Source organism: Pseudonaja textilis, chromosome 9, assembly GCF_049901715.1.
Source record: "Pseudonaja textilis isolate UNSWEBS1 chromosome 9, rPseTex1.2, whole genome shotgun sequence".
Classification (NCBI taxonomy): Eukaryota; Metazoa; Chordata; class Lepidosauria; order Squamata; family Elapidae; genus Pseudonaja; species Pseudonaja textilis.
In genome coordinates this window covers 23,043,776-23,184,861 of record NC_141998.1, presented here as the reverse complement: position 1 = coordinate 23,184,861, position 141,086 = coordinate 23,043,776, and the positions used below count along the sequence as shown (strand labels likewise).

Below are 141,086 nucleotides of genomic sequence, written 5' to 3'. Positions count from 1 at the left end.
CTTTTGGTGCGGCTATTGATAAAAATAGGATTGTCGACATGATTGCCAGTGTCTGATGACAGATAGGGTACAAGAAGAAGAATACCTAAGGGGTTGCCCCAAAGAAAACAGGGTCAAGCTATTCTCCAAAGCACCCGCAGGCAGGACAAGAGGCAACGGATGGAAGCTAATCAAAGAGAGAAGCAACTTAGAATTAAGGAGAAATTTCTTGACAGTTTGAACAATTAATCAATGGAACCATTTGCCTCCAGGAGTCATAAATGCTCCAACACTGGAAGGTTTTTTAAGAAGACATTAGATAACCATTTGTCTGAAATGGTAGAAGGGGGTTGGACTAGATGACTTCCCAGGTCCCTTCCAACTCTGTCACTCTGTTATTCTGGAAGGCATCCTGTGGGCAACTTTGCTTTCCTTTGTTAGGTGCAGCCGAAAGGTCAGATCGTTTTTGTGCCGAGCGTAGATGGGTTGGCTCAAGCTCTCGGGCTTTTTCTCGGCCTTTCACATCTCCACCCAGCCTAATCTTCCAGACAGGGCTTCCCTGAGCCAATCAGCTCCCAGCAGACACGGTCAGCTGTTCCCCACCCCCCACAACGGGAAGAACCTGGGAAAGGGTGGCAGCCAGAATAATGAACAAACCGCTCAGCTCTTCAAGAAAAATGCTGATGGGGCAAAAAACAACAACAAAAAAAACGGCAGCAGCATTACTTGGTTGAGCGTAAGAGAGAACAAGGGAGGTGTTTAGGAATACTAAAATCACAAGAACGCACAATGGACAAAGTGCGGATGCACACGGCATTGCTGATTGGGGTAAGAGTGCGAACCGATGATTCACGTATGCAGAGCGACTGATTCACGATGCTTCGTTGGATACACTTAGATCAACGTCTCTCAATGGAGATCCAGTGGAGCAAGTGGCCGGTTTTAAGTTTCTGGGTGTTGCCATCAAAGAGGACCTGACCTGGGGGGCTCACATTGCAGCCCTGGTCAAAAGGGCCCAGCAGAGATTATACTACCTGAGGCTTCTCAGAAAACAACAACTGAACGGAAAACTGCTGGTGAGCTTCTACCGCTGCACCATAGAGAGAGTATCTTAACTTACTGCACCTCTGTATGGTTTGCCAATTGCACAGGGGCAGATAGGAAAGCACTCCAGAGGGTTAAGGTCATTGCCCAGAGGATCATGGGTTGCCCTCTCCCCTCTTTGGAAGAGCTTTATAGTTCCCACTGCCTTAAGAAAGTTCAAAACATTCTCAAAGATCCATGTCATCCTGGGCACCCTTTTTTTTTTTAACTATTATCATCTGGCAGAAGGTACAGGATAATAAAAACAAGAACAAACAGGCTGAAAAACAGCTTCTATCCCAGGGCAGGAACTCTATTGAATTCTGCTGTATAGTGCAGTGTTGGTGTGGTGTCGGGGGGTTTCAATTCAATGTGTGAAGGGTGAAGGATGTGTGTTTGTGTTTATTTTCATGGTCACGGTCATGATGTGCACTGAAGATGGTGTTTGATTTCATTGTAGGAGGTGCAATGACAATAAAGTAAACTAAACTCAACCTTGGCCACTTTAAGGCAAGTGGATTTCAAGTCCAAGAATTTCCCAGCCAACTATTCTGCCTTGGAAATTCTGGGACTTGAAATCCACTTGCCTTAAAGAAGCCAAGGTTGAGAAATGCTGGTTTAGATTAACCAAATCCAGCAGCAAAAATTCAGAATAGAATAACAGAGTTGGAAGGAGTAGAATAGAGAAATAGAATAACAGAGTTGGAAGGGACCTTGGAGGTCATCTAGTCCAACCCCCGTTTAGGCAGGAAATCTTACACCACTTGGGACTTTGGAGGTCTTCAAATCCAAACCCTGCTCAAGCTGGAGACCATATACTATTTCAGACAGGTGGCTGACTAATCCTGATCTGTTCAGGAAAGAAAAGAAGCACAAAAGCTTTTTGTATCGGTTGGGGGAAAATGTCAAGGGGCAGGGTTAAATCCTGCTCTCTGAATGAAGTGGCCTTTGTTTTCACATCAGCCCTATAAGGTAGGTTAAGCTATGAGTTATATTAAGCATGAAAACCAAGGATAACCTTTCTCTGTTTAGAGATGAATTATTTCAGGAGTCCTACATAGGAAGTGAATACTTAGGGGTGAGCTGAAGCAGGAATGGAATGGAATGGGGAAAGGAAGGAAGAATGAAGGGAAGGGAAGGAAGAGAATAATGAAGGGAAGAGAAGGGAAGAGAAGAATGAAGGGAAGGAAAGGGAAGGGAAGGGAAGGGAAGGAAGGAAGGAAGGAAGAATGAAGGGAAGGAAGGGAAGAATGAAGGGAAGGGAAGAAGAGAAGAATGAAGGGAAGGAATAGAAGAATGAAGAAGAAGGGAAGAAGAAGAAAGAATGGGAAGGGAAGAAGAAGAATGAAGGGAAGAAGGAAGGAAGGGAAGAGAAGAATGAAGGGAAGGAAGAGAATAATGAAGGGAAGCGAAGGGAAGAGAAGAATGAAGGGAAGGGAAGAGAAGAATGGAGGGAAGGAAGAGAAGAATGAAGGGAAGGGAAGGGAAGAGAAGAATGAAGGGAAGGGAGAAGAGAAGAGAAGAGAAGAGAGAATGAATCTGACAGAATGGAAAAGAATCACAGAATATTCTTTATTGGCCAAGTGTGATTGGACAAACAAGGAATTTGTCTCCGGTGCATAAGCTCTCAGTGTACATACAAACAACGAAGTATCAATAAATCATAAAGATACCATCATAAAATACAAACAACAAAGTGATAAATGGTAAGATACCAACTAGGAGAAGGTAGTAGGAAAGATGAGGAGGACAATAGCAATACAGCCCTACTACATGGGTAAATATCTTTGGGCATAAGACACTGCTGTGAAAATTAGATGTTTAACAGAGTGATGGCATGGGAGGGGGAAATGGATGGAAATGTGTATTTTCTTTTCCTCAGTTTTTTGAAAAAATCTCTTTCTCCTTTCTAACTAAGGTCTTCTAAGCTGTCTGAATGTATCTATCTTGCTTCAATTAATCTGAAGAAACTGAGGTGAAGGCTTGGACCTCAAATTAAAAAAATAATAATTCATATAAAAATGCATAGGACTATATTTCCTAACCTTTTTTTTTTTTCCCCAGGAGGCGAGACAAAATTCAAATCCAACCTTTTCACCCACTCTTCTAAAAGAAAGCAACCTTAGATATCCTCCTGCTGGATCTAGGACAAAATAACATCGTAATTTATTTATTTATTTATTTATTCTAATGGTTAGCATTTCCTGCCCCCCACTGGTTCATATTCAGAATTTTATTGGGTCCAGTTCTCTCTCTCTCTCTCTCTCCCACTCCCTCCCTCCCTTCATCTCTTTCTCTCTCTCTCTCTTTCTGGAATGCTGCAAACAGAGCACCGAAATGATTTGGGGATAATGCATTCAAGCATCTCTATCAGAAATGTTTCTAAAATTTGCCAGGATTCGTAAAATTTAGACACAACGATGTGTTGCCACCAACATGCTAAGGGGGAAAAGGCCTTTCGTTTACAAATGACACTGTGCAAAGTGAGGAAAATAAAATTTGGAAGAAAAATGCTATAATTGCCAGGGGAAAGGCAAGTCCTAAGGTTAAATAGGACAGGGCTACCAAACCTTGGAAGATAGATATATAGGTAGGTAGATAGGTAGGTAGGCAGGCAGGCAGGAAAGGGGGGAGAGAGAGAGAGAGAGAGAGAGAGAGAGAGAGAGAGAGAGAGAGAGAGAGAGAGAGAGAGAGAGAGAGAGAGAGAGAGAGAGAGAGAGAGAGAGAATGTTTCCAATTTCAGTTCTTTAATATGCTATTTTACAATTTTTCCCTTCTTTTATACCAACTGAACTCCACCCCACCAAGCCACCTTAACCCGAGAAAGTTGGTATAGATGATGAAAGAAACAACTCTCACACACACAAAATATCCAGTCTATTCAAGCTGCCAAAATAGCCCCTTTCCCTTGCTCTTTTTGGAAATAAACCCCCAATCTGAGCAACGCTCTAATCTGAAATGTGCTATTTGGAAGTTCTCTCGTTTTCAAAGCTTTCCCCCCGTCTCCCAACCTGTGCTTGTCAAGGTCCCCCCTACCTACAGTTTAATCTGTCAAAACACAATCCAGGGAACTTCCTGCAATATGAATATACACAAAACTGATTAGCACCTTTGATCTGGGCCTGTGCCACACACTTCCTACTGCAAAATCCCTCCCTATCGCAGGAAATCGCTTTTTTCCCCCACTCCACAATGCGACAGGATGCTCTCGCTAAAGTTCTTAACAGAATTGTAAGTGTGTGTAGACACGCAAACACACACACAGGCACACACCCTTGGGAAAAGGCGAGTCTGAAGGACCTGTGGAAAAATGGGTGAATGTTATTTATGTACAAGTGAATAGAATAGAATAACAGAGTTTGAAGGGACCTTGGAGGTCTTCTAGTCCGACCCCCTGCTTAGGCAGGAAACCCTACTCCACTTCAGACAAATGGTTATCCAACCTCTTTTTTAAAACTTCCAGTGTTGGAGCATTCACAGCTTCTGGAGGCAAGTTTAATTGTTCTCATTTTCAGGAAATTCCTCCTTAGTTCTAAGTTGCTTCTCTCCTTGATTAGTTTCCATCCATTGCTTCTTTTTCCTGCCTTCAGGTGCTTTGGAGAATAGCTTGACTCCCTCTTCTTTGGGGCAGCCCCTGAGATATTGGAAGACTGCTATCCTGTCTCCCCTAGCCCTTCTTTTCATCAAACCAGACATACCCAGTTCCTGCAACCCGTTCTTCATACGTTTCCATCCAAACTTGTTGCAAATGTTCTCCTAGCAATTAACGTGCGGAAACATAGATAGTCACACATGGAGAGAGCTATAACACAACAAAAGTTCAGGGTACCAGAGATGACACAACTGTCTCTCTCTAATGGCAGCCAACCTCATCTGCCAGGGAGTGCCAAGAAAGATAACAGAAGTGTTAAGGCCTCTTAAAAGAAAAAAAAAACATAGTTTTTCAAAAACGTAGGTTCATAAGTGGAACAGTATGCTTCATCTCATAATTGGGTAGACCAAGTTGCCATGATAGACTGGTCCCACCGGGAAAAAAACAACAACACTTAATCTCTCCCCTGGTCAGAGGTGTGCTGCTGGGCCCCAGCCACCCTGCCCTTCCCAGGAGGGGAGTTTTGGATACAGGTAAGTGCAGGATGCAAGTGGAGGCTCGTGGAGGGCGAAAAACGGGCCTCCTGAAAGTTTAGGAAGGCCAGAAATGGGCCCATTTCCAGCTTCCAGAGAGCCTCTGGAGCCCGGGGAGGCTGGTTGAAAGCCTCCAGGACCTGGGGAGGGCAAACACCCCTCCCCCCATGTAGTGCAGGAGGCCGACTAGGCTACGCCCACTATGGTCACGCCCACCCAGCAACTGGGACAAAGGAAGGAAAGGATGGATGGGTGGGTGGATGGATGGATGGGAAGGAGGGAGGGAGGAAAGTCCATCCAACTTAAAGTCCCAAAGGTGCATTTTCAAGAGGCACCTGGACTCTCAAGAGCTGAAGGAGCTTCTTGGATGAGAAGCGAAACGTCTTCAAAGAAAAACCAAGAAAGTCCAGTTGCCTCTTGAAAAAGCCACTTTGGAACAATCTGGACCTGGTTGACTGAGAACCTCCATAGACCTTCTCATTTGGGTTCCTTCAGGTGACAGGAAGCTCTCTGTTGCTACCCGAGTGGTGAGAAGACATCCAACCACCTCCAAAACAAAGCCTGAAGAGGTAGGCCCACCTCACCTCTGCAGAAGGCAGAACATTGAACCATCCCAGCATACCAAAACTGAAGACCATCATCGACTCGTGTTGAGTCCATGAATAAAAGTTCCTCAACTTCACTGGTCCTTAGGTGGGACTCTTCCACCTCTTCCCACCTCTTTCAAGGACACTCCTTTGAAATGGTCCTGGGGGGCAGGGGCAGCTGGGATGATTTCCCATGCATCATTTTTGACATCCTATGGCTTCTGCTGAAAACTCACGCACGCACTCCTGTCTTCTCCTTGAATCCATCCACCCAACTTTTCTAACCACTTCTTCTAGATCAGAGGTCTCCAGGCTTGGCAAGATTAAGACTTGTGAACTTCAACTCCCAGAATTCCTCAGCGTGGCTGAGGAATTCTGGGAGTTGAAGTCCACAAGTCTTAAACTTGCCGAATTTGGAGAGCCCTGTTCTAGTTCATCAGGCACGTTCATCATATCCCCGACAAGAGACTCAGCCCAAAAGAATTAGAAACTTTCGCATCTTTCTTTGCCATCCCGCACCATTTATCTTTTTTTGAGTCCTGAGCTTGCAGGCTTTGTTCTTCTCTATCTCCCTGGTGGCTAGAGCGGTTTCTTCTCTTGCTCCTCCCATAAACAATGGTGGGATTCAAAAAAAACAAATTACTACTGGTTTGGTGGGTGTGGCTTGGTGGGCGTGGCATGATTTGGTGGGTGTGGCAAGGGAAGAATATACTGCAAAATCCCCATTCCCTCCCCAGCTCCCTTCTCCTGCTTTCCAGCTCTGTTCTCCTGTGCAGGGCAACCAAAGAAGACCCAGCTGACCAGCTGGGACTTGGGAGGCAGAGAAGAGATGGGGCGGGGCCAGTCAAAGGTGGTATTTGCTGGTTCTCTGGACTACTCAAAATTTCCACTACTGGTTCTCCAGAACCGGTCAGAACCGGCTGAATACCACCTCTGCCCATAAATGCAGGTAGTCCTTGACTTACAACAGTTCCTTTAATGACCATTTGGAGTTACTACAGGACTGGAAAAAAGTGACTTACAACCATTTTTCACACTTAAAGCCATTGTAGCATCCCTATGGTCATGTGATTTATATTCAGATGCTTAACAACTGACTCCTATTTATGACTGTTGCCAGTCCCGGAGTCACACAAAGATCTCCTTTTGCGACAAGCAAAGTGGCCAGGTTCACTTAAGGACCCTTTTCCTAACTTAAACCATTGCGGTGATTCAACTTAGCCAATGTGACAAGAAAAGTCACAAAGCAGGGCAAAACACATTTCTCACTTAGCGATGACGTACATTTCAGGCTCAATTGCAGTCAGTAAGTGGAGGCCCAAGGTTAAAACTCAACTGAAAAGGGGGTCGTAATAAAATGAAATAAAAAAAAGTTGAATTTCCTGCTGCGTCTGTTCCTTCCTTTTCATTTCTTGGTGCCCGTCTCTTTCCTTTCCATCTCCAAGCACCAAAACACATCGGCCACATTTAGGGTTCAAGGTTCGTTTGGGCTGTGCGAGCCAGGCCGTGTGTAGAAAAACACAACGGCAACCTGCCAACACAACGACAGGGGTTGCCTTTCTCTTTCTTTTGTCCCGGGTGCTTCCGAAGGGGCCAAATTCTTTCCAACCCAAGCAGAAAACTTTATCTATCCGCACTAGCTAATCAAACGTCTCCTGCGGTCTTGTGCCCATTTCCAACCTTTTCTTCTCCGCCTTCTTCAGATCAAAGTTGTTTTTTGTTTAAATCCTAGACTTGTTCTTCCCCCAAGGAGGGCCCCTTAATGAGCTCCAACCGAGGGGCACAAAAACGACAACCCCCCACCTCCCTCCAAAAACCCCCAGCCGCAATGTAATCCAGGGAGTTTGATCAATGAGACAAAAGGGAAAAAGGGACAATCGGTCCCAAGTGCGCTTTTACGCACTGGACTGATCTGCCTTTTCATCCAATTATGAGTTTTCCTCCGGGTCGACGCACGTGGGAAAAGGCTCCCCTCCCCCCAACACCGCTAGGGGGTTGGCTTCCCATTTCATCTGCCCCGGTTTGAAATGTTTGGTTGGGGGAGAGGAAAGGGGATGACCTCATCGCCCCCTCCCCTTCTCTGAAAAGGTTGCGGAGAAGGTTACTTTTACGCACGGCGAGCTTCCTTGAAGCGTTTGGGGAAATGCAGAAGTCAGACTCTCGTATCCCCTCCCTCCTTCCCTCCCTCCCCACTCTAGGAGCCCACCCACCCCTCCAACGTCTGAAAGCCCCCCCCCCCCCCCCCGCCTTTTAAGACGAAGCTGGAGGTGAGCGTTTGAATACAGATGATTTTTTCTCCCCTTTGTTCCGAGCAAACCTGCGCGGCGACTCCTCCTTCTCCCTCCTTTGGAAAGCTGGCCAAGATTTCGGGCGCCTTATATTATATATATATAATAAGGCGGTTGGAAGGATATCGCGGGGTCTAATCACCCTCCGGCCTGACATCTCTCAAAAGAGTCTTCCTCCTCCCTTTTTTTCTCTTTCCTGAGACTCGGAAGAAAGGCAGTTGCTCATTAAAGTGTCTTCTTTGCAGGTTTTTTTTTTTAAAAAAACAACAACATAAAACTTTCAATGCCTGCTCTCTTCCTTGCTCATCCAAACGCACCATCAGAAAAGATTAGCGATCAGGTGGAGGCAGATTAAGGTGGTTAGCTTCGCTCATAAACAAATAAATTAAAATTCGGTTCCTTAGGTTGGTTGAATAGGCCTGTGAGAGATACAGGTAGTCCTGTTTATTAGCAATAGCCCCTAGATTTATATGCTGCTTCATAGTGTTTTCCAGCCCTTTCTAAGCAATTTACAGAGTCAGCCTCTTGCCCCCAACAATCTGGGTCCCCATTTTACCAACCTAGGAACAATGGAAGGCTGAATCAACCTTGAACTGGTCAGGATCGACCTCATGGCTGTGGGCAGAGTTAGCCTGCAATTCTGCATTCTAACCACTGTGTCGTCATGGCCCTTCCTTCCTTCCTTGTCTATCTCCCTTCTTTCTTTCTTTCCTTCTTTCTTTCCTTCTTTCGTTCCTTCCTTCCTTGTCACCCTTCCTTCCTTGTCGATCTCCTTTCTTTCTTTCTTTCTTTCTTTCTTTCTTTCTTTCTTTCTTTCTTTCCTTCCTTCCTTCCTTCCTTCCTTCCTTCCTTCCTTCCTTCCTTCCTTCCTTCCTTCCTTGTCTATCTCCCTTCCTTCCTTGTCTATCTCCCTTCCTTCCTTCTTTGTCTAACTTACTTACTTACTTACCACTAAGCAATAGCACTTAGACTTATATACAGCTTCACAGTGCTTTTCAGCCAGAGGTGCTATTTAGCAGGTTCTGACCAGTTCTGGAGAACCAGTAGCGGAAATTTTGAGTAGTTTGGAGAACTGGCAAATCCCACCTCTGACTGGCCCCGCCAACCCCACCTATTCTCTGCCTCCCATTGAGTCCCAGCTGATCGGCTGGGTCTTTTTCTGTTGCCCTGCACAGGAGAATAGACCTGGAAAGCAGGTTAGTGGGGTGGGGAGGGAATGGAAATTTTACTGCATCCTTCCCCTGCTATGCCCACCAAGCCACATCCACAGAATTGATAGTAAAAAAATTTGAATCCCACCATTGTTTTCAGATCTCTCTAAACATTTTACAGAGTCAGAATAATTGCCCCCAACAACCTGGGTCCTCATTTCATTGACCTTGGAAGGATGGAAGGCTGAGTCATGTGAGACTTGACCTGCCAAACTGCTGGCAGTCGGCAGTCAGCTGGATTAGCTTGCAGTACTGCATTCTAATCACTGCACCACCGTGGCTCTCATAACAAAGTTATAAGAGTGAATTAAGTGAATCTGACTTCCTATTGATTTTATTATCAGGAGCTGTGGTGGCGCAGTGGTTAGAATGCAGTATTGCAAGCTAATTCTGCCATCTGCCATCAGTTCAGCAGTTCGATCCTGACTGATTCAAGGTTGACTCAGCCTTTCATCCTTCTGAGGTCAGTCAAACAAGGACCCAGATTGTTGGGAGCAAGAGGCTGACTCTGTAAATTGCTTAGAGAGGGCTGTAAACACTGTGAAGCAGTATATAAGTCTAAGGGCTATTGCTATATTGCCACCATCCGTTTACTGACCGTTGGAAGCTACAATGGCCCTGAAAAAAGTGACCTATGAACATTTTTCACACTTTAGGACCATTGCAACATCTCCAGGGTCACGTGATTAAAATTTGGCACTTGGTAACTATCGTGTATTTATGACAACTGCAATGTCCTGGGGTCATATACTCACCATTTGTAATCTCAGCTGGCTTCCAACAAGCAAGTCAATGAAGAACACAAAATTTGTTTAGTGACTGCATGATTCATTAATGAATGCAGTAATTCACATAGCAACAGTGGCAAGAAAGGTCATAAAATGAGGTAAAGTCCACTTAACTGCCTTGCAAAGCCTGAATTTGACAACATCTTGTTGGCTCTTAGAGAATTGTCGACAATGGAATATATATAGTACCAGGGACCATTGTAATCTGAGATTTTTCTGGTGTGTTTGGATCTTATAGACAGAAAATTTCCAGAAGATGGAAATAGGCTAATTTTTGTTCTGTTTGACTTCCCTTTAAGAGGGAATCAAGTAAGGGGGATTGCCAGATCCTTTGTGTCCTACACAACTGTTTTTTTTGCTCAAAAAAGTTGTGTATAGGGAAAAAAAAAATCAGTGGACAGAAATGTAATGCAATGGTGCCCCTTAGTGGACAGATGTCTAGGAAAGTAACCCAAAGAATAAAATGGGTTCCTTTGATTCCCCCATGGATAATCAAGAATGGAATAGAATAGAATAGAATAGAATAGAATAGAATAGAATAGAATAGAATAGAATAGATATTGGAATGAAGAATAGAATAGTATAGATTTTGAAATGTAGAATAGAATATAGAATAGAATAGAATAGAATAGAATAGAATAGAATAGAATAGAATAGAATAGAATAGAATAGAATAGATATTGGAATGAAGAATAGAATAGTATAGATTTTGAAATGTAGAATAGAATAGAGAATAGAATATAGAATAGAATAGAATAGATATTGGAATGAAGAATAGAATAGTATAGATTTTGAAATGTAAAATAGAATAGAATAGAATAGAATAGAATTCTTTATTGGCCAACTGTGATTGGACACACAAGGAATTTGTCTTCGGTGCATAAGCTCTCAGTGTCCATAAAAATGAATTCATCAAGAATCATGATACAACACTTAGTGATAGTCATAGGATACTAAGTAAGCAATCAAATCATACTAGGAAACTAAATAATATAAATTTCTGTTTCTGCTTATTTTCTTTTTGATTGGGAAGTTGCTCTGCCCATCCACGACAACCTCCCTCTAAACATTTTGCAAAAGCACCCTGCCATGTCGATATTCCTTTTCATTAAAAAAAGATCCCAGATGAGTTTCTCTTAATAAACCTTCAAAACTAAAGAGAGGTTGAAATGTTTAAAAATATGTCTAGCAAATGTTGGAAATGTAAGCAAAAAACGAGCACATTTTATCATATGTGGTGGACTTGCATCAAACAAACAAAAAAGAATTTGGGCAAAGATACATAGGTGGCTAGAAAAGATGACAGGGAAACATGCAGATTTTTAAACCTGAATTGTTTTTATTCTTATATATGGTTATCCCTAATATTGTTATTAGGGATAATATCAAGAAAAAAAATTGATAAGAAAAGTATGCACTTAATATTACATGTCTTAACAGCAGTGAGGATTGCCTTCACACAATACTGGGAGAAAAAAATGAAGATTTACCATGAGATGAAAAGATAGGAAGATACTAGATTGTGCAGAAATGGGTAGACTGACATTGAAAATTAAACAGAGTGAACATGTAGAATATTATCAAACATAGAATCCATTTTATCAATGGTTGGGGGAAAGGGGTGGAGAGTAAGAATGTAAATTTGTACAATGTTTCCCCCAAAATAAGATCCTGTCTTATATATATATATATATTGACCACCAAAAAAGGCACCAGGTCTTATTTTGGGGGGATGTCATCCACTGACTAACCTCACTTGCGTGCCTCGCCCCCGGCATCCTTTTCGCTGTCAGAGGCCTTCAGGAACTTCTTCTTCTGCAGCTGGCAAGGCTTTCCTGAAAGCCTCTGCAGCTAATAATTGAGCTCTGGATCGATCCAGAGCTTTGTTCTCAGCTCCAGCGGCCTTCCGGAAAGCTTTGCCAGCCTTACCAGCTGCAGAAGAAATAAGCCAGCAAGGCAGGTGTCGGGGTGTGCGAGACCTGGCTACAACTGTCCAAAGGTAAGTAGTAGGGCAGCTCCACCGCCTCATCCCCATCTTAGTTTAATTTTTACTCATCCACTCTGGAGTGGGCGGGATCTTAATTAGGGCTTATTGGAGGGTGGGGGTAGGCCTTATATTGGGCACATTTGTCAAAAATCAAGCTAGGATTTATTTTCAGGGTAGGTCATATTTTCTGGGAAACAGAATATTGATAAGCAAGTTAAATACCCAGCCAACACAATGTCTATTAAGCACTAAGAAATGTCCTTAATAGAATATGAGTTTTAAAAAAAGAAAGAAATAAACTAAAGAGATGCAAAGTGCCCATGTCACCTGCTTGTTCGACGATGCTAACTCTTGCCACCAACGGAGGCAAGAAATGCAGGAATCCTCTGCAGGGAGCTTTTGAAAAGCAAGCCAAGTTCAGAGCCAGCCCGCCAGAATTATGTCATTGTCCAAACACGAGGCCTTTTCATGAACTCCCCTGGGGAAGCCACTGTAAGGCCCGCATTACCTCAGAGGTTGGCTCTCCGGGCGGTGACTGAAACATGGTGTTTCTTTTTCACTGGGGGTACAAGAAGTTGATGCTCACAATAGGTCTTTTATCAGGCTGGCCTTATGTTTTCCATGTTTGACGGTCTGGCAGCCGGGCTCCAAGAATTCTTCCATCACCATGGATACCAGTAATTAATGCAGGCCCGGAAAGCTGGATGCCTTGGTTTTTCTTTTCTTTCTTTCTTTGTCGTTTCTGGCGGTTTCAAATGGAGCTGATTTAGCTCCATGCACATGGGTCAAACCTTCAGATATATCCGAGATGCATAAAAGATGTGTTGCATAATCTGCTTTGGAAGATGGATGAAGATCAGGGGTGGGCTTCAAAAATTTCCACAATGGGTTCTTTGCCCGGTTGCTGGGTGGGCGTGGCCTAATCGGCCTCCTGCACCACAGCGAGAGGGGTCATTTTGCCCTTCCTGGACTCCTGAGGCTTTCCTCCAGCCTCCAGGAGGGTGAAAACGGCCTCCCCGGACTCCAGAGGCTCTCTGGAAGCTGGAAATGAGTCCATTTCCAGCCTTCCCAAACTTCCGGGAGGCCCATTTTTTGCCCTCCATGAGCCTCCGTGCACACCCTGCATTTACCTGCATCCAAAATGGGCCACATGGGGGCTCCTGGGAAGGGCGGGGTGGGGTGGGCGGGGCCAGCCAACGGGTGGGGTTTGGGTGTTCTCCAAACTGCACCGAATCTTAGCTGGGGCTCTCCCCAAACCCCTGAGAACCCCCAGCAGCCCAGCTGAAAATGGAGGTTCTCCAAAGTCCTTCTGTCCCAATCTGTTTCCGAGGTGCAAATCTTGAGTTCCCGTTTGGGTATTTGTGCCAATATGTTTGTGTCAGCTTGTACCCTGGTTCTTTAGCTCTTCCTCACAAAGAGACCCACTTCCGTTTGAACTGTTTCCTCGTTAAATCTGGTTGGTTGGAAGTTTCTGTGTTATTTTCATGAAGGTATATATATTTATATATATACCAGGAGGACCGTGGTAGTTCTGAAGGAGGCAGTGTGAGGAAGACGGACGTGGAGAAGGCTGACTCATAGAGTGGCCCAGGGCCAGGCATGACGGAATGGCGGACGATGATATATTTTGGTCTTGATTTGCATTTCCATATCCTTTAAAAAACAATGACTAGCATTTTAAGTACAAAGCTAACTGGATTATCTTTGGCCAGTCACTTTCTCCAGCCCTAGGAAGAAGGCAGTGACAAGAAAGAAAAACCACTTCTGAAAATCTTGCCCCACAAACTGCAGAGACTAGCCTAGGAAATTGCCAAGAGTCAGGACTGACTCAAAGGTACCTACGGATGTGTACACCCAGATGTGCACATGTAACAGGCACACACACACACACACACACACACACACGGGGGAAGGGAGGGAGAGGGAGAGAGCAATGATAATTCAGTGCATTTTTAATATTAATTACCACATGTTTCAATTGGTGTATTTCTTTAGAAATGCAAAAACAGCCCAGATTAAACTGGCAGTGATTAAAATAAAATAAATAAAATAGTCCCACACCTGCTCACCCATTCTTAGAGCCACTGATCTGGCTAATTCCAACATTACCACATTGCCAAAACACCCGGAGATTGGAGGGTCGGATGGATGGACGGAAGTACAGATGGGTGCTGGAAAACTGCTGTATGACTTTGCACATTGGCGCAACTTTCAGGAAAAGGCCTGGAAAGAGCTTCATCTGACACCAGAGGGAGCTCCAGGACCTCGGGAAAAAAGAGAGATTGAACCTCTATTGTCCCTTCAGCTCAGAAAAATTATCAGCTGAGAAAAAAGAGCTTGATGCTTAGAAGGGTTGTCCAGCCTCCAGTGATGGAACCCTGCAAAGCTACAGAGATGTGGTCGAATGTCTTCAGGATGGATCCATCTTTGCCGCTGACTTGCTTTGACCATTTCTGGTCCTTAGCCAAATGCAGAATAGAATAGCAGCAGAATAGAATAGAATTGATATTGGAATGAAGAATACGGTAGAATAGAATAGAATAGAATAGAATAGAATAGAATAGAATAGAATAGAATAGAATAGAATTCTTTATTGGCCAAGTGTGATTGGACACAGAAGGAATTTGTCTTTGGTGCAAATGCTCTCAGTGTACATAAAAGCTTGTAAGTGGTCAATCATTATCATAGTCATCATAAAAATACATTCGTCATAAATCATAAGATACACCACTTAGTGGTAGTCATAGGATACTAAATAAGCAATCAACACAAATCATACTAGGAAACTAAAACGATATACAGTAAACTGTAAGGATACTGGCGACAAAGTTATAGTCATAAGTAGAAAAGGAAATAGGTAATGGGAAGGATGAGAAGAATAATAGTAACACGGTCTTAGTAGTTTGACAAGTGTTGGGGGAGTTAGTTGTTTAGCAGAGTGATGGCCTTCGGGAAAAATTGCACTTATGTCTAGTTGTTCTGGTGTGCAGCGGCCTATAGCATCGTTTTGAGGATAGAAGTTGAAACAATTTGTGTCCAGGATGTGAAAGGGTCCGTAGGGGTTGGACTAGATGGCCTACAAGGTCCCTTCCAACTCTGTTAATCTGTAAATCTTGCACTTGGCCTCCATGAGAAAAAAGTATCTTTGGCCTGGCTTGACAGGTTGAGTGATCAGAGTTTGCTTAGCTGTGTTTGCAAGGCCCTCTTATGCAGAGTTAACTGGACCATGGTTAGTCCCAAACTCCTGGATTTGAAGGGTGCAGTCAACCCATTGGGCGTTGGATTCAGCTGACATTTGTTAACTTTTTGTTTTTTATAAAAAAAAAATATTTGGGTTTTCACAAAACATAATACAAATAAAATATCTTTTTTTTTTTTGAGAATAGCATGATCCCAGGTTGTCACTTTTCCATACAGACACAAACTCAATTTCATATTCATCTTTGTATTCTATTCCATATCTTATTACTATTTTAGCATTTTCTCAGTGTTTTTTCCCTTCCCTTAGTTTTCTCAACACTTTTTTTAATTATCTCATTCCTTTCTAAGTTCAATTACATCTCTTTTTCTAAGTTTCAATATCTTTCTAATCATTATATTTATACTTTTTTCTGCCCTGTTTCAACAAAATAAAAGAGGAAAACCTTCTACGCACCAATTCCACCCGTGCTTTTTACAATTTTGTAAACAACAAACTAAAAGACTCAAGGTCCATCACACTCCTGATAGGACCTAATGGTAAAGACTGCAATGATGACACCATTAAAGCCAACCTCTTTAACACATTCTTTGGCTCAGTATTTGTAAACAGCAATGGATCATGCCCACTATTTCCTAGTCGAACCACAGACAACTACAATGATCTAATACATATCGATTTTACAGAAGACAATGTTGAAAAAGCACTACACAATCTAAAACCATCTCTATCTATTGGACCGGATGGAATATGTGCCTACTTCTTAAAAAAGCTATCTACTGCCATAGCCAAACCTCTAAGCATAATCTTTGAAAAATCTTTCAGGACCAGCTCCTTGCCTAACCTCTGGTCACAAGCCACAGTCATCCCCATCTTGAGAAAGGGAGACCCCAGCCTAGTTGAAAATTACAAACCAATCTCTTTATGCTGCGTCACCTGTAAAGTCATGGAATCAATTATTAACCAATCCATCATCCTCCACTTAGAGACAAACAACCTACTCTCTAATAAACAATTTGGTTTCAGGAAAAAACTATCCTGTAATCTGCAACTCTTTCACTGCAAAAACATATGGACTACACAATTCATTGAGGGCAAAGCAATAGACACAATCTACATAGACTTCTGTAAAGCCTTTGATTCAATGGTACATGACAAACTACTCCTAAAACTAAAATCTTATGGTATCTCTGGACAACTGCATAACTGGATAGAAGCATTCCTGTCAAACAGACAACAAATGGTCAAAATTGGGAGTGTCCTATCAAATTCTGTACCTGTCAATAGTGGTGTCCCCCAAGGCAGTGTTCTAGGACCAACTCTCTTCATACTCTACATAAATGACCTCTGTGATCACATTAAGAGCAACTGCATTCTCTTCTCAGATGATGTAAAGCTGTTCAATACCACAGACAATACTGCTACCCTTCAAAAAGATCTTGACTATGTATCAGAATGGTCAAACAAATGGCAACTTCAAATCTCAACAAATAAATGCTCTGTCTTACATATTGGCAAAAAAAAAATCAGAAAATAAAATACAAGCTGAATAGTCAAGACCTTGTTGATGATCCAAGCTCTGTAAAGGACCTTGGAATACTCATCTCTACTGATCTAAGTGCTAGAGACCACTGTAACTACATAGCAAAAAGGCATTAAGAGTTGTTAACCTAATCCTATGTAGCTTTTTTCTGGTAATATCACACTTCTAACTAGAGCATACAAAACATTTGCTAGACCAGTACTCGAATACAGCTCATCAGTCTGGAAGCCACATTACGTAACTGATATTAACACAGTTGAGATAGTCCAGAAATATTTCACAAGAAGAGTTCTCCACTCCTCTACTCGTTATAGAATACGTTATGTCACCAGACTTGATATTCTAGACCTAGAAAACCTTGAATTATGCTGTTTTCGGTCTGATCTAAGTATGGTATATAAAATCATACATTGCAATGTCCTACTTGTCAATGAATACTTCAGCTTCAACCATAACAACACAAGAGCACACAATAGATACAAACTCAAGGTTAACCGCACCAAACTTGATTGCAGGAAATACGACTTTAGCAACAGAGTGGTCAATGTCTGGAATACCTGACTCTGTGGTTTCTTCCCCAAACCCCAAAAACTTTCACCTTAGACTGTCTACTATTGACCTCACCCCTTTCCTAAGAGGTCTGTAGGGGGGCGTGCATAAGCGCACCAACGTGCCTACCGTCCCTGTCCTATTATTTCTTTTATTTTTCTTATATGTACCCATTTCATGTATTCATAACTATGTATATACTTATACCTATTATCTTGTAAGTGATTGACAAATCAAATCAAATCAAATCAAAATCAATAAAAAATAAAATAAATTTCATATTTTCTTTTCTCATTAAACAAGTTTTCCCCTGTAGTTACTGATTGGAGTATCACACCTTTATATCTTTTCATTTTTGTCCATTCAGATCTTATTTAAGCTTCAGTTTATGCCTTTACAGTTATAACATGAGATTGGTTAACTTTTGATCACCTCAGTGGAGAGCAAGATTCAAGAGGACACAATTTTAGTGGGTGTTTGGATGGGGAACACCTGAGGATTCTAGCACTATAAACTAAACTGGGTACAGACACAAACCGGGTCGGGGGCAGGGGGAAGGAAAGGCAAGGACAAACCAGCTGTATAGCATAGCAGTGTTAAGAAAAAGGCATAGCTTCAGTCAACACAGATCAAGTTTCATTCCAAGAATGTCTCTCTTAAATTCATGGTTTTTCTGTGTTGTGTGAATAAGGCAACGTCTGATACTTTCCCTCTTGTTTGGTGAGCATGTGGGGCAAAGCAGGATAGGACGGGTGGGTGGGTGCGAGGGGTTGGACTAGATAGAACAGTGGTCACCAGCCAGTGGGCGGGGACCACTGGTGGTCCGGGGACCACTGGTGGTCCGTGAGAAAACTTTGGTGCTCTGCAGAGAAATGTTACCCCCAAAGCAATTAATCCAAGCTGCGTGGGAACACAAGGCTGCACTGCCCACAGGGCCCGTGGGAACACAAGGCTTGCGTCCCTTGCATTGCGAACAACACAAAGTAGTGAGGGGAGGGGGGAAAGGGCAGAGGGGGTGAACTTGCCCCACTCACCCCACACGTGTGGCCTGGCCACCGGTCTGCTTCTTTCCGCTTCTTTCTTCTTCTGCTTTTGGCTGCACACAAGGAAAGCAGCAGAAGCTGCAGAAGTCTTTCTTTCTCTCCCCCAAACTGCCAGAAATGAGACTTTGCCGGCGCATGAGGCCTTGGAGGGTCCCAAAGACTCATTTCTGGCAGAGTTTGGGGGAGAGAAAGAAAGACTTCTGCAGCTTCTGCTGCTTTCCTTGCATGAAGCCCAAAGTCTCTCTCTCTCTCTCTTCCCCTGAGAAAGGAGCTGGACACAGTATCCTGTGTTCCCAAATAAAGAAGTAGGTAGGTAGGTAGGAAAATGGGGTGGAGAATTTTCCTGCAGACTTTTTTGGGGATTTTCCCAGGGTCTCTGGTCCACGGGATTTAAAATTATGAGTTTGGTGGTCCTTGAGGTCCAAAAGGCTGGCAACCCCTGATAGAAGACCCACAAGGTCTCTTCCAACTCTGTTAATCTGTTAATCCAAGGTGCTGGATTATTTTCTCGCAGAGGTTTCAATACCCAACTTGGTAACATCAAGAAACCTCTGCAGGAAAATCACGAAGCTCAGAGAGCCTCCGAAGATCACACAGTTCAAGCATGAGCTATAAATATTCTCTTCTCCTGGCACAAAAATCCTCCCAAAGTTGGCTTTTTAAGTCTCGGGGCATCCAACGCAGGCAGCGGGAATCAAAGGATCCTCCAAGGCGATCCCCAGGTCCTTGCATAACACGCGTCTCTTGAGTTCTGCCTCTTTTGAAATATTGCCGGTGTGTGTGTGTGTGTGAGAAATGCGTGCAGAGGGAAGCCAAAGAAGGGGGAAAAAATCAGGGCGGAAATGGAGTAGCGGAGAGGAGCCCGCTGGCTTCCACACGCTTTGCCTTCGATCCATTCAGAAATTCCCGGTGGCCAAACGGGGAAGGCGGGGAACAAAGGACGAGGGAGCTCCCCCGAGGGTGGTGGTGGGGAGGTGGAGGGCGCGTGTGGATTGGTCGGCTCGGGACCTGAGCATCCGGGCGGGGCGAGGGAAGAGAGGGAGGGGAAGAGGCGAGGGCGCCGGGCGTCAGCAGCTGCCGGCACCACCTTGGCGGAGGCTGAGCCAGGAGGAGGAGGAAGAGGAGGAAGACCGGGGAAGGCAGCTCCCTTCGCCATCTACCCTGGAAGCTTCCGCTGCATCAGTAGCTGCGCAATCCTCTGGCCTGGCTGGGCACGCATCGTCTTCCACCCAACCCACCCGCCCGCGCGGTTTTGCAAGAAAGCCAGCCGGGGCCAACGCCGTCCCTTGCAGCGCGCAAGCCAGGCTGCGAGCGAGCGAGCGGGGGGCCCTTTGCTTTGGCCCGCTGCTTGGGGGGACGGGGCGTGATGGTCCGGTGAGCGCCGGCCGGGCAGCCGTCCCCTGCCACCGCCCCACCGCCCGCTCGCCATGGCTGCCAAGGAGGACTTGTACAGCCAAGTGGCGCCGTGGAGGAGCCGGCAGAGCCGGGCGGGCACCATCAAACGCGGCTGTTCGCTGGAGATCTTGCTCTCCATGGGTTTCCCCAAGGCTCGAGCGTGAGTTAGGCCCGGGAAGGCGGGGGAGGGGCAGGGGGTGAGAAGGGTGGGGGAGGAATGGCATAGGGTTTCCTGCCTAAGCAGAGGGGTTGGACTAGAAGATCTCTAGGGTCCCTTCCAGCTCTATTCTGATTGATATGGAATGATATGGAATCTGCTTTTGGGGGATGGGGGGGGGCTGGAGCGGAGGAGGGCGCAGGGTTGATCCTCCCGGAGCTGGACTGGCGCGCTTCGCCCGCGTGCCCAAAGCAAAGCGCGCATCCCGGCTCTTGCTTCTCTTTCTCCAGCCGGCCGGGCGATGCTTCTCTCCCCCACCGCCTTGTCTGTCGGACAGCGGGGCAGGGGAAGCTGCTCTCCAAAGTGGGGCTCTGGAGCTCTGGAGAAGAGCGGGGGCTGAGCATCCTTTGGGCCAGCCGGGGCGCTTTTCCAGGGGGAGCCGCGCTGGCTGGGCTGAGGCTGGATTTGCGCTCTGTTGCACCGCAGAGCAGAGGCCAAGCGGCGCCTCGCCCAGCGCCGGGCAGCGGCCAAGCCAAGCTGCTTTCCGGGTGGTCGGAGCGAGGCGCAGCGGAGAGCAAGGAGGCGAGAGGAGGGTCGGCGCGCTCTCAGCATCACAGCGCCTCGCCGATTTCTCCACCTGGCTTTTCATTTCGGTTCATTGTCTCCTCCTCCCTCCACCGCTGGCCCGTAATAAGCAGGACCGAGTCCGCAGCTGGAATCGAAGCTGGGTTGCTTCCACCCCCTCTCTCCCTTCCCCCCCCTCCCCCGAGGCTGGGAGTGATGGGGGTTGTGATCCAGGACGTCAGCGCACCCTTGGCTCTTGGACAAGCCAAGCACTTGTCTGGCAGCCTTTGCAAGGATCGATCGCCTCCACTTTTTTGGGGGCGGGGGGGGGATTGGCAGCGCTTCCCCTGCGAGGAGAGGAAGGCCCAAGCGTTTTCTCCGGGGCGGGGAGTCGGTTCCTCGCTTCCCCTTCGCCCGGGCATCGCTTCCTACGCCAGCTTTTCCAGCCGATGCTCTCCAGCTGTGTTGGAACTCGACTTCCCAACCTGCCAAAGCAGCCAGGGTGGTTGGTGAGGCTTGCGGAGGGATGCTGGGAAACGTAGTCCTGGCACATCTGAAGGCCAGCGGAACTGGAAATTGGAAAGGTGGCTTCCAGCATTTCAGGCTTTTGCTGGCCTTGATGGGGATTTTCGCTTGGCAAGCCTGTGTTTTTCCCTGCAGGCCGTTTTTCCCTCTCCTTCTCTCTAGCCGGTAGGTCAGCCCAGGAATGATATTAGCCAGTCAATTGTCAGGGGAAAGTCTGTGGATTGTAAGGGGAAAAACCGGTTATGCCGTTTTAAAATACCTTTCAGAAGAGCTTAAATGTTAACCTTTGGCATCATTAACTTTTTTTATCCAGCAAACACCATCCATTAACCTACCTGGGCCAGGTGCCATTCAAGGCACGGGAGCATACTGTCTTGGTTGACCAATGCAGGGCATAGCACTGAAAAGGCATAGCATCCAAAACAAGGTCATCCCCTTCATTTCAGTTCATGTTGGATGTAGTGACCTAGGAAGAGTTTCCCTTAGGATTTTGTTTAGAACACCTTTCGTGAAGGGTTTGAACAAGGATCTGAAATGGCACAAAACAAGATGAAAAAGAAAGCAGAAAGAAACAAAATCCAAAGCAGAGAAAGAAAGAAAGCAGAGAGAGAAAAGAAATCCAGATTGCAAAAAAAGAGAAAGAAATAGAAAAAGTAAAACTAGAAATAAGGGGGAAAAAATTAAAGAAATGATTCCCAGCCTTTGCAACAAGTTCAAGCAGATTTTATTTATATTTTGTATTTCCTAACCACCTCTCCCCCTCTGAGATTAATATTTCCTCCCCTTGTAAAAATCACGGACATAATCCACTTCTTCCCATGAAGAGATTAATTGAGTTTTGTGTACCTTGTCTGCAAACCTCATTAGTGGTTCTGGGCCCACAGCAAGAGGTTTAAAGATTCCGAGTGTGTTCCTGCAATCAGCAGAGAGTCATCTGCACTGCTTGCCTGTAGCTAGGACTGAATTCACAATGTACTGTTAGAAGGACGGTTATTTTCCAGCTAATTCAGGGGTCAAGGAAGACATTTCTGTTGGCCGCCATGCTAATCTGTGAGGATTGTTGGACAAGGGAAGCGATGGCTAGATCCCACCAACTCAAAAGTCACAAGAAGCAGAATAACAGAATTGAAAGGGACTTTGGAGGTCTTCTAGTCCAACCCCTTGCTCAGGCTGGAGACCCCACCTATACCATTTCAAACAAATGGCTGTCCAATCTTTTCTTTAAAACCTCCATTGTTGGCAAGTTGTTCTACTGGTTGATTGTTCTCAGTGTCAGGAAATCTCTCCTTAGTTCTAAGTTGCTTCTCTCCTTGATGAGTTTCCCTCCGTTGCTTCTTCCCTTCTGGTGCTTTGGAGAATAGCTTGACTTCCTCTTCTTTGGGGCAGCCCCCTAAATATTGGAACATCGCTATCCTATCACTCCTTCTCCTTAACAGAATTGGAAGGGACTTTGGAGGTCTTCTAGTCCAACCCTCCAGTCTAGGCAGGAAACTCTCGTCTGTCATTTCAAGTGGTTGTCCAATCTCTTCTTAAAAGCCTCCACTGTTGGAAAATCCACAACTTCTGGAGGTGAGTCGTTCCACAGATTAATGGAACCGAGCAAGCTTTCAAGGGGCCTAGATTGCTTCTTCGGGCAACGAAGCGAAAAAGGCAGATGGAGTGGCGAAAGAAAAAGGAAGGTGCAGATGTGCGTTGGTCACGAAGTCTGCCGAGTCACCATCTCAAAATCAAGAGCTCCAATGGAATCAGAGAAAGAAAGAAAGAAAGAAAGAAAGAAAGAAAGAAAGAAAGAAAGAAAGAAAGAAAGAAAGAAAGAAAGAAAGAAAGAAAGAAAGAAAGAAAGAAGCAGACAGAAGTAAATGTATGTTGTTTGTTTGTGTGTTTTATCCAGTGCCGGTGATCAGCTCCTTCCATTTACATGCTGTATGATGAATATTTGGAAATTTCAAAATCGTAAAGTCCCCCCCCCCAAATATTTTGGGTTTTTTTGAGTTAATAGATTAACAGAGTTGGAAGGGACCTTGTAGGTGATCTAGTCCAACCCCCTGCCAAAGCAGGAGACCCGACACCATTTCTGACATATGGCAGTCCAGTCTCTTGTAAGCTACCGGTGATGAAGCTCCCACAACTTCTGAAGGCAAATCTGTTCTTTTCGTTGATTGCTCTCCCTCTCAGAAAATTTCTCCTTATTTCCAGGATGAATCTCTCCTTGTTCAGTTTCCATCCATTGTTCCTTGTCTGGCCTTCAGGTGCTTTAGAAAATAGCTTGACCCCTTCCTCCTCTCTGTGGCAGCCCCTCAGATATTGGAAGACTGCTCTCCTGTCTCCCCTGGTCCTTCTCTTCCCTAGACTAGCCAGGCCCAGTTGCTGCAAACGTTCATTGTATATTTTAGCCTCCAGTCTCCTAATCATCCTGGTTGCTCTTCTCTGCACTTTTCTTAGAATCTCAATATCTTTTTTTTTCCAAATGATTTTTATTGTTTTTCCACCAGTACAAATCGGATTTACATTTTCAACAGCATTTTCCATTGACGTACAATATTATCTTATATTTTCTATCATATTCATATACATCACCTATCTATCTTTATCTATTTTACATATCTATGCATCATTCTCTTAAGGATTCTTCTCTGTAATCTTCGCTTCTCATTCCTTATCTTTATTTTATAACCACTCGTACCATCTATGCCAAATTGAGTAATAATCGGATTCTTCTTTTTCCTTCGTTTTTGGTGTAAGCATATCCATTTCTGCGCAGTCTGTTATTTTTTTTGTAAGACTAATTCTTCTGTGGAACATTAGGTCCTCCACATTTGTGCATAAGCTATTCTGGTTGCTGTTAGAATATGTAAGATTGTGTATTTTATCTTTTTCGGGTATTGGTCTTTAATTATTCCCAATAAATAGAGTTCTGGTTTGAGTTCAATTTAATGTCCCTTGATTCCTTGTATCCAATCTTTGATTTTGGTCCAATAGATCCTGGCCTTGGGGCATAGCCACCACATATGTTAAAAGGTGCCGTCAACTTGTTGGCATTTCCAACATTTGGGGCTGGTATTTGGGTATATCTTGCTAATCAACATCTTTTTTTATAGTGTGGTGACCGAAATTAGATGCAGTATTCTAGGTGTGGTCTTACTAAGACTTTATGGAGCAGTATTAGTTCCTCAATAGTATATTAGTACTTACTTGACTGTCCAAGGTAGCCTTCCTACTGTAATACAGATTTTGGATTGGAAATTTGATTTGGGTGCACGGAAGTACTCTTCGCTTTTCAGTTTGCAATGAAATTAAACTGGGAAACAGTTGGGGAAAACATGAATTGTAATTTGCTTTTTTTATCTTCTGTGGCTGGTCTGCCGGGATCTAGTTACAGATAGGCCTCAACTTACAAGAGTTCATTTTGCAACTGTTCAAAGTTACAACAGCACTGAAAAAAGGGACTTAAATGACCCCTTTTCACCCTTACCACCATTGCAGCATCCCTAAAGACACATAGTCAAAATTCAGACGCTTGGCAGTTGACTCATTTTTATGACGGTTGCAGCGTCCCAGAGTCTGACAAGCAAAAGTACATGGGAAAGCTAGATTCACTTAACAAACTCAATGAGAAAGGTCATAAAACAGGGAAAAACTCACTTAACAATGTCTTGCTTAGTGCTGTGGTTCACCGGAAGCAGGTGGGGATAGCAGAGGTCTTGGAGAGTGAGGACTCAGATGAGGGACCTGTGTGTGATGCAGGGATGGGGCCAGGACTATCAGAGAGCTGGGGAGCTGCCTTCGGAGGTCACGGAGTCTGGCATCAGTGACACAGGGGACCCCGGGGAGCCTGTGATCAGTGCGCATGCATGCAAGGCTGCTCGAAGAAAAGAGCAGCTAAAGCAGCATTGGGAGTAAGTCTGGAAAGAGATGGCCTCTCCTATAAGGGATAAAAGCCAACCCTTGGGGATTGTGTTCTTTGCAGGAAGCAAAGAAGTTCTTTAGACTCAGAGTCCTCGTTGAAGCCCTGCTAACTCCGGTTTGTTTCTGAAACTTCTGTCGGTGGATATTTCATCAGTAATTAGTCTTCTGTTGTTGGTAGCCTTTTGCAACCTTGAAAGGGCTTGCTTTTGATATCAGACAATTAGGTTTAAATGTCTTTTTGGCTGGGAATGCCCTGAACTCCCAGTGCCACATTAAAATAGGTTTGCTTTTATACACATTTTGTATTTGTTTGAACAAGGCTTGGGTCAGAACACTTAGCAACGTAAATTTGGGGCTCCATTGTGGTCATAAGTCAAGTGAGTAGACTACCTGTCTTCTCACTAACCTTGGGGATATTACACCCAGAGTCATTTTTAAACCACCGACTCGTTTGTTTGGTTTCATAGTAGAACTTGCATCAATGAATGCTGCACACGCTCCAGATTTTAAGAAGAGGCTAGCCAAGGCCTTGGAAAATATTTCAGATTCTTTGCCATTCTCATCCAATTGTTTAGAAGCCAATCCCATAAAAAAAGCACAATCAAATAGTTGACATGTCTGTGCATTTGTCAGCCATAGCTTGAAACTCACTATATTCTCTCCCTCCACCCACTGGTGTGATATTTTGATGTTCCTTTTTTCCATTGACCTATTTTGATGCCTTATAGATACCAGCAATCAGAAATCATCACGCAGTAAAAATAGTCCTTGAATTACGGCCACAACGTGGGGCTAGAAGTTCCACACTGAGGCACTTCAGTGAGTTGTTGTCATGCCCCTGTTGGAATCTGATTCCGAAGGAGAGGTCGAGCAGCTGACAGAGAATAGGAGTGCGGCTCTGGTGGTTGTGGAAGAAACTGGGGAAGGGCAAAGTCTGGCTGGGCAGAGCAGGGGAGAAGTAGAACAAGGGAGAGGAAGTTCAAAGGAAGACCCAAGCCCAAGCCCTCTTCATCCTAGGGCACGCAGGGAGGAATGGAGGAGGGAGCAACGTGGGTTGCGTGTCTTACGAGGAGGAAAGGGTCCTGATTCCCTTCATTAGCTGCAGCTGGGAAAACAGTGTTTAAAAAGGCAAGCTACACACAGCAAAGTTGCTGGAAGCAAACTGTGAGTTATCTTTGTTTGTTGAGGCTTATCTGGGTTCCTGGCATCTTCCCAACTGTGTGTTTTATTGCCCTTTGAAGTCTGCAATTCCTTATTCTGCCCTGTCCAGTTAATTGCTGCAACGTGGTTTGTGTTGGTTTTTATTTATAATTTATGTGTACTTTGAGTTTGGACTGAATGTCTTCCCTTTAAAAAGTGTTCTTGGGAGAGTTTTTTCTCCAGCCGAAGGTAGCCCGGGCATTGGGGGGCAAAGTTGGAGGTATTAAAGGAACTTTTCTTACTTATGTGACTTTGTTGCCTTTGTGCCACACATACAACTTTCCCAGGGGCTTCTGACAGGGGAAGCTTTGGTTTGCTTCACCATCGCGTGTTTCGCTTAACGAATGCAGCGGTTCACTTAACAACCTTGGCAAAGAGGTTCTGTGAAATTGGGCACAACTGTGATGGCAGCACATTCTTCTTTGTGTGTTGAGTACCGGAGGAAAGGCGAGTGTTTGGGGCAAGATTTCTGCTTCCAAATAGGTCGAATACCGAATTTGATGCGTTTTGAAGCCGTTGAGTGCCAAGGTGTGACTGTATAGTACAGTGATGGCTAACCTTTTCCACGCCACATGCCAAGAGTGCGCAAGCATGTGCTTGCGTGCTTGCACCCATGATGCAATGCACCCATGACCCCTTTCCTCCTGCCATCCGCACAGCACCTCTGAACATGCATGCACACCCCTCCTGTGTGCCCCCCACCCTCTGTGCTTGCGCGCACATCTCCAGAATGCATGTCTCCCCCTGCGCATGCATGACAGATACCTGACAATCAGCTGGCTGGCAGGGTGCACGCATGCATGCGCAGTGAGGCTCTTTCGGGTGACCTCTCTCATGCTGGCAGAAATAGCTCTGTGTGCCACTTCCGGCATGCTTGCCATAGGTTTGCCATTACAAGTATAGTAACTTCAAAAACTTGCTAAGCGAAGGGTTGTTAGTCAAGGACGATTTGTGTTTGCAAATGACTTGGATGGGATTTACCTTCTACAAACTAGATTTACCTTCCACGGCTGTTTTCTTTCAGGTTATTACACTTCGAAGTCTGTCTAGCACAGAGGTCCAACTTATTTGGATCCCTTCCGATGGGAAAAGTTGGATCAGTTTGTTATTGTTCAGGTTGCAATGTCATATTTTAACTACTGCAACAATGGACGTTTTTTTTTTGTTTTGAATACGGACTTCAAACAATATCACAACAATACAGGTGTAATTCTGTTGCAAGAGACAACATTGAAGAGGACAAGGGCCAAGCTATAACACATGAATGTTAAGTTCAGCTTTGGGACTGGTATTACTTCAGTCTGGTTCTACATCCGAAAATATAAAATGCCTTTAAAGTAAGATGAGATAGAATGAGGTTATATTGAGGAATAATTAGTACGCTGAGGATGTTCTGTTAAGCTAATGAGGCAAGACATTTATTAATAGCAACGAACTGGACTGCGTATTGTCCACCTCACTCTCCGAAATGAAATCTAGCAGATTTGCAAAATAGCTTCAGGATGGATTGCTTCCAGTTGGAAGCTGCTCAGATGTTAACTAGATTAAGGCTCTTTTTCCAAAACAGCTACTTGATCCAGAGAATAATTGGGCCTTGTTTATAACCAGCTGTGGTCTAACATGTCATTGTCCTGCCAAAGGTGCTTTTTTCAAGAGGCAACTGGACTTTCTGGTTTTTCTTTGAAGATGTTTCGCTTCTCATCCAAGAAGCTTCTTTAGTTCTGGCTGAATGGAGGGGAATGGATCAGTCAGTCAGAACTTCGGTCAGAGCTGAAGAAGCTTCTTGGATGAGAAGTGAAATATCTTCAAAGAAAAACCAGAAAATCCAGTTGCCTCTTGAAAAAAGCACCTTTGGGACATCCATGACCTGGTTGAGTGAGAATCTCCATAGACTTCAATTTCTTCCTTCTTTCGTCCCCCTCTCCTCCCTCCCTTCCTTCCTTCCTTCTTCTTTCCCTCCTCCTTCCCTCTCTCCTCTTCCTTCCTTCTGCTTTCCTTCCTTCCTTCTCTTTCTCACTTCCTTCGTTCCTTCCCCTCCCTCCAGTCAGAGCTGAAGAACCTTCTTGGATGAGAAATAATCAAACCAAAACCAGAAAATCCAGTTGCCTCTTGAAAAATAACCTTTGGGGAAACCATGACCCAGAGGCCTGAGATAGACATGTCATTATCCTCATACAAAATGAGAGCCTCTAGTTCCATCTAGCAGCCCTGACTTGTAGTTAGTTTAAAACTAGTGATACAGTACAACATCTGCTAATATGCCATCAAGTCAACCACGTAGATGGAAATCTTTAGCATGATTTCAACTAATGCAACCCTTCAGATCTTCCAGTGGTGCCTCATTGCTGTTGCAATGGGTCTTACTCGCTTTATATATCTGAAGGTCAACAGCATGTGTAGGAAATATGAGTCAGGAGGTGTGAGGTGGCCTTTAGAACTGAGGGCCTTAACAACCAGAGGCAGCCATCTCAGCTTGTCTAATGATAGAGCTGGCCCAAACACAAGCCATCCATTTTCTAGATTTCCAACCAGACTATTAATTATACTAAGTGAGAACATGAATGAAAGCGGGTCTCATTAACCCAGATAACACAAAACTAAGATTCCTCCTACAACAGAGGAAATCCAGTGTTCATGCTGGCTTGGGAATTGTGGGAACTGAAGTCCACAGAGTCTGGTTGGACCTTCCTGCCCTTCAGGATGGGGAATACCTCTGGATGCAGCCTACAGATAGTTTGGTTAGACTAGAATGAACTGACTACCAATAGGTGTCTTTGGTCATGATGTCAACTCCTAAAGCGTTCCTGCCTTGCTCTTGAGTTGCCATAAGAAGGAAGTGGGGGCGGGGGAGGAGATCGGATGGTGGAGAAGTTCATTGTTATGACCAGAAGCACATTCCATGCATATCTTTCTCCAGATTGTGTTTCAGGTTACTGAGCTCAGCCGGGAGAGCCCACGAAAGTGCTTCGTTGGAGAATGTGATTTAGGACACATCCTGGGATGAGGGGAACAGGGTCACAGATGGGCAGTAAATTACATAGAGCAGATCCAACTGTACTTGAGAAAAGTGCCATTTCTTTTGAAACTTGGCTCAAGGCTCATGAATTAATAAGAGCATCCTTTGCAACCCTGACACATGATGCATGTCATAGTTCTTCGACAAGCTCATGACAGCAGCTAAAAAGAAGCACAGGATACTGTGAAGGCCAGATAGCTGTGGGTTTCAAAATGGGCTGGTTTCTCCTCTTTAGTCACAAATTCTTCTTGAATTTGTCGAGAGATTTCCTCCTCTTCGTTCTGGTTTTATTTTGTGGGCTTCAAAGGTCTCTATAATTCCTCATCTGCTTTTCGGAGTTGTGCTTAATTTGTAGAGTCTGAATACAGCTACAGATGTTGCTATCTCCTGTTTGGTTGCTTTGTTTACTGTTCTTGGTCTGTATCTGATGACTATTCCAGATGTTGTAAGTTGCAGCTGCAGCAGTCTTAGGCAACCAGGGGTTAGCCGGTCAACACCAATCCCTTTTTCTTGGGATTTTTTTTTTTTTGAGTCAGTGTTGTAGACACATCAAACCGGAGGTTGCATGGTGGAGATTTATCTTTTGGGAAGGGTTGAAGATTCTTGTTTTCTTCCTTTTTTTAAAAAAGGATATGTTAGTGATATTCTGCATGTTCCCTTTGGCTAAAAAAAGAAAAATCAATGTGAATTGCAATGGTTCTTGTGAGTCATGCCTCATTGTCACAGCCAGAGAAAAACTAAGAACTGGTTACTGATTGTGTGCTCGAAGTTGGAGAAACTGAGTGGTTTCAGCCAGTGAATGAATACTCTTGGACTTAGGGGTGCATTAAGATTCTCACGGAGAACTTTAGACCCTGTTGAGTTTTGGAGGATTGATTTTCCTCATTCACATATGGGAGACATACAAAGAGGCATTCTGCAGTGCCAAACATTTTATTGATTGATTGGGGTTTCATCCCACCTTTATGACTTGATAAATAATACAAAGCAGCAAACGTACCTAATGCTCCAACCTCTTCCTGGTTTCCCCACATCAACCCTTTGAGGTGGGCTGTGCTGAAACAGAGTAATTGGCTCAAGGACACCCACTTGTGGGTGGGACTAGAACTCCCAGTCTCCTGGTGTCACCCAGCTGGCTTTCATGCCTAAAGCGGGACTAGGACTCACAGTCTCCTGGTGTTTGACCACAAATCACCCAACTGGTTTTCACCCTTGAAACTAGAACTCACAGCCTCCCAGTTTCTAGGCCAGCACCTTCATTACTATAGCAAACTGGCTCCCTCTTAATTTTTGCAAACATCTGTGAGAATAAAACTGCTGGCACACCAAACATCGAGTTGTTGGAATCACAATTTTCCACGGCTGACAAAACTTCTGCATTGCTGGAAACCTGTTCCCCAGCTGAATGCTATTTCTTTTGCAATTAAAAAAAATAAATAAATGCCGGGAATGTTTGGCACAGAAGGGCCAAACAGGGTGACTAAGGAAAGAGCAAACATAATGTTTATCAGGTATTCTTCTAGGAGACTGGGGTGGTTTTGCAAGGATCAGATCAAAAGACAGAGAACTTTTGTTTAGGAAAAAAAAAAACTTCCCAAGGCTTATGCAAATCGCGGGCGGAATTTGGAATGCCGTGTTTAAAGAAAGAGGGGCCTTGGATTTAGACTACCAGCAGAATGAAAGCTTTTATATTGGCCTTCTGTGTTATGCTATAAGACAACTATAGCTCAAATTCTGGGTCTTCTGAGTAGTTTGTAATAAATATTCAAGGGACAAGTGCTCTCTTTTTCGTTATTTCACAGTAGAGACTTTTTGCTTTTCTATTTCTGTTAGCTTTTTGCAGTGAAGTAGAAATTCTTCCTGGTGTACAGAAGCTACCCTTAAGAAAAGCGTGACTGGACAAGGAACTAGTAAAGGACGTTAGTTGTAGTTAGTTTGTATTGCTCTGAGTTGATTGAGGAGTCGACTTGTTTTTACCTACTAGCTCTTATTGTTCTTTTTCTTGCCTTTAGAAGTTTGTTTTTGTTCTTATACCTTGTCAACAGCCCAGCATCCTTTGATTTAGAGGGGTGGTCATCTAAATTTGCAGAAAAATAATAATAATAATACATGGACTGGGTAGGACTCATTTAGCAGCTTTGGTGACAGTGATGAAAAAGCAATTTTACAACCAGTTCTTGCATTTATCAACTTCAGAGGTCTGCAAAAGCAAGGAAAAATCGAAGTAAGATTATCAGAGTTGTCGTTCCCCTTAGCTACTGTCTTGCTTAATGATAAGGGTTGCAGTTCTGATTGTGATCGCTGAACAGCGGCTTCCTGTAATGCTCTTGCAGAATCTTGTTTATACCTCTTCATCCACACTTCCAAACTATTTCAACATAACCGCTGTGTTTCACTCTTCAAATAACAAGAATATATCATGAGCTTATTCCCAGGTTTGACTTTAAGGTCTGGAGCAAGGAGAGGAAAACGTTGATTTAGGATGATAATTTATCTGGGCCCCAACCTTTAAACTAGGCCGTTTCACCTATAATCTTGAGGAGACTTGGCTTCACCCCTCTTGACTATCAATCTTCTCCACCAGACAGAACAGCTGCACCAGACAGCTGCTCAACCTTAAGTCCCTTGGAGGGGAAAAAAAAATAAGGCCCAGATGTAGCAAGTTAATCTAGTTTGGCCCTTAATCACATCACTTTGTCTACACTTTAATTTTCCCATCTGCAAGCTCGGGGTAGTAATGCTGACCTAGTTTGCAGAGTAAGAGGTAATACGGGTTTTGACCATACTTTAAGCCTTGTGCAAATGTATTTATTTTATTTATTTATTTATCAAGCATGTACAAGATAACAAGTATAGGTATGAACATAAACAAGAAGAAAGGGAGTAAATACAGATAAATGGGAACATTAGGACAGGGATGGTATGGTAGGCACGCTAGTGCACTTACGCACGCCCCCTTTCAGGATCTCTTAGGAATGGGGTGAAGTCCATGGTAGACAGTTTGAGGTTAAGGTTTTGGGGGTTTGAGGCTGAAACAACGGAGTCGGGTAGTGAGTTACAGGCAGTGACCATCCTGTTGCTGAAGTCGTATTTTCTGCAATCAAATTTGGAGCGGTTTACCTTGAGTTTGTATCGGTTGTTTGCCCGTTTATTATTGTGATTGAAGCTGAAGAAGTCACTGAATGCTGATAATTTGTGACCATCACTTCTGCTTGAAAGTATTTTTTTTCCCTTTAGCTAAGTCAGCCTTGGTCTTATGTACATGTTTTACGGGGGGGCGGGGGGGGTGTAGAAGTACAAGGATATCTCAATGCCACCCTGCCCCAAAGAGAAAGCAACTCCTTCCAACTTTGTGTCATTAATTTTTCATTTACCATCTTGACCCGTAGTTGAGCATTTCTTCCTAAAATGAAAGGTAGCCATTTTTTATTTCTCTGTGCATATTTTATTGTCTGCTATTTTATATATTATTTATTGGGTTGTTATTTCATTTGTGTGGGAGAAGAGGAGGCTGAGCTGGGAGGTGGAGTTAAAAGTGCTATCAGTTTGGAGTCCTTGTGTTGCCACAACATGGGGTCTCCAACCTTGTCAACAAAGCTGGCTGGGGAATTCTGGGAGTTGAAGTCCTCCAGGCTTAAAGTTGCCAAGGTTGGAGACCCTTGCCACAAGAGACCTAAGTCCAGCATCCTCTAAATTCATTGAGCCTTATCTAGCGCCAATTAAGCTGTGACCATTAGTTGACTAAATTTGTGTCTATGGAAACAGTAATAAACTCTTCTGTACTTTAAAATCGATCGATGCTGTTGGTTATTTGCACCTGACAATTTGACCTCATTACATTAGAGGAATATGGCAGCGTTGTTCATATTGGGCCTGTTTGATGTTGCCATCTTGAATTCCTCTTTGTTAGTTGCCATTGGGCAACTAATGTTCCTTCTCTTTTCGGTCTTGTTTCTTTTTCCTCTGCTTTCTTTACCTTTCTTTAAACTTTTGATGGGCAAAACTTTGTGAAGTGGTGCTTCCTTCCCCTCGGGCTAAAAGTTTTGGTATGATCCAAAGATCAAACAATCTTTTGACAACAAGCTGGAATGGTTGACACATTCAACTCCTGTGCATGTAGCAGCTAGGCCTTTCCATTATAACTGTACAGTCTGCTCGTCCTGGATTGAATCATCCCTGAAGGGAAGGAGGGGCATTGATGAAGTCAGATAAGGACTTTTCAAGATTGGTGGGGAGGGGGAGAAAGAAGGGGAGATACAATGGGTGGCCGGTTTTAGAGCGTTGCAATCGATCCTGCTTGCCAGGTAGATAATGACACATATTTTACAAGTGCTGTCAGAGTTCCAAGTAACAGACCGACAGCAAACAAAACTCCGAGGCAGGTAGATTCCTCAACGAATAGTTTTATTGGATATGTCATATTGGCACAAGCTGGTGAAAACCGACTCTGAAGGTTCCTGCGGTTTTCACCTAATTAAAAGTAAACGTTTCTGCCTCCACCCCAAACAATCAGTCACACGGTCCAATCAAGGCACTGTCTGGTTGCCTGGTGACATCGCTCCGCCTTCCTCTGTGTTCTGACACAAGCTTCCTAAACCATACTTACTCACACTCTTTATTTTAAAAACAAGACTTGTTTTTATTGCAACTCTGGGAATTGTTTTCATTCCCAGCTGGAATTAATCTCAAACAGTGCCCCGAGATAAGCACCCACCTTTCAATTCTGTGAAGTGCTGCCAAAACCAGAAGTATCAAATGAACTAGAAAAGAAACCAAAGTACAAAAGAGCTTCAAGGATGACTCTAAACCCATCCACCTATTTTGCTTTCTGCAAAGGTTTTGTCATCTTTGTCTGACCTTTATCCCTTATGGGAGGGGCAATCATCTCCCAGACTTACTCCCTAGTTGCCCCTTTTGTTTCAGTTGTTCTCACCTTCCAGCAGCTCTGTGCACACTGGCACTGGGAACAGGCTCCCCTTGTTCCTCTGCCTAACTGCTGCCAGACTCCAAAGGCTCCAGAGGCAGCACTCCACTCCCAGATGGTCCTGGCCCCATCTCTGCATCAGATGCAGGATCCTCATCCGAGTCCTCTCCTGACTCCCTGACTGGTCCCCGTTCTTCCCCACTGTCTGATTCTGCTGCCGGCTGCATTGGCTGCCGGCAAACCACAACACTCCATCCTGGGGTGACAACGTCCTTGGTTCCCAACAGAAAGTATTTTGTTTTGGCTACACAATCCCAGCTATCTCTAATCCCCACTCCCTATCCCTCAGCTCCAGGGTGGCAGCAATGAATCGGCCAAGATGGCTTCAGCCAGGCCAGCTTCAGGGTTGACTTTAAAGGGTAGACACAGAAGCCTCAAGGAAAACCAGCCGGGCTATATCTCTATATCTATCTATCTATCTATCTATCTATCTATCTATCTATCTATCTATCTATCTATCTATCTATCTATCTATCTATCATCTATCTATCTATCTATCTATCTATCTATCTATCTATCTATCTATCTATCTATCTATCTATCGATATACTTTTACAATTTAGCTGTGCTCCTATGGAGGTTTCTAGACTCTGGAGTTACCAGGAAGTGCTCCTCACCTGAAAAGTAGCCCGGCTTGTTTTGCATGTTAGAAGCAAGAAGAGACTTGAACATGTTCCACAAATGACCTTTACAAGAGGATATTGCATAGCCATTGTGGAAAACAGATCTGGGCTGCATTCAGGAGAGGCCCCGGTTTGAGGTAACTGGTAGCTAACCAGTAGCTAATTTTATGGCTGGTTTGGTGAACTGGGAGAGAACCGGGCAGAGAACTGGTTGCTAAAATTTTTGAAGCCCGTCCTTGGCTGCATCAGCTTTTAAGGCAGCTTCGGTGGGGTTCTTCCTATGCTTGCTTTATTTATTTCTTATTTAGACCCAGTCTTGATTCTTTTTATCAATAACTCAGGGTGGCGAATGGAACTGATGTTCCTTCCTCTTCCTATTTTCCCCTGTAATGACAACCTGGTGAGGTGGGTTGGGACGAGACATAGGGACTGACTCAAAGTTACTCAGCTGAATTTCGTGCCTAACTTAGGGGCTAGAACTCACCATCTCCTGAGGATTGGTCCAAAGTCACCCAGCCAACTTTCATGCATAGAGCGGGACTAGAACTCCCCATTTCCTAGTGATTGGTCCAAAGTTCCCCAGCTGGCTTTCATGCCTAAAGAAGGACTAGAACTCACCATCTCCTGGTAATTGGTCCAAAGTCACCCAGACTGCTTTTTTGTAGAAAACAGGACTAGAACTCACCGCCTTCTAGTGATTGGCCCAAAGTTTCCCAGTTGGCTTTCAGGCCGAAGGAGGGACTAGAACTCACTATCTCCTGGTGATTGAACCAAAGTCACCCAGTTGACTTCATACCTAAGGCAAGACTAGAACTCACCATCTCCTGATGGTTGGTCCAAAGTCACACAGCCAGCTTTTTGCATAAAGCGGGACTAGAACTGACTGTCGCCTAGTGATTGACCCAAAGTTCCCCAGCTGGTTTTCATGGCTAAGGCAGGACTAGAACTCACTTATATCCTGGTTCCTAGCCTGGTACCTTAACTGTCTCTCTCTCTCTCTCTCAATACCCTATGAAAAATCCAGGCCTCAGAAATACACAAATGAATGCATGCAGTCTCTGTCTGGCTTGCTGCAAATATCTAGCAAGATAGAGAACCAGGGCAGCCTAATGTTTTTTTTTTAATTCCTCAAGAAGATTTTTATTAGTTTATCAAAGTATAAAAAAGACATGGAAAACTAAGGAAGGTGCAGGGGAAAAAAGAGAAATGGTGTGAGGGGAAAAAAGGAAAGTAAAAGGCACCGACATCCCATTCCCTTTACTACAGTAGAAGACAACAACATTACAACCACAACTTTTGGCTTTTACACAACAGTACGTACAAGCTGCCTAAGCGGGGGGTTGGACTAGAAGACCTCCAAGTTCCCTTCCAACTCTGTTATTCTAAGTTAAGCCATTTCTAGAACAAGAAACCTACCCCAGTTAACAAAAAAACGTTTCATTTATTTATTTTTCATTTGCCAGCACAAAAACCTGGAAGCAATTTCAGAATAGGGGCAAAGTTCAACGGAGTCTCTTCTTTGGGATAAAGGAATCCATTTTGACCCTCTCTGCTTCTATTTGCTGTGGGGAACAGGGCAGCGTCCTGATTAAGTGCTGGACTCTGAATGTGGGTGGGTGGGGGGGTCTGTCCCTTGTCAGCTTCATCCTCAAAAACTCAACAAACCGGGTGATTTTTCTGCCAGGCCAGCTTATCTCACAGGATGTTTGGGGTGGAGGAAGAAAGAAAGAAAGAAAGAAAGAAATGCAGGAGGAAATGCTATCGGGCCTGCCTTAAGCTCCTGAATGAAAGGAGGGACTTCGCTGCAGTAAAAAAAAGTCTAAAAAGAAAATATTGCCCAAGGAGCTTCAACTGAAAAACGTGTACGTGTGTACGTGTGTGTGTGTGTGTGTTTTCTCGGTTGGCAAAGGAGCACACCGTGTTCTGATAAACAGGCAATTTGAATGTTGCACAGTACGCCTTCTTTTTGTGGCTTTCCCAAGTTGCTTTTTCACACAGGGTTTGGTTTGCTGACAGTTGCAGGCTGATTTCCTCTGTGACGGTGGTTAGTGGTTTGCTTTTTATTGACCTTCGCCCAAGTGTGCCATTTAATCTCCGAGAAGCTTGGCTGAATCGTCTCTGGGGTCTATTTTTGAGGGTTTCTCTTCATTCTCTCCAGCAAAGACGTCGCGTGGCAATTCTTTACCTGTGACACAGAGAGTCGGGGGATGGCTGTGCTTGTGGCCACCGCTGGTGCCTAAGCCTGGGGTTCATACAGGGCAGCACATGGGGCTTACCAGTGTCCCTTTCCCAATTCCCACAGCATTTCAGATTAAACCTTAGTAGACACAACTGGGGAATTTTTTGTAGTTAAAAAAAATATTTGGGTTGCAACAATCCAGATGACCAGTAGAAGGAAGCAAGGAGATACTAAATAATTTTATTGAGCAGCCCAGATTTTTTTCAGGGGAATGGAGGAAGGGGAGGGGAGGGGGAGAGAAAAAGAAAAGGAGGAGGAGGAGGAGGGGAGGGAAGAGAGAGAGGAGGAGAAGAGAGGGCAAGAGGAGGGAGGAAGAGAGAAGAAGAGGGAGGAGGAAGGAGAGGAAGAGGAGGGAGGAAGAAAGAAGAAGAGGAGCAGGAGAATGAAGAAGTGGGAAGAAGAGGAGGAGGAGTTGGTGGAGGAGGAGGGAGGAAGAGAGAGAAGAGGAGGAGGAGGAAGAGGAAGAGGTGGGAAGAAGAAGAGGAGGAGGAGGAAGAGAGAAGAAGAGGAGGAGGAAGGGGAGGAAGAGGAGGGAGGAAGAGAGAAGGAGGAAGAGGAGAATGAAGAGGTGGGAAGAAGAAGAAGAAGAGGAGGAGGAGGACGAGGAGGAAGAGAGAGAAGAAGAGGAGGAGGAGGAAGAGGTTCTCTTAACATTTGAATAAAGCCTGACATGACTCTCAGCCTGACGGAACTGGGAAATCCCCAGGCTAAGCTGTGCCTCGTTCTCAGTTTCGTGAATGAACACATGCGGAATATTTATGGCTCCAAAAGAATTCAGTGACTACCTTCTCTCTCCTGCCAGGGCTGCTCAGTTTCGATCGAGTCTTGCTTGAAGAGAAGCACCACATCTAGCATGGCAGCTTTGATTCTTCAACCGTTCACTTTAATTTTTACATTTTGTTTTAGAGAAAAAAAAAAGGACACGTTGGCCGTTTCGGCAAACATTGGCCGAGCAGAATGAGGCTGAGACGCCGTCTGCGCACCAAGACAAAGGAGAGAGCGGTAGTCCAAATCGGTGGTGATTTCTAGCATACGTTGCCATTAGAAAGGGGAAAAAAGGCTGGCGGAGGGTTTTTACAACCCTCAACTGTCTTACAAGTTTGGTCAGCTTGGAGTCATCTGTTCTCCATCTTCCAAACCACAGATGACGGGGGGGAAAGGCGCACACCCAAGAATATCTGGCATATTAGAGGGCATTTCAAACCAGGATGGCAATCAAATGACAGCCTGGAGGGGCCGGGAGCTCCGTTTCTTTCTCATGAAAAGTTCGAGGGCAGAGCCAAGAATAAGAGGAAAGAGCTGGTGCGAGACTCTCTTGCATCTTGGAGGTGTTTGTGGCCGGCGCTTTGTAAGTGAAGTTTAAAAATATCTCTTTTCCATCAAGCTCAATTCCTGTTGACCTCATGGCAATTACAGGCAGTCCCTAGTTTACGAACACGATGGAGACCAACTTTTTGTGGCTAAGCAAGACAGCGGTTTAAGTGAGTTTTTGTTGTGGTTCGCTGGCAGCTGGTGCAGACGGCAGTGGAATTGGACAGTGGGGAAGAACGGAGACCAGTCAGGGAGTCTGGAGAGGACTCAGACAAGGGTCCTGCATCCGATGCAGAGATCTGGGAGTGGGGTGCTGCCTTTGGAGTCTGGCAGCAGCAAGGCAGACGACCCAGGGGAGTCTGTTCCCAGTGCGCGTGTGCACAGAGCTGTTAGAAGGCAAGAGCAGTTGAGACAAAAGGGGTGACTCGAGAGAAAGGCTGGGAGGTGATTGCCCCTCCCATAAGATATAAAGGACAGGCAAAGATGATGAAACCTTTGCAGGAAGCAAAGTCGTTCATTTGGTTCAGAATCTTCTTGAAGCTCTTTGTACTTCGGTTAGTTATTTCCCTAGTTCATTGGACACTTCTGTTATTGGCAGCACTTCATAGGGAAGAAAGGTGGGTGCTTATCTCGAGGGACTGTTAGAGGTTCATTACTGTCTGGGAATGAAAACAATTCACAGCATTGCAATAAAATAAGATTTGTTTTTAAAATAAGCATGTGCGTAGTTATGGTCTCGGAAGCCTTGGTCAGAACAGTGTTGCTCTAACTTTGAATGGTCATTAAATGAAGGATTGCGAGTCAAGGACAACAGTATATGGAGGTAGTTCACCATTTCCTTCCTGAAGACTTTTCATTTTCCTAGCATACTCATAAAAGTCCTGAGATGTCCAGAGATTCCCCCATCCTTAGAGCAATCAAATCTGATTCCATATAGCTTTTGCAGGTCAGCCAAGGTTGGCTAGAAGGTTGGGTGACCTACCTTTGTGGACCAGGCCTTTTGCTATGACCATCGCTCCTTAACATTTATCCTGGAAAACTTCAACTTTAAGACCTGTGGACTTCAACTCAGCCAGCTAAGGAATTCTGGGAGTTGAAGTCCACAAGTCTTAAAGTTGCCAAGATTGGAGACCCCTGATCTAGAAAGCAGAGGTGGTATTCAGCAGGTTCTGACCAGTTCTGGAGAACTGGTAGCGGAAATTTTGAGTAGTTCAGAATACCACCTCTGACTGGCCCCGCCCCCATCTATTCTCTGCCTCCCATTGAGTCCCAGCTGATCGGCTGGGTCTTCTTTGGTTTCCCTGCACAGGAGAACGGAGCTGGAAAGCAGGTTAGTGGGATGGGGAGGGAAGGGGGATTTTGCAGTAATCTTCTCCCAGGGGTGGGAAGGGAATGAGGATTGTGCTGTTCAGACAGTATATAGTTAAGTGGGAATTGGGAGCTGTCCCCTTAAGGGAATGCCTCATGGGAAATGTAGTTAATGCTTATGGGAAATGTAGTCCAGGTCATGTGATCACATCTGTAATCCTGATTGGTCACTGAACTGACTTCTAGTTGGGTTGGGAGAAACCTTTGTTCTTTTCCTTGCCTGGACCCAGCAGCATGCTGGACTCTTTGCTCCTTCGTTATGGGATGAAGATAACTGTATTTTCACACTATGAAGTGCACTATGCAAAGATTTGGACATTAGATGAACCTCATCATAACTGTGAGTTATACCTTGAGGATGCCTAATAAAAAAAACTTTGCATAGAAGCGTTTGTAAAGTTTATCTAACTGTTTTTATATTCAGCCAGCAATTTAAAAACAGAACAGGGATTTTGCACTAGCCTTCCCCTGCCACGCCCACCAAGCCACGCTCACCAAGCCACGTTCACAGAACTGTTAGTAAAAAAAATTTGAATCCCACCACTGCAAGTCGAGAGCCCTTTTTATGATGCAGAGAATGCATTCCAAACTCACCATAATTAAGCATCGTGCACAGTAACTAATTAACTTCTCTCAAGTTGCTGTTTAGCCGTATCTGGTTGCCTCAACCACAATTAGCTACTAACCTCGCACTTCAAGCCGTAAATTATGGTTCACAAACCACGATGGCTGAGGTAAAATAGGAAACAAACCTGATGAAAATATTCCACACTGGGTGTGTACCAAATTACAAGGTTCACGCACCAAGTTTAGGAATTGATGGAATTTCTGGGTATCTCAGCTTGGAGGCTGCCAGACGAGAGAGGACAAATCTCCAATTTAAGTGCAGTGGTGGGGGTTTTTCCCCCCTAAATTCTACTTGCTAATATCTTCCCCAGCCCCACTGGTGTACCCAAGGCTTCTCTGGAAAGATTTGTCCAACTTTTAATCAGTATTTTCCTCTGAGTCACCATTTTGTAAAATACATGATTGGAGATAGCACAGGACTTTGAAATGATTTCTCCAGCAATTAGACTGGTATCTCTTGAAACCCAAAGTTGCTTCCTAGCCGAGCTACAGGTTATCATTTCAAGGTAACCAAAATAATTGAGAAAGGTGAGTTTGCACGTAGGTGCTTTTGGCTCGGCCCCGCATTAGAATTACGGCTTGCGAGAGGGGTGTGCAATATGAAATAAAAATGCCCAGCCCTTTCCATTTAAAGTCTATATGTAGTAAACACGATGGAGGAAAGGAAACAATATGTAGACAAGGGTAATGGGTGCTTTTGGAGCTGATAATAAACGTTAAGTTCTCCCACAGCACTTTATATTTCTAATGCTCTTTGTTGCCTATAAAAGGATTTGAAAGACCTATCTGGTTCTTTTCCTCCTGTAAAATTGGTTGATTAAATTAGTAGCCTCCCATTAGCAGGAGGAGATGCAGAGAACTATTAAAAGGATTGTTGGATGCAAAGGTCTTCTTGCAAATTTTCTAGCAATTTGCAGGCAGAGAAAGAGGAGGGCATTTTCATTAATTTCCACAAAGAACAACGGCCATTTAAGGCAAGGTGCAGCTCATAATTATCACAGATTTTTTCCCCCCTTCTTCTTTTTCTGAGCGTTTTATTTCATTTCCCTCCCTTTGCGAGTGGCATTAACGTCTTAGCAACCTGCTCGCTATTTTTTTTTTCTTTATGGTTCATGGATGCCCGGGGCTTAGCATCATTTCAGAAGTTTGCACATGGAAAGGAGGGTGAGTTGTGAAAAGAAATTGGAGGGCGTCTTCTGAGAAAATGGAGCTGTTAACAGAAAAGAGGGGGGGAAAAAAATCTCAGAAATTGATTCTGCGAGGAAAAAATAGTCTGAGAAGATTTGCCTGAACCCAGATTTAAGCCAGATGATGCTCACAGCACATGAAGTTACTTTAAAAAAAAATAGTTTGATTAAACAGCCACAATTGGAAGCAATTATGCTAAGCCTCAACGGTGTTTGATGAACTAGAGTGGCTGCATTCATGCCGTAGAGGTCATCAAGATGCATTCAGGCTTAGCTTATGGTTTGAACCCAGCCTAAGTATATTTAAAATCGAGTAGACATTCTCAGCTTCTGTTCTTTCTATTGGCCCATTGAGAAATCTGGTGCTTATTATACTGCAGGATTTTGTGAGCCGAACAGCAAACTTTGCAATATCTGGCCATCTGTTTAACATGAATGGGATGGAATAGAGGAATAAAAGAATAGAATAAGAATATAGGGAAGAGAAGGGAGGGGAGGGGGAGAAAAGAGAGAAGAGGAGAGAAGAGAAGAAAAGAGAAGGAGTGAAGTGGAATAGCTTTATTGATTTATTCATTCAACAATATCAAAAATATAAAACTAATACAAATATACAAAGAGACACAAAGAGAACAGCAGGACATGTTTGTAGTAAGTCATTCCCCACTACAGTTAATGTCAGTCTGATCTAAATATTCTATCCCCTTTGAAATTAAGGGTGTGGTTTACTAGTAGTATGCTGGTTTGTTCCCTGCAAAAAGTAAGACGGTTTCTCTGGAATACTGTCCGTAGCTTTTTTAGTCTTTCAATAAGAATCTAAATCAACAGTCCTTCCAGCACAGTGCAGTTTGCAGTCAGAAAGGATATGTCACCAACAGCTGGTGGTCCACAAATGCTTTGATCTTTCTTCAAATAATGTTCCATGCAACCTCCCAAATCTTACCATGGAGTTTAGTTTGATGAGCTCTATATTAACTATGAGATATCCTGATTATCTGCAGACCTCTATTCCTATCTGAAATACCATATTTCCCCCCAAATAAGACCCTGTCTTATATTTTTTTGCCACCAAAAAGGATGGCAGGTCTTATTTTGGGAGGATGTCATTCACTGACTAACCTCACTTGTGCACGTCGCCCCCTGCCTCCTTTTTGCTATCAGAGGCCTCCAGGAACTTCTTCTGTGGCCGGCAAGGCTTTCCTGAAGGCCTCTGCAGCCAGTAACAGAGCTCTGGATCCATCCAGAGCTTTGTTATCAGCTCCAGAGGCCTTTGGGAAAGTCTTGCCAGCTGCAGAGGAAATGGGCCGGCAAGGCAGGTGTCAGGGTGTGCAAGGCCTGGCTACAACTGTCCAAAGGTAAGTTGTAAGGTAGCTCCACCATCCCCACATCCCCACCCTAGCTTAATTTTTACCCATCCATTTTGGAGTGGGCAGGATCTTAATTAGGGCTTATTTGGGGGGTAGGGCTTATATTGGGTGCATTTGTCAAAATCAAGCTAGGACTTATTTTCAGGGTAGGTCATATTGGCTGGGAAACAGAATATTGTTAAGCAAATTAAATACCCAGCCAACGATGTCTGCAATGATTGGGATAGGGCAAAAAGTAAGACGGTTTCTCTTGCATGCTTCCAGTAGCTGTTTTAGTCTTTCAATAACTTATATGTGTGCACGTGTAAAAATCAAGCTAGGACTTACTTTCAGGGTAGGTCATATTTTCGGGAAAATGGTATATTTCCAAACTTGCATCACATTGCAAACCCAGCCATAATTCATATATGCCAACGAGGTAAAACTGTGGCCCTTGAGGGGGGCATTGAGACATTTGTCATGGATTGTCTCCAGATCTTATAGACCTGGTTATTTTGGGGGGGGATAAGAAGAGCTGCAGGCACAATCTGTTCCGTTGCAAACACAAGAGAGGAAAATGAATTAAGGGCTCTTTTATCTCCACAGGTCCAAATTTAGCTTCTTCTTGTACAGTAGATGCTATTTGGCAAGTGGAAACTGTGATAGTAATTCTGCTGTTCTGTCAATAATGAAATAGCAAAAATCCTACAAAGGTCATTTGTGCAAAATGCAGCTTGTTGCTGACTAGTGTGTTTTGTTTTGTTTGTTTTTTAATGTTGATTCAGCATTCATTTCTCCTCCTATAGTTATTACCAACAAATCCTTGTCTTGGATATTTCTATTTTGGAGTATCCTTGGCGAATATATTTTCTAATATAAATCAAACTTCTGGGAATAACCCTTTTTTCACATTTCATTTCAGCTTAAGATCTACCTGGAAGATACAGAAGTCTCCAGGTGCCCTTGTCTGGTGTCCTTTTTCTTTTAATAATATTTTATGGAGAGTTTTAAAAACAAAGTACAAATGAATACAAACTAAACTAGAACTGGAAAAGGAAAAAAATAAAGGAAGAAAGCTAAAGTGACCAGGGAGACTATTTGAAGAAATAACTTTGGAGCAAATACAGGTTCCATTTTGTCCATGAAGAATTCTGATAATTACAGGTAGTTCCCGACTTACCAACATTCAGTTAACAACTATATGAAGTTATGACAGTGGAGAACAGTGTCCTGTCCTTGCACTTAATGACTATCCCTGTAGTCATGCGATCAGAATTTGGGCATTTGATATCCAGCATGTACTTATGACATTTGCAGTGTCCCAGGTCACATGAGCACCATCTGCAGCCTTCTTAGCTGGCTTCCAACAAGCAGAATCAATGGAGACAGCAAAATTCACTTAACAATTGTCTCAAGTGCAGAAGGAAAGAGGAGGAGGAGGGGGGGAGGAAGAAGAAGAAGGAGAAGGAGGAGAAGGAGGAGAAGGAAAGAAAGAAAGATAGAAGACAGATAGAAGAAAAATTGAAAAACTGACTGTCGTAATTCTATGATCAATCAAGCATGGATCATGCCTTGGAGGGAATCATCGAGACTTCCACCCATACCTAAATCCTTGTCTCTGCTTTAACATATTGAGGGCAATAATGAAAAGAATGGACAGGTCCTTCATATTGACTTCATAATTGAGTTCCGTAAAAGTTTTACTCTATAAAACTCCAGGGGTTCTTGATAATATATCAGCACGATTACTTATGGTTCGATTGCGCTCTTGATATATTCAGTTAGGATATTAGTAACTGTCAAGTTGTTCAGTCTGGATGTCTGGGAGGAAGACTAGCTTTGTTTTTAGCCATTTTTGATGGATTGTTGTGAGCCACCCAAAGTCATTGTGTGAGATAGGTAGCCAATATATGTCCAAGTAATACATGATTCACTGAACTGACCATGGGCCCTTTTGCTAATTAATGAATGGGGGAACTGATGGATTTGCATGCAGCCAAACCCCCATTGTAAATATTTGACCTGGAAGGCATTCCCCATATTAAATCAACACTCAAACAACCAAGAGATGGCTTAGTGCACCTTAGGGAAGTAGGTTTGTCCAACCAACCATTCCCTAGTGCAATGTATCAATGGAAAGAAGAATTGTAATGGGCCAACGCCAACTTTGATGCTTAGAAAGGCAATTCCATTTTGTTTTCATTTTTGGGTGCAATTTTGCTTTTCACTGCTGCAGTTCTGCTCATGGTTTCACAGAAGTTCGCTGAGTTCAGCCAGTGCAGTTCAGGAAAATCTGCAGCCAATGCGCTGTTCTTCAAAAATGAGTCTTGAGCTCCTGGTTTGATTTCTCTTACACCAATAAGGAAGGGAAGAGATTGATAAGAATGGAAGGAGAGTGATTTCCAAAAATCACTTTTGGATACTCCATTCTTCGCCTCTCTAGGAACTCTCTGAAGAGCCACTAGCCAAGTGACCAAGGGTGACTCATAAACGAAGAGAAGGACTAGGGGCATTTCCTCCTGGTGGTTTTGAGTAATTGTTAGCAGATGCAATATAAATAGGTAGGTGCTACAGATGAAAGGGTGGCTCAGTGGCTGAGGACGCTGAGCTTGTCGATCAGAAAGGTCGGCAGTTCGGTGGTTCGAATCCCTAGCACCGTGTAATGGAGTGAGCTCCCGTTACTTGTCCCAGCTTCTGCCAACCGAGCAGTTCAAAAGCATGTAAAAAATGCAAATAGAAAAATAGGGACCACTTTGGTGGGAAGGTAACAGCATTCCGTGCGCCTTCAAAGGCATTTAGTCATGCCGGCCACATGACCATGGAGACATCTTCAGACAATGCTGGCTCTTCGGCTTTGTAACAGAGATGAGCACCACCCCCTAGAGCCAGAAACAACTAGCACAGATGTGCCAGGTGAACCTTTACCTTTACCTTTACCTTACGGATGCAAATATATGACAGTGAAGGTTGAGTGAGCTTTAGGCTGTGATCTCTATCTTTGTTAGAGGCTTTCTCAAATCAAGGTTGACTCCAGATAACTTCATTGGAGGATTTTGAATAATCAGAGTCCAAAAGTTAGTTGTTTTTGTCTCAGATGTTTTTTTCAACACTTGACTCTCAAGTTTATAGCCTAGAGGTTTCCCAGTTTAAGTAGAACCCAACTAAGCTTTTGTGAGATTAACCAAGATCTAGTTGAACATCTACATTGTAGTCTCATTTATGATGTTTAATGCTGCAGATAAATCCTTGTAATGTTTCTTGCTATGACAGAGTTGTGTACGGCAAGAAGTAGATTATTCCCCTGAGAGTTTGCCTTAACGCCTTGGGCCATGTTTAGAGTTTGAGATTCGTTTGATTGATGTAATTTTTCGGGACATGCCCAGATTAGTAGCATTTCTGAGGCAGATTATTAAGATTTGGCATTGATATCCGGCTTTGCCTAGCAGTTAATTGACTATGCAGATAAGCCAAGGGCTGTGCGAACAACGTGGGAGGCGAAGAGGAAGAGAAAGAAGGAAAGAAAGAAAATAGACAGATTGCGGGGAAGGCAAGATGGTGAATGGCAATTAAATAACTTCCACTTCGCTTTGGAGTGGGTAGAGAGGGCCAGTTCTGATACCATAAGGAACGGCCTTCGTCAGGAATGTCCAACCTTGGCAACTTTTAAGACTTGTGGACTTCAACTCCCAGAATTCCCCAGCCAGAATGTATCGAGGCAGGTGTGTCCAACCTTGGCAACTTTAAGACTTATGGACTTCAACTCCCAGAATTCCCCAGCCAGAATGTATTGAGGCAGTTGTGTCCAACTTTGGCAACTTTTAAGACTTGTGGACTTCAACTCCCAGAATTCCCCAGTCAAGCGACTACCTCGATTACAGGATATCAGAGAACATGGTCCTTAGGAGAGCTCTGCAGAATATCCACCAAATCCTCAAAATCCATTTTTTAAAACTCTTGTGCTAAAAAATAAATCCCAAGTAACAGATTAACAGAGTTGGAAGGGACCTTGTTCAGTCATCTAGTCTAAACCTAGGCCCCACCCAAGCAGGAGGCCCTACACCATTTCTGACAGATGGCAGTCCAGTCTCTTCTTGAAAGCCTTCAGGGATGAAGCTCCCACAACTTCTGAAGCCAACTTCTGTTCCATCCGGTGGTGGGATTCCAAATTGCATGCTACCACTTCTGCGCACTTCTGCCATGCAGATCAGCTGAGCTAAAAATCAGTGGAATATAGGATGGGAAAGGGCAGAGGTGGGTGGGTGGAGCCAATCAGAGGTGGTATTTGCCAGTTCTCTGAACTGGTCAAATTTTCCGCTAACCAGTACGCCAGAACCGGTTCGAACCGGCTGAATACCACCTCTGGTTCCGTCGGTTGATGGTTCTCACAATCGGAAAATTCCTCCTTATTTCTAGGTTGAATCTCTACTTGATCAGTTTCCATCCCTCCCTTCAGTTATGGAATCTAGCATGGCATGTTGGGAAAGAGCATCATTTCACCCAGACCCTGGCAAATCCACATTTCTTTCATCTTGCAGAAGGGATGACTGGCAATTGTTAAAGGGTCGGCCTCGGTTTGGAGATGGATAGATTAGATATATTTTAATGTATTTTTGGCTGATGCGGTAATGAAAAAAAAAGGAAAAAAAAAAGAAACCACCTCTCTCAGCCTCTTGATAATGAGCTCCAGCAGCCGCTGCTTGTGAGTGGAGGTTATTTTGTGTCATTGGTAATTGCCAGCCTGAAGGAAAAGAGGCTATAATTAGTCCTTCTGTGCTGTTTGTTTATCAGCGAGGGGAAAATGGTCTTTAAAAGATTGGGCTGCCACTGCCTTGGCTGAGAATGCAATTCCTGTTAACAGATGGGGATGACAATTGGCTCAGATGGCTTTGGCCCACTGCAGAAAAGGCCTGCATTTATAATAATGAGGATGATGATAATAATAACAACATCTTCTTAAAAACCTCCTGTGCTGGAGCATTCACAACTTCTGGAAGCAAGTTGTTCCACTGGTTAATTGTTTTCAGTCAGGAAATCTCTCCTTAGTTCTAAGTTGCTTCTTTCCTTGATGAGTTTCCATTCATTGCTTCTTGTCCTGCCTTCAGGTGCTTTGGAGAATATCTTGACTTCCTCTTCTTTGTGGCAGCCCCTGAGATATCGGAACACAGCTATCATGTCACCCTTAGTCCTTCTTTTCATCAAGCTAGACATATCCAATTCCAGCAACCGTTCTTTATATGTTTTAGCCTCCAATCTCCTAATCCTCCTTGTGGCTCTTCTCTGTACTCTTTCTAGAGCAAGGGTCTCCAAACTTGGCAAGTTTAAGACTTGTGGAGTTCAACTCCCAGAATTCCTGAGTTAACATGACTGGAGGAGGAATTCTGGGAGTTGAAGTCCACGTGTCTTAAAGCTATCAAGTTTGAAGACCCGTTCTAGAATCCCAACATCTTTTTGACATCATGGTGACCAAAACTGGATGCAGTATTCCAAGTATGGCCTCACTAAGGCCTTATAAAGTTGTTTTAACACTTCACGTGATCTTGGTGATTTGGTGTGGGGCCGAAGGAAGACCTCAGTGGGCACCATAACAAGAATTGCAAGGTGGTTTTGCACCTTTCAATTCTTGTTACTATACAGACGTGTGCATATGCAGGCAGCCAAGGCTCTCTAATGGCCCACGGGTTGGCTTTGCCCATGGTGCTAAGATGTTGTTAACCATGGCTTGCAATTAGGCATTGTGATAAGCCATAAAACATGGTTTGCAAAGCATAAAGCTATGTTTGTCTTGTGGAACATCCTTCCCTTGAAATCTGGTGGGTGTCCATCCTCTTAGCTTTCTGAAAAGTGGTAAAGAAGTGATGTTTCTCCCAAGAATTGTGCTGAAATAAGATTGAAATCCAGGATTGCATATAAGTGAATGGATGCAGTTGATGGATTAGGAACCTGATCCTTCTAGATTTTTGTTGCAGTGGTGATTTTTGTTCTTATTATTTATGATTTTATTATTGTTGTGAGCCACAAGATGGGCAGCCATTATCAATTTTAAAACACACACACACACTCACACAACACACACACACACACACATAAGCTGCACCAAACTCCCATCACAGAAGGACCACTTGTATAAATCAAATTATATATACTCATTCACAGAAAAGAGATTCACATCTGAGACAGACAATAAGTTGATTTATTAATATGGTTCTGACTTTATTTCCAAGACTGTGGTCAATGCCATTCCAACAATCCAGTTTAAACTGATGAATGAGTCCCAATTTTCCCTACAGCTAATGGCCAAGTAAGAATTCTATCAACAGAAGAGAATATTTGTAGCTCAGAGTGGAAATGAGGAATCTTTTATGCTCTTTGAGCTTGTTTTCGTGCAGACATTTCATTACCAACAAGATACTATCAGTGCATAAATAAGAATTCCATCTTCCCAAACTTTCTGTATTTTATGAAAAAGAGATTCTATTCTATTCTATTCTATTCTATTCTATTCTATTCTATTCTATTCTATTCTATTCTATTCTATTCCATTCCACTCCACTCCACTCCACTCCACTCTACTATTTCATTTCATTTCATTTCATTTCATTCTATTCTATTCTATTCTATTCTATTCTATTCTATTCTATTCTATTCTATTCTATTCCATTCTATTCCATTCCATTCCATTCCATTCCACTCCACTCCACTCCACTCTACTCTACTCTATATTTCTATTCTATTCTATTCTATTCTATTCTATTCTATTCTATTCTATTCTATTCTATTCTATTCTATTCTATTCCACTCCACTCCACTCCACTCCTTTCCTTTCCTTTCCATTCCATTCCATTCCACTCCACTCCACTCTACTCATATTTCTATTCTATTCTATTCTATTCTATTCTATGCCATGCCATGCCATGCCATGCCATGCCATGCCATGCCATTTCTTTCCTTTCCTTTCCTTTCCTTTCCTTTCCTTTCCTTTCCTTTCCTTTCCATTCCACTCCACTCCACTCCACTCTACTCTACTCCTATTTCTATTCTATTCTATTCTATTCCATTCCATTCCATTCCATTCCACTCCACTCCACTCCACTCTGCATTCTATTATGTTCTGCTCTGCCCTGCCCTACCCTACCCTACTCTACCCTACCCTATATACTCTACCCTATATTCCAAGGGTTTTCAAACTTGGCAAGTTTAAGACTTGCAGATTTCAACTCCCAGAATTCCCGAGCTAACACGATTGGAGGAGGAATTCTGGGAGTTGAAGTCCACAAGTCTTAAAGCTGTCGAGTTTGGGAGACCCCTGCCATATTGTATCCTATCCTATTCTACTCTAATCTATATCGTATCCTACCCTATTGTAACAGAGGCTAAATTGTTTAAACTGAGCTATTTCCAGCTGTGAGGGGGAGGTGGACTGCTGCCCGGACTGTTGCTTCAGTGTTTCTCCTTCAAACCTCTGCTGCAAAGGGAGTCTTTACTCCTTGCCTCTTCCATACCCGTCCAGACAGTTTGAAGCTCTCCAGAAGGGGCTTGGGAAGGACGCACAACGACGCACAAATAACTGCATCTGGTGGGAATGGGATTGCGTCTTTTTTGCAGGTTAGAAATGTCTCGAAGAGCCTCTTCACTCCTTGCAGCCCAGGGATCATTTCTCTTCCCTCCTTTCCCCTTCCCGCCCCCCCAAAAAGGGAGGGGGGGAGTTCTGGAAAACATTTGTTTTTCTCTGGAGACTTGGCTCCTAAGCCATTTCCTTCCTGGAGTCTCTCTAATGAGAATGTTATTGCTTTCCCTTGCAGTGGGGTTTTCAAACTTCATCCGCATTTGTGGGGAGCATTTCTTTTCTTTTCTTTTTTTTTTGAAATTGAGTTAATAGCCATGAAATTTCAGAGTCTCTCCTCTGGAATCCTGCTTGCTAGTTATTTGAGGAGGGTAATAGCAATGGAGACGCAATTAGTTCCTTCATATTCCACTTTCTTTTAATGATGGCACTTAAAATGATTTCGAAGAAGAGCAGGCATATGGTTGTTTCGGGTATTGGATTGTTGATGTTTAGAATAGAATAGAATAGAATAGAATAGAATAGAATAGAATAGAATAGAATAGAATAGAATGAGATTAGGAAAGAATGGAATGGAATGGAATAGAATGAGATTAGGAAAGAATGGAAGCTTCTGCCAACCTAGCAGTTTGAAAGCATATAAAAAATGCAAGTAGAAAAATAGGGACCCCTTTGGTGGGAAGGGAAAAACTTTCCATGCCCCTTCGAAGGCATTTAGTCATGCCAGCCACATGACCACGGAGATGTCTTCGGACAGCGCTGGCTCTTCTTTGGCTTTGCAACGGAGATGAAATGTCAGTCTGTGCTCCATTCAAAATCCAAGAAAGAAATACTTAGACTCCGTAGATTAGAGAAAAGAATTCTTTTACTGAAAAATGAACTGGTAGCATCAAGTAGGATTCTGAATCTGAGAATTTAGGCGCGCAGATCACATATACAAAGGGATGAAGTTGTTCCCACACCCCCCCATAGTTCAAAAGATTCTTCCAATTAAAAGTTGTGAATATGATCATGTGGACATCTTCAGGTGGTGATGAGGCCTCTGTCCGTTGACCTTGGCATATTTTGATAAAGGTTTGCAGCTGCGCAGAGAAAAGAAAACTAAGTGAGAAATAGAAACCTAAAAGCAGGAATTTATACTCTTCCCCCAACTCCTCCTTTACACAACACAAGAATGTAACACCTCCAGCTCTCTTCCCAGACCATATCCCTCCTCCCCCCGTTACTTATGGCAGCCAAAATCTGCAAGGCAGTAGAAAAATGCAAAGCAGTAGATCTTGAAGGCTGACATGAACACCGCCCCCTAGAGCTGGAAACGACTAGCATGTACGTGTGAGGGGAACCTTTACTTTTACCTTACTGGAAGATAGAATTCTTATTGATGCACTGAAGATGTTACCTATTTGGGTAATGAGACATCTGCAAGAAAACCACAAAACTCACAGTTCACTAAGGGCACAGCAGTTCGATCCTGAACTACAAATAGTCTATTGATAGTAGTCTTACTTGGCCTGTAAATATCAGGAAAAGCTGGACTCATTCATCACTTTAAGCTAAGGAAATTCACAAATAGTGGGTAAGACAGCATCTATCGAGCCCCAAGATGAAGTCATCCTCAGCTATGGAATCCCATTAGATGGGAACTTAAGACTAATGGCTTTTTCTCAACCCAACCTACCTCACGTTGCGTGCTGTTTACGGTTCTGTATCGAAGGAAAAGTGTTCCACGGCCCAAATTTTGTATCCACCGCATTTGGTGGCAGCCAATTTTGAGTTAAGTGGACCCTTGACTGGATCTCTTCTGAGGTTCTTACTTTCATTTTCGCCTGACTGAATTCATGAACAGCCTAACCAAGGAGATAATCTGTGATGCTGAAATCCAGCCCACGAGAAGACATCTTTAAGTGGGGGAACAGCTTATATTTCTGCCCAAAATGAGCACAGGTTCTACTGGAAGTCACATTTTAAGGTTCAGCCTTACATTGAGAATATGGCAGTGCTGAATGGAACATACTAAGATAGATGTCCACCAGGCTACAATTGCCAGTTAGACCATTTTGAGAGCAATTAGCTGGGATTAACATCTCAAATGCTTCCCCTTTAGCATCTGTGTGGCCGAAACAGATTTAATATGGTCTAAAGAATAGATGTGATTGTTGCCGAGATGCTTGTTAATCTTGTTAAAGAGACAGTGCGGTGTGTCTGCTGAATGAGCTTTTTTCCCCTCCTTCCATTGAACTGCCCAATTTAAGATAGAATCCAAAATTTATAGCACCTCCGTTGCGTTCTTGGTGTTCTCTGAGCTTGATTGCTTTCTTGCAGATGGTTCCTTACCAGGCCAGTTAACATCCTCGCGCTCTTCCTTACATTTCCTTTTATGAAACGGTACATATTATGCAGCTGAGGATTGAGTCTGTGCAAAAATCCATGCCTGACAACTGACCCGTCTCTGTCGTTGCTATGAATTACAAGTTCATAGTTGGTTGTCCTGCTTCAGTTCCATGGTCGACTAACTCAAGCATGCAGTTTGGAAGACCGACACGATCGAAAATAAGTGACAAACCAGGCTGCCCAATCCATAATGTTTCTTTCCTTTTATTTTTTCAGAGTCGTTTGTGCCCTTTTAATCTGAAATCTGTTAATCTGCATTCTGTGCCGTCACAGCTATTTAATCTACATTCTGCAAATCGTTAGTCAATCTGCCAGGTCGGGTTTTTTTTTTTTTTTTCCTGGCTTGTTAGATGTTTCTCTTTCTTTTGCTTTTTAAGAAAAGTACAAACAGGCTTTTTTTTTAGAGCCATAAAATGCCCATCTGAAGGAAATTGGCTAGGATCCTGGGCTCATTGTCACAAGTCAACAGATTCCTTAAAAACACAATTCATCGAAACGTGAAGACAGGCTGTGAAGACATGGTTGCGGTTTTGTGAAATTTCCAGAAATGGAACTATGCACAAGTTCTACATTTCTCCACTCAGCTTCTTCCTAACTTGACCCAGAGTTCGGAAGATGCTCAGGGTGAGAGATCCAGCCTCGATATCAGTCTTATGACATCTTGGTCCACCCTTGTTCTAAGGAAGGGGGGCCCAACCTTGGCAACCTTAAGATTTGTGGACTTCAACACAATGAGACTGGCACTTCTGGAACACTGCTTGGTCAAATGAATGGTGTCATTTTAGCCTTCCGTGATCCGGAGTAGCCCAGAAAAGTTGGAGTACAATTCTCATATTACCGGAAGTGTTGAAACAGGCCTATTATTTGGCTTGCAAATCCTGCAGTGGCTTTTTTCAAGCCCCTGGGAGGCTGAAAAAGGCCTCAAACAAGCAGAAAATCAGCTGTGAGGCGTGTGCATGGGGAGTGAGGAAAGTTTGCCTGCAGCTCATATGCCGGCACAAATGGTTCTGCGCGCTGCCTGTGGCACATGTGCCATAGGTTCGCCATCACGGGTCTAGATTCTTCTTAAAAACCTCCAGTGATGGAGCACCAGAACTTCTGAAGGCAACTTCTGTTCCACTGGTTAATTGTCCTCACTGTTAATTGTCCTTAATTCCAGATTGCTTCTCTCTTTGATTAGTTTCCAACCATTGTTTCCTTTCCTGCCCTCCAGTGCTTTGGAGAATAAATTGACCCCCTACATCTTCTTTGTGGCAGCCCCTTAAATACTGGAATACTGCTATCATGTCACCCCTAATTCATTTTTTCTTTAGACTAGCCAAACCCAAATCCTGCAGCCATACTTCATATGGATTGGTCTCCAGGCCTTTGATCATCTTAGTTGCTCTTCTCTGCACTTGGTTCAAAGTCTCAACATCTTTTTTTGTAGAATGGTGACCAAAATTGGTTGCAATATTCCAGGTGTGGTCTTACTAGGGCTTTATAAAGCAGTACTAGGCCCATCCCCTATCCATCCTGGGGCAAGCAGGGAGCAGAGGATAAGGGAGAAACATGGTCTACTTGGGAGGAGAGGGCCTTGATCTTCTTCATGGGCTGCAGCTGTGACAACTGAAAAAGAGGACGGACATGTGTACAGGCAAGCGCTGGAAACAAGCATAGAAATATCTCTAGTTTATGGTTCCTCTCTGAGTTTGGCATCCTTCCCAGTGTGTGTTATCTGTGGACGTCCTCCAGCCCTTCTCTTACCTGGTTTGTGTTGCTTTTTTCCTTCTTCTTGTGACTGTTTGTATGGGAGTTTTTTGTCTTCCGTCAAGAATATTCAGAGCTTGGAAGCAAAGTGAAGGAATAAAAGGGGCTTCACCTGTTTTCTGTGACTGTGTTTGTTTTGTATCCCACCTTGGATCATCACACCAGGATTGTATTAGCTTGCTTGGCTGCTGCTGCACCTAGCAGTGGCTCATATTCAAGTCATCATCCACTAAGACTCCAAGGTCCCTCACGCAGTTACAATTGTTGGGAGAACAACCCAAAGAAACTGAACAAGACCTTTGGAGGAAAATGAACACAAGAATCTTAAAATAGCCGAGAGCTTCCTGAATGAATGGGAAGGAGGCCTGTCTTAATTTGGAACTGTGATGTACAATCGTCTTCCTTCCTTGTTTCTTAGAACTGGATACTTCCTCAAGAGGCCAAACACTTCCCTTTTTCTCTCTCTTCTCACCCAGCTTCATCTTTTCAGTAACATGGATGAGGGGGACCTGGTGGATCTGAAACAGCCAACGTCTGGGTATATTTTTATCAGTATTCCCTGGAGACCACTATAAACATTTGCTAAACTGGTTTAAAATAGTCTCAGCGACAGGTTGATAGGCAGCCTTTGAAGCCAACTTGTTGGGTGCAATTTCTCCCCTTTGGCCCAAGCGATAAATTTCTGCAAACATCCAGGGCGGTTTTGTTCTTCTGATTTGTCTAACCCAGGAGTCGTCAAACTTGGCAAGTTTAAGGCTTGTAGACTTCAACTCCCACAATTCCTCCTCCAGTCATGTTAGCTCATAGATAGGAACCAGTTGTCAAGCATCCTAATGTCAATCACATGACCAAGGGGATGCTGCAGTAGTCATAAGTGTGAAAAATGCTCGAGTCACATTTTCAGCACCATTGTAGCAATAGCAATAGCCCTTAGTCTTATATACAGCTTCACAGTGCTTTTACAGCCCTCTCTAAGCAGTTTACAGAGTCAGCCTCTTGCCCTCAACAATCTGGGTCCTCATTTTACCAACCTCAGAAGGATGGAAGGCTGAATTAACCTTGAGCCAATAAGAATTGAACTGCTTGCAGTGGGCAGAGTTAGCCTGCAATAATGCATTCTGACCACTGTGTCACCTCAGCCCTTCCTTCCTTCCTTCCTCCCTCCCTCCATCCCTCCCTCCCCACTTACCAATAGCACTTAGATTTATATACCGCTTCACAGTGCTTTCCAACCCTCTCTAAGCAGTTTACAAAGTCAGCCTCTCACCCCCAACAATCTGGGTCCTCATTTTACTGACCTCGGAAGGCTGGAAGGCTGAGTCAACCTTGAGCCAGTCAGAATCGAATTGGTGACAGTCAGCAGAGTTAGCCTGCAATACTGCATTCTAACCACTGCGCCACCACAGTTCTTTACAGGTAATCCTTGACTTTCAACCATTCTGTAGAGACTTACAACAGCACTGGAAAAAAAACGGTTTATGATCAGTTTGCGCACTTCCAACCGCTGCAGCATTCCCCACGGTCACAGGATCAAAATTTAGATCCTTGGCCACTGGCATTATATTTACGGCGGTTGCACCCTCCCGGGGTCATGCAATCACCCCTTGTAACTTTCCCAGCTGGTTTCCAACATGCAGTTTCAATGGGGAGGAGCGAATCCAGATTCACTTAATGACTGCTGTGATTCCGTTAGCAACTGTAGCAAGAAAAAAGGGTCACCAAATGAGGCACAATTCACTGAGCAACCCTCTGGCTGAGCAATGGAAATATTCGGCTCAATTACAATCGTGCGTCCAGGACTACGTCGATCTGGTGGTGGGGGCTGTCCCCATTCACGTCGAAAGTGGGTGGAAAGATGTCCTACCTCCTTCTGATTGTGCAGAAGACCACGAGAAATTGGTGGCACTCAAATCCACACGACAAGCATTTCCTTTCCGAGGGCTGCTACTTCCAGATGGTTTCCCTCTCAGACTCATCTGCCTCTTGTTTGCCCCTCTCCCCCTCCCCTCCCCGTTGCCATATATTTCTGGTTTTTTTAAATGTGTGGGTGGGGGGGAGGGAGGGTCCCCCTACATTCCACAGGTGGGATCTGCTTTCATGTCCTCAGGAAGAATGCCAGCTGGGGTCAGTGATATATGGAGGCATTCGCTCTGCGCCTCCTCTTGGGATGTGTTGCTGCCGCCTTTGAAGGAGCAACCCCGGGCAAAGGAAGCACATGGAAGCCATGTGGTTTGCAACCCTTTGCATCTTGCAATTAGGAGCGGGGAGAGGGCAGGACTTGTTCTCCCTGGCTGGGCTAATCGATTGCACGTTTCCAGGCCCCCTCGAATCCTTGCAGCAGCCTCTGGGCTCTGCTCAGAGCCAAACGTCTGGTGATTTTCCTCCTTAAAACATCTCCTTTTCCTTCTCTAGACCGCAAACTTTCGCCACAGCAAAAGCCTTTCGAAAGCAAGAATGAACCACAGACATTTTCCACTGATCCTTGCCAATGTTTCTCCAATCCACGCTGCTTTTTGTTCTTCTGAGACCCCCGTCTCTCTCTCTCTCTCTCTCTCTTTTTTGTTGTCGTTCATCCGTTGGTTTCATTTCAAAGAGAGTGCCAGGGAGTAGATGGATAGAAGATTCCCAGCTCTTTCCTGGCAGGCCTTCAAGTCCATCAGAGGTCATGTTACTCAGACAGACTTAGATTCTGACCTTGCTTTTACTCCTCCTCTTCCGTTCTTTATCGTCTTCTTCCATGTCCAGCTCAGGCATCGTGAGCCCACACATCGGAGAGCTTGCAAACTCACAACTCAACCCAACATCCGTGGAGATTCTCAAATCTTTCAGGTCATGGTTGTCCCCAGGGTGCCTTTTTCAAAAAGCAACTGGACTTTGTTTTTTCTTTGAGAATGTTTTGCTTCTCATCCTGGAGGCTTCTTCAGATGTTCAAAAGTGAAATTCTTCAGAATTGAAGGCCTGAAGTTCTTCAGATCTTCAGAACTGAAGAAGCTTCTGGGATGAGAAGCGAAATGTTCTCAACGGAAAAAGAAAAACTCCAGTTGTTGTTTGAAAAAGCATCTTTGGGACAACTCCTACCCAACCATTTTCAACTCATAACTTATCTCTGCTGGTAGTTATTTCCCTGGCGGATATTATGCTTTTTTTGTTGTTGTTGTTGTTGTCCTGCTTGTTTGCTTCCTTTTCCCTAAACCATTGAAAAGTTATGGATTTGTTTCTTTGCCACCCTTCCTCTCGAACAAACCCAAAGGCCGAGTCGTGCCAATGGGAAGAGGAAACGTCTTCCCAAATCTTGGTGTAAAAAATGCTTTCCGTTCATTTGCACTTCCACTTCCTCCTTGGCCTCGTGATGTCCCTTCAGTTTCAAGGGTTCTGGAGATCTCTGCTTGTGCAATCCACAATGTGCACATCACTCCTCGCCCCAACTGTGGTTGTGCCAATTGTCTGTGTGCAATTTTGTCTTATGCAGAGGCTAAAAATTCAGCATGCTGTGGGGGAGGTGCTGTTGCCAGTGGGCACGTCCTTCTCATGAAATGACTGTTTTATGAGAAAACCAAAAAGGACTTGTGGAAAATGGGCTGTGAGGTAACCTTTCTTCAGGAGAATTTCTAAGCTCATGGCTTTCTGCTGTTGGCTTCCGGCGTGTCTTTTTAGTATCAGACATCAAGCAAAGGGTTGAGTAGACTCCGTTGCAAGGCTACCAACCCAACATCGATGAAAGGGCATGTCAATGCATTCTGCAGTGGTGGGATTCAAATAAATTTACTACCGGTTCTGGGCACGTGGCTTGGTGAGCATGGCAAGGGAAGGATCCTGCAAAATCCCCATTTGCTCTCCACCCCACTAACCTGCTTTCCAGCTCTGTTCGCCTCTGCAGGGCAACCAAAGAAGACCCAGCCGACCAGAACCATTCTGGTAAAAACAGTTGTGCCAAAAATATTCAGAGAAGATACGGAGTCTTTTGGTAAAGGAATGCTTCATATCCCATCACGTTCACTTCATTGCAAGTAAATGTAAGGCCACCATTATGCCACAGATATATTGACATGCTTCTTTCATTTAATGGGCATCCTTTGATGGAACCCATGGGAAGGTAATGGGTTTTTTTTTCCCCTTCAATTGAAAAACTTCTATAGCACGAAGAAGTTGAAGTCCACCTATCTGGAAATGTCCGCGGGCCTTAATGTCAGCCTGATTCAAGTGAGGCTGGCTTGGATTTCCCAAACATAGCTGCCTGATGGCTAAATGATGTGGGTGTTGGAAAATTTCATGCCTAAAAATATGGGAAATCTGTGTCAGTAAGGAGTATGGCTATATGCCAAATTGCCTAGCCCTATCAGTCCCTATTTTTCGGTGGAGTGTGTCAACAATTTGGGGAGTGGATAAAACTCCAAATAGTTCTCAGTTTGCCCATCTGGGAAATGGAAGAGGGAAGATCCTGAGAAGGATCAGGGGAGACATGAGAGCAGTGCTCCAATATTTGAGGGGCTGCTACAGAGAGGAGGGGGGGGTCAAGCTTTTCTCCAAAGCACCCGAAGGCCAGACAAGGAATAATGGATGGAAAGTGAACAAGGAGAGATTCAACCTGGAAATAAGGAGGAATTTTCTGACAATGCGAACAATCAATCCATGGAACAAAAGTTGCCTTTAGAAGATGTGGGAGCTTCACCACTGGAGGCTTTCAGGAAGAGACTGGACTGCCATTGGTCAGAAATGGTTAGGGTCTCCTGCTTGGGTGGGAGGCTGGACTAGATGACCTACAAGGTCCCTTCCAACTCCGTTATTCTGTATTTTGTATTCTACTATCAGCATGAGGAAACCACCCTAACTTCCTGACAGTTAGAACCATTAACCAGTGGAAGGACTTGCCTCCCGAAATCGTGGGTGCTCCATCACTGAGGGTTTTAAAGAAGAGACTGGATATTTATCTGAATTGGTAGAAGGTTTCCTGCTCAATCAAAGGTTTGGATTAAAAATTCCTCCAAGGCCCCTTCCGTTATCCTGTTAACCCGTCCCCCACCTCTGACTCCATCTCCATCTTCACTGCTTTGAGTGCAGACATTTCTCGGCTAAACCCAAGCCAGGAAGATCTCTAGCGGACATGAATCTTTAATGTAAAAGATGCTCAGAGCCACAGACGAAAAGTCACATGCTAGAATATGTCACGGGTGCTTTATTATGAATCAGGAGATTTGGAAAGAGGAGGAGACAAAACAGGAGGATGGAAAGTTTTGGTGGAAACAAGAATTGGTTGTCAATCTTCTTCCTCCTTCTTGACATTGTAGGGAGGGGAGTTACATTTATTTTATATTCCATACTTCTTAATCGGCCATTCAATCAATAGCGTTAAGCGTTATAATTTTGTATTAAAAATGAGGAATCTTTGGTGCTCTCTGAGTTTGATTGTTGATTGATTGATTGTTATTATTACTATTTTTTTGCAAATGTTATTCAATTAGGTAGCCTAGTTCAGAGAGCACCAAGGACCCCGCGGTTCAACCCTAAGCTACAAACTTGCTCTCCTCTCAGTAGGAAATCTATTGAACACACCTTGCACACTCACAAACGCGAAATGTGAAGCACAAGGTCTTCCATTGTTTATTTAAGGACCCAGTGGTTTGATTTTTTTCATTCTTTGAAAATAAAATAAAAAAAATACCCCATCTCCATGGAGACTCGGATGCCTCATCTCTCTTTGGTGTTCCTTCCTCCCTTAGCAAAGAGGAATTATTTTCCAGGGAAAGATGGATAGAGGGTTCAAAAGAAAGACCTCCACTTTTCATGAATAAAAGCATCCACTTGGATTCAGATGGACAATCCAATATTTATTTATTTTTTGGCAAGGAAGAAGGACAGTGCAGAAGAACCTCTGTAGCAGCAAAGTTTTCCCTAGACGTTTCCCTTTTCTTTACATAAAGAAAAGAAGAATGTTGTAGGATCCAATCAGAGGTGGTATTCAGCAGGTTCTGACCAGTTCTGGAGAAATTTTGAGTAGTTTGGAGAACTGGCAAATGCTACCTCTGATTGAACCTGCCAACCCCATCTGTTCTCTGCCTCCTGAGTCCCAGCTGATTGGCTGGGTCTTCTTTGGTTGCCCCGCACAGGAGAACGGAGCTGGAAAGCAGGTTAGTGGGGTGGGGAGGGAATGGAGATTTTGCAGTCACCTTCCACCAGAAGCGGGGAGGGAATGGAGATGTTACAGTACCCTTCTCCTGCCACACCCACCAAGCCACGCCCAAAGAACCAGTAGTAAAAAAAATTGAATCCCACCACTGGATCCAATCTGGGTCAATCCCTGGGACGACAAGTCCAAAAGCCTTCTGAACTTTTGGACTCATGCTGGAGCCGATCCTCAGACAACTTGCCTTTCACTAGAACTTCTCTTTCACACATTCTGATGAGAGACAGAAGCTCCCTGAGGATGGGTTACAGCACTAGTCTAAAGACTAAATCTCTGGTCCCAATGACGTTATCCAGGAACCGCTGCATCATAAAGAGCATCTTAACTTACTACACCTGTGTCTAGTTTGCCAATTGCACAGGGGCAGATAGGAAAGCACCCCAGAGGGTTAACATCATGGCCCAGAGTATCATGGGTTGCCCTCTCCCCTCTTTGGAAGAGCTTTATAGCTCCCGCTGCCTTAAGAAAGCTCAAAACATCCTCAAAGATCCATCTCATCCTGGGCACCCTTTTTTGAACTATTATTCTCTGGATACAGGATAATAATAAAAACAAGAACAAATAGGCTGAAAAACAGCTTCTATCCCAGGGCAGTAGCTCTTTTGAATTCTACTCTAGAGTGCAATATTAATGCGATATCAGGGCTTTTCAATTTAATGGCATAGAATGCGAAGAATACATGTTTGCGTTTTTATTTTTATAGTTATAAATACACACTGAAGATGGCATTTAATTTCATTGTACGAGGTACAATGACAATCAACTAAACTAAATTAAACACATACTGAATTTGCCTTCCTTCTTGAGAGAAGGATGTGTGTCTTCACTGCCATCTAGCGTGTTCTGACCAGAATCTATAACTCATGCCTCTCCCTCTTTGCTTTTCTGCAGGCAGAAAGCTTTGGCATCGACGGGAGGCCGAAGTGTGCAAGCAGCTTGTGACTGGTGCGTATGAATTCATGTATTATGAAATCTCGAACATTGCCAGTATTGTGGGAAATAAGAAAAATTTCCTTTGGCCCTGGAAATTTTCCCTGGTGTAGGCAGACATGGTCCTCTGGCATTAATCTGTAGCTATATCTGAAGCTATTATCTCTCTGGCATCTCGCAGATAAAAAAATAAGAGCAGGTTTTATAACTTTCCCTAGGCTGGAACACCATTTGCTGTCCAAATCTACTTGCATTACATATTATTATATATTCTGCTCAGAACTCAGCACCTCCTGGCCTGGTCTTTAGACTCAAAGGACCATCCAAGAGCTTTTCTCGATGATAGGGATATTAAAAAAAAAATCATAATATGTAAATAAAATAAATATGAGGAAAAAGGGTTCTACCAGAGCAGTGTTTTTCAAATTTGGCAACCTGACCAGCAGGAGCCCAAGTGAAACATTTTAGGTAAAGGTAAAGGTTCCCCTGGCACATCCGTGCTAATCGTTTCCAGCTCTAGGGGGCGGTGCTCATTTCCGTTACAAAGCCGAAGAACCAGCGCTGTCCGAAGACGTCTCCATGGTCACGTGGCCGGCATGACTAAACGCCAAAGGCGCATGGAACGCTGTTTCCTTCCCACCAAAGGGGTCCCTATTTTTCTACTTGCATTTTTTAACGTGCTTTCAAACTGCTAGGTTGGCAGAAGCTGGGACAAGTAACGGGAGCTCACTCCGTCACGCAACGCTAGGGATTCGAACTGCCGACCTTTCTGATCAAACAAGCTCAGCGTCTTAGCCACTGAACCACCACGTCCTTTTAACATTTTAAGAAGTGCTAATTCCCAGAATTCCCTAGCCAGTATTGTGAGCTGGAGAATTCTGGGAGTTGAAGTCCATCCGTCTTAAAGTTGCCAAGGGTCCTCCCTGACTCCTCCTTTCAGTCTGGCTGGCATTTTCCCACAACACCCTGAACCTTGATGGGACCAGATTACAAATTATTGTAAAAAAATAATAAAAAGGGCAGGTAATAGAAACAGCATCCTCTCTTGTGGTGCCCGTATTAATCTGGATTTGTTCCATGGATCTGAAAGGACCATCCGTCCCCTCTGTTTTTTTTTTCATTACAGGCTCTTTTCCCACGTCTGTGATCCCTTCCTTGATGATCCGCTTCCTCGGGAATACGTCCTCTACTTACGTCCCACTGGCCCCTTAGCGCGGAAGCTGACTGACTTCTGGCAGCAGTCGAAACAGTTGTGTGGAAAAAACAAAGCCCACAACATCTTCCCCCATATCACACTCTGCCAGTTCTTCATGGTGAGTCTGGAGCAGAGCAGCCAGATTTTCTCCTGAATTGGCAAACACAACTTTTGAGGTCCTGCATCCAGAGGTGGCATTCAGCCGGTTCTGACCAGTTCTGGAGACCTGGTAGCGGAAAATTTGAGTAGTTCGGAGAACCGGCAAATCCCACCTCTGACCCCCCATCTCTTCTCTGCCTCCCATTGAGTCCCAGCTGATTGGGTGGGTCTCCTTTGGTTGCCCTGCACACGGAGCTGGAAAGCAGGTTAGTGGGGTGGGGAGGGAATGGAGATTTTGCAGTAACCTTCCCCCAGGAGTGGGGTGGGGATGCGGATTTTACACCATCCTTCCCCTGCCATGCCCATCAAGCCACGCCCACAGAACCGGTAGTAAAAAAATTTTTTGAATCCCACCACTGTCTGCATCTTACCTTCTCGTGGGATATCTTGCAGTGTGAAGACAGCAAGGTGGATGCCCTCTGTGAAGCACTGCTGGCTACAGTGACCCGGTGGAGGTGCAAGTTCCCAGTTCCTTTGCCTCTGGAACTCTATACCTCATCAAACTTCATCGGTCTCTTCGTGAAGGAGGATTGTGCGGAGATCCTGAAGAAATTTGGGGCGGACTTCGCGGCGGAAGTCACCGCTAAAACTGGTGAGCATGGAGCGGAATAACAGAACGACGCTTCCCACTTAAACCCTGTGTCAACTCGTAAAACATTTCTATGCATGTTTTCAAGGGGCCATAAACAATGGGGAGGGGGCGCGGAATCAGAAGGAGCAGTAGGGCAGTTTAAAACCAGAAGTACATTCCACCCTTATCTTAAAAAGATTGTAGCTAGGCTACCGGATTTTCTGCCTGGGAAAATCCTTCATTGGAGAATTTGATTGATGACATCCAGCCGGTGGATGTGCTTTATTAGAGAGTCTGATTTATGATACATCCAGGGGGGAGAGGGAAACAGGGTCACAGGTGACTGTAAATTACATATGCCAGAGTTGGTTTCATTTCGGTTAATGCTGGCATGTGGCTCCTAATAAATCTTTTGAATTCTTCTGAAGCTTGGCCGGAGGCTCATGATTTAATTAGGGCAATCACCGGAACCCTGACAACCTACTTAAATGATATGCGCTGGTGCCTTTGAAATGGCTTTCCATGACCCCAGGTAGACATGCTTTCCTTGATGCTTCCTCAAAGCCAGTTTGCTTTTGACAAGGGATCTTGAGGAACCCAAGGAAGGGTTGGCCTTGGAAAGATCCCAGAAACAGAATAACAGAACTGGAAAGGACCGTGGAGGTCTTTTAGTCCAAGCCACCACTCAGGAAGGAATCCCCATACCATGAGCCATGATAGCGCAGTGGTTAGAGTGCAGTACCGCAGGCTACTTCTGCTGACTGCCAGCTGCCTGCAATTTGGCAGTTCGAATCTCAATGGTTCAGTGGCTAAGACACTGAGCTTGTCGATCAGATAGGTCAGCAGTTCTGCGGTTCGAATCCCTAGCGCCGTGTAATGGAGTGAGCTCCCGTTACTTGTCCCAGCTTCTGCCAACCTAGCAGTTTAAAAGCATGTAAAAAAAAAATGCAAGTAGAAAAATAGGGACCCCTTTGCTGGGAAGGTAACAGCATTCCATGCGCCTTTGGCATTTAGTCGTGCTGGCCACATGACCATGGAGACGTCTTCAGACAGCGCTGGCTCTTCGGCTTTGTAACGGAGATGAACACCGCCCCCTAAAGCCAGAAACGACTAGCATGTATGTGCGAGGGGAACCTTTACCTTTATATTAGATTGAGAAGGAAAATGGGGGGAAATCCATGATAGCATTGAGTGGTTCCCCTTTCAATAATGCTACCAAAAAGTGGTCTTTTATATTCATTTTCAGCTTAGTAACTTCTGGTAACATCTGGTCATCCATAACGCAAAATGAAATGCTGGACCCATCGGACTTCCTGCTGTTCTCAATGATGTGCCATTGACCATCATTTTCCTTCTTGTAGATGTACATGTGGAACCTCACAAGAAGCAACTCCATGTGACTCTGGCTTACCACTTCCAAGCCAGCCACTTGCCCACCCTCGAGAAGCTGGCTCAGAGCATTGATGTCAAACTGGGCTGTGACTGGGTAGCTGCCATCTTCTCCCGTGACATTAGATTTGCCAATCATGAGGTAAGTTGGACTTGAAGGAACTTCTTCTAAAAACCAGGAAGATGTTCTGAAATCAGGGTTGACTCACTAGGTCGGTGATGCTTCCTTGGCGGTATTATAGAAGTGATTTGTGACTTATTCTGGGTTGGCTTCTTGGCTTCTCGGTTGGGTCAAGAGTCTTCACTTCCCAGTCTTGTCAACAGTCTTAGAATTCTGTGGTGGATTCTCAGAATTCAAATACTGCCAAAGTAGTGAAGTAGGAACAAAAGAGTGGTTTGGTGGCCTAGAAGTGGAGCTCTCGCCTCACAATCAGGAGGCTGTGAGTTCGATCCTAGGTAGAGGCAGATATTTTTCTCTCTGGGCACACTGAGAATATATCTGCTGAACAAAACTACGCATTGGCAACAGGAAGGGCCTCCAGCCAGTAAAACGCTTTGCTAGCTCCATTCAATTGCCCAGACTTCACTCTGTAAGGGATCATGGGGTCATTAAAAGATGATGAAGAAGTGAAGTAGGAACAAAATATTATTTATTTGGGGGTAGGAATTCCAGAAGCTTTAGTCTTAGAATTTCTCCTGAGAATCCATGGTTAGGGGAAAAGTAGAATAGAACATAGAATAATAGAATTGGAAGGGACCTTGCAGGTCTGCTGATCCAGCAGGAGACTATCCCATTTCAGACAAATGGTTGTCCAGTCTCTTTGGAAGCTTCCAGGGATAGAGCACTCACAATTTCTGAAGGCGAGGTTGGTTGATTGTTCTCACCGTTAGGAAATTTCTCCTTGGTTTTAGGTTGCTTCTCTCCTTGGTTAGTTTCCACCCATTGTTCACATCTTCTGAAGGACTGGAGCAGGGAGCCTAAAACAAAATATTTACCAGTCAGTGCTCAATTTCTTCTTCTTTTCTCTCTTCCAGACCCTGCAAGTCATCTACCCCTACACCCCACAGAATGATGACGAGCTTGAACTCGTGCCAGGAGATTTCATCTTCATGTCCCCTGTGGAACAAATCACAACTAGCGAAGGATGGATTTATGGTACTTCATTTGCCACGGGGTGCTCAGGATTGTTGCCAGAGAATTATATCACCAAAGCCGATGAATGTGGCACTTGGGTTTACCATGGGTGAGTAGTTCCATGTTCCACGTTTTCTAGTATTTTCATGGGGAATAACCCTAATCCTGTGCAGAAGGGGGGTAATAAGAACTTTTCTTGTGGATGGGTCTGTGAAACAGTTTGGTAGTCATACCTTGGGAGAAATTCAAGATGAACTTGCGGCTAGAAGTATGCTGATAGAAGGTCAAGATGAACATGTGGGTAGATGCATGTTGGTAAAAGGTCAAGGTGAAGTACTGATGGAGATCAACTGATCTCTCTTGGATATTAAAACATCAACCTCTCAGTCTACATCTCATTTAATGGCTATAATTTGGAGTAATTTTTGGACATTGTCCCGACTGCCTAGGAGAAAGTACAGATACAGATTAACAGAGTTGGAAGGGATCTTGTAAGTCATCTAGTCCAACCCCCAGCCCAAACAGGAGACCCTACACCATTTCTAACAGATGGCAGTCCAGCATCTTCTTGAAAGCTTCCAGCGATGAAGCTCCCACAACTTCCGAAGGCAACTTCTGTTCCGTGGGTTGATTGTTCTCCCTGTCAGAAAATTCCTAGGTTGAATCTCAATCAGTTTCCGTCCATTATTCCTTGTCTAGCCTTGGAAAATAGCTTGACCCTTTCCTCCCTGGGGCAGTTCCTCAAATAAAATAACTCTCATCTTTGTGCTTTGTTCTTCCTCTCAAATGGCTAGCATTTTGGAAAGGAACAGTAAAATCTCTTCCTTGTGAGACAGGTTGCAAAAGTGATTTGCTCCAGATTTTAATAATATCTTCCATAAGAGAGCTGACATTTGGAAACCAGGTCAGCTATAATCCTCAGTAGTAGACAGCCATTGGCCCTAGGGAGGTGACATAAGCAGTCTGATCTTCATATAGTTGCGTTACAAAACCAACCCCTGTATCTTCCTGCATCTTTGGAAAACATTAGTTTAACTTCCTTTTTACCATAAAAGAATTGGTGGAGGCCAGCTGGTACCAGGTACAGGACCCTTTGGGAGCATTCTATGCTTAAAGAGTTATATTCTCCGCAACAGCAACAGCACTTAGACTTATATACCGCTTTACAGTGCTTTTACAGCCCTCTCTAAGCAGTTTTACAGAGTCAGCCTATTGCCCCCAAGAACCTGGCTCCCCATTTTACTGACCTTGGAAGGATGGAAGGCTGCGTCAACCTTGAGCCAGTCAGGATTGAACTGCTGCTGTGGGTAGAGTTAGTCTGCAATACTGCATTCTAACCACTGGGAAGGGAGGGAGGGAGGGAGGGAGGGAGGAAGGAAGGAAGGAAGGAAGGAAGGAAGGAAGGAAGATAGCAATAGTACTTAGACTTATGTACTGCTTTACAGTGCTTTCCAACCCTAAGTGGTTTTACAGAGTCAGCCTCTTGCCCCCAACAATCTGGGTCCCCATTTTACTAACCTCAGAAGGATGAAGGGTTGAGTCAACCTTGAGCCTGATGAAATTTGAACTGCCAAATTGCAGGCAGCCGGCAGTCAGAAGAAGTAGCCTGCAGTACTGCACTCTCACCACTGTGCCACCGAGGCTCTTGTTAGCCATATTTTTGTTTTCTGCATTGGGTCTAGGTCATATTCTATTATGAATGCCACTATTTCCTCATCTCTTGTGATGTTCACTGACGGGGTGATGGATCGAAGAGCCCAGGAAGATCAAGGACCAGGAGAAACGGGGCCTCTCACAATTTTCTGTCAGAGTATGCAGGTAAGGAAAGTTCACACTTGCGAGTCTCCTTCTACCTACCTCCTGGGCTTTGACTGCTGGGAGTAGAGAACTCAAGCCAAGGTAGTTTTTAAGTCCTACTTTCTTCTTGTGGTCAGCCCTTAAGGATTTCCAACACACCTGGACCCCAGAAAAGATGCCTTTTTGTTTGTCGTCACGGAGAAAGAATGGATGTCGTGTTTGGAAAATACTGGCTCTCACAATGTTTTGATACCAAAGGTGAGTTTCTCTCCATTCTACTACATGACGAACCTGTTCATTCCTCTGTGTTTACAGGTAGCTAATTTGGAGTTCAATAATGGGGATTCACCTGATTTGGAAAATGGTGGGAAGTAGGTGGGAACAAAAGCAAATGAGAAGGAAGAGAGTGTGTAGGTCCAAAGACCTGAAAGAAAGAACGTATGGTGATTTCTGAGATTATGGAACTTCCTAGACAGACAGACAGATGCCATGGGAGCCTCTTGCAGACATTTCATTACCTAATTGGGTAACTTCATCAGTTCTGGAAGGGGGTGGGGTTTGCTTTCTGTCTACATACCATGTCTTAACTGATAACAGATAATCAGAGTTGGATGGGACCTTATAGGTCATCTAGTGCCCAAGCAGTAGACCCTACATCATTTCTGATAGATGGCAGTCCAGTCTCTTCTTGAAAGTCTCAAGTGATGGTGCTCCCACAACTTCTGTTCCATTGGTTGATTGCTCTCACTGTCAAAAAGTTTCTCCTAATTTCTAGGTTAACTCTCTCCTTGTTCAGTTTCCATCCATTATTCCTTGTCTGGCCTACAGGTGCTTTAGAAAATAGCTTGACCCCTTCCTCCTCTCTGGGGCATCCCCTCAAATATTGGAAGACTGCTACCATCTTATCTTATACTTGCCTTATACTGTCAGTGTTGGTGAGATGTTCTTGATGGTTCATTGGGCTGTTGTTTACTTGTTAGCTTATTTGTTTGAGTTGGTAGTTGGTAGTTCCTTGATTGTGTTATTGTTTACTGCTTGATTTGTTGTTCATGGATGGAGAGAGAGAGAGAGAGAGGGAGAGAGAGAGGGAGGGATGATACATAGATAGATAGAGATAATGATGAAGAGATTGATGATAGATTAGACAGATAGACAGACAGACAGACAGACCTTATCTGAGCCTGGAAGTGGTTTAGAACTGGGGTAAGAAAATACCAGGAAATTCTAAGGCACTAGGCCAAACTGAGAAATTAAAAAAACAGCCTAGAAGACGACAAAGCCAATTCACTTCTAAATCACTCCCATGAACATTGCATAGTGTCACCTTGAAAAACCATGGTACCGATCCCAAAATGGCCAGGCCATCCTATTAATGTACAAGAGGTGGCAACACTTGGCCAACTTTGGCTTATCTCAGAAGAACACCAAAGACAAACCAAATTATATTTTAGAAGGAGAGGACCAGCCTCTCCGGCTGTATACACTCAAGGTCAATCCCACCACCACTCTATCCCCCAGAACTCAATTGGGGGCAAACCCTTTCTCTAACGGACCCAAGAAAGCTTCACAGATGCTACCAGGAGTTGAGCTTGACTTTCATCTTGACATTCATCCTTGGGGAATCTCTTTATCCAACACTGTTCTCTTTCTCTGAACAGGAAGATACATCCGCACAAATCTGAATATGCCTCACAACTTGCCTCAACGGAGCGGTGGCTTCAGGGAGTACGAAAAGGATGCTCCCATCACAGTGTTGGGATGCACGCAAGCCCGGCTTGTGGGTGAGTTTGCCTGCTTGGGGGTTGGAGCAGGAAGGAGGCACGTTGAAAAGGCGTTACGTTGTCTTTGCAAGCTCATTGTCTATAGCAGGGGTGTCAAACACAAGGCCTGCGAGCCACATCCAGCCCACAATGGGAGACCCAGCCAGAGATGGTATTCAGCCAGTTCTGACCAGTTCTGGAGAACCAGTAGCGGAAATTTGGAGTAGTTGGGAGAACCGGCCAATATCACCTCTGACTGGCCCCGCCCCCATCTATTTTCTGCCTCTCATCGAGTCCCTGCTGATTGGCTGGGTCCTCTTTGGTTGCCCTGCACAGGAGGATGGAGCTGGAAAGCAGGTTAGTGGGGTGGGGAGGGAGTGGGAATTTTGCAGTATATCCTTCCCCTGCCACACCCACCAAGCCATACCCACTGAACCAGTAGTAATTTTTTTTTGAATCCCACCACTGTTTATGGGAGGAGCAAAACAAGAAACGGCGGTAGCCACCAGGGAGATGGAGAAGGACATACCCACCAAGCCACATCACGCCCACCAAGACACGCCCACAGAACCAGTAGTATGAAATGTTGAATCCCACCACTGGATCCAGCCCTCGGGGCCGCCCTAGCAAATGTGAGAGTCTGACCTGCACGCTTTGGCCCGCTGTAACCAGTGCATAGAGAAAACATGCCATCAATTTTGGGGAGTGGCGGCAAGCTGGCCACGCCCACCCAGTCAGCCACGCCCACCCAATCAGCCACACCCACCCAGCGACACACCCCAGATCAACCACAGCCCTGATGCGGCCCTCAGTGAAATTAACTTGGACACCCCTGGTCTAAAGCAGAGGTCCCCAACCCTGGGCCGTGGCCTGTTTGGAACTGGGCCACACAAGCAGCAGGCAAGCATGCATATGCAGCTCCATTTGCGTGAGTGGTGGGCACTTGTGCACATGCGTGAAGCTGCAATGGTCCGAGTGCCTGCTGATCGTGCCAATGGAGCTGCGCGGGCGAGCATGCCCACTGTGATGACCCGGGGGGCGGGGAGGGGAAATACAAAATAAACACAGTCACAAAAAACAAATAAAGCCCCTTTTATTCCTTTACTTTGCTTCCAATCTCCAAATATCCTTGACTGAAGACAAAAAAACTCCCACACGAGCAGTTACAAGAAGGAGGAAATGCCGTTTAAACTAAAAATGCCTATAAATTATAAAGAGTAAAAAAACAACACAAACCAGGCAAGATAAGGGCTTGAAGACGTCTACAGATATCGGAACACACACTGGGAAGGACGCTGAACTCAGAGAGGAACCATAAACTAGAGATATTTCCATGCTTTGTTTCCAGCAGTCGCCTGTACGCCTGTCCATCCTCTTATTCAGTTGTCACAGCTGCAGCCCATGGAGAGGATCAAGGCCCTCTCCTCCCAAGAACCCATTCTCTCCCTTATCCTCTCCTCCCTGCGTGCCCTAGGATGGAGAGGGGATGGGCCTGGGTCCTCCTCTGACTGCCCAGCCGGCATCCGCCCTTCCCCAGCCTCCTCCACCACCTCCAGAGCCACACTTTCACTCCTTGTCGGCTGTTCCTCCTCTCCCTCAGAATCAGTCTCCACCAGGGACATGATACCCACCTGCCACTCACACAGAACTATTTCCCCTCCCCCTCTCCCCATCACTCCGCAAAGCCAGAAAGAGAGTGGGGGCTACTGGTCTAAAGTAAGAGTGTCCAACCTTAGCAACTTTAAGACCTGTGGACTTCGACTCCCCTAATTCCTGAGCCAGCCATGCTGTTGGACACCCCGATCTAAAGGCCCTGGTACATTCATCCTTGCAGTGCCTTGTGATCCGTTCGCTAATGCTCCTGTATCTGTTGGCATCTCCATAGCACAATGACAGTAAAGCCCCCGTTTTTCACACCTCCACATGGGCTGCCTTGCTTGGCACTGGCCCAGTTTGGCTACAGCTTTGCCAATTGACAACATTTGCGCCAATGATGCCAATTGTGTCACTCGGGTCAAACAACGTCACCGACGGAATGCTATCCAATCTCTTCCCCCTCCCTTAGGAACCCGTGAAAATGACTTCTGCAATGCCCTACCGCAAGTCTCACATTTTCCAGAGTGACAACGTGATAACACCACTCAAAATCACCTCTTGAACTCAGCTTTTAAAAGGAATACCCGTTGGATGGGAACATTGTTTTTTGCAGCACAATTGCCATCTAGAGGCTGAATGTGGTTACTTGCCTTGCAGGGCACAGTTTTATAGTTGGGTTTGTTCTCCAAAAAATGCAAAAACGGGGAAATGATCTGCCCACATTTATAAAGACCGAGCGTAGCTTATGTGATCAAAGTCCACTGTGAAATCAGGAATGGCAAAGGAGCCAAAATGTTCTCTCTGGCCAAACTCAACATGAGCTAATTTCCAAATGTCTTCTCTATAAAGTCAATCGAACAGCAACTAGAATGTATTACAGTATAAACAATAATCCAGGTTGTAAGTACCTCCCTGTTCCATCGAAACTTCTCATGGTGACCCAGTGACCATTCGTTAGTTGAGGACAACCTGTTCCAAAGATGATATCCGTAGCCTGTCCCAGAACATCGTGGGCCCTAGGGGCACAGTGAAGATTTCTTTTTTTTTTTTTACTTTTATCCATCTTCAAGGTCTTTTTAGGGTTGGAGAATCACCCTACCTTAAAAAAAAGGTAGGAAATTTGGCCCTCGGTGTGTTGCAGACCCTGCTGTGTCCTTTATTTTGAACTCGTGTCTCAATACAGGTGAGGCTCTCCTTGAAAGCAACACAGTCATCCACCACATCTATTGCTCTCCATCGCTGCGGTGTGTGCAGACCGCACACCATATCCTGAAAGGTAAGTCCCTGGGTGGGTTGATGTTGGCTTCCCTGAGGGACACCCATGGCCGAGTCCATCCCAGTGATGAGTTTGAGGGCTTGTTCCTACAAGTCTGTAAAATTATCTTGCCTGGATGTTTAAACCCAGTCAGAATTGTGTTTTATGCACACGTAAGAGGCAGTTGATAAAAACATACAGCAAAGAGGCCAAATTTGTTCACCGGAAAGGAAACACAAACAGTTGCAAATGGCATGAAACATTGGCCTCAAGTTAAATTTTTATATTATGCTTCTTTCTTTTTCTTTCTTTCTTTATTTTGTTCTTTCTTTCCTTCCCATCCTTTCTTTCCTCCCTCCCTTTCTTTTTTTCCTTCTTTCTTTTTTCCTTCTTTCTTTCCTTCCCTCTTTCTTTCTTTCTTTCTTTCTCTTTCTTTCCCTTTCTTTCCTCCATCCCTCTTTCTTTCTCTTTCCTTCCCTCCCTCCTTCCTTTTCTTTCTTTCTCCTTTCTTTCTCTTTCCTCCCTCCCTCCTCTCTCCCTCCTTCCCTCCCTCCTTTCTCAATCACTTTTTCTTTTCTTCCTTCCTTCCTTCCCTTCCTTCCTCCCTCCCTTCTTCTTTCTCTCTCCTCCCTCAATGTCCCTTTCTTTCTTCTCTTTCCCACTCCCTCTCCCTCCCTCCCTCCCTCTCTCTCTCTCATTATTAGGCTTGCAACAGGAAAATAACCTGAAGATTCGAGTCGAGCCAGGCTTGTTTGAATGGACCAAATGGGTACCAGGGAATTCTCTGCCAGCCTGGATCCCACCACCGGATTTAGCCGCAGTCAGTTTGAGTGTCGATACAACATACAGGTAGGAGCAACAGTTGCGGGTGTTGGGTATGTCTGGTTTAATGAAAAGAAGGACAAATCCAGGAACTAGTCAAGGAGAGATCCAACCCACAGTTAGAACAATTAACCAGTGGAACCATTTGCCTCCAGGAATTGTGAATGCTCCAACACTGGGAGTTTTTAAGAAGAAATTGGACAAAGATTTCTCTGAAGTGGTATAGGGCTTCCTGGTTGAGCAAGGGGTTGGACTAGAAGACCTCCACGGTCCCTTTATTCTCTTATTTGTTTGTATTTATTTATTTTGATTGATTCCTGTGGCTGCCCATCTCACAAAGCCAGTTCTTGGAGGTTAATGGAGTGCAAAGTAATAAGGAAAAAAAACCCCCAAAAATCAGAAAGACAAGAACAGAGAATGGTAGCCGAGCTTTTCCTTCTTACGATACTTGGATTTTTCGCTTTCTGTTTCTTTCTTCTTCTTCTTCTTCTTTTTCTTTTAACCTCCACAGACCTCACTTAGCCGTGAACAAATTAGGAATTTCCGAATCCTATGAAACCTACATCAGCAGAAGTTTTCAGGTCACCAAGGAAATTCTAAGTGAATGCAAAGCTAAAGGCAAGTATAATTCCATCCCGGCGAAGAGAAGAACAGTAACATTAGATTAAGAGAGTCAGGTAGTCCTTCACTTACAACAGTTCATTTAGTGACCATTTACAACGGCGCTGAAAAAAGCAACTTACGACCCGTTTTTCACACTTACGACCGTTGCCATATCCCCACAGTCACACAATCAAAATTCAAGATGCTTGACAACTGACTCATATTTATGACGGTCACAGTGTCCCCAGGCCATGTGATCCCTTTTTGCGACGTTCTGGCAAGCAAAGTCAACAGGGAAAAACAGATTCGCTTAGCAACCATCGTAAGTGGAGGACTACCTGTGTATGTAACACGGCCACTCAAGATATGGTAGGGTGGGATTGTAAAGACAAGTCAGAAGAGAAAACCATCGTCCCGCTTTACGATAGGAAACTCATGAACATTGTAAACAGACTTTCTCTCTTAAAAAACAGCAGATATTCAGTTCATATTCTGTTATGTACAAATTTAAGAAAAAAATAAGAAGGGCCGTCCCATGTAAAGAGGCGCTCCTGGGGAAAGATGCACAAGAATTTATTGTTGCTTAATCTCCTCCCAATGACTGTGTGGATCTTGATTTAAACTCATTTAATTTTGGCCAAAAGAATTAATCCATTCATGACTAGATAGCTGGTGTCTTCCCCATTTCAAATGTCTCAAACCTTATCTCTACAGTGAGTTGGGTTGGTTGGGTTGGGTTGAGTTAGGTTGCCTTGCATTGTGTTGGGTTTGATTGCATTGTGTTGGGTTGGGTTAAGTTGCATTGGATTATGTTGGGTTGCATTGTGTTGGGTTGTATTGAGTTGCATTGTGCTGGGTTGTGTTGAGTTGCATTGGGTTGGGTTGGGTTGGGTTGGGTTGGGTTGGATTGAGTTGCATTGGGTTGTGTTAGATTGAGTTGCATTGTGTTGTGTTGGGTTGCATTGGGTTGGCTTGGCTTGGCTTGCAATGCATTGGGTTGGAAAGATGCTTTATGAAAATGGTTATGTTGAATAAAAGAAGGAGAGAACGCAAATTCCACCAGAGATTGTGGAAAATCTAGATAGGAAGAAATTGATTATAAGTAGACACAAAACCATTGTCTGTGTGTAGTGGCTTTCTATTTTCTCAACTTCTCACTATCTTCAGCTTAAAAGGACAGCATCTTGGAGCTACTTTGAACTAGAAAACCCATCTGCCTCATCAAACCCACATCAAAGCTTTGCTTCTGTGCCCCAGAGAGCTCATCCCTGGCAAACTTAAATCTATATGATTCTGTGTTTATCTCTTCTTGTTGTTTTTTTAACTACAGGGAATAACATTTTGATTGTTGCGCACGCATCCTCCCTGGAGGCCTGCACTTGCCAGCTACAAGGACTGTCACCACAGAATTCGAAGGATTTTGTCCAGATGGTCCGAAAGGTGATTGACAGGCCGACAAGATAAAGCTCTTTAGATGTGGTTTTGTTTGTCCCCAGATGAAAATCTTCTTACCGAGTCCAAACATACTTTATTCAGTCAGGCATGATCCCTAAGCTTATTGTCTGAGCGCAAGAACCACATGAGCAGGGAAGATTGCTGGAAAGGGATTGTCTCATACCTCATTTGGACAACCAGTTGATGGGGCCCATGAAATTGTGCACATGTATGCACATTTGCAGAGCAATTAATCCTGACTGCCCATTATAGATTTAGCATTTCAAAAAGGTAATTTCAGCATCCACTTCTCTTTTGCACTTGCATTTTCAACGTGTGTGTTGCTTCTGCGCTCCTGAAAGAAAATTGTGATTGTGTAGAGGAAGTGCATGGCTAAAAGGTATTCTCTCCCCTCTCCAAACACAACCTAAAAAATATTATTTGACCAATCATACTGAAATCCAGTTACTGGCATGCGACTTCTTGGCTACAATAGAATAACTTAGAATAGAGTTCAGAGGGACCTTGGAGGTCTTCTAGTCCAGCTCCCTGCTCAAGAAAGAGAACCTATACTATGTCAGACAAGTGACCGTCCAGTCTCTTCTTAAAAACCTCCAGTGATAGAGCCCCCACGATTTCTGGAAGCAAGCTGTTCCACTGGTTAATTGTTAGAAAGTTTCTCCTTAATTCCATGTTGCTTCTCACTTTGATTAGTTTCCAGCCATTGTTTCTTTTCCTGCCCCCTGGTGCTTTGGAAAATAATTTGACTCCCTCTTCTTTGGGGGCAGCCCCTCAAATACTGGAATACTGCTATTGGGTCACCCCAATTCTTCTTTTGACTAGCCAAACCCAACTCCTGCAGCCTTTCTTTGTATGGTTTAGTCTCCCGAGGCCTTTGATCATCTTAGTTGCTCTTCTCTTCCCTTTTCCCAAGTCTCAACATCTTTTTTTGTAGTTAGGGTGACCAAAACTGGCTGCAGTAATCCAGGTTTCAGAAGAGGATAAAAAGTTATGATAGAAAGTTTAGAGACCATTGTCTAATGATTAAAGGTAATCCTCAGTTTACATCCATTCTGTTCAAGGTTTTTAAGAAGAGATTGGACAACCACTTGTCAGAAATGGGATAGAACTCTCCTGCTTGATTGGACTAGAACAGGAGTCACCAACTTTTGGGACCTCAGGGACCACCAAGCTCATCATTTTAAATCCCATGGACCAGAGACCCTGGGAAAATCCCCCCAAAGTCTGCAGGAAAATTCCGCACCCTGTTTTCCTACCGATCAATCGTTCTTTATTTGGGATCGCAGGATTCCGTCTCCAGCTCCGTTCTCAGGGGGAAAGAGAGAAAGAAAGGGAGAGACTTTTGGCTTAATGCAATGAAAGCAGCAGAAGCAGCAGAAGCCTTTCTTTCTCTTCCCCAAACTCTGCTGGAAATGAGTCTTTGTCAGCCTTGTCATGCCGGCGCAGCCTCTTGGAATAGGAGGCCTTGCAGTGTCCCAAAGACTCATTGCTGGCGGAGTTTGGGGGAGAGAAAGAAAGACTTTTGCTGCTTTCCTTGCATGCAACCAAAAGCAGAAGAAGAAAGAAGTGGAAAGCAGCAGCCCGGTGGCCAGGCCACGCATGTGGGGTGAGTGGGGCAAGTCCCCCCTCCACCCTTTCCCCCCTCCCCTCACTACTTCGTGTTGTTCGCAATGCAAGTGATACAAGGCTTGTGTTCCCACGGGCCCTGTGGGCAGCGCAGCCTTGTGTTCCCACGCAGCCTGGATTAATTGCTTTGGGGGTGACTTTGGGGGTGACCAAAGAACTAGATGACCTTCAAAGTCCCTTCCAACTTTGTTATTCTGTTAAATATTTCGCTGATGGTTTTTTTTTTTTCCCCGCTTCATTTCAGATTCCCTACTTGGGCTTCTGCTGTTGTGAAGAGCTTGGAGATACCGGACTTTGGCAACTCACCGATCCACCCATCCTGCCTCTCACTCATGGACCAACTGGCGGATTTAACTGGAGAGAAACTCTGCTCCAAGAATAAAGCCAAAAAGGGTGGTGGGCGAGTCAGAAGGACAGGGGAAAAAAAAGCTTTCTTAAAAACTGGAGCACGTCTCTCACCTCCTCGAGAGTTTTTTTTTTTAAAAAACAAACAAACAAACAAACAAAAAACAGAAAATATTGATGGTGGAGAAAATTATTCCTAACCCTGGAAATGGCTTTAAAAATAACACTTAAGCATATCTGCCACTAAATGGCACTTCTAGGAAAAAAAATAGCAAATATAGTATCTGCTTGGATTGTGGAAAAAATATAATGTATTCCAATTTATTTTCATTCTTTGTCTCTTCAGTATTCTGTCCAGCAGATAAGTCTCTCTGATGTAAGCCATTGACTTTTAATGTATATCTTTATGTATGTGTATATATATATATATATATGTATATATATATGTTTCCTTAAGTTTTCGCGGGTACTTACATGTATGGTATTTAGCTTTGTTCATGGGAAAATACCCGAATAAAGCTGAATACCATGTGTGTGTATATGTATGTATGTATGTATGTATATATATATATATATATATATATATATATATATAATAATAATTTCCAGAATTTTTTAAAATTTGGAATTAAGGTCTAGAAAGGAGAACTCATTTTCACTGCCTTCTGCATAATTGTTAGCAACAAAGTCGTAAACTGTGGGTTTCATTTAATGTTAGTCTTTTTATTTTTGTTGGAGTGCATTTTGTTCTGAGCCATTTTGGATCAAGGGCACTCTAATATATCAAGCAAGATCTCATCCCTTGTAGGGATGTTTTCTGGAAAGAAAATTATTTTTCTGTGGAAGAAAAGTTCAGGTCGAAACAGAGAAGGTTGCGTAACATAACAGTATATTTAATTTTTCTAGCCTGGCCAGGACAGGGTTATCAAACTGATATTTGAAATGAACAAAAGGAATCAGAATGCAAAAAAAAAAAAAAAAAGGAGAGAGATTTTTGCACAGGGAAACCTTGTTTGCACACTAAAAAAATCCAGGTAATCTTTGACTTACAACCACAACTGAGCCCCCAAATTCTGTTACTAAGCGAGACAATTGTTCAGCGTGTTCTGCTTCCTTTTTTACAACCTTCCTTGCCACAATTAAGTGAAATGCTGCAATTGTTAAGTTAGTAACTCAGTTGTTAAGTGAATCTGGCTTCCCCACTGTCTTTGCTTGTCAGAAGGTCGCAAGAGGGGATCATGTGACCCCAGGATACGGCCACCGTCATAAATATGAAGCCACTTGCCAAGCGTCTGAATTTTGATCACGCTGCGATGGTCGTAAGTGTGGGAAACGGGCATTAGTCACCTTTTTTTTTTCCAGCGCCATTGCAAACTGGGAATGGCTACCGAACAAATGGTTGATAACAACTGGCTGCGCTATCTCGCCATACTGAGAAACCTCAAGTGAAAACAATTGTCTAGTTAGAGACTGGAGAAACTCTCTACTTTATGGGTAAGGATGTCTTTCAGCCATGATCAGCACCTCTTGGTAATTAAGGGCCAACGGTGTTGAACCTACAACGTAAAGATGGGCGGATTTTGGGTGGGCACGTTGAATGTGCAGTTTCGTGGTCCCATCGTCTTAAACCTCACGAGTCAGCTCTTCCACGCATTTTTCTTTTCTTTTTTCGTAAATATTTCTCAGAAAAGTCACTGTTAAGTCCTCCTTTCATCGATTGTGTCAGGGCCTCCAACAAATCCACCCCCATTCAAATCATAAATGTCTAGCCACATCTCTCAGAGTAAAAAAAATTGATTTATTAGGAGTGACCATCTCAGTGTTAGCTGGGTGCAGCCGACTCTAAAATACATCATTCATTTCCTCCTTGACCCTGGTCTTCCCCCCGCCCTCTGGATGTATATTCTCCAACGGGATACATCCATAGCCAAGAGTCATCAATCATGCTCTCCAGTAATATTCCTGCGTGCCGACAGCTTTGGGCTGCCAAGGTGATTATTTGAGGCATTTAAGGAATGCACTGCTTTCCCCCACTCCCTTTCTGATGGCAACTAAAAAGGCCAAAGGAATATTTTTTAGTTGACAGATTGGGCTTTTGCCTGCAGGACAATGACTGTTTTCTATAAACGTTTATTCTCCACTCCCACATTTCCCCCCCTCCCTTACGCATCAGAATATCAACTTTTCAAACTTCACAAGTCTCTTACAGTGATCGGTATTTGCAAAGGTTTGAATATTTTGTATATTTCATCCTAACTGGTATTTTTAGAGGGGCAAGGAGCAATTCGGAGTTCCTTGTGCAAACCAACAAATGAAAGTGTTCTCGCTTTGTGGAGGTTTGTACACGGAGTCGGTCCTATCCCGAGGCAGAGGAAAGCAACCGTCTTAGATGGAAGGGCTTCCGTCTGTGACTCTTGAGACATAACGAGAGAGAGAGTTCCTCTCCTGGAGGATGATCTAAGCATAGTTGCTACTGGATCAGCTCATTAGATAAACCCATGAAACAGGCAGGATCTGGTCCTGGATATATCTAGTAATGGGATTGAACTGGATGGTAATCTTGAGTATTCAAAATAATTGTGGTGCCTGTTGTGGTTTCCTGCTGTGAACTTGGGGACCGGGAATTATAGAGGGGAGGTTTTGCTAACAGAACAAGGAAAAAAAAATAATCTACTTCGTAACTTGATATAAGAGAGGTTGTATCTTTAAAACGGCACCCAAAAGATGCGAGTTCAGAATTCGCAGAAATGCGGGTCCCTAAGATTCAAATAGGCCAGTTTCTCAGTGCCGTTTTAAGGTACGTTTAAATGCTACGTGGAATTGATAAACAATTGGTTTATCCAATTGTTTGAAAAACGTGATACTTTTCATGCATTTAGGATACAACTTTTACCTTCAACTACGTTCAAGGCCAGTACAAAAACTCCAAGGAAGTATTTGTGTGTGTGTGTGTCTGGTTGGGACTATAAATATAGTTTCACCAGACATGAAATTGACCCTAGCCAGATACAGCCTCTGACAAGTAAGTTACGCCAGCGCTAACTTGGTTAACTATGGTTCATACAGTCCTCCATGTACGAGCACAATTGGGAGCAGAGCCTCTATTGCTAAGTGATGCAGTTGTTAAATGAGTCACACGGTCCTTTTTCTGTCGTTAATTGAATCACATGGTCTTTAAGCAAAACCAACATCCCCCATTGAAGACCCCTTGGGAAGGTCGCAAATGGCCATCGCATGGGACACCTGCAGCTGTCATAAATATATATTGGTTGCCAATTTTGATTGCGTGACTGGTTGTAAGTCATTTTGTCAGCCCTCCCTACAGTTGCTAAGCAAATGGTTGTTAAGTCAAGGATGGCCTATATTCCTTAGTGCAGTGGTGGCGAACCATTTTGTTGTGGTGTGCCGAAAGCGCCCACAATGCAATGAGCACTGCCCCGCCCCCCCGCGCATGCATCGGGAGGCTGAAAACGGGCCTATTTCATCACTTCCGGTATTTCCAGAAGCCCTGTTTTTCGGCCTCCTGAAGCTGAGAGGCTTCCCTTAAGCTTCCAGGAGGGCGAAAATGGCCTCAAACGGGTCGAAAATCAGCTGGGAGGCATGCGCATGAGCAGTGCGGGTAAATTTGGCTGTGGCTCGCCTGCCCACACAAATGGCTCTACTTGCCACCTGTGGCACGCGTGCCATAGGTTCTCCATCATGGCCTTAGTTCTACAAGTGGCTTAAATGGTGGAACGATCCGCTTCAATTCCACCGGAAAGATTGTACTCCCCTAAAGTAACGCTCAAAACGATGCTCTCTTTTAATCCGCCTACCAAAGTCAACCCAACTGCCGAGGTGAATCTTTCTTCAACTGCAGTGGCGATGTGGTTCCGTTGCCACCTCCTTCCCGACTGCACCTCAAAAGGCTCAAAGACTAGTTTAGGTAGCACCAAGTCGGTTCTCTGGGCGCAGAGTTTATGCCTCCCAAACCTTGGTTGGCACCTTCCTGAATTCTTCCAAAGGGTAGGGCCGGCCAGCCCTGAACAGAGATGCCACGTGGCTGGCCAGTTCAAATAAATAATAATTGCCATTTGCATCTTACACACACACACACACACATATATATATAGAATAACTTTGCTTTAAAAAAAGGAGCTTCTGCCAAGGGTAGCAGAGGACACTGCACCGATCCCTGAGAGCTCCTTGTGTGCAATATGTAAATTTACTTAAATTATGTACATTCTACCCATGTAAAAGTCAGCAAGGCATTCTGAAAAACGTTCTTTTTAACCAGGGATGTACAGTCGAGAAGTTGCAGCCGAGAGCAGGAAGAGCAATTGTAGGCCTTGTATTATGCAGTTGGTTGCTGCTAGTATTTTGGGGAATGTATACATATGTGTATATACACACACACCTGCACATACATACATACGTGTGTATGTATGTAATTTAAAATATTTTTGGCTATGTACAGATATTCTAAAAATGAGAGTCTAGCTTATTCAGGCTGGTTTTTCTGGAAGAGTCTTTGTGATCTTTGAAACTGTGTTTGACAATCAACACCAACCTATTGTTGACTGATATGTATTTAATTGGGGTGGGAATTGTAGGTTTGTTTTTTTTTTTTTGCACTGACAGCTTGCAGGTTGTTCATACTTAATGATGTACTGTACAAAAGAGAAAAAAATGTTTGCATAGCATCCATCCCCAAAGTTGGTCAATCCTTCATGTATCAAACCTCGTTCACTAAGTACACATTCCAGGGTCTAACTCAGTTGTTACTATTGACGCTTCTGTAGGGGCGATTGGATAAATGTCCATTTTTCCCCCCCACCAAGTAGCTCTTTTATAGCATGTTAGCGATTTTGCGCACTGATTTGGGGAAGGGAGACTTCTCAGGTGTGATAGGGCTGTTTTCCCAGCCAGTACATCTCTCTCGAAAGGAAACTGCTGAATTCAGGGAAATGGGAAGCAAAGAATCTTAAAAAAAAAAAGAATGACATGCAAAAATATATATTTTGGGAATCTTTGGGAAAGGTTTACCTAATCTCCTTCCCACAACCAAATATTAGTTTTTCGTTGTGTGTTTTTTTTTTGGTTATTGTTATTGTTGTTTTGTTTTTGTTTTTAAAAAGAGTTTGCAGGGAGTTTGGAGTGGACTAAGATTTTCTGTTCAAGGGATTGGTGCTAAATAAGCAACGTCCTGTTTATAGTTGCTTTAGGTTTTTGAGAGTGTTATCTGGTATGAAAGAGAAATCCTATGCCTCCTTTTGCAGATTTTTCATTTGGATGTGAATTGTGTGTGTGTGTATGTGTGTGTGTGTGTGTGTGTGTGTGTGTTAAAGGAGAGAATTGCTGCTTAATTTTTTTTTTCTGTTACTGCTCAATTTCCACATGTTGTCATTTTAAAAGAAATTGATCTCAATAAAAGAAATCGGTCTCAGTTTCTCACAACCGCACTATTCAACGTGTACATTTCTTTATTTGTGTTCCTTCTGCGAAAGGGTTTTCACCGTCTCCCCACAAGATGATTTGGTGCAAGGTCTGGGAACAATTAGAATGCGATAGAATAACAGCTTTGGAAGGGACCTTGGAGGTCTTCTAGTCCAACCCTTTGCTTAAGAAGGAAACCCTCTAGCATTTCAAACAATTATCCAATCTCTTCTTAAAAACTTCCAGTGTTGGAGCGTTTACAATTTCTGGAGGCAAATTGGTACAGTGATTAATTATTCCCACTGTCAGGAAATTCCTCCTTAGTTCGAGGTTGCTTCTCTCCTTGATTAATTTCCACCCATTGCTTCTTGTCCTGCCCTCAGGTGCTTTGGAGAATAGCTTGACTCCCTCTTCTTTGGGGCAGCCCCTGAGATATTGGAACACTGCTATCATGTCACCCCTGGGTCTTCTTTTCATCAAACTAGACATACCCAATTCCAGTTACCGTTCTTTATGTTTTAGCCTCTAGTCCCCTAATTGAGTCGGCGTATGGTGATTTCCAATTTGGCCAGAGGAACAACTAAAACAGGATACGGTAGACCTTTTCTAAACCCTTTCTAAAAAGGGTACAATACAAAAAAAATAGGGATATTATTGTCCCTTTCCCATCGTAGCTAAGGAACAGACATTGCAAGTTGAATAAAATTTACGAGAGGGGGAGTCCCACAGACCAAAAAGGGATTTTAAAAGATGACGGTTCAAGTTTAATAGGGTTGGAAGGGACCTTGTAGCTCATCTAGTCCAACCCCCACCAAAGCAGGATAAATGGCAGTCCAGTCTCTTCTTGAAAGCTCCCACAACTTCTGAAGGCAACTTCTGTTCCATGGGTTGATTGCTCTCACTGTCAGAAAGTTTCTGCTTATTTTCAGGTTGAATCTCTTCTTGATCAGTTTCCATCCATTATTATTCCTTGTCTGGCCTACAGGTGCTTTGGAAAATAGCTTGACCCCTTCCTCCTCTCTGTGGCAGCCCCTCAAATATTGGCACACTGCTATCATGTCTCCCCTGGTTCTTCTCTTCCCTAGACTAGCCATGCCTGGTTCTTTTGGGGTTGGCAAGAATGCACTTCATTGCAAGGTGCAGGACTTTTTTTAAACATCTAATTTGCAAGGACAGTCCCATTTTCGCTTCCTCTGAAGTCCATCAACAGCACTAGAAAACCAATGCAATGCAATCCTTGGGCTAGTACGTGGGATAAACATGGTTTGAATAACAGGAGGAATGAGGTAGCACTACTCAGAAGGGGTTGTGCTGGAAGCAGAATTGATCAGGTAAGTGCAACACCACATCTGTGCAAACCGAAGTGCTAGGGCAAGGTTGTTCTGACTTAGTCAGTTGTTCTGACTTAGGCTTTCCCAGCAAAACCCCTTTTATTAAACGAAGGCGAATTTCTTGCATTCACCTTCAGCCAAAGGCCTGGCAAACAGTCTTTCAAGGGTCTAATTGGGAGCACAGACCTTATCTAGCTTGGAGTGAATATTTCCAAATGCAGTGCTGACAAGGAAGGGCTTGGCACAGGGTCTCTGAGATGCACAGGCAGATCTTCACACCGCTGCAATGAACGAATTGTTTCCTGCAAAAGCCCCCTCCCCTTTTGCTCCTCTTTTAATCCCTATGACAGGGGCTATTTACTGTTCACCTGTGGCCTTACTCCCACATCGATCCTTAGTTCATGAGTCTTCTTTTCTTTTGGCAGCTCTGCGCATGCGCAGGCTGGGAACCGGCTCCAGCTGCTCCCCCGCCTCACTGCTGTCCGACTATGAAGGCAGCTGATGACTGCTAGCCTGCCCTGGCCCCATCTCTGCCTCTGATGCAGAGCCCTCATCCTGGCCTTCCTCAGCCTCCAGGACTGGCCCAGGTTCCTCCCCAACCTCCTCACTGTCTGACTCTGCTGCCAGCTCTGCTAGCTGCCGGCAGGCCACAACAAAGTTGACATGGCTACTTGAAAGAATGTCCATGATTTTGGGGGGAGTACGGGGAGAGGAGGGGCTGAAACAGACATGCCCTGGGGCTCTCTGCCTGATGCAATTCAATATGACAATGCGTTTGCAAGTGGAAGTAACCAGGAATAGCTTGTAATGGTTATGATTAGCATCAGGGTTGAGAAAGATGATAGAGAAAGAGAGAGATGATAGACAGGAAGACAGATGTCACTGGAGCGTTGTGGTTCACCGAAGACAAAAATCCATGTTCCTTAAGGAACCAGCAGTTGACCAGTCCTGCAGAAGTGTACCGTGGCTTCCTTGCCCCATTTGTATGAGAGGCAATTTGGGACACACCCACCAGGAAGCTATGAGATGCATGCACAATGCATCTTGCAAGAGTTCGTGGTTTTGTTTTGTTTTGTTGTAAATTTTTTATTGATCTTTAAAGACAAACATAAACAAACAAAACATAAAAAACATCAACCTTCCTTCCACAAGTATGCAAGCAGTGTGCCGGTTGGTTTACAATTTTTTTTGTGCCTCCATTTCATAGTCAAAGAGTTCGTGGTTGAGCTGCGCTTCAGCACTGACCACAAAGCGAAGTCTGGAACACTCTGCAGAGAGAGGTGCAGATTTCCCCACCCACAAGCCTGGAGATCTGTTGTCCCTTTGCTGTGAAGGGAACTGTGAAGATACGGGTGGAGGGGGAAGGAGTCAAGAGGAAGGGGGCCGACCTGCCACTGATGAAGTCATGGTACATGACTTTTGCAGCGCTGTTGAAAAGGAGATGTCGTCGGCAACCCCCTGAGATCGAAAGGAGAGAGGAAGCTAATCAAGCATCACCTCGAGATGACTGGCCTTCCTCAAGTCTGGGTGCTGGCTTTCCTGTCACTGCGAGGTACGTAACCCCAGAGCGTCTGCTCGAATTCCGTGCCAAGCGTTTGGTTCTAGGGATACCTTGGTGGCTTTCAGATAACCAGCTCGGTAGAGGAACTTGCGGCTCCTTTAGGATCAGGTTCGGCTCAGCTTCACCACCTTCAAGTGGGTGTTGAGACCAAGCTAATGTCCTCCTTGGTCTTCAGGGAGTAGGGCCAGCTGGCGGTGGCTTCATTGCATGGACTCTTCTCAAGGTTGAAGATTCTTTCAATGAATGAGATCTTCGGGGTCATTGGGTTGGATTACTCACGTTTCTCTCTGCCGGGAGTTAGAAACAGATTAACAGAGTTGGAAGGGACCTGGTAGGTCATGTAATCCAACTCACACACACACCTGCCCAAACAGGCAACCCTACCCCATTTCTGACAGATGGCAGTCCATTCTCTTCTTGAAAGCCTCCAGGGATGAAGCTCCCAAAACTTCTGAAGGCAACTTCTGTTCCTTTGGTGGATTGCTCTTACTGTCAGAAAATTTCTCCTTATTTCCAGGTTGAATCTCACCTTGTTCAGTTTCCATCCATTATTTGTTCTCTGGCCTTTGGGTGCTTTAGAAAATAGCTTGACCCCCTTCTCCTCTCTGTGGCAGCCCCTCAAATATTGGAAGACTGCTATCATGTCTTCCCTGGTCCTTCTCTTCCCTAAACTAGCCAGGCCCAGTTCCTGTAACCGTTCTTCATATGTTTTAGTCTCCAGTCCCCTAATTATCCTGGTTGCTCTTCTCTGCACTCTTTCTAGAGTCTTAATGTGTTTTTTTATAGTGTGGTGACCAAAACTGGATGCAGCACTCTAAGTGTTGGTCTTACTAAGGTTTTATAGAGTGGTATTAGTACCTCCCTTGATCTTGATTGTATCCGTCTGTTAATGCAACTTAGGATTGCATTGGTTTTTTTGGCTGCTGTCACACACTACTGGCTCCTATTTAACTGTTTGTCCACTAAGATTCCAAGATCCTGTCACAGTTACTGCTATGAGTTGCCACAGTTGTTGGGATTATAATGTTTATGATGAGATGAGCTACTCTTAGGGGGGCCCACCGGTGTTCTCTGAGCTTGGTTGTTTTCTTGCAAGAAATAACCAAGCACCAGGGACCCTACATTTCAATACTAACCTACAAATATTATCCTTTATTGCAGCAACTCTGACTTTATTGTGATTCTAGATTAACAGAGTCTTGCAAGTCGGAAGGGCAAATCTTGTAGTGGTTCCTCTGAAGACTGAGAAGTTAGGACGGGTTTCTGTTCATCTTCTTTCACTGCCTATTACACAGTTGCGGACTGTATCATCTCTATAAAGTTAATTACACTTTATAATGCCTTCCTAAGGCCACACTTGGAATACTGCATTCAAGTTTGGTCGCCACCATGTAAAAAAGATGTTGAGACTCTAGAAAGAGCGCAGAGAAGAGCAACCAGGATGATTAGGGGACTGGAGACTAAACCATATGAAGAACGGTTGCAGGAACTGGGTATGTCTAGTCTGATGAAAAGAAGGACAAGGGGTGACATGATAGCAGTCTTCCAATATCTCAGGGGCTGCCCCAAAGAAGAGGGAGTCAAGCTATTTTCCAAAGCACCAGAGAGTAGGACAAGAATCAATGGGTGGAAAATAATCAAGGAGAGAAGCAACTTAGAACTAAGGAGAAATTTCCTGACAGTCAGAACAATTAATACCTCCAGAAGTTGTGAATGCTTCAACACTGGAAGTTTTTAAGAAGAGTTTGGACAACCATTTGTCTGAAGTGGTGTAGGGTTTCCTGCCTAAGAAGGGGGTTGGACTAGAACAGGGGTCCCCAACCACCGGTCCCCAGAACGGTACCGGTCCGTGGATCATTTTCTACCAGGCCGCCGGTTTGCTGGGCGCCGCCATCTTGTTTCATGAGAAAGTGCTTCCGGGTGAGCTTTTCCAGTTGGAAAGCGGTGTTTGGGTCCTGAAGGAATCCTCGCGCCTTAGTTTCATCGAAGCGGGGGGGGGGCGGCTTCAAACGAAGAGCAGTCCCGATGGTGGAGGAGATTAAGAAAGTACAAAAAAGCACAAAAAAAGGTACAAAGGAGGAGTTGAAGGTGGCAGGGAGAAGTGGGGGACAGCTGGCTGGCCGGTCGCTCGGTTCGTCTTGCCTTGTCATGCGTGCTGATGCCGGTACCGGGCTGTGGATCATTTTGTGATGCCGGTACTGGTCCATGGCACAAAAAAGGTTTGGGGCCACTGGACTAGAAGACCTCTAAGGTCCCTTCCAACTCTGCTATTCTATTTCTTATCCTATCCTTCCCTAGGTAGCATCTCTTCACTCCATTTCTCAAAGTCTTTCTCGCGCCGCCATGTTCATTTCTTAGATGAAAATTGTTTAATAATAAGTACATTTCCTAGTAACACTATGAATAATAATAACCATAACAACCATAATGGATAGTCCCACCAACCGTGGTGGGTTAATAGTGACCATTTTGGAGAACCCCGGCTTAGGGCAATGTCTGCACTCAACTTGGCAATTCCTGAATTCCTGAAGTCGTACTTTCTGCAATCGAGTTTGAAGCAATTTACGTTGAGTTTGTATCTGTTGTGTGCTCTTGTATTGTTGTGGTTGAAGCTGAAGTAGTCATTAACTGGCAGGACATTGTAGCAGATAATTTTGTGTGCTACGCTTAAGTCCAATCTTAGCCGACGTAGTTCAAGGTTGTCCAAGCCCAACATTTCAAGCTTGCGGGTGTAGGGTATTCTGTTGCAAGCAGAGGAGTGTAGTACTCCTACACTTTTAGAATACTATTATTAGTACTATTAGAATAGAATAGAGCTGGAAGGGACCTTGGAGGTTTTCTAATCCAGTCCTCTGTTCAAACAGTTGACCCCCTCTTCTTTGTGGCAGCCCCTCAAGTATGGAATACTGCTATCATGTCAACCCCTAATTCTTCTTTTCTCCACATACTTGGTTCCATTTAAAATACACACTTGCGTGTATTTCAACCATACCTTCTGTCTTTTGTTCACTCTTGGTTTTTCTAAGACCTCACATGGAAAGGAAATGCATAATTGATTCTGGAGCCCAATCTCTGTTGGCGTGCGTGTTTCCTTTCGGCCTCATTTCACAGTTTGCGAGCAGAGCTGCAGCAGGAAACAGTGAAACTAATGATGAGTCCGCCGGAAGACCACAAACGCCGCCTCTTGAGCCCCCGGGAGAAAACTTGACAAAGTTTCCCTTTGATATGAGCATTTTGGAACGTTTTCACTTATTCCACCCTATGGAAAAGACGCACTCCAGCCACAGTGACACCTTTTCACAGATAGGGTGGAGGTATCAACCAACTTCGGGGAAACTCCAGTGTTTGTAGAAGTGCGAGATTATTTTAGGTGGGCGAAATGAATCAGAAAGATAGGACGGAAGCAGCCCTTGGGTGGGTAGAATTCAGCCCCTGGATTGGGCTGGCTCCCCCTTGCATTTTGGAGTTATTCGATCTTGGATTGGGGCTGAGGATTTTAGCTTAATTGGCAATATGGGTTTAATGGGGAGGGGTTGAGGGATAAATGGGGTGCTTTTATAACCTTCTTTTATTGTGAACAGCTTGGAAGCTCATGGCCTGGAGGATGGAGCTTTTTATTTAGAATAAATGAATCCTTGGCATCAATTATGGGACCTAACCATCACGTGTTTAAGTGTCTTTGGGCAAATACCTTTGTAAGGAAGTCCATATCTGTCTGGTTCACACAAGGCATTAGGTCCAGCCAATGGGTAGGATGTGTTAGGAGAAAATAAGAATTCAGCTGCAATACTGTGTGTGTATATGTATTTAAGAGAGAGAGAAAAACGGAGGGAGAGGGAGAGAGAAAGAAAAAGGGAGGGAGGGAGAGAGAGAGAGAGAGAGAGGGAAGGAGGGGGAGGGGGAGGAAGAGATATGGACAGGGACAGGGAAAGGGGGAGGGAGGGAGAAAGAGAGAGGGAGAGGGAGGGAGGGAGAGAAAGAAAAAGGGAGACAAAGAGAGGGAAGGAGAGGGAAAGAGGAATGAAGAAAAAGAGGGAGGGAGGTAGAGGGAAAGGAAGGGAGAGAAATAGAGGGAGAGAGGGAGAGAAGGAGGAAGGGAAAGAGAGGGAGAGAGAGGGAAAGGAAAGGAGAGAAAGAGAGGGAGGGAGAGAAAGAAAGAGGGAGGGACAGGGAAGGGAGAGAGGGAGAGAAAGAAAGGGAAAGGGAGAGAGAAAAAAGAGGGAAAGGGAGAGAGGGAGGGAGAGAAAGAGGGAGGGAAGGAGAGGGAAAGAGAGAAGGAGGGAGACAGAAAGAGAGAGAAGAATACATATTGAGTCAAAGGTACCTTTCCCCAAGAGATTGGAGGAATGTAGCAATTCTGTAAGAGGCTGATGGGAGGCCACGCTTGTATTTTACTCGAAAGGACTCAAACTCGGGGCCTCCCTGGAGTGACTCTTTACAAATCCTTTTCTTCCCTAGGGATTTTTGCCCAGGTCCTCATGGAACATCTCTGCTTGGAGGAAGGCCAGAATCTGGATCTCCACTGCGTCAACAGTAAAGGCAACACCTCCGCTCTAGAATGGAAGGATCCCAGCGGCTTTACGATATTTTTCAACCATTGGCACGGTAGGTCGAAGTTGGGATGAGGGCGCCGACGTTTTTCCACTGGATGGAGACAAGGAGGGGATTTTGCAACAGGCTGACCTAAATCCATTTTCACAACCTGCCCTCTTGGTTTAAAACCACACTGGGGTTAGGATGTGTGAAGAGGGCAATTCTGATAGTTTGATTGCCGCCTCCACAATCCTTCCTTTTCTTTTTTTAAAAGAAATACTTAAAAGTGTTCACTCTCTTCAACAAGAAAGCTCTCCTCGTGATGTTCAGTTGTGTTGAGCTACAGCTAAGTCCTGAGCAAGCATGTATCGATTTATTGATCTATTTTGATGGAAGTATTTGCTCATTGTGGAGTCCTTGGTGCTCTCTGGGCTTGGTGATTTTCTTTCAATTGTTTCACAACCCAAACTAGGCAGCATAATCAAGGTATCATATGCATATACCCACACATATCATGATAGCAGTCTTCCAATATTCAGAAAGAGTGCCAAGAAGAGCAACCAGGATGATGAGGGGACTGGAGACTAAAACGTACAAAGAACGGTTACAGGAACTGGGCCTGGCTAGTCTAGGGAAGAGAAGGACCAGGGGAGACAGGAGAGCAGTCTTCCAATATTTGAGGGGCTGCTACAGAGAGGAGGAGGGGGTCAAGCTATTTTCTAAAGCACCTGAAGGCCAGACAAGGAATAATGAATGGAAACTGACCAAGGAGAGATTCAACCTGGAAATAAGGAGGAATTTTCTGACAGGGAGAAGAATCAACCAATGGAACAGAAGTTGCCTTCAGAAGCTGTGGGAGCTTCATCCCTGGAGGCTTTCAAGAAGAGACTGGACAAAAATGGCATAGGGTCACCTGCTTGGGCAGGGAGTTGGACTAGATGACCTACCAGATCCCTTCCAACTCTGTTAATCTGAGAAGCGAAACATCTTCAAAGAAAAACAAGAAAGTCCAGTTGCCCCTTGGGGAAAAAAAAGCACCTTTGGGACAACTGCAGTGATTCACTTAACCACTGTGGCCAGAAAATGGGGCCAAACTTGCTTAAAAACTTAGCAGCAGAAATTTTGGGCTCAATCTTGGTCCCACGTCAAGGGCTACTTCCATACTCATTTTCAGTACAGGTGCCTTGTATGCCCCTTGCCTTGCCTCTTTAACCATTCCCATCCATGTTTAAGTTCATCCCTTCATAATGAGCCAGAACCAGTTCAGTGCTTAGAAGAAAGAGCTTGCAGAAAAATCCCATCCATATATTGATAGATTAGAGTAGTGTAGTGTAGTGTAGAGTAGAGTACAGTAGAGTACAGTAGAGTAGAGTACAGTAGAGTAGCATTGAATAGAATAATAGAGTAGAGTAGAGTAGAATAGAGTAGAGTAGAATAAAGTAGCATAGAATAGAATAGAATAGAATAGAATAGAATAGAATAGAATAGAATGGTATGGAATGGAATGGAATGGAATGGAATGGAGTGGAGTGGAGTGGAGTGGAGTGGAGTGGAATGGAATGGAATGGAATGGAATGGAATGGAATGGAATGGAATAGAATAGAATAGAATAGAATAGAATAGAATAGAATAGAATAGCAGAGTTGGAAGGGACATTGGAGGTCTTCTAGTCCAACCCCCTGCCTAGGCAGGAAACCCTACACCACTTCAGACAAATGGTTAACCAACTTCTTAAAAACATCCAGCACTGGAGCATTCATAACTTCTGGAGGCAATTTGTTCCACTGATTAATTGTTCTAACTCTCAGGAAATTCCTCCTTAGTTCTAGGTTGCTTCTCTCCTTGATTAGTTTCCACCCATTGCTTCTTGTCCTGCCCTCAGGTGCTTTGAAGAATAGCTTGACTTCTTCTTCTTTGTGGCAGCCCCTGAGATATTGGAACACCGCTATCATGTCACCCCTAGTCCTTCTTTTCATCAAAATGGACATATCCAGTTCCAGCAACCGTTCTTCATATGTTTTAGCCTCCAGTCCCCTAATCCTCTTTGTGGCTCTTCTCTGCACTCTTTCTAGAATTCCAACATCTTGTTTTCATTGTGGCAACCAAAACTGGATGCGGGATTCCAAGTGTGGCCTTACCTTACCAATATTTATCTCTCTCTTTGAAACAGGCACAGGAAAGGAGAGGTACCAACTTCTGCATTACTCCAATGATTCGCTGTCCATTCGTCTTTCCAATGTAACAAGACATGACGAGGGACTGTTCACTTGTCTCTACTACAGCGAGAATATTGGAACCAAACTTGTGAACGTTACAGTTTGGGGTAAGATCTGAAACTCCTACCTTTCAATGAATGGCGGCTTGTGGAGATGGCTAGGATGGTTTTGAGCTGAACTGAAAGCCATTCTGGGTTCATTTAACAACCGTATTACTTACTTAATAACCGCAGTGGTTCGCTTAACGATTGTGGCAAGAGTCATTTAACTGTCTTACTTAGCAATGGAAATGTTGGGCTCTGTTGTAGTCATAAACTGTAATCTTATAGTTCATTTGCTTTATATCTCCCCTCCAAATATGCGGGTGAGGTGATCCTGTCCAGGATGGATAAAAATCAACTATTTTTTAAAAAATGAATTTTTAAAATTTTTTTATCAAATTTATTTTAATAAAATGCTTTTGGAGTAAAAATCTATCTAAAGATAGCTTTCTATTTAAGAGGCATTAATAATTTAGTTTATTCAGCATGTGTTAAGGTGTTGAGATTTAAGGGCTGACCAGTTGCTGTAAGGCTGATGCAATAAGGATGAATCAGAATAACATGGGTATTGCCTTTTTAAGACTATGTATGGGGTCCACAGAAGTCTTTACCTCTTTAAGAGGTGCTTATATAAGGCAGCCATTAGAGGGAGTGTCTTTCTCTCTCCTTGTGTCCTGTATCCATTTCAGAGTTCTCCTTGTAGAGTTAAGAAGATTGATTGCAGGTATCTGCCTACCACATATATTTCTGTGTATGCCTTGTATATAAACCACTGTTAAATGTCTAAGTCTCTGTGTGCTGTGTTTTGCTCCTGGGTTGTCTCGTAATAATAGTCATGCTGCAAACACTCCGACAGCATGAAATGGAGCTTAGTTATGTAGCATAAGGTGGTTTATTTTGCAATATTGGGACTGTCCACAGCGGGTCAGAGATGTCAGGTGCTCTTTAAAAATTATGATTTAAATTGAGTTGATTTATATCAAGCCTTTTTACCAGTGAGTTAAATCATGATTTAAATCGACTTGATTTAAATCAAATCCACCCTGATCCTGTCCCATTCCTTTCAACAGAAATAAAATTCTAACAGGAAGACTACAACGTAATGAATTCTCTTCTTTGTACAGCTCCACCTTCTAGACCTTTGTTGGAGGATTTGAGGGCCACAGTAAACCAAACAGAAGAAAATATTGTCTTAAGGTGTTCCACTGAGGGAAGCTGGCCTGCTCCTCAAATCACCTGGCTGCTACAGAACGGAATGGAAATCTTTGGTATGTTTCAAATAACTTTATTTTTCTTTTGGAAGTTGTGGGAGCTTCATCATTAGAAGCTTTCAAGAAGAAACTGGACTGCCATCTGTCAGAAATGATGCTTGGGCAGGGGGTTGGAGTAGATGACCTACAAGGTCCCTTCCAACTCTGTTAAACTGTTTCTATATCTTTCCAGACCATCCTTTGCCTTTTAATAGCCCTTCTTCAATAACGCTGAAAAAACACTAAGCAATTACCTGCTTTAATAACAAGTTGTTCATTTGTTTATTTACTAGTTGGGTCCATTGTATTAAGCAGTGAACTTGGTTTATAATCCGCATTCAATAAAAATAACATTAAGCATTCTAAAAAAAAAAAACTATTCCAGATGTTTTTGGATTGCACCAAATTGCTCGCAGTATTATCTTTGCTTTCTTTTGCCATTGTCATTCTACTTCTATTTGTTGGTCTTTGTGTTTAAAGAGTTCTTTCTCTTCTCTCCTGATACCTCCAGGTATTACCGCATCCACTCTCCAGATATTTTAGTCTTGCTTATGCAGTTCTAATTATCCTATTTTGATATTATAACAGGATAATTAGAACTGCAGAAAAAGGCAATTGCTACCAACCTGCCTTCCACTGAGGGCCTGTATACTGCACGAGTCAAAAAGTGGGCTGTGAAAGTATCTATAGACCCCTCACATCCTGGACATAAATTGTTTCAACTTCTACCCTCAAATAACACTACAGCATTGCACACCAGAACAACTAGACACAACGACAGTTTCTCCTCCCATGCCATCACTCTGCTAAATAACTTATTCTCACAACACTGTCAAACTATTTAGTAAGGCTGTATTACAATGATTCTTCTAATCTTTCCTGTTACCTATCTTCCTTCTACTTATGACTGTAACTTGGTTGCTTGTATCTTTACGATTTATACTGTTTTGTTTACTTTTCTAGTATGATTTATGTTGATTGCTTGTTTCGTATCCTATGACAATCACTAAGTGTTGTATCTTATGATTCTTGATGAATGTATTTTTATGATGAATTTATGATAAATATATTTTTATGATCATGATGATCACTTATAGCTTTTATGTACACAGATTAGCTCATGCACTGAAGACAAATGCCTTGTGTGTCCAATCACACTTGGTCAATAAAGAGTTCTATTATTATTTTGTTATCATCCTCATCCTCATCCTCATTATCTCTTTTTGCATTCTTCAAGGCATTTTAGGAAACACTCAACACCAATTGGAAGAAAAGAGGTTCCATTCCATAAGCAAGTTGTCCATCTACGCATTCCCCCGGGGCTCTGTCGTTTCTTGTGTGATATACCACAAAGCTTTAGGAAAGAGAAATTTAACTGTGACTTTGCACCTGGACCATGCCAGTAAGTGGAGAGTTTGAGAGCAGGACGGAGAACGTGTTTAAAAAATAAACAGCATAAATCTTAGGAATTACACAACCATTTAGATGTGCTGCAACATGATTATGGGAAACTTTGCCAGCTCTTATAACTTTTTCACAACAGTTACAATAGTTCATTTAGTGAGTGGGAGGTAGGGGACGTATGACCATTTTTCACACTTATGACTGCTGCAGGAGAGACAGAGACAGACAGAGAGAGAGAGAGAGAGACAGAGAGACACAGAGAGAGACTGATCTAAATGGATCTTCTAATCTAGTAGGACTCTCACATTTTGACCTTTCTATATGTTATTCTTGGGCATTAATAGCCTTCCTTGTTTTCTTTTCCACATATTCAGAACAAAAACAGAAGACAGAAGAAATCTTTAACATTCCAGCATTGTCTCCAACCAAGGAGGCAGAAACTCAAACTTCTCATACTACCAACGGTAAGACTACAACATTGATCCTCTCTGGTATTTCTGGACATCACCCCCAATTTGCTTCCAGTTCTTCTCCTTAACAAAATCGGTTACATTTATCCTTTCTCCTTTCCATAACCCTCTTTTTCATCCCTTCCACAGAATCCAATCCAATATTCAATGTAACAGAAGGAAACCCAACCACGCAAAAACTGTTCCCAAGTACAGATATAGACGTTTGGGCAAACAATAGTAAGTTGCTCCCACATTACTCCTAATGTTCAACTGGTATGCTTTTCATTCTTTGGTCTCCTTCCTGCTCTGATGCCAGAGGTTTGGTGTCATGGAAGAGGTTAGGTAGGGAAGATGATAAAGTTTTCATTTCAGACTATTCGCTTAAAAGATATGCTCTTTTTGTGTTTTTCTAGTTGACTTTCTGGAATTAAGTGGATTAAGTGTATATGGGCATGGAATTCTGTATAAACTGAGGTTTATAAATAGTCTTTCTTGGCTAGGTAGGTACGCTCAGTACACTAATCTATAAATCATAATTTGGATTCAGACACTTAGCTAAAGCAAAACTAATGACATTCCAGATGGGTTCATGTTGTTCTTATTAATTGATTTGGAATGATGTTCCTAGTATAGAAATTGCCCTGAGGTTGGATTAGGTGACCTTCAAGACCCCTTGAAGACTATACAACTCTGTGTATAGTCCAGAACTTTCTGGGAAATAGCAAGTTGGAGAATGCTGGTGTGGTGGAGCCAGACATCTTACTCCATGGAAGCTCAGCTGGTGGAGAAATACGATCTCCCAGCTCTCATAACCCCCAATATTTTTCTGCTAGGAAATAGAAGCTAAAGATGGCAAAACTCAAATGTTTTCTGTTCCTTTTTCTCCCCCCAAAACAGAAACAAATATGATTTACAGAGGCTTTGTGGAGGAACAAGCCAACATTTTGTTCCCAGGCCTTGTATCTATTCTCCTTCTTGCTCTCTTCATCATGGTCCTTCTCTTTGTGGTGAAACTGTGGAAAGCACACAGGGACTGGAAAAAAGGTAAGAGGGGGACAAAGAAGAATTTAATACATATTGGGAATAGTTTCCTCTTCCACCCAGGTGCCCAAAAGTTTCTAAAAAGCCTGTATTCAACAACCTCCAAATTTCTTGCGGTGCTTCAAGATTTTGAAAATCACTCTTAGAGGGAAATGATCTTCAACATCTTCAGAGAACAGTAGACCTTGTCTGCCACAGCAGTTGATTTTCACTTTCCTAAATTTGTATAGTAGATTTTAAAAATTCCAATGTGGTTGTTTGCAAATGTCAGTCAGATTTGAGCCAGTTGTCAACTCGTAAATCGTTCCTATGCCTGTTCCTGAGTTAACATTAGAAGGAGCGGGGAAGAAAGGCCTGACGGAGCAGATGAAGGCCAGAAGCACATTCCATGCTTATTTTATTTGTCAATCGCTTACTAGATAATAGGTATAAGTATAAACATGAGTAAGAATACAGGAAATAGGTATGAATAAATGGGGACAATAGGACAGGGACGGGAGGCACAATGGTGCACTTATGCACACCCTTTACAGACATCTTAGGAATGGGGTGTGGTCAACAGTGGTTAGTTTGAGGTTAAAGGAGTGGGGGTTTGAGGATGTAACAACAGAGTCAGGTAGTGCATTCCAGGCATTGACCACTCTGTTGCTGAAGTCATACTTTCTGCAATCGAGTTTGAAGCAGTTTACACTGAGTTTGTGTCTGTTGTGTGCTCTTGTCTTGTTGTGGTTGAAGCTGAAGTAGTCATTGACTGGTAGGACATTGTAGCAGAAAATTTTGTGTGCTAGACTTAAGTCTAACCATAGGTGGAATAGTTCAAGATTGTCCAAGCCCAAAATCTCAAGCCTGGTGATATAGGGTATTCTGTTGTGAGCAGAGGAGTGTAGTACTCTTCTCATGAAATACTTCTGGACTTGCTCAATTATATTAATGTCCGATATACAGTGCAGATTCCAGACTGATGAGTTGTATTCAAGTATTGGTCTAGCAAAGGTTTTGTATGCCCTAGTTAGCAATTCAATATTTCCGGAGGAGAAGCTTTGTAAGACTAAATTTACAACTCTTAATGCCTTTTTGGCAATGCTGTTATAGTGAGCTCTGGCGCTTAGATCATTTGATATGAGAACTCCAAAGTCCTTGACAGAGTGAAGATCATCAATGAGGTCATAACCGCCTGATTTGTATTTGGTGTACTGATTTTTTTTTACCAATGTGTACGACAGAGCATTTGTTGGTCGAGATTTGGAGTTGCCAGATGTTTGACCATTCAGGCACATAATTATCTTGTGGAGATTGTATCCTAGGCTACTGGATCTTCTGTCCTTGAAAATCTTTCATTGGAGAACGTGATTGATGACACCCAGCTCATGAACCTGTTTCGTTGGAGAATCTGATATATGACACACCCAGGGGGGTGGGGGAAACAGTAAATTACATGTCTCAGAGTTGGCTTCATATATATTGCTTCTAATAAACCTTTTGAATTCTTTTGAAGCTTGGCTCGAGGTTCATGACTTAATTAGGGCAATCATCGGAACCCTGACACCAGTATTAAACCTAGAATTAGGAAAAAGATTTCACCTGAAAATTAGGATGTCTGGCTCAAGCACGTGTTGGTGGTGGGACAGTCACTGTACCCACTTACTTGAGTGTAAGATTGGATTTAATGAGGCTTCCTTCCAAGTAAACATGGGACAGTGGACAGTTAGTTCTTCACTTACGACCTTACCTGAGTCCAGAATTACAGTTGTTAAGTCACTGCAGTTCTAACTGGAGGCATCACCTGGCTAGACCTGATTTATTTTTTACTATTTTGGTGGTGCTAGTTAACAAATGCCATGGTTGTTAAGCAAACACAGTGGTCATTAAGCAAATCCATTTGACCCAATGGCTGTAAACACAGGACACCTGGCAAAAAAAAAAGATAGAAATTCCAGTCATGTGACCCCAGGATGCTTCAAAGGGACCCAGTTGCAAGTACTCAAAATGTGATCACGTGACTTTGTGTGTGCATGTCTGGGGGCAGTGTTTGGAGATTTGGAGGGGCTGTTGCCACTTCAAATAGTCATTAAGAGTCTTGGGGGCACAGTGGTTAGAGTGCAGTACTGCAGGCTACTTCTGTTGACTGCCAGCTGCCTGCAATTTGAATCTCACCAGGCTGAAGGTTGACTCAGTTTTCCCTCCTTCCGCGGTCAGTAAAATGAGGGCCCAGATTGTTGCGGGCGATAGGCTGACTCTGTAAACCACTTAGAGAGGGCTGTAAAAGCACTGTGAAGTGGTATATAAGTCTAAGTGCTATTGCTACTGCTTAAATGACCAGTCATAAATCAAGGACTATCAATAAGTATGTGAGCTAAATCTGCCTTTTCACAACAGATATCTGGCCTAATATTCTGCACCTCATTCTTGTCCCTCCCTAATATAGAAAATAATAATGCTTCTGAACAACCTGTTGAGAGTTACAGGCCTAAAGCAAATAAGGCCCCTGCCAGACTCAAGAAGAACACATCCGGTATGTATAAATGGGATTCCTTCATATTTGCAGGCAGAGCAGAGGTTGGAATTAAGAGAAGCAAGTGTGAACAAATGTGCAGTTCCATTGCTATGGAATACACAGATAGACTGGGTGAAACCAGATTTCTTCATAGCAGTAACTGTGAGAGGGAGCTTGGAGTTTTAATGGACAACCAGCTAAATATGAGCCAACAGTGTGTGATGGCAGCCAAAAAAGCTAATGCAATCCTAAGTTGCATTAACAGAGGGATACAGTCAAGATCAAGGGAGGTACTAATACCACTCTGTAAAGCCTTAGTAGGACCACAACTAGAGCACTGCATCCAGTTTTGGTCACCACACTGTAAAAAAGATGTTGAGACTCTAGAAAAGGTGCAGAGAAGAGCAACCAGGATGATTAAGGGGACTGGAGGCTAAAACATACGATGAATGGTTGCAGGAACTGGGCCGGGCTAGTCTAGGGAAGAGGAGGACCAGGGGAGACAGGAGAGCAGTGTTCCAGAATTTGAGGGGCTGCCACAGAGAGGAGGAGGGGGTCAAGCTATTCTCCAAAGCACCCGAAGGCCAGAATGGAACAATGGATGGAAACTGAACAAGGAGAGATTCAACTTGGAAATAAGGAGGAATTTTCTGACAGTGAGAACAATCCACCAAAGGAACAGAAGTCATCTTCAGAAGTTGTGGCAGCTTCATCACTTGAGACTTTCAAGAAGAGACTGGACTGCCACCGGTCAGAAATGGTATAGGGTCTGCTTGAGGGGGTTGGACTAGATGACCTACAAGGTCCCTTCCAACTCTTTGTCAATCTGTATCTGTTTTTTACTGGCTGTTTTGGGGCTGAAATATGAGCTAGGATCAGAAGGAAAAAGAAATGAGCTTGAAGTAGCAATGACCTGTGTCTTTATTTTATGCAGTGATCCCCTGGAGGAACAGCGAGAAGTATGTAATTCAAGAATCATATACCAGGATGTCAAAACCTTCAGAAGGAAGTCAGGATTCTTCAGTCTTCGAAAAAGAGTTGTCCCACTTTAAAGAAACGGATATGTGACACTAAGGACAATATTGTGCTGCGTTTAACAGCAGGAACCGTCTTCTCTTCCAATTTTAATTCCCGCGCTGCACTGTTCTGCAAAACTATCTCTTTAAAAATCCAGATCGGAGAGGATTTCGAATGAGAGCCTCCTAGACTAAGATGCATCTCAGAACAGTATTGCAAATAAAGTAATAATGATACCATAAAAGCCCTTGGGAACTTATGCCAGTTATTATTTAGGAGTTGAAATTCCTCGTGTGGACTTAACAATTTCGGGATATACAAAGGTTATACAAAACCTTTGCCAGACCAATTCTCGAATACAGCTCGTCCGCCTGGGACCCACATTGTATATCAGACATTAACACAATTGAGCGGGTTCAGAGGTATTTTTCAAGTAAAGTACTCCACTCCTCTATTCACAATAGTATTCCCTATGCCTCCAGGGTTGAAATTTTGGGCTTGGACAATCTGGAACTGTGCCGCCTGCGGTCCGATCTAAGCATAGTACACAAAATTGTCTGCTGTGACATCCTGTCAGTCAACTACTTCTTCAGCCTCAACCACAATACGCAAGCAAACAACCGATACAAACTCAAGATAAACTGTTCTAAACTTGATTGCAGAAAATACAACCTCAGCCACAGAGTGGTCAACGCCTGAACGCCCTACCTGACTCTGTGGTTATAGCCTCAACCCCTCACAACTTCAACCTCAAACTGTCTACCATGGACCTCACCCCATTCCTAAGAGGTCCTGAAAGTGGGTGTGCCTACCGTCCCTGTCTTACTGTCCCCATTTATCTGTATATACGCCCTTTGTTCTTGTTTATGTTCATACCTATACTTGTTATCTTGTACATGTTTGATCAATAAATAAATATAAAAGAGAAATACCACTCATGCATCATCACAAAATCTCCAGAACCGTAAAGCCTACAAACTTGAAATTTGGCACGTAGGTTCCTCTTGGCTTCTAGGGGCTCACTAAGAAAGGATTTTTCAAAATGACCATCAGATCATTAGTATTTCTTATATTATTATTATTAACAGTCTCTGATGAGCGCTACTCCCACTCCCCACCAGAAAAGAAATCTGCTCCAAATGCAAAACACAAGCAGAGGAGTTTCACTTTCACTTTCACAGCACCAAGCAGCTTTAGTGCAAAACAGTTGAGCTAAGCCACACCCAGGCTCCTTGCTGTCTCCTTCTTGCTCACAGAGCAAATATTGTTTCAGTTTCCAAACAGCCCTCAACTCTCTCACACTCTGACAGGACGCTAGCCAGGTGAATACCGGTGGATGCTGATAGGCAGAGGCAGAATTGCTCTCGCCCACCGCCATTATTCTCCTCCCCAAAAACTAAGCCTGACCACATAGTTTCATTAGCGAAGCACAGGGATCAAGCTAATAAATAAATAAACAAATAGATGAATGAATGAATAAATAAATAAATAAAGTGATTTTATTATATTACTCCAAGAAATCTTTTAAACTTCCCTAAAAGGAAGGTTAGAATAATAGCCCCTACACAGCAAGCACAGTGGAGTGCAGTATCCATTTGACAAATACTGTAGCGCATCCAAGCTTCAGAAATCAAGATAACCAGGAGAAGGCAGCAGGTTTTGGGATAAGACCGCCCCCTACTAGTCATGTGGAGGTTTGCAACCTATCTTATATTAATTAGGGCTTAATTTTTATCAAAATTAATGGAAAAAGCATACACTTCAAATGTGCCAAGGAGAGGAAAGAGGGCCTGTCATAAGACAGACCATTTGCAGCTTTGATTTAAAAAAGAGAGAGAGAAATTAGCACTGTTGACTAAATTGCCCTGTAAAATCCCTCCTTTTCTTTCCTTCCTTCCTTCCTTCCTTCCTTCCTCCTTCCATCTCTTTATTCTATCTTTTTCTTTCTTCCTCCTTTCCTTCCTTCCTTCCCTCCCTCCTTCCCTCTCTTCCATCTTTTTTTCTTCCTCCTTTCCTTGCTTCCCTCTCTCCTTCCCTATTCCTTTCCTTCCTTCCTCCCTCCCTTTCTTCCATCTCTTTTTCTTCCTTTCCCCTTTCCTTGCTTCTCTCCTTCTTTCCCACCCTCCTTCCCTATTCTTCCCTCCGTCTCTTTTTCTTCTTCCTCCCTTCCTTGCTCAGGGTTGAACTGTTGAGAACCTTGGTGCTCTCTGAGCTTGGTTGTTTTCTTGCAGACGTTTCATTACCAAACTAGATAACATCATCAGTCCTCCCTCCCTCCCTCCCTTCCTTCCCTTCTCCCTCCTTCCCTCCTTTTCTTTCTTATGTTTCCCCTCCCTCAAAAAAGGGAGCCAACTTGGTTTACATCAAAACTGCCAACTTGGTTTACATCCTAAACCTTTGGATTAAAACAACAACAAAAACCCAAACAAAAGCAAATCAAAACAGACTTTGGACCATACCATCTTCGCGGAGCCCGAGACGGAAGCTCAAGAACGCTGCTTCCCCTCCATTTCCCCCCCCTCTTACCGGACAGTTGGTTCGCGCCGAGCCCAGGGGCGGCGCGGCGTGTGTGCGTCTGGATACCGTTGCTAGGAGGGCGGAAGCCACGCTGGTGGCTTAACGGGGGCTGCGGAAACGCGCTCTGTGAATAGCCCGCAGCGCTGCGGCTGGTGGAAGGTACTGAGCGGGTCTCAAGGGGGGCGAGGGGTGGGGAGGGGCGGCCCGCCCCCCACGGGATGGCCAGGGCTTGGTCTTGGGGGAGGGGTGGGGTGCAGGGAGCTGGGAAGGAGGACTGCAAGCTGCTTCTTCCCCCGCCCTGCCCAGGCAAGGCGTGGTTCCACGGGGCTGCAGGTGCCCTGGGCTTCCCCTGTTGAATTTCTGCCTGCAGGAGCCCAGATTTCCCTCTGGCTGGGCAGCTTTTTCCAAAAAGGGAAGCCTTCGGGTGGGATTCCCAGATCAAGAGACCTACCCTTTTTTCTCTGACCTTTCCTTGCAACCTTTTATGGGGTGTATATTTGCATTTCGGGGGGAGCTGCCTCTGGATTCACCCAGAGAGACAGAGAGATATATATTGATATATATTTTTTCCTTGCAAAGGCTGGGGGGAAAATGCACTTTTATTCGGATTTATTTTTCCCCCTCCATCCAGATGCATGCCGGATTTCTGCTCTTGCATGTTAAGGAATGCCCCAGGTTGGGAAACGATGTCATCCTGGAAGGGGGCAGGTACAAAAAGTTCAACTCAAGAGCCCAAAACTAGTATAATTTTATATCAGGGCTCCCAAACTTGGCAACTTTAAGAACTTGTGGACTTCAACTCCCAGAATTCTCCAGCCAGCTGGCTGGAGGATTCTGGGAGTTGAAGTCCACAAGTTCTTAAAGTTGCCAACTTTGGGGACTTCTATATAATTTTTTCTCTCTCCCTCTCTTTGTATATGTATATATAGAATAAATAAATGTATGTGTGTATGTATGTATATATGTATGTATATGTGTGTGTGTAGAATACATATATATATGTATATATGGATCTTTGGTTATTCGGGTTTTTTCCCGCGTAAGATTGGTAGTATCTAGGCAACGTTTCGATGAAGTCTCATTCATCATCTTCTTCATATGCATATATAGAATATATATGTGTGTGTGTTTGTATGTATATGCGTATGACCCATAATAGTTATTTATTATTAGGTGGTTGGATGAATGGATGGATTCATTCATTTATTCATTCATTTATTCATTTGTTCATTCCATCAGTCAATCCGTCAATCAGTTTATATAGCTGCCTCATCTTCCAGACACTGTTAGATTTCTCCAGGATCTGTTTCCGCCAACATTCATTTTTTACACTTTCAGAAGAAATGCAGAACACATTTTAAAGCAGGGGTCGCCAACCTTTTGGACCTCAGGGACCACCAAGCTCATAATTTTAAATCCCACGGACCAGAGAACCTGGGAAAATCCCCAAAAATGTCTGCAGGAAAATTCCCCACCCCATTCCCCACCTATCAATCGATCTTTATTTGGGATCATAGCATACCATCTCCAGCTCCATTCTTGGGGGAGAGAGAGAGAGAGAGAGAGAGAGAGAGACTTTTGGCTTCATGCAAGGAAAGCAGCAGAAGTTTTTCTTTCTCTCCCCCAAACTCCGCCAGAAATGAGTCTTTGCCGGTGCAGCCTCTTGGAGCAGGAGGCCTTGCAGGGTCTCAAAGACTCATTTCTGGCGGAGTTTTGGAGGAGAGACAGAAAGACTTTTCTTGCTTTCCTTGCGTTCAGCCAAAAAGCAGAAGAAAGAAGCGGACAGAAGCAGCCCAGTGGCCAGGCCAGGCGTGTGGGGTGAGTGGGGCAAGTTCCCTCCCCCGCCCTTTCCCCCCTCCCCTCACTACCATGTTGTTCGCGATACAAGCGATGCCAGCCTTGTGTTCCCACGGGCCATGTGGGCGATGCTGCCTTGTGTTCCCATGCAGCCTGAATTAATTGCTTTGTGGGTGACATTTCTCTGCAGACCACCAAAATTTTCTCGCGGACCATCCGTGGTCCCCAGCCCACTGGTTGGCAACCACTGTTTTCAAGCCCACAACCCTTCAAAAGCCAGAATGTTGACATTTAGAAGAACTTTTCATGCTTCTTAATATTCTGATAATAATTTATTCTCAGGGGGCATACGCTGAAAACATCCCGAGGATTAAAGGTGAGAACGCGTTGGGAAATTATTCTTAAAATACGATTGCTTTGGCGGCAAAACTGGGCCAGACATTCCTTCAAGTTCGACCTTCCTTTTTGCAAGATGAACATCAACGGCCCTTCCCCGAAAGGCTTGACCGAAACACACCACCGTTACTTCTTCTTGCAAACTGCCTCTGAAGGACTGGCTCAGAACGAATCCGATTCGGAAAGCCTTGCTGAGGAGGCCCAGTACCAGTGGGAATTGCAGGAACGGATCCGTCAAACTCAAGAAAGCGTCAGCCGGGCCTACGGAGAAGAGGCAGAGGACAGCATGGAGCAGGATAGTCTGGAAGACACGCACCTGAGCGAAGAAGAGTCCGATGGAGAAGAAACCCAGAGGTTGAGCGAGGACCAGGATGGAAGAGGAAATCGAGAAAATGAAAGGTAAACAAGGTCCTTTCTAACATCCGGTGAAGTTGGGCTTTTCCATCTCGATAGAATAAAACTCCGAGCCCCACCATCTGATATTGATAAACAGAGTTGGAAGGGACCTTGTAGGTCGTCTAGTCTGACCCCCTGCCCAAGCAGGAAGACCCTACATCATTTCTGACAAGTGGCAGTCCAGTGTCGTCTTGAAAGCCTCCAGGGACGAAGTTCCCACAACGTCTGAAGGCAACTTCTATTCCATGGGTTGATTATTCTGTTAGAAAAATTCTTATTTCCAGGTTGAATCTCTCCTTGATCAGTTTCCATCCATTATTCCTTGTCTAGCCTTTGGGTGCTTTGGAAAATAGATTGACCCCCTCCTCTTCTCTGTGGCAGTCCCTCAAATACTGGAAGACTGTTTATCCTGTCTCCCCTGGTCCTTCTCTTCCCTAGACTAGCCATGGCCAGTTCCTGAAACCGTTCTTCATATGTTTTAGTCTCCAGTCCCCTAATCATCCTGGTTGCTCTTCTCTGTACTCTTTCTAGAGTCTCAATGTTTTTTTTTTCTATAGTGTGGTGACCAAAACTGGATGCAGTACTCTAGGTGTGGTTTTACTGAGGCTTTACAGAATGGTATTAGTACCTCACGTGATCTTGATTAAACCCCTCGATGAATGCACCTTAATATTGCATCGGCTCATATTTAATTGGTTGTCTGTTTGGCTACTTCTGAACCTTTGTAACACCAGGCATATGGTTTTACTGAGTTGTGTTTTAATTCAATGATCCGTACACCCACCTTATATTTAATCCTGCTTTTGTATTGATGTTATTCTCTTGTTTTTCATCGTGTGCCACTCTCACAGCGAGCGTTTGCTTCATCCTCGGGTAGGAGAGTGGGGGGGGAAAAAAATGCAGGTATAATCATTTTAGAAGCCGTTAGCAGAATAAGTGGCGAGTTAATGGCTATAAATTTCATTGATTTCAAATAATATACAGAGGGTCTGCCATGTTCAAGAGATCTTAGACTATATCACTCTGGAAAACATTATTATTTTGAAGGATTTGCAGGGCGGGGGGAGGATTTGCAGAGGTCTCTTTTTATTCAATAACTGCCTAAGTGCAAAATTAAAACATTCCTCACTTGTTCCGAGAGCTGCATTAACTTTCCTTTTCTGTGCAGATAGAAAATTGGATTTGTTATGCTCATTGGAGCGTCAATGCCGCATAAATGCCAAATAATGGCGGTTTTCAAAGGATTAAATTAAGCCCGAATTGAAAAATGATAAACATGTCCCATTTAATGCCCTGCTTGGAGACAAACATCGCAAAGAGAGAAAAGGGGACTCATTATGAACAGCCCGCTTCCCATATGCTTCTCCGGCGAGCAGAGTGGGGAGCTTTTGAATGGTTTTTATCGCAAGCAGGAAAGGATGTTAATTGGGTGAAGAGCCGGGCCTGCGTTGGGGAGATCAGGCAGGAAGGATCCTGGACTTGCCATTCAGGGAAAATTTAATTTGATGCATTTCCAAATTAGCATGCTGCTAATTCAGATGGAGTCCATTAAGGCTAACTAGTCTAATGCATTATATCTATCTGTCTATCTATCATCTCCTATGTATGTATGTATGTATCTATCTATCTATCTATCTATCTGTCTATCTGTCTATCATCTAGATATCATATATCATTTATCTACTGTATATCATCTCTATATTTATCTATATCTTCTATCTTATCTGTCATCTATCTATATCATCTCTATCTGTCTATCTAGGTAAAGGTAAAGGTTCCCCTTGCACATATGCGCTAGGCGTTTCTGGCTCTGGGGGACGGTGCTCACTTCCATTTACAAAGCCAAAGAAGAGCCAGCGCTGTCCAAAGACGTCTCCGTAGTCATGTGGCCGGCATGATGACTAAACACCTTCGAAGGTGCACGGAGCGCTGTTCCCTTCCCACCAAAGGGGTCCCTATTTTTTTTTTTCTACTTGCATTTTTACGTGCTTTCGAATTGCTAGGTTGGCAGATGCTGGGACAAGGAACGGGAATTCACTCCAGCACACTTTCCGGTGCTAGGGGTTTGAACCGCCAACCTGCTGACTTTTCTGATCGACAAGCTCAGCGTCTTAGCCCCTGAGCCCCTTTACAAAACAGTCACCCTATTTACAGTCATTTGGGGCCCTAGGAAACACTGGTATATCCCCGAGCCTCTTTTTTAATCTAGAGTATGGGATTTAGTTTTTAAAAGAAAAAAAAAAAGCGCTTATTAACCTGATTGGCCTTGAAAAATGAAAGATTTCGTGGTTTGACTGCCAAACCTTAAGAGCTTAAGTCATCTTTCTCAATTCTTCAGAACTTATTGGGTACAATTTATTTATTTATTAAATTTATTGGCTACCCAGTCTTACTGCAGCTCAACCCATTACATGGCACTAGGGATTTGAACCGCCGAACTGCTGACCTTTCGGATCAACAAGCTCAGCGTCTTACCCACTGAGCCACCGCGTCCCTGTCTATTTATCTATCTACCTCTATCTATCTTCTATCTATTATCTATCTTATCTATCATCTATCTATATTTATCATCTCTACCTATCTGTCTCTCTATCTCTATCATCTATCCATCCATCTATCTAACTGCAATGACTAGTTTAACAACCATGGTTTAAACAAAGGTTGTAAAATCAGGCGTGACTCCCTTTAACAACCGCCTGGCTTAGCAAGGGAAATTCGGATCAAGGTCGTACATGGTGGACTAATCTATAAAGTGTATTCTAATCAGGACAAACAAATAGCACAGTTTCGCCTCCCTTGAATAAGCATCCTTGAATCTCTCCTAAATCGCATGAATTATTACTATTTATAATTTTTTAAATTTCCAGTATTTGAGGGGCTGCCACAAAGAAAAGGGGAAGGGCGGGTCAACTTATTTTCCAAAGCCGCAGAAGGCAGGACAAGAAGCAACGGATGGAAACTAATCAAAGAGAGAAGCAACCTGGAATTAAGGAGAAGTTTTAGCAATAGTGAGGACAATTCACCAGTGGAACAGAAGTTGCCTTCAGAAATCACGGGTGCTCCATCACTGGAGTTTTTTTTAAAGAAACTAGACAGTCGCTTGTCTGAGATGGGTCTCCTGCTTGAGCAGGGGGCTGGACTAGAAGACCTCCAAGGTCTCTTCCTATTCTATTCTATATTCTATATTTTATTCTATTCTATATTCTATTCTGTATTCTATTCTATATTCTATTCTGTATTCTATTCTATATTCTATTCTATATTCTAATTTATTCTATATTCTATTCTACATTCTATATTTTATTCTAATATATATTCTATATTCTATTCTATATTCTAATTTATTCTATATTCTATTCTATATTCTAATCTATATTTTATATTCTATTCTATATTCTAATCTATATTCTATTCTATATTCTATTCTATTCTATATTCTAATCTATTCTATATTCTATATTTTATTCTATTCTCTATTCTCTATTCTAATCTATATTCTATTATATTCTATATTCTAATCTATATTCTATTCTATATTCTAATTTATTCTATATTCTATTCTATATTCTAATCTATATTTTATATTCTATTCTATATTCTATTCTATATTCTATTCTATATTCTAATCTATATTCTAATCTATTCTATATTCTATTCTATATTCTATATTTTATTCTATTCTCTATTCTATTCTATTCACATTTGGTTGCCACCCATCTCACCACAAGGCAACTCTGGGCGACTTTCAACATGAATTATTCTGGGATGTCTAAGGAGATAAGATTTTGAATGTCTTTATATAAACCGCGACTCTCTTGGCCAACTTTTAAATTTCTTCCTTAGCCTCTTGCTTTCTTTTTAGCGCTCAGGAAGGCGTCGTGGACAAGTACTCCGAGCTGCGCTATAATCCAAACTGGAAAGACAGTCCAGGAGGAAGAAGCTTTCTCAAGTTAGAGGATTCCCATCGGGAAGAACTGGAAAACTTCAGCTTGACTTCCCTCGATCTGGCCTGCTCTCCTTCCCAGGACGGGATGCTCTCCAAACGCTCCCCATTGCAGGAAAGTCCTCAACATGTCTCATCAGCAGGTGCTGGAGAACTCTGGAACCCTTCCAGTGATGGACCTGGAGATGGTAGAGACAGAACTTCCAGTCTGGAGAAGAAAGGAAGAAAAGCAGGCTTTGTCCATCACTATGACAGCAATGACAGTTTGGCCAGCTCCGGCTGCAGGGTCCGGTTCAAGGAACCAAAACCGAGGCCCGAAAAAGACTTCATCGAGAAAAACAAATACACGCTGGGATTAGCAGCCCAGCCGAACAATTCCTACCTTCGGCTCCATGGCAAAAACCAGAGAGGAGAAAGCTCTAAAGAGAAGGTAATCGTTGCAAGGCTGCTTTCGTTAGAAAAGGGAACAGGGGAAACGTGCATCCTGCAAAGTGGAACGTTAGCTGCCTTTTATTTGACCAGAACACTTCTGGGTCCTGTAGGCTCGAAAATAAAAATGGCGGCGGCGGTGTGGGGAAGTGGCTATGGCCCAGGAGCGTTTTAGATTTTGTGCAAAGTCAAAAATCAAATTTAGCTCCCGGAGTTGGGGAGTGGGCGGGGCGAAGAGGGAGGATCTCGGAAGTCAGAACTGGGAAAGTAAGGTTGTATCGGTTTAAACCTCAAGGATCCCTTAGCACATATGCGCTAGTCGTTTCGGGCTCTAGCGGGGCGGTGCTCATCTCTGTTACAAACCCAAAGAGCCGGCGCTGTCCGACGACGCCTCCGTGGTCATGTGGCCGGCATGACCAAATGCCGATAAGGCGCATGGAACGCTGTTCCCACAAAAGTGGTACCTATTTTTCTACTTACGTTTTTTACATGCTTTCGAACGGCTAGGTTGGCAGAAGCTGGGACAAGTAACGGGAGCTCATTCCGTTACACGGTGCTAGGGATTCGAACCACCGAACTGTCGACCTTTCTGATCGACAAGGTCAGCATCTTAGCCACTGAGCCACCGTATTCCCTTATTTATTTATCGGTTTGCTTTATTGTAAATGGGTGTTTTTTTGTAGGGAACCCGTTTATGAGTGTTCATAGCAGTCTTTCCAATATTCACACTTATTTTCCAGGTAAAATGTGTGACCAGTCTCCTTCACGGTATCAGCTAACCTTTTAATCTTACATCCTGAGATAAAGCCAGGGAGGTTGTGCTGTTAAAACAGCTATGGATGGTTTGTTTTTCCTTAATGCTAGTAATAGTGAAATCACAGTAAACCCTGAGCAGGCTGGCAGGTATGGCTCGTGGGAAGCTGACAACTTCTTCCCCCAACTTAAAATTCCAAAAATCTCGTTTATGTGGAGAGTGCGTGATAGGTATCCTCACCTAAAAGTTGAGTTCGAGAGACCTTTCTTAGTAACAAAATAGACCATCACAAAATTCAAATTCAGGAAAAGGAACAAAGAGGAAGGAAAGAAGGAAGAAAAAGGAAGGAAGAAAAGAGACAGAGAGAAAAAGAAAGAAAAAGGGGGAGGGAGGGAGGGAAGGAGGAAGGAAGGAAGAGGAAGGAAGGAGAGAAAGAAAGAAAGGAGAAAGAAAGAAAGAAAGAAAGAAAGAAAGAAAGAAAGAAAGAAAGAAAGAAAGAAAAGAAAGAAAGAAAGAAAGAAGAAAGAAAGAAAGAAAGAAAGAAAGAAAGAAGGAAGGAAGGAAGGAAGGAAGGAAAAGGAAGGAAGGAGAGAAAGAAAAAGAGAAAAAAGGAAAGAAAGAGGGAGATGATGGAAGGAAGGAAAACAAGAAAGGAAATGGATTGCTGAATGGTTAAAATGATTAGGGAAAAGGGAGCAAGAAAATTTGGAAGGAAAGAAGGAAGGAAGGAAGAAGGAAGTCAGTCTTGAGTTACTTATAAAATAATAAAGGCAGGATAAAAATATAACACACTATTGCTGCCCACAGGCACTTTACAGGGGAGATGGGCGGCACAAAAATGTAATAAATAAAATAAAATAAAATATAAATAAATTAGTGAGTGAGGTTGCCCTTTCCCTACCACCCACCCACTTTCTTATATTTTATATTTTCTTACATTTTAGTCGGTTGCCCTTGGCTAGAAATGCTCCTTCCACCCAAAACGGGGACCATAGTCACTTTCTATTTTTAATTTCAAAAGAACCGTTTGGGAACCTTTAGGGAGCCGGTGGCATTTTGGGTGGAAATCGGGATTCAGATAGAAGCCGGTGTCTTGTGTAGCCTCCTGGTTTTCCATGGATTTTTTGGGGGGTGGGTGGGTGGGTGGGGAGGGGGCAGCCAGCCAGGGTTCGTACCTGAGGAGCAGAGAAGGGAGAACCTACTAAGCACCTTTCCACCTGACGCCTCTCGGCGGCACAAAGCAGCATTCGGCCGAAGCCTCTTTCAGCCTTCGGGGAGACGGAGGGGACGGACGAGCTTTCTATTAACGCTCTCCATTATGACGGCTGCGGGGCCCGTCCTTAAATGGGTGCACACACCTGCGCTCGATAGCCTAAACCCGGTTGGAAGTTGAATGTTTCCCCCCGCGTTAATTCCCGGCGCATTTTCTCAAGCATCGGTTTCTTTTTTTCCCGACCCCGGGCAGGAATTGCCTTGATTCTCCGAGAAATCTGAGGACGATGAGTTCCTTTGATAGAAAGGAGCCTGCCTCCCGTCTCTCTCGCTCAGCTGCGCTCCTGCCCGGTTGCTTCCCTTAAAAAAAAAAACTAAAAAAAAAAAAACCTTCCTTCCTCCATCTCTCTTTACTTCAAAGCCAGAAACATAATGTACAATTTTTTTAATGGCTCTAGACTAAGGCACTCAGGGCTTTCTCTGCCACTGCGCCTTACCTCCGTGTAAACACCACATCAAGATTGCCCGGGCTTCCACAATAGCAGCCAAATGCAATTCAAGAACCTCGGAGCCTTTGAAGTTTTTTTTTTTTTTGCAAAGGCCGGTTTGCTGGTCCGAGGATAATGACATCTCATGATTGTAGGCCTTTGTTGTCGTCTTCTCCTTCTCCTTCTTCTTCCTTTTTTTTTTTTTTACCCCAGCAGGGAAGCAATTACGGGCCTAATAGAAGAGACATTACACAGCTTACGATGCTCAAAATGCAATCTCATTTGATCATTTTCTCAATTTGATTGGCATTAATAGAACAGTTCGGAAAAGGGGGGCGCAGAAACAAAATTGCAGGTCGGAGTTGTGGCCCCGTTCCTTTCTTTTCAAAGAGCTAATGCAGAAGCATGTTCTACCCTATCAGGCGGAGACCACAGCTGAGTTGCGCGTGAACACAAGCCAATTTTTTTTCCCCTCTTTCTTTCTTTTTCTCCCCTGACGGTAAAGCCTCTCCTTGGAAAAGTTCAAATCTTCTTCATGGTTTGTTGTTTTTTGCTTCCCTCTGCATGGCAACCGATCGGCTCGGTCGCTAATTAAGATTTGGATCAACGCAACTCAGCACGGAGGGTGTGTTTCCAGGCCTGTACACAGCCACTAAAAGCTGCAAGCGTTGAATTTTGCTCGGTTTCAGGGGAGCTTCCGTTGGTCAAGGGAGTTTTTGCCCCCCTTTTTATGACCCTTTTTTGCCGCCGTTGTTAAATGAATCCTCACATTTGTTAAGTGAATGGCACGGCTCTTAAGTGAACCTGGATTTCCCATTGACTTTGCTGGTCAGGAGGTCACAAAAGCGGATACATTTGACCCCGGGACACTGCAAGCTGTTGTGGTCCCCCGGCGCGGCCTGCGGAGCTGGAGCAGAGTCGGACAGTGGGGAGGAACATGGGCCAGTCCTGGAGTCTGGGGAGGACCTGGACGAAGGATCTGCGTCCAACACAGAGATGGGGCCAGGGCCATCTGGGAGTTATGTGCCGACTCCCGAGCCTCCATCAGCGAGGCAGATGAACAGTCCAGGCCCCTGCTCAAGCAGGAGAACCCAGGGGTGGGATTCTACCGGTTCACGTCTGTTCACTAGAACCGGTTAACATTCTAAGCAGCTTGGAGAAATGGTTGTTAGAAGAAATTACTGGGCTAATCCTGTAAGGAAGGCAGGAAGGAAACATTCTGGTGTTGCTTACAGAAACTGCCTCTCTGTTATTACATTCTTGGCAGGACTAGACTTCCTGTCTCAGGAACATCTCTGGAGTTTTTTTTCCACTCCTTTGCTGGTCCTTTGCTTGTGTGGAGTGACCATTCAAAGTTACAATGGCCCTGGAAAAAGTGACTTATGACCCTTTTTCACACTTACGACTATTGCAGCATCCCCACAGTCACGAGAGGCCAGGCGAGGAGATGTGTGCCTCGATGTGACTGATGTTGAGTTGGCCACGCCCAGCCAGTCACATGACCACCAAGCCACACCCACCAACTAAGCCACGCTGACAGAACCGGTTGTTAAAAAAATTGAATCCTGCCCCTGGGAGAACCTATACCAATTCAGACAAGCGACTCTCCAGTCTCTTCTTAAAAACCTCTTGTGATGGAGCGCCTACGGTTTCTGAAGGCAACTTCTGTTCCACTGGTTAATTGTCCTCACCATTAGGAAGTTTCTCCTTAAAATGTTATTTTACCCATCACTTGATCCATCCAAGCAGCGCAATAATGGCCTAACTCCCCACGGCTGCTGGAAACTCAGGAGTCCGGAATAAGAGTCACTACACACAAACATTAATCACTAGTATAAAAGGCCCGGCTAACAAGTTATCGTCTTGCCACCTGGAATCAAGGGTACCCCGGGGTTAAGCCTTTCACCGAACCATTCTGCTCTGGACATGACTTTAATAAGTACCATTAAGCAGTTACTCTGAGTGCATATTCTCCGACCCGAACGCCGGGTGTGGTTAACAAAGAAGGCCTGGTGAGAAAGCCGGATGAAATGGAGGAGGCCAGTGCGGGCAAAGATTAAATGGACCGTGGACGGCTTTGTGTCTACCCCATCGCACCTTGTGAGGAGGAGCACCTGAGGCCTTAACGGGAAGCTGATAAAGCTTTAACTTCAAAAAAAAATTTTTTAAAAAAACCCCAGAATTCAACATCTCTTTCAGTTTTGATGGTGCTTTCCAAGGGCCGGTTGCAGGAAGAAGAGAAGGACCAGGGGAGACATGATAGCAGTCTTCCAATATTTGAGAGGCTGCCATAGAGAGGAGGAGAGGATCAACCTGTTTTCCAAGGCACCCAAAGGCCAGACAAGGAATAATGGATGGAAACTGGACAAGGAGAGATTCAACCTGGAAATAAGGAGGAAATTTCTGACAATGAGAACAATCAACCGATGGAACAGAAGCTGCCTTCGGACGTTGTGGGAGCTTCATCCCTGGAGGCTTTCAAGAAGAGACTGGTCTGTCACCGGTCAGAAATGGTGTAGGGCCATGATGGCAAACCTATGGCATAGGTGCCAGAGGTGGCACGCAAAGCCCTCTCTGTGGGCATGTGTGGCGTCACCAGCTGGTCTTCTGGTTTCTGGTGCCAGCCAGCTGGTCTTCATGGGTGGAGTGCCTGAAAACAGTCTGAAAAATGGCGAAAAAACAGGCCGTTTTCTGACCTGTTTTCAGACCCATTTCTGGGCTGTTTTCTGTGGCATTTTCAGGCTGTTTTCTGGGCCTTTTTCATGCTGTTTTCTTGGCCATTTTCAGACCCTTTTCTGAGCCATTTCTGGGCTGTTTTCTGGGCCATTTTCAGGCTGTTTTCTGGGCCTTTTTCAGGCTGTTTTCAGGCCATTGTCTGGGCTGTTTTCTGTGCCATTTCAGGCTATTTTCTTGGCCAGTTTCAGACTCATTTCTGGGCTGTTTTCAGACCATTTTGTGGGCTGTTTCTGGGCTGTTTTCAGGCCTTTTTCTGGGCCATTTTTGGCCTAAAAACAACCTGAAAACGGCCTGGCAAATGGTGTGAAAATGGCCCCCAAATGCCTGAAAACGGCCCCAAAACAGGCATGCGTGCATCAGCCAGCCGGTTTTCAGGTTTCTGGCATTCCAGCACACGGACATGTACACGCATGCACACATTTTCCAGTTTGGGCACTCGGTGCCAAAAAGGTTCGCCATCCCTGGTGTAGGGTCTCCTGCTAGGGCGGGGATGGGGTTGGACTAGATGACCTACAACGTCCCTTCCAAATCTGTTAATAAGTTCATCTTGGATAGAAATTGATCCAGCAGACCAGCCGCTGGGGTGGAAGATCAGGCTGAAGGATTTGATCTATACATTCTAGAGCCATATCCGAGCCCTACCTTTCCGGTTATTGTTTTGGCAAACCTTGCTTATTGGACTGGTTACCGCTTTGCAAACTTCGATTCCTGGACTGCTGGCCCCGGTTACGGGTTTGCAAACCTTGCTTGCTGGATTACTCACCGCCAGAGGCTGTCGAAGGTGCGTGTGAGAACTTTGCTCCACGACTTGCAGTAAACGTGGGGACATTTGGGGGGTGGGAGCAAAGTTGGAGCAATAAACTGTGTACTCTGTTCTCTGGCTGCGTTGCTTTCATGCTATGTCCCAGGTCATTGCACGCGCCCATGCGATGACCTATGGCAAGGGATCAGAAGGAACATAGCAACCATGTTCTTCTCTTGTTAAGTCCCGGTACGGTTCTATTCATGCAAGAAGTTGCAATTAAGGGAATACCTTCTGAGGCTGAGTTTCTACCCCCCCACTCCCCCCCTCCTCCCCCCCCCCAGCTTAACTGTTGTTCTGAAGCATTGTGCCGAGAGGAAAGCAGCCAGTGAATGGTCCTCTGGCTTAAAGAGACGGACCACTTAACCAAGCCTGCCCTTCATTTGTTCTGTTCGAATAAAATCTAATTTGCTTTTTTTTTTTTTTTTCCTCCGTGAAGCAAAGGTTTTCCGCTTCTGATGTCTGTAAGGAAGATGAGCCCATAATCTCACAAACGTTGCTCTTCAGAAAATATAGCGTACCGCGAGACACCAATTATAACTTAGACAGAGGTCAAAGTTGAAGAGGGGGGCTAGAAGTTGCTACCATAATCAAGACCCAAGTAAATGACTTCGTCTACCTTCCATATACGCTCCTAAGAGACAAGTGCCTCAAAGTTCAAGGGCCGCTTTTGTTTTTCACAGAAAACAACTCTTGCCTTCGGTTGGTTCAAATAAGTTGGTGCCAAACGTTAGATGGTGGGTTGAGGACTTCGCTCCAAAAATAAGTAGGAACAAACCCTACTTTTTGCAGGGTCAATTTTGGCATGTTGAGGAGTGCAGTAGGAGTGTCATGCCCCTGTTGGAATCTGATTTGGAAGGGGAGGCTGAGCAGCTGACAAGGAGTGGGAGTGTGGCTCTGTTGGCTGTGGAAGAAATTGGAGAAGGGCAAAGTCTGGCTGGGCAGGGCAGGGGAGAGGTAGAGCAAGGCAGAGGGGATTCAGAGGAAGACCCAGGCCCACCCCCTCTTCATCCTAGGGCACGCAGGGAGGAACGGAGAAGGGAGCAAAGTGAGTTGCGTGGCTTATGGGGAGGAAAGGGCCCTGATTCCCTTCATTAGCTGCAGCTGGGAACACGGTGTTTAAGAAGGGAAGCTGCGCGTAGCAACCTGTTGGAAGCAAATCGTGAATTATGTGGTGGAGGCTTATCTGGGTTCCTGGCATCTTCTCAACTGTGTGTGTTTTGCTGGTCTTTCAAGTCTGCAATTCCTTCTCCTGCCCTGTCAAGTTAACTACTGCAGCGTGGTTTGTTTGGATTTTTAGTTACAGTTTGTATGTACTTTGTTTTCGGACTGAATTTCCTCCACTTAAAGACTGTTACTGGGAGAGCTTTTTCTCCAGCCAAAGCTAACCTGACATTGGGGGCAAAGTTGGAGATAATAAAGGGACTCTTCTTGCTTATTTGACTGTGTTGCCTTTGTACCATGCCCTGGGTCATCACAAGGAGCCTGCAAACCCAGCAAGCCGTAAGATACCCATTTTGTCTTTTGATACCTCCCCAAAACGCAATTAAATGGTTGGAAAAAAACGTACCTCATTCTGATTATGGGAAGGGCCCTCATAATTGGCAGGCGGATATTTTTGGTACCTCTTTCCTAAGAGATGATTTAGCCACGGCTCGTTGAGTAAACCATGCTGGATGGGATTTACATCCTGGTTTCCATCCATAGCTAGTCCTCGACTTACAACGGTTCATTTAGCGACCATCCAAGGTTACAACAGCACTGGAAAAAAAGTTACTTAGGACCATTTTTTTTCACACTTTACGACCTTTGTATCAGTCCCACGGTCATGTGATCAAAATTCAGATGCTTGGCAATTGGTTTGTACTTACAACTGTTGCTGCGTCCCAAGGTCATGTGATTTCCCCTTTTGCGACCTCCTCACTTCACAACTCTCTTTCACTTAGCAACAGAAATGTTGGGCTCAATTGTACTCATAAGCTGAAGACTACAACCTATGCCTCCACTTGTGTTGACTTCACACGCTGAGCAAAAACTGAACGAGTAGAACAATAGCTTAGTAGGTTGGATGAATCAAACTACAACGTCAAATCATTGTATAATAGCAATAGCCCTTAGACTTATATACAGCTTCACAGTGCTTTCAAGCCCTCTCTAAGTGATTTACAGAGGCAGCCTCTTGCCCCCAACAATCCGGGTTCCATTTTACCCATCTTGGAAGGATGGAAGGCTGAGTCAACCTTGAACCAGTCAGGATTGAATTGCTGGCTTTGGGCAGAAGTAGCCTGCAGTACTGCATTCTAACCACCTGAAAAAGGAAAGGGAGGGAGGGAGGAAGGAAAAAAGCAATAGCACTTAGAATTATATACCGCTTCACAGTGCTTTACAGCCTTCTCTTAAGTGGTTTACAGAGTCAGCCTCTTGCCCCCGACAATCCAGGTCCTCATTTTACCAACCTCAGAAGGATGGAAGGCTGAGTCAACCTTGAGCCGGTGAGGATCGAACTGCTGCTGTGGGCAGAGTTAGACTGCATTCTAACCACTGTGAAGGAAAGGGAGGGGAAGGGAAGGGAAAGAAAGGGAAGGAAGGAAAGGAAGGAAGGAAGGAAGGAAGGAAGGAAGGAAGGAAGGAAGGAAGGAAGATAGCATTAGCACTTAGACTTATATACTGCTTCACAGTGCTTTACAGCCTTCTCTAAGTGGTTTACAGAGTCAGCCTCTTGCCCTCAAACAATCTGGGTCCTCATTTTACGCACCTCAGAAGAATGGAAGGCTGAATCTACCTTGAGCCGGTCAGGATTGAACTGATGGCAGTGAGCAGTGAGTTAGTCCTGCAGTACTGCATTCTAGGGGAACGTGGCTCAGTGGCTAAGATACTGAGCTTGTCAATCAGAAAAGTCGGCAGTTCGGCGGTTTGAATCCCTAGCGCTGCATAACGGAGTGAGCTCCCGTTACTTGTCCCAGCTTCTGCCAATCTAGCAGTTCGAAAGGATGTAAAAAATGCAAATAGAAAAATAGAGACCATTTTGGTGGGAAGGTTCCAGGCGTTCCATGCGCCTTCGGCGTTTAGTCCTGCCGACAACATGACCATGGAGATGTCTTTGGACAGCGCTGGCTCTTTGGCTTTGTAATGGAGGTGAGCACTGCCCACTAGAGCCGGAAACGACTAGCACACCTGTGCGAGTGGACCCTTTCGCTTACTGCATTTTAACCACTGCGCCACCATGGCTCTTTCCACTGTTTTACTCTACAAGTAACTTTACTTTACAGTACCGGTCCATAGCATGCCAAAAACTGGGCCCTACAAACAAGCGAAGGCCCATCCAGTAGTATCGCAGGCAGTATGCAAAACTTTTACAGTCTGTATAAAAAAGCTCTCCTCGGAACCGGGCCCTGGTGCCCCAAAGGATGATGGGGGATGCTAGTTTAGAGAGTCTCCACTGTTTCAGATTCACCTGATTTTAGTCCTGGTTAGAAACAGGCTGTTCCACTAGGAATGTTCTCCTTTGCAGACCAAGCTTCTCAGCTTAAATAGCTAAATCAAGCAAGCATTTCTTAATCACCTTCAAGAATAAAATCCTATTAGCGTCGGAGAGATGTTCTGAGGGTTAGTATCAAAAATCCCCTAAACCTAAGTCCTCCTAATTAAGCAAAGTATATGATGTCAGCTACTTTGCAGAAAGTCTACTTTCACACAAGAGTGGGCTTCAAAAAAATTTAGCTACCGGTTCTCTGCCTGGTTGGTGGGTAGGCGTGGCCAGGCTGGGCATGGCCTAGTTGGCCTCCTTCACCACCCTGGCCTGGGAGCGAAAATAGGCCTGGGGAGGGGGGGGGGCTTCCGGGACCTTCTGGAATCTTCTGGAACTTCTAGTAGGCCCATGTTTTGCCCTCCGCAGGTTCTGGAGGCTTTCCTTGAACTCTGGGAGGGCGAAAATGACCGCCACGGGCTCCAGAGGCTCTCCAGAGGTAGAAACAGGTCCGTTTCCAGCCCTCCAGAACTTCAGCGAGGCCTGTTTATTGCCCTCCCTGAGCCTCCACACAGGCCCTGCACTTACATGCGATCTAAAATAGGCCACATGGGGACTCCGGGGGGTGGGGGAGGGGCCAGCCAGAGATGGGATTTGCCAGTTCGCAGACCTGGCCATAAAATTAGATACCAAACCGGTGCAAACCCAGGACCCATTGCGCAAGTTGAGCCTGCCACTCCCATACGTTGAGCTGTGTGTGTGTGGTGAGCTGCCGCTCACCTCTTGTGTAACCCTGGTTTCCTTCTTCCAGAGGTGGCATTCAGCCGTTTCGGACCAGTTCTGGAGAATTGGTAGCGGGAATTTTGACTAGTTCGGAGAACCGGCAAATAATAACACCTCTGTTTGGCCCCACCCACCTGCCATCACCCCTGCTCTATTCCCTTGTTTTTTAGCTGAGCTGATTGGCATGGCAGTGTGGATTGCCACGCCTCAGCTGAGCTTAAACACCAAGCTCAGCTTACCAGCGTTGACAGAGGTCGGTCTCTGAGCCCTCTGCACGGGCGTGAATCATGCAGTGCATAGAATCGCGCATAGAACTGGTAAGAAACCATTTGGAAACCCACCACTGCCCTCTTCCCCCTGGTTGGGCCGCCAAGCCGCCCAACGTTCTTCTTACCCAGCCAACATAGAACCGAACCTTAAGTTTCCCCTACAATTTAACTCATTCTAGGCTCACCAGTCTGCGAGGTGTCCGGCGGGTGGCGTGGACTCCAGCCAAGCTGCCTGGCTGAAAATAACCCCCTCCAGCAAGGATTCCACCCGACATCCCTTAGGATCCCAGGTGGAACTAAGAAGCCAGCCAAGCGGTGGTAACAATCTCTTAGAACTTGAGAATGTCTGTCCGGGTTCCAGTGCTTACAGAGAAACATCCGAGGTGGAGCCGGACAGCAGAGGTGCTCTACATTGTGAGTTATATCCACCCGCCTGCTTTTCCGTTGCCGATCCCGCCAGTGAAAGCAGCCCGTTCTCTGCCCGAGCTCCATACCTTCTTCAGCACCATGCCAAGCAACACGCCACGAATGTAACCTTTGCTGGGAAGCCTCTTCAGCGGAGTTCCTACCACAACTTTCCAGGGTTTCCTTCACCATGTGCGGGTGAAAAGTGCCAAGCCGGCCTTGAAAACGTCTCTGGATTCCATCACCCATACTTCTACAGGTGTACTGTTTCGGAGCCTTTCCCCCCTCATGGCCAACGCGGGAATCCCTTAGAGGACAAGTGCCTTTCGTACGCTCACAACGGTGGCCAGAAAAAGCCGGTAAACGGAGCCGTTGCATCTCGCAAACCTTGGCACGTTTATACAGAAGAGATCCCTAACAACTATGCTTTTGATTACTCAGGGTAAAGATAATGTTTTATGAATACTGTTTTAAGAAGGACTCGGTCAAATGGTCTGTTGACACCTCCTTTGTTTTATTGGTCCACCCCATTAAACCAACGGTCTTCAAACTTGGCCAGTTTAAGGCTTGTGGACTTCAATGCCCAGAATTCCTGAGCTAACATGACTGGAGGAGGAATTCTGGGAGTTGAAGTCCGCAAGTCTTAAAGCTGTCGAGTTTGAAGACCCCCCTGCATTAAACCAAGGTCAAAGTCAGGGGTCCAAGTAATAGAGCCATACTAAGCAAAACTCCGAGGCAGCGTAGATTCCTCAAAAGAATAGCTTTATTGGATATATCATTTCGGCACGTATCTGGTGAAAACCGACTCTGAATTTTCCCACGGTTTTCCCCTAATTAAAAGTGAAAGTTTCCCCCCCCAACCCCAAACAATCAGTCACATGTAAACAAGAGGTTGAGACTCTAGAAAGAGTGCAGAGAAGAGCAACAAAGATGATTAGGGGACTGGAGGCTAAAACATATAAAGAACGGTTGCTGGAACTGGGTATGTCTAAAGGGTGAGGTGTGACTTGATAACAGTCTTCCAATATCTCAAGGGCTGCCCCAAAGAAGAGGGAGTCAAGCTATTCTCCAAAGCACCTGAGGGCAGGACAAGAAGTGACAGATGGAAACTAATCAAGGAGAGAAGCAACTTAGAACTAAGGATAAACTTCTTGACAGTTAGAACAACCTAACCAGTGAAACAATTTGCCTCCATGAGTTGTAAATGCTGCAACACTGGAAGTTTTTAAGAAGAGATTGGATAACCCTTTGTCTGAAATGGTATAGGGTTTCCTGCCTAAGCAGGGGTTGGACTAGAAGACCTCCAAGGTCCCATGGTCCAATCAAGGGGCTGTCTGATAGTCTGGTGACATCACTACTCTTTCCTCTGGCCAGGGGTGAGAACATCCTTGTTTCCAAGAGAACATATTTTGTTTTGACTGCACAACCTCAGCTATCTCTAATCCCCCCTCCCTATCCCTCAGCTCCAGGGTGGCAGCCCTGAAGCTCCAAAATGGCTTCAGTCAGTCCAGCTTCAGGGTTGACAGTCCGTTTAGCCAAGGTTTTCTGGACAAGGTCAATATATCCAAGTATTTCTGGAAAAAATGTAGAATCTGAGAGGAGGAATGGATGGGAGGTGGCTGTGCAGGTGTTTGAGGAGAGTTGTGGGTGTCAAGGCAGGAAGAGGAAATGGATGGAGACATCTCAGGTAGCTTCAGGAGGTTGACTATGGGAGCGGTGCTCCCTGAGTAATGATCCCAGGAAGACGTTGGGACAGGGGTCTCCAACCCGAGCAACTTTAAGACTTGTGGACTTCCCTGTCCCCAAATTCCCCAACCAACATGACTGGCAGGAGAATTCTGGGAGTTAAAAAGTCCATAGGTCTTAAAGGCCAAGAATCCAAAGATAGACTGGAAGCTAGAGAAGAGGTGGCAGGAGAGGACTTGTCTGGTGACAACGTCATCGCCGTCGCGTTATTTGGGTTGCAGGGAACCTCATTATAAGCTGCTCACCAAAGTCGGTGCCTTGTCCTTGCTTCTTGTGTCTCTTCTCCTGGCACCCCTCTTTACTTGCCCTTGTTCCTTGAGGTCCTCACAGCCACTCGCTCCTCACCCGGTGAAGAGAAGCCTCTCACCAACGGCGCAGCTCATCCAGGCAGCAGAACGGCACCATCGAGAAATCTCTCAGCTGGCAAATGACCATCTTGCTAGGAATCATTTGGCTAGCATGTTTCCCCCATAATCCAGAGAGGGGAGAGCGACTCACAGCTCCACCTGGAGAGTGGCGAAGAGGCCCAGCCCGTTCTCAGCCGCAGCAATTCGGAGGGCTACTTGCTTCAGATGGAAAAGCAAAAAGAAAGGAAAGGAAAGAAAGAGAACCGGAAGGTGAGCAAGGAGAGGAACCCGGGGCACGGGGGGAAGGGTGTCGATCTTCCTCTTAGTAGTGTTGCAGAACCATAAGGACTTTGTGGATTGGCAAGAGCTTCAGAGGTGGTCTTCAGCCGGTTCCAGCCGGTTTTGACCCGTTCTGGAGAACCGGTAGCGGGAATTTTGAGCAGTTTGCAGAACCGGCCAATCCCGCCTCTGACTGGCCCCGCCCCCATGTCTTCTCTGCCTCTCATTGAGTCCCAGCTGATCGGCTGGGTCTCCTTTGGTTGCCCTGCCCAGGAGAACGGAGCTGGAAAGCAGGTTAGTGGGATGGGGACGGAATGGGGATTTTGTAGTAATCTTACCTTGCCACGCCCACCAAGCCACACCCCACAAGCCATGCCATGCCCACCAAGCTACCAAGCCACACCCACAGAACACCATGCCTGTCAACCCATGCCCACAGCTGATCGGCTGGGTCTTCTTTGGTTGCCCTGCACAGGAGAACAGAGCTGGAAAGCAGGTTAGTGGGATGGGGAGGGAATGGGGATTTTGCAGTATCCTTCCCCTGCCACGACCACCAAGCCATGCCACCCCCACCAAGCCACACCCACAGAACCCATAGTAAAAAATATTGGAAGAGCTTCAGATTCTCAGTGGTTTTGCAGAATTAACAGTGAACATAAATATATTTCTCTCCCTTCATAGACCAGGCAGAGTGGCGTGTGGAAAAGACCTTGGCAGACAGGGCAAAGAATGCTACCCAGGGAATGATCAGATAAGAGGTGGGGTAGCCCTCAACTGTGTAACAAGCTGAGAAAGAGGCTCAGAAGGCGCCCTCTGCTGTTGCTCAGGCTGCAAAGCAGACAGCGGGAGCTTCGTACTTGCAGGCTTGTAAGAATCTGTGACTGTAGCCTTATAACGTGAAAGCCAGTGGAGTGAGTTTGGGCCAGTCCCTCCCGCTCAGCTGAACCTATCTCACAAGGTTGTGGTTGTAGGAAAAATAGGAAGAAGACATTATGTGGGATATGTTCATCTCCTTGAGTTATTTGTAAAAAAATAATAAAGGTGAGAAACAGAGGATATCAGAGCAATAGTAATAGCAATAGCATGTAAACTTATATATCACTTTACAGTGCTTTTACAGTCCTCTCTAAGTGGTTTACAGAATCAGCCTATTGCCCCCAACAATCTGGCTCCTCATTTTACCCACCTCGGAAGGATGGAAGGCTGAGCCGACCTTGAGCCTGGTGAGATTCGAACTGCCAAATTGCAAGCATCTGGCTGCAGCAGAAGTAGCTTGCAGTACTGCACTCTTACCACTGCACCACCAAGTTTTCCTCAGTCACAGAGAACTTTTGATTACTGGAAAAACAAAGGCAATTTCTTTAATAGTAACAATTTCCTTTTTGCAGCTCGAGAAGAGAAGGCAAGGGTGTGAATTTCCACTTAGGGTAGAAAAACTAGTTTCCCATTATGTCTAAGTGGTCCTTGATCTTGGTTCTTCCTGTGATGTTCCTCTCCCAGTATTTTTTTTGTGTGCGTGTGGTTCTCTTCCTATAGTTTGATTCTTTCTCAGCCTCCCGTTGTTTCTTTCAAAACTTGACGTTACCTCTCTGTTCAGGGCTCTAGGGCAAAAGGTTACACGAAGATGGATGTGAATCTTGGAGGCCTGGGACCTGACTATGAAACCATCAAAGAAAAAGTAAGAGGAATAGCATTTATGAATATCTTCTTCTTGAGCGGCGTTTGTCCTGTAGAACGTTACTGTCAGCGTTCCAATGAAACTCCCCATTTCCTTCAGCACTCAGAAACAAAGTCTATCCAAGTAAGAATTAATTGAAGAAGTCATACTGGCACATCTTGGAAAACCCAAATCGGAGAGTTCTGGTTTTCCCCTCCCAATTGAAAGTCACAAACCCATCCCCTGCACCCACCAGTCCATCACGTGGCCCAATCAACCATCATCCCAACTGGAAACCTTCCTCCAGACACTCCTTCCCAGGTGCGGGGTAACTTGTCCTTGACTTTATGAGAAGAATGTTGTTGAGCAGAGGTCTCCAAACTTGGCACCTTTAAGACGTGTGGACTTCAACTCCCAGAATTCTCTAGCCAGCTATGCTGGCTGGGGAAATCTGGGAGTTGAAGTCCACACGTCTTAAAGTTGCCAAGTTTGGGGACCCTTCTGGTTGAGTCTAATCTTCTAACCACTCTATGTAATCCCCACCCCACCCCGCTCCCAAATTCCCAGGCACTAAAATGTGGCAGCTTCGAAACTTCCAAGTAAAATATGGCTTCCAAAGCTGACAGTAACAAATGGAGAGTTTTGAGTGAGTTACCAAATTAAAGTCAGCAAGAAGGGAACGGACAAAGAATCTCTAGTACTGATAGCACTGATGATGCTACTTGGTTTGGCAAGGAAATGTCTGCTAGAAAACCATCAAGCTTAGAAGGCACCAAGGACGCCACAATCTCTAATACTATTAGTGGAGAATGGTACAGTGTTGGTTCAATCAATGTAGTTAATTGGCCAGAAATTCAGAAATGATGAAAAAGAGAGGACATCTTCAGAGTTCACCCAACTACTAATTTAGGTAGATCTAAGGCAACCTGGTATTCCTGAGATATTTTAGACTTCAGATCTCATTAGTCCCATTCAGCATAGCCAAAGATAAAGGATCGTCAGAGATATAGTCCAAAGCATCTGGAAGTTGCACGTGCCTGGATGAAGGATTGGATAGATGGATCCATTCCTGTGTGATGCCCCAGAGTGTAACACTAACGTAATAAAATCCAAAATGTAAATAAATGTCCTTAAATCTTCCAGCTTGGCCCCACTGTTCAATAATTCTCAGTTGGAGATAAAACATATTCAAAAACAGTCTTCAAAAGAAAGCAATACAGCCCAAACTTAATGAGCAGATAGAGGTAAAATAAAAACCTAAAACAAACTACAGTGAAGGAAATTCCACAACGGACCAGGATAAGTAATTACCAACTTCAAGGAGATCATAAGGCACAGTCTGTTGGAAGGACACCAGCCAAGATAACTTCAAAATAAAACACACTTTGCTTCTGGCAATGCTGTGTTTTAACCTTATTCTCCCCAGCTGCAACCAATGAGGGGGATCATGGCCGCTTCCTCTCTCGTAAGACAAGTTGTTGCCTTCTCCATTCCTCCCTCCCAAGGATGAAGAGGGGATGGGCCTGGTTCTTCCTCTGACTGCCCAGCCGGCCTCTACCCTTCCCCAGCCTCCTCCACAACCTCTGGAGCCACACCTTCACTCCCTGTCTTGTCCCTCAGAGTCCGACTCTTACAATGACATCCTGGCTCCATTCACAACAGAGTTTCTACTCTTGTTGATGAGTTGAGTTACCTTGCTCAAAAACATAGCTGACCAAGGAGACAGTCAGCGGAAGAGACCTATTATTTCAGAACTTGCTCTTGGGGAACTTTCCAGTATGGAGGTAACATTGCTGGGAAGATTAAGAGTTTATTTAATGCTCCTGGAGAAGTCTGTCTTAACAGACCTTAAGAGATTAACAGAGTTGGAAGGGGACTTGTAGGTCATCTAGTCCAACTTCCTGCCCAAGCAGGAGACCCTACACCATTTCTGACAGATGGCAGTCCAATCTCTTCTTGAAAGCTTCCAGGGATGAAGCTCTCACAACTTCTGAAGGCAAGCTCCCTTGGGTTCTGTCCTTCACGACCAAAATAAATAAATCAATGTCCAGAAAACTTCCGGCTGCATTCAGAGAAGATCAGGCTTCCAAGGTGTAGCTTTTTTGTTTTTTTAAGCCTTGGTAGAACATATCCATTAGTCTGTGTTCTCCTGCAGAGAATTCCAATTGCAGATCAGGATGCACAAATCCATTCCCTTCTAGTGTGTCCAAGGGTGCGTTGCTTTAATGCAGCTGAGCCGTTCTGGGGAATTTAGATGGTCCTGGCTTTATCACAAAAGGATTTTTTTTTTTTAAAAAAAAGGAAGTCAACCCAACCGAGAAAATCTAGTTGTGAAGAGCTGAATGTGCATCATTGCCTTGTTAGGAAACACCGGACATTAATCTGGTCCAAAAAAGAAGATGAAACTGATTAGCTGAGAAAGGATGGAGAAAAGCCCTTTCCCCAAATCTTCCATTTTTATTTTGATTCCTTTGACTTTGAATGAATGGAAACATGCACAGTGTTTCCCATAGGACTGGCACAACAGGGTCAGCACTGTACATCACTCAACTTACACTCAATTGTTTTTAGCAAATCACGGTGGTGATTTTGTAGCACCCAATCCTGCTGGAGAGCAGGTTAGGAGAAACTACCATGTTTCTCCGAAAATAAGACCCTGTCTTATTTTTTGGGGGGCCACCAAAAAAAGGCACCAGGTCTTATTTTCAGGGGAGGTTATCCACTGACTAACCTCACTTGTGTGCATCGCCCCTGGCATCCTTTTCGCTGTCAGAGGCCTTCAGGAAATTCTTCTTCTGTGGCTGGCGAGGCTTTCTTGAAGGCCTCTGCAGCCGATAACAGAGCTCTGGATCGATCCGGAGCTTTGTTATCAGCTACAGAGGCCTTCGGGAAAGCCTTGCCAGCCTTGCCAGCTGCAGAAGAAATGGGCCGGTGAGGCAGGTGTCGGGGTGTGCGAGGCCTGGCTACAACTGTCCAAAGGTAAGTAGTAGGGCAGCTCCCCAGTCCCCCCCATCCCCACCCTAGCCATGCACTTTGGAGTGGGTGGGATCTTAATTAGGGCTTATTTTGGGGGGTAGGGCATATATTGGGCGTGTGAAAATCAAGCTAGGGCTTACTTTCAGGGTAGGTCATATTTTCAGGGAAACAGGGTAGGTAAAATCTCCAACTTACCAATAGAACAGACGATTTGTAGCTCAGGGTTGAACAGTGAGGTCCTTAGTGCTCTCTGGGCTTGGTTGTTTTTCTTACAGACGTTACAGAACCCAACTGCGTAATATCATCAGTGCTAGAAGGGAGTAGGGTTTGTTGGTGGTGGTTTGTTGTTTATTACTATTGTTTATTGCTTGATTGTTTGTCTGAGGTGGTTGTTCCCCAGTTGGGGAAGTGTTTCCTGCTTGATTGTTGGTCTTGTGTTAATTTTGGTGTTAATTTCTGCTGATCCGGGTGTGTGATTGAGTGGTGTATTGGCCTAGAGGTGGAGCTCATGCCTCACAATCAGGAGGCTGTGAGTTCGATCCTAGGTAGGGGCAGTTATTTCTCTCTCTGGGCACACTGAGAATATACCTGCTGAATATAACTCCACACTGGCAACAGGAGTGGCATCCGGCCAATAATCACTCCGCTCCATTCAGTTACCCAGGCTCCACCCCGCAAGGGATTATGGGGGTCATTAAAAGATAATGATGATGATCTGAGTGTTGATTGCTGGTGAAGAAGATGCTTTGGTCTTTTTAGAGACTACCCCAATCAAAAGACCTACCAACTCAGACAATCAAGCTAACAATAAACAACAGCCTAATTAAGGGATCATCATATTCACACGCTACCTTTTCCTGTAAGAAGTTCAGATGAGATAAGCTCATAAAATCATGCCTTGTTTTGTTAGCGAGAGTTTCGAGTCCTCCCCTCCATCATCCACGTTTCCTTCTAAAAGTCATCCGTGAACTTTTCCACTGGCCTGAGATAGGTGGCCATGCGAATCGAACAGCTTTTTAAATAAATAAAATACATTAAGTGGCTCATTTTCCAGCTTAGCCCTGAACTCCTCCTCTTTGTCCTTTTTGACAGTCAGAAAAGATAAAACACCAAAAAGTATATGCCAAGCAAGTAAATGAACAGAATCTGAAGAATATGTCAAGCGCGCGGAAACCTCAGTCGAAAACGGAGAACAAATCAAACGTGTCAAGGCAAAAGGTAGGAACTAGCAAGACAAGGTGGCCCAGCAGGAGACTGTCTGGAACAGTGTTTCTCAGCCTTGGTAACCTCAAAGATGTGTGGACGTCCGTCTCCCGGAATTCCCCAACAGCATCCTGGGAGTTGAAGTCCACCCTTCTTCAAGTTGCCAGTTGAGAAACAAGGATCAAGACCGAACTTACTCTTGGATAATCAGAAAGCGCCTGGTTCTCTGTCTTGACATGAATCATCTGGGTTTTGGGTTGCCTTCATCATCAGTGTTGGTGATCCAAACGTTAGTTCCTCCCTCGTGATAGAATCGAATAGAATAACAGAATTGGAAGGGACTTTGGAGGCCTTCTAGTCCAACCCCCTGCTTAGGAGGGAATCCTTATGCTATTTCAGACAGATGGTTATCCAATCTCTTCTTAAAAATGTCCAGTGTTGGAGCATTTAAAACTTCTGGAGGCAAGTTGTTCCACTGATTAATTGTTCTGTCAGGAAATTTCTCCTTAGTTCCAAGTTGCTTCATTCGTTTCCACCCATTGCTTCTTGTCCTGCCCTCAAATGCTTTGGAGTATAGCTTGACTCCTTTGTGGCAGCCCCTCAGATATTGGAACCTTGCTATCATGTCACCCCTAGTCCTTCTTCGCATCAAACTACACATACCCAGTTCCAGCAACCATTCTTTGATTGTTTAACCTATGTAGTTGAAATCCTAAGGGGGCAAGATTGCAAAAATCTTGCCAGATTTTCATTTATGACAGAAAGGGGCATATATGTACCTTCAAACATGATTTCATAACAAGTCTACCACTACCAAAAGATTGCCAATTGGATAACGATTCACAAAGAAGAAGTCCTACCAAATGGATGAGTGGAGGTTTGTATCCCCTACAGTGATCTCATCTGTGGGAAAAGGAAGAGAAGTGATCAACTTTCCCTTGCTGGGAATATGGAGAATCAAATAATTTTGTTATTCCTTCTTTATATGCGCTTTGTCTCTATTTACTTCCTGGTTTTATGTCTTCTTAAAAATTTCCCCTCTGCTCCTTTTTTTTCTACCCATGGTCCTATTTCAAGTTGAAATCAAGAATTTCATCTTGATGAAAGGAAATCTTTTGAGGGTTGTTGTGTAGATAGGGGAAGCGAAACTTCGAACTGAACCTGGCCGCAGCCATCTTTCTGTTCCTCAGTTGCCACACAGAGGGGGAAGGGAGGAAGGAGGTTGGAATGCCTACCTAGACAAAACAGAGAGCTTTCTCTTGAGAATCAAGGTCATCTCTACTGGCAACAGATAAGGTTGAGGAAGGAGTGCCTAAAGAGCCTGCGAATTGACCCAATTGGTCAACATGACCTGTGACGTTTGGGGATGGGGGGGTTATTTCCTAATTTAATTATACTGAAACTGGCGGGAAAGATTTAGATTTGGTTTTCTGTTGACGCTGTGCTGATCCGATGCACTCATTAAAGATGACCTTTGAGAAGGAGCCAAGTCTCAGAGTTCTGCTTTGCTTGGGTCGGTTAGTCGGAACCTGGACAGGGAGAAATGGTGGGGGTGCTGATGTGAAGGAACCTACCGCTTCTTCCTTGGAAATGGTCTCTTTCTAATCCGGGTTTAGAGGTTTCTCACGACCAGTCGTTGTGGCCTTCTTTCCTTGCTTCTGCAGGCCCTGGAATATGCCAAGACAATTCCCAAGCCTCGGCTTTTTGTCTCGAGATCGTCGGAGCAAGAGACCAAAGAGGAGAAAAACCTGGCACGGACTTTAAACGGAGAGAACCTCCCTCCCATTTCCTCTCTGGAGTCCCTGCAAAATAGGCACGAGAAGGAGAAGCGGGTGGTGGCTGCATTCAAAACGCTCCATATTGTCTGATGGGGCCGTTGCCATCGACCTCCGCGGGTCTGCCGCGCTCTTCCTGCTCCCCCCGTTTTCTTCTTGCCGTGTTCACCCGTGGTCCGAAAGGACGAGCGTCGCCACGATGAGTTTCATGAACTTCTGCAAGATCTGGGATGTTTTCTCCTTGCATTGCATTCAGCCTTACTTATTTTTGTTTCATTTTATTGTTGATAAATTAAAACATTGGGTGTACGATGATCTAGAAGTGATCTTTCTGTCTTTCCTTTCCCTCCATTCCAGGGCATCCTTTTCCAAAAGAACCCCTTTTGATGGTTTTAAGGACCGGTGTCATGTCCCTGTCGGAGTCTGAATCCGAGGAGCGAGAGGAACAGTTGACAGGGAGTGGGATTGTGGCTCCATTGGCTATGGAGGAAACTGGGGAAGGGAAAAGTCCAGTTGGGCAGAGCAGGGGAGAGGGCATTCAGAGGAAGACCCAGGCCCACCTTCTCTTTATCCTAGGGCATGCAGGGTGGAACAGAGAAGGGAGCAACAGGGGTTGTGTGGCTTACGGGGGAGGAGAGGGCCCTGATTCCCTTCATGAGGCACACCTGGGGAGAGAGTTTAAAAGAGCTGCAAACTGAGAGAAGTGTCTGCTGGGAACAAACGTGAGTTTATCTTGTGTTGACTTTGGTTATCTGTGTTCCTGGTGTTGAATTACTGCCGTTCCTTCACGTCTGGAATTCCTTCTGCTGACCTGCCAAACTAATTACTTCCTTTTTGCCTTGATTGGACTTATAGTTACAGTTTGTATTGACCACATTTTGGACTCGATTCTCTGCAGCCAAAGGCTGTTCCTGGGAGAGTTTTTCTCCAGCCCAGAAGGTAACCAGGACATTGGGGGCAAAGTTAGAGCTAATAAAGGGACTCCTACATATTGTCTGACTGTGTTGCCTTTGTGCCACGCCCCAGGTCAGCACAGGTTAAGTGAATCCCTGCAGCTGTTAAGTTAGCAACCCAGTTGTTAAGTGAATCTGGTTTCCCCCTTGACCTGGATTGTCGGAAGGTTGCAAAAGGGGGATTACTTAACTCTGTGACACTGCGAACTTCCTAAATAGGAGTCTGCCAAGCGTCTGAATTTTGGTCATATAACTGTAGAGATGTTGCAATGGTCATAAGCGTGAAAAAGGGTCATATGCCCCTTTTTCCCAGTGCCATTGTAACTTTGGTCACTGTTGTAAATCGAGGATTAGCTGGGTTGCATTAAGAGAAGTTTAGTACATTGCCCTGCCCAGCTTACAACCAGGTAGACATTGATAAAATTCCTCGGCACATGCTTGGTTTGGCCGTTAGTTTAGAGCAGGGGTGTCATACTCAAGGCCTGGAGGCTGGATTCGTCCAAGGGGTGCTTAGATCTAGCCACCCTGGAAACAGCGAAGGACTGGCCCGCAGTGCCTCTGCCAGCGAAAATGGAGCTCAGGAGGGCTGCATGTGGCCCTCCTGAGCTCCGTTTTCACTGGCACAGGGTTGCAGGAGGCCATCGCTGCCAAAAACGGAGCTCGGGAGTCATTTCAGCTGGCAGAGGGTTGCAGGAGGCTTTTGCAGCCAAAAACGGAGCTTGGGAGTCCATTTTCGCTGGCAGAGCACTCAGGCCGCCACAGGTGCCCCCAACACAAGTGATGTCGAGCTGGCCACGCCCACCCTGGCCACGCCCACCCCCAATATCAAACAAAACCCTGACGCGGCCCTCAGTGAAATTGGACACCCTTGATTGAGACCGTTTCCAACGAGATTGCGCACTAAAAACCATCTTCAGTGCTGATTCTGTCGGGAGAAATAGCAACGAAGCGACCGAAAAGGCACGACTTTGAAGTATTTCTGATGAGCTTTGTTGTTTTCCATTCCTTTTCCTGCAAAGCTCGCGAACCTATTTTTTTTTTTTTAATACTACCCTTTCGAGGGATATCATCAAAGAACTGTTTATTCATTGCCTAATATTTTAATTAGATTATATTCTCCATTTAACCCATTACGTGCACGGATATCTCTTTGATGAGCAACCCTGGGCCTGTTTAGCCCCAGATGCTGGAAATAATGAATGCTGGACCTTTTGGATTTAATGAGTATTTCTACCTTCCTAATCTGACTCTTTGTACCTATTATTATTATTATTTCCCCGAGCTATAGAATTGAGGTAATTGAAGGACTCTCCTACCATCATATATTAAAGGGTCTAAATTAGCATTTCTTTCTCTGATATTTTTTTAAAAAATATGCAAGTGGCTTTTTTTTTTTTTTGCTTTGATCAGAGGATTTAGTTGAAGGAGCCTCAGTCTCCTGAAAATGAGCTGATGGGCTTATTATTAGGATAAAATGCAAATATAGCCATGTGTTTGACAATGCTTAATGTCTTAATTGCTCACCTCCAGGATCAGATATGCTTTCTGTATCAACCTGGAGGGCAGGACAATCTTTAAAAAGTTAGGGGTAACGCTTTTTACTTGAAGAGGAATTTGTGTTAGAAACCTTCGGATCCAGACTGCTAAACTTTTGAGGGTAAAATATATTACTCCCTCCAAAAATTGGATCAGGATTTAAATCCTATGCGTTTTATGATTTTCCTGCCAGGATAGGTTGCGGGGAAAAGGATAATCTGAAAATATTGGAATATAAAGGTGTGGAATTTTGGTTAGATGAGGGTGACCCTGACTTGAGAGTAATGGACCGAGAGACAAATTCCACAATTGGAGCAGAGCTAGAACAAACATTAGAAATATGAATTAAATGGATAACAGTGGATTGATCTAAAAATACGACACTCTCAGCTGCATAATTAAGCCTAATCTGTATTTTTCTCTCCAGACAAACCAGATGGAATTGAATCCTCTTTTCAATGTCTCTTCAGACCAGAACTTAGTATTGATGTTGCCATCATTTGTAGAACTTAGAAAAATGCAAACAGGACTTTACAATATTATGACGTTCTACGTGGTGGCACAGTGGTTAAAATACAGTATGTCAGTCTAACTCTGCCCACAGCCAGGACTGGTGCTCAAGGTTGACTCAGCCTTCCATCTTTCCAAGGTCAGTAAAATGAGGACCCAGATTGTTGGGGGCAAGAGACTGACTAATCCGCTTAGAGAGGGCTGGAAAGGACTGTGAAGCAGTATATAAGTCTAAGTGCTGTTGCTATTTTCCTTTCCTTCTTTCTTTCTTTCTTTCTTTCTTTCTTTCTTTCTTTCTTTCTTTCTTTCTTTCTTTCTTTCTTTCTTTCTTTCTTTCTTTCTTTCTTTCTTTCTTTCTTTCTTTCTTTCCTTCCTTCCTTCTTTCTTTCCTTCCTTCCTTCCTTTCCTTCCCAGTGGTCAGAATGCAGTATTGCAAACTAACTCTGCCCAGAGCAGCAGTTTGATTCTGCCCAGCTCACAGTTGACTCAGCCTTCCATCCTTCCATGGTGGGTAAAATGAGGAGCCAGATGGTTGGGGGCAATTGGGTAAACCCCTTAGAGAGGGCTGGAAAGCACCGTGAAGCAGTATATAAGTCTGAGTCCTATTGCTATTTTCCTTCCTTCCTTCCTTCCTTCCTTCCTTCCTTCCTTCCTTCCTTCCTTCCTTCCTTCCTTCCTTCCTTCCTTCCTTCCTTCCTTTCCTTTTCCTTTTCCTTTTCCTTTTCCTTTCCTTTCCTTCCCAGTGGTTAGAATGCAGACTCTCTGCCCACCTCAGCAGTTCAAACTTGACCAGCTCAAGGTTGACTCAGCCTTCCATCCTTCTGAGGTCAGTAAAATGAGGACCCAGATTGTTGGGGGCAAGAGGCTGTTAAACCGCGTAGAGAGGGCCGTAAAGCACTGTGAAGCGGTATATAAGTGCTATTGCTACATCTACCATGGAGGCCTCCAGAATTTTCCTCTTCCTAAAATTGATGGGAGACTGTCGAAACTTGTGGAAGACACCATGTTGAAAAAATTTGACAGAAGAATGAGGAAGTACGACACGAAGAGACGAGGTCTATCAAGAAGGAGTTCGTGGGAACACAAACTGGGTGTAAAAACAAGTAGCTTCTTTCTCTATCCCCTCTTAGTAATTTAATAGCTTCTGCTGGCCATGGAATTCTGGGAGTTGAAGTCCATACATCTTGAAAGTTGGTGACAATCAGAAACATTGCCCTGTAGTAAGGAAAAGTTTGTTCGGGTACAATATGGACAGTGTGGTAAGGGATCGAAGTGTTTCACAACAACTCGATACAGACAATATCTGTTTACTTCCATTGAACCAGTGTTGAGGCCAGCATCACACCAAGCCAAAGGCTGACCGGGAACACTGGGTGTCGTTCTTGTGCATGCATACCTTCAAGTCAAGTGGATTCCTGAACAAGTCTGTGGAGTTTATTTGGTAAGGTTTTGGGGAAGTCTTCCCCCTTGAGCTAAGAGAAAGAAACCAGCCAAAGGCCCAAACGGCAGACTTCATACCTGTGGAGAAACTAGAATTCACAGCCTCCTGGAGGTTTGTAGCCTGGTGCCTCAATCACTACATCTGACTGGCTCTCAGGTTTACGTTCATTCCAGGAATCGATGCCTTAAAGCACCATACATTCTTGCTCCAAAGCCCAAAGCACTTCTTCCAATAAATTTTTAAAGCATGCGCCAACTTTAGAGTGTAGGGACCTGAACTGAAGGCGTAATACAGTTTAATTCAGTGTTTTTTTCCTCGCTAGAAATAGTCTGCAAGTTAGCTAATCATAACCGATCAGTTGGCAAGGTCATCAGATTTGTAACTGGCTGCATCCTCATCTCTTCCATCCACAAGGTGGGAGGAGGAAGAGGGAGGAGGAGGAGGGAGAAGAAGAGGAGGAGGGGGGAAGAAGGGGAAGAGAAGAAGAGGAGGAAGAAGAAGAAGAAAAGGAGAAGAGGGAGGAGGAGGAGGAGGGGAAGAAGGGGAAGAGAAGAGGAAGAAGAAAAGACAAAGAGGAGGAGGAGGAGGGGAAGAGAAGAAGAGGAAGAAGAAGAAAAGGAGAAGAAGAGGGGAAGAAGGGGAAGAGGAGGAGGTGGAGGAAGAAGAAAAGGAGAAGAAAAGTAGAAGAGGAGGGGAAGAGAAGAAGAGGCGGAAGAAGAAGAAAGGGAGAAGAAGAGGAGGAGGAGGGGAAGAAGGGGAAGAGAAGAGGAAGAAGAGGAGGAGGAGGGGAAGAGAAGAAGAGGAAGAAGAAGAAAAGGGGAAGAAGGGGAAGAGAAGAGGAGGTGGAGGAAGAAGAAAAGAGGAGGAGGAGGAAAAGAAGAAGAGGAGGAGGAGAAAGAAAGAGAAAAAAGGAAGAAAATTCTAACACTTGAGCTCACCATATTCTCTAGAATCAATATTTTGTCAATATAATCAGAAGCACGAGTAAGAGCATTGGGAGAGATCATTTCAATCCATACCTAGCGATCCAGTCCTCACCTTGTACCAAGGCAGAAGCTGCTCCACCATAGATAGGGACAAGCCATACTTGGCTGGATTCAAAACGTCACTTTCGCCCTTCAACCCAAATCACAGCAGCCGTGAGGTTTACGCGCCCAAAGCGCACCACCCACCCGGCCCTTCCCAAACCAAATCACATCAGGCCAAGTCCACTGACCCCTTGCAAATTTAGGACCCGTTTTTAAAAAGACGAGATCAGGATAATCCAGATGAACGTGCCTCATTTTGGGGGGTTGGGGGGGCGGATTTAGCGAGTAGACGATCCTGTTGGACTAGCGGGACTGATTTCTTTAAAAAATCAAGCTGCCGGGTTTGGAGAAGGACGGCCACCCGCTTCCCCTTCCCCTACTTTGGTACACGGGATTCACCCCTCCAGCCAAGGCGCCATCCACCTGCGGCCGGTTTTTCTGGAAGGACTCCAGCCCAACCTGTCCCGCTTTAAACCGACGGGGCTTCCTCTCCAAAACCCCCCCAAAAAACAACCCCAAAACGGGCATAGACGTCCAACAGCAACCAGTTCCAGTTTTTAAGCGCCGGGAGATTTCGCGCTTGCCGTTTTCCTACCACCGATTCCCTTTGGGTTCCCTTCAAAAAGGCGTTTGACACACTTTGAATTGGACACACACACACACACACACACACACACACAGAGAGAGAGAGAGAGAGAGAGAGAGAGAGAGAGAGAGAGAGAGAGACCCAACACCGATTGATCCCGGTAAATTGAGGTTTCAAATGATCAGTTCTCCTCTTGAATTCTTCTTCCACGGGTTTTTTTATTTTATTTCGCCTCGGGTCAAATTCAAGACCGGCTTTTTCCCTCAGCTCCGTTTTGGTGATGGGGTGTTTCTTTCCCCCCCCCCCCCCGATCCCGTTCTCACGATCTTCCTCCCGATGACAAAACTTTCCTTCGGCTTCAAAAGGTGATTTGTGAACCGACCGAAGGACTGTCGATTCCTCCAGCGCGGTTCGTGAGAATTAGCCCCCCGCCTGATTTGTAAAAAGAAACCCACCCACCCCAAACCAGGAACAAATTTCGACCCGCGTTTAAACCCCTTTTAAACACCCACCCTGCCCGTTCAAAAGAAACGGGGTTCCGCGAGCGCTTGAATCACCCAGCCTCGACCACTCTCCCCTTCTTGTGTTTCTTTTTTCCAACACGTATCTTAAGGAGGCTTTCGGGAAAGAGTATATCTGTATTTGGGGGATTAAAAACGCGCAGAATCAGGTCACCCGCGTTGGTTCCGACGACCCTCTGACTCGAAACGACCTGGCAACTTTCGCGCGAGTTGGGGAGGTGGGGAAACCACCCGGTATGTTTCCTCACCTGTCCTGGCTTTGCACGCGTCCTAGGAGAAAAATAACCGTGTGACCTTTCCCAGCCCCGTTCACAAAACCCAGCCCAAACCCAAAGTGGCGATGCGGGTTGTTGTTGATTTTTTCCAGTCTTTGCAGTTTCTTACTGGGACGTTGCGGGGGTGGAAGAGGGGAGATAGAAGGAACGGCGCGGCTAAAACCTCGGATCTTTCTGAACCTCAGCCCGCATTTCCCCACACCCCGCTCCCCACCCCGAATCCCGTTCACACGACACGTTTTCCTGGCCTCGAGGAGGGATTGGGCGGGACATGCTGACAAAGCAACCTCCCTCGCCCTGAGAAGGGAAGATGAAGAGGAGGGAGCCCCGATCCCGCTGGGACCCCCGAAGTCTCTTTCGGAGCGGCCGCTCGCTCGCCTTCCCTCTCGGCCTGGGCCACCGGCTCCGGTTCCGACGTTCGGCGCGCCCCCGCCGCCCCCCCAGCGCCCTAAATGAGGTGCTGAGGCCCGCAGAGGTCCCCACCCTCGATGATGTCCACCTCGTCTTCGGGCTCCTCCGGCAGGAAGGCCGGCGCGGGGCCGCTTGGACGGGCCTCGGAGATCGAAGCGACGCTAGCTTGGCCCGGTGGGTCCAACTCCGGATCTCCGGGCGTCAGGTCCGCCCCTTCGGGCCCGGCCGCTTTGGCGTCGTCCTGGCTCTTCCGTAGCTGCTTTTTGTGTTTCATCCGCCGGTTCTGGAACCAGGTCTTCACCTGCGGGGGGAGGGAGGGCGAGGGAGAAGCCAGTCGGGAAACCTGCGGCTTCCCCCATTGCAGCTAGAAGCTAAGACTTTTTTTTATTTTGATTTTGCCAACTCAATTTTGCCATCCCTCTGCTAAACAACGAATTCCCCCAACACTGTCCAACTATTTACAAAGTCTATTAACCTTCTTGTCACTCTTTCACACCCCTCCCCTCCCACTTGGGACTGGATGACTGTAACTTTGTCGCTTGTATCCTAACGATTTTTATTGACTGTTTCCTAGTATGATTTGATCGCTTATTGTACCCTACGACTATTATTAAGTGTTGTACCTGATGATTCTTGACTCTTGAGGAATGTATCTTTTCCTTTTATGTACACTGAGAGCATTTGCACCAAGACAAATTCCTTGTGTGTCCAATTACACTTGGCTAATAAAGAATTCTATTCTATTCTATTCTATTCTATTCTATTCTATTCTATTCTATTCTATTCTATTCTATTCTACTCTACCCTACCCTACCCTACTCTACTCTATTCTATTCTGTTCTGTTCTGTTCTGTTCTGTTCTGTTCTATTCTATTCTACTCTACATTCCAATATCCTATCCTGTCCTGTCCTGTCCTGTCCTGTCCTACCCTACCCTACTCTACTCTAACTCTACATTCCAATATCCTATCCTATCCTGTCCTGTCCTGTCCTGTTCTATTCTATTGTACTTTACTCTACTCTACTTTATTCTATTCTACTCTACTCTACATTCCAATATCCTACCCTGTCCTGTCCGTCCATCCTATCCTATCCTATCCTATCCTATCCTATCCTATCCTATCCTATCCTATCCTATCCTATCCTATCCTATCCTATCCTATCCTATTCTTTTGTAGGTTTGTGGTCCAGTTGAAGTATTAGCGTTGTGTGAACTCACCTGAAGACACCAGAATAATGGGCAGAATAATTTGTTTTTTTTTTAAAAAAAAATCTTTCTTGGGCCGGAGCGGAGGTGGGAGTCTTATTTAAGATCGTCTTATTTTTTTCCGGTCAGTACAAAATGAGACCATCCAGATGTTATTGGACTGTAATTCCCATCATCCCCAGCCGGCCAAACCACCACACCACCCCCCTCCCCCATCCCCGGTCCTGGTATTGGAGGCCGCAATCTCTAAGAGGGTGTAGCCCTGCCTTCCTCTGTCAGAGAGCCCCCCCGCTTTCCTCCCCAACAAACAAGCTGGTTGGCCTAACACACAAACACACAAACACACACCATGCGGCCACGTTTACATGCATTCGTGCAAGCGCCTTCCCAGAGGTTTGCAAACTTCGATTTGGGAGGCAGGAGCTTGGGAAGGCCAGGACTTCCATTCGGGTCACTGGAGAAGAAGGGAAGTTTGTTCTATCCTGAACTCAGCAGGGGCCTTATGAAATTTTACACTCGGGAAACTGAGGGAGAGAGGGGGGGAGGGAGAGGGAGGGGGGAGAGAGATTCGCTTGCTGAATTCAAGGCCAGGTTGGCTCTGCTCTCCTTCCTCTCAGACTTAACTCAGTAAGAAGGAGCTGCAGAAAACCTGTTTCACACGCGTTCTCTCTCTCTCTCTCTCTCTCAGATTTTCTTTCCATAGGGGTTTCATTTCTCAGATCTGATGCCGTTTTTCTCGGAAGTAAATCCGGAGGAGTTTTGCTGGTGGGCCTTAAATATCTTCTGCAGCCTTCCTCCCCTTCCTCTTCCTCCTCCTCCTCCTCCACCACCACCACCCCATGGATGGAAGAGGTGAGGGTGCAGCCCGAAAATTCACCGATTTACTTCTGAGCAAACGCGCGCTAAAACTTCGATATTCCCAAGGTGTTTCCCTCACCGCCCCAAGAGGCAATTGGATTTTCTTTGGGTTTTTCTTGGAATAAGTTTCTCTTCTCATCCAGGAAGCTGAAGGGAACCGAAGGAGCTTCTTGCACAAGAAGCAAAACGTCCTCAAAGAAAAACAAAGAAAGGCCAGTTGTCTCTTGGGGAAAACACACACACACACACACACACACACCTTTGGGACAACCAGGACCTGGAAGGCTGAGAATCTCCATTTTCGTTGCTTTGCCCGATCCCAGTAGGATCCCTCCCCATCCTCTCCTTTTCATATTTTCTCTCTTTCTTTCTCATTCTCTCTCTCATTTTCTCTCTCTTTCTCAGACTTCCCAGCAATGGGGACGGTTGACCAGTGGAACAGCTCGCCACTGGAGGTTGTGGGTGTATCAGTCACTGCAAGGTTTCTAAGAAGAGACTGGACAGCCACTTGTCTGAAATAGTATAGGATCTCCTGCTTGAGCAGGGGCTCGACTGGAAGACCTCCAGGGTCCCTTCCAACTCTATTCTGATTCTGATTCATGACAACAGACCTTTATATTAAAATCAATCTATCTATCTATCTATCTATCTATCTATCTATCTATCTATCTATCTATCTTGGAAGGGAGATCCAGTCTTTTCTGAATTTTGCCCAAAACTTGAATGAATCCTTATTTATTGTTCATTCCCATATTTGCTTTGATCTTCGCCCTTCCCTTTGGGACCTCAGTTCCAGTCACCTCTGCAGAGAAGGGATCCGTAGCCAGTCAGTAGGAACTTGGCATTATACAGGGGTTCGCCCAAGAGTGACGTCTGCTTTGGGGTCCCTGCCTGATGCTAAGAAAGAGCCGGGGGGGTGAGTGGGGGGATTCGGGCCGCCTCCCTGCGAACAATGATTGTTTGCAAGCCGCCTGGAATCGCTTAATGCTCGGACGGGGCGGCATGAAACACTTTAATAAATGAAACAATTAATCAGCGGAACGGTTTGTGGGTGCTTCATCACTGGAGGCTTTTAAGAAGAGACTGGACAGCTATTCGAAATGGTATAGGCTCTCCTGCTTTAGCAGAGGGCTGGACCAGAAGACCTTTAAAGGTCCCTTCCAGCACTATTCTGATGAAAAATAAAATGAATCAGTCAACAAGAAAGGCTGTTTTGTCGCGTCCCGTCTCCCCCACGGACTTGGCAAGGTGTGTGTGTGTGTGTGTGTGTGTCTGGGGGTGG

At 44.6% G+C, this 141,086-nt stretch overlaps 4 protein-coding genes across 6 annotated transcripts in view; 3 read left to right on the top strand and 1 right to left on the bottom strand.

Annotated features, from left to right (window-relative positions):
* The first annotated feature begins 19,416 nt into the window (after window positions 1-19,416).
* UBASH3B (ubiquitin associated and SH3 domain containing B) lies at window positions 19,417-77,519 on the top strand. The gene is made up of 14 exons (XM_026709216.2): window positions 19,417-19,937; window positions 61,601-61,654; window positions 62,766-62,952; window positions 63,387-63,585; window positions 64,926-65,095; window positions 65,989-66,197; window positions 67,771-67,906; window positions 68,023-68,143; window positions 69,544-69,666; window positions 72,425-72,517; window positions 73,201-73,345; window positions 73,830-73,936; window positions 75,252-75,361; window positions 77,247-77,519. The coding sequence occupies exons 1-14, from the start codon at window positions 19,810-19,812 to the stop codon at window positions 77,382-77,384; spliced, it is 1,920 nt and encodes a 639-aa protein (XP_026565001.1). The 5' UTR covers window positions 19,417-19,809; the 3' UTR covers window positions 77,385-77,519.
* A 7,972-nt stretch (window positions 77,520-85,491) lies between these two features.
* On the top strand, window positions 85,492-100,527 carry CRTAM (cytotoxic and regulatory T cell molecule). 3 transcript variants are annotated; one of them, XM_087939148.1, is made up of 10 exons: window positions 85,492-85,645; window positions 90,113-90,259; window positions 92,358-92,510; window positions 93,569-93,712; window positions 94,932-95,096; window positions 95,473-95,562; window positions 95,698-95,787; window positions 96,448-96,594; window positions 99,017-99,103; window positions 100,020-100,527. In XM_087939148.1, exons 1-10 carry the CDS (start codon window positions 85,597-85,599, stop codon window positions 100,151-100,153), a joined length of 1,206 nt encoding a protein of 401 aa, XP_087795274.1. In that variant the 5' UTR covers window positions 85,492-85,596; the 3' UTR covers window positions 100,154-100,527. The 3 variants fall into 3 exon arrangements, with proteins under 3 accessions (XP_087795274.1, XP_087795273.1, XP_087795275.1); XM_087939147.1 differs by having other exon boundaries at window positions 95,473-95,589; window positions 100,020-100,279; XM_087939149.1 differs by lacking the exon at window positions 85,492-85,645 and adding an exon at window positions 88,681-89,024.
* Window positions 100,528-102,686: 2,159 nt separating this feature from the next.
* JHY (junctional cadherin complex regulator) lies at window positions 102,687-130,793 on the top strand. The gene is given in 10 exon segments (XM_087939154.1): window positions 102,687-102,778; window positions 104,759-104,792; window positions 104,889-105,211; window positions 109,071-109,581; window positions 120,270-120,937; window positions 122,562-122,707; window positions 122,710-122,858; window positions 124,465-124,545; window positions 128,593-128,718; window positions 130,368-130,793. Coding segments are annotated over 8 exon segments (2,208 nt in total). The 5' UTR covers window positions 102,687-102,778; window positions 104,759-104,792; the 3' UTR covers window positions 130,572-130,793.
* Window positions 130,794-137,776: 6,983 nt separating this feature from the next.
* Window positions 137,777-141,086, bottom strand: part of BSX (brain specific homeobox) — a 10,068-nt gene continuing 6,758 nt past the window's right edge. Inside the window, exon 3 of the mRNA XM_026709178.2 lies at window positions 137,777-138,040. Within this exon, the coding sequence (XP_026564963.1) occupies window positions 137,777-138,040 (264 nt within the window). The remainder of the gene's footprint in view (window positions 138,041-141,086) is intronic.

Coding starts and splice junctions, on each gene's coding strand:
- UBASH3B (XM_026709216.2), top strand. CDS start 19,810: ATGGCTGCCAAGGAGGACTTGTACAGCCAAGTGGCGCCGTGGAGGAGC. Junction 19,938..61,600: donor GGTTTCCCCAAGGCTCGAGC/GTGAGTTAGGCC, acceptor GCTTTTCTGCAG/GCAGAAAGCTTTGGCATCGA. Junction 62,953..63,386: donor CACTCTGCCAGTTCTTCATG/GTGAGTCTGGAG, acceptor GATATCTTGCAG/TGTGAAGACAGCAAGGTGGA.
- CRTAM (XM_087939147.1), top strand. CDS start 85,597: ATGACTGGCCTTCCTCAAGTCTGGGTGCTGGCTTTCCTGTCACTGCGA. Junction 93,713..94,931: donor GAACGGAATGGAAATCTTTG/GTATGTTTCAAA, acceptor GCATTCTTCAAG/GCATTTTAGGAAACACTCAA. Junction 95,097..95,472: donor TTTGCACCTGGACCATGCCA/GTAAGTGGAGAG, acceptor CCACATATTCAG/AACAAAAACAGAAGACAGAA.